Genomic DNA, 144179 nt, shown 5'->3' on the forward strand with positions numbered 1-144179 from the left:
ATCTTAAATTTCTTGATTTTAAAAAGCACACAATGTTATATAAATCCGCTTTTTGAAATTTGTAAAAAAAATTTATAATTAGAAAACTCACTGTAAAAATATTTGAATTGTGACCATTCAACATCAGATGCTTACTTTTTATTGTCGAGCCTGCGACTTTTGTCGCAGAAAGCTCGACATAGGGATAGTGATCCGGCGGCGGCGGCGGCGGCGTTAACTAACTTCTTAAAAGCCTAATATTTCAGAAGGTAGAAGCCCTGGATGCTTCATACTTTGTATATAGATTCCTTATGATATGAAGTTTCCGTCTGTCATATGTCCATTGTCCTTGACCTCATTTTCATGGTTCAGTGACTACTTGAAAAAAAGTTAAGATTTTTTGTAATGTTAATTTCTCTCTTATTATGAGTAATAGGATACTAGTAACTATATTTGGTATGTGCGTACCTTGCAAGGTCCTCATACCTGTCAGACAGTTTTCACATGACCTCGACCTCATTTCATGGATCAGTGAACAAGGTTAAGTTTTCGTGGTGAAGTCCATATATCAGATACTATAAGCAATAGGTCTTCTTTATTTGGTGTATGGAATGATTGTAAGGTGTACATGTCCAACTGGCAGTGAACAAGGTTAAGTTCAGGTGTCATCTGACCTTGACCTCATTTTCATGGTTCAGTGGTTACAGTTAAGTTTTTGTGTTTTGGTCTTTTTTTCTAATTCTATATGCAATAGGTCAACTATATTTGGTGTATGGAAATATTTTACAATGTACATGTCGGTCTGGCAGGTTTTATTTGACCTTGACCTCATTTTCACGGTTCATTGCTCAGTGTTTAGTTTTTATGTTTTGGTCTGTTTTTCTTAAACTATAACCAATAGGTCAACTATATTTGTTGTATGGAATGATTGTAAGGTGTATATGTCTGTCTGGCAGGTATCATCTGACCTTGACCTCATTTTCATGGTTCATTGGTCAATGTTAAGTTTTCATGGTTAAGTTTGTTTCTTAGATACTATAAGCAATAGGTCAACTATATTTAATGCATAGATTGATTGTAAGGTGTACATGTCTGTCTGGCATGGTTCATCTGACCTTGACCTTATTTCCATGGTTCATTGGTCAATGTTTAGTTTTCCTGTTTAATAGATATAAGAAGATGTGGTATGAGTGCCAATGAGACAACTCTCCATCCAAGTCAAAATTTATAAAAGTAAACCATTATAGGTCACAGTACGGTCTTCAACACGGAGCCTTGGCTCACACCGAACAGTAAGCTATAAAGGGCCCCCCAAATTACTATTGTAAAACCATTCAAACGGGAAAACCAACGGTCTAATCTATATAAAAAACGAGAAACGAGAAACACTTATGAACCACATCAACAAACAACAACTACTGAACATCAGATTCCTGACTTAGGACAGGTGCAAACAAATGCAGCGGGTTTAAACGTTAAGTCTGTTTCTTAGAAACTATAAGCAATAGGTCAACTATATTTGGTGTATTGAAACATTGTAAGGTGTACATGTATTTCCAGTTTGGTTTATCTGACCTTGACCCCATTTTCTTGGATCCTGTTAAGTTTATGTGATACTTTTAGTAAAGCTTTATATTTAGGACTATCAACATAAAATCAATGGTCAGTAAAGAAGGCGAGACATTTCAGCGTGTGCACTCTTGTGTTCTATTTTTGGATGGCTACTGGCTCAATGTTTAATGCTTCTTCTGCATTTCCTCGTATCTTGAGAAGAGATGTAGCTAGATATAGTGTTCTATATAGCTTTGGCGTGAGCTTCCACAAGATTAAAGAACCTTAGTGAGCGCGATTTCTCAATTCCATAAACTTTTTTTGCCCCCATTTATATTCCATTCATTTTATCAATGTTTTATATCATTATCTGTACAATGTTTCGATATCACTATTGTTGGCATATATATTTGATATATGATAAATCGCACTTTCAGTTTTGATGGTGCATTTTATCATTTGACTGGTTTGCGAGTTAGGATTATGAAACACAACTTCGACGGCACAGATTTTGCTTTGTAAAATAGAGACACCACGAGAATCACTGATTTCTCAATTCCATACACTTTTTTTGCCCCCATTTATACTCAAGGAGGATAGAGGGACCCTTATAAGTCATTTCCCACCCAGGTCAATACCAGATATTGCCCGATGATGCAGCCCAGAAGTAATGTCATCTCCTTATAAGGGGGGCCACACCCTGTATGAGACATACAAATCGTCTACCCTTATTAGGTGACCACATCCCTCAAACATCACCTAAATTGACGTCATGTTTAAGTAATAAAACACATGACTCACATAGACGGCATTGTTGAAACGTTCATTATACAAGAACGTGTCTTCCTTTTTGGAAAATTCAAATTAAAAAAAATCAAAATATTAAAATTCAAAAATTTAAAAAATAAAAAATAAAAATAAAAATATAATAAAAAAATATAAAAAAAAACAAATTCAAAATATTTTGAAATCGAAAACAAATCACTGCATTAAAGTGATCACCTCTCAATTGTCTATAATAATGCCTAAAGGTAAATTTGTAATTAAACGATGGATGAATTTCACCATTACCCTTTTATCTTCTTCCGTTAATCAATAAAGGATATTGTTGCTGTGTCATTTGAGTGTAGGAGTGCTTTACATTGTGTATTTACAATAAAAAATATTTACATACTGTTAGCTGCATATTCAAAACATGATGAATGAATAATAGCTGTGTTCTTGTGTCTCTGGTCATTGCTGGATGGAAATCTGACCAGAGTTTCTGTTTGAAAATATCTTTATCTTCAATTGTGGCAATGTTGTCAGGTAGAAGATTCCATTCTTTGATTGTTCGGGGTAGAAACTGTTTTGATACTGTGTTGCATTGTGGTTGCATTATGTACACGTAGTGACTGTGTCTTGTTCGTCTAGTGTTCGTCATGTAGTATTGTGGTATATCTGCAGCAACATGATGTTACATGATCTTTTAGAATATTATTAGCCCGTTTATATAGCGTCTTTCGTATCTGTTGGCCAGTTAAAATATTGCATGATATTTCTCATAGATCCTGAATGGTATTCATAGACGCTTGATACGAATCTCGCTGCTCGGTGTTGTACCATTTCTATTCTATGGGCATCCTTCTTCCAATGGGGGTCCCACACTGAACTGCTGTATTCAAGATATGGGCTCACTAGATATGCCTGTTCCTTGATGTTTTGAGGACAATTGTTTAAGTTTCGTCGTATAAAGTTCAGTTGTTTGATGGCCTTATTTACTTTATTTGTGATGTGTTGATTACAGTTTAGTTATTGTAAAGGTCAACTCCAAGATATGGGTTATGGATGTTTACTTCTAATTGAGTCTTGTGAAGGTAATATAGTTGATTGATTTCCCCTCGGATGTTGTGGGTTACCTGGAGTATATAGCACTTTTTGGGTTAAACGACATTTTCCAGTCTAAAGACCCCCTATCTAGCCCTGCGAGATCTTTTTGTAGTATTTTGGTATCTGTAGGAGATTGGATGTTGCTGTACGCCAAACAGTCCTTTGCAAATAGCCTTATGTTTGTTCCTGGACTGAGATTGTTCCCAATATCATTAATGTAAAGCAAAAAAAGCAATGGTCCAATGACTGTTCCCTGTGGGACGCCTGATCTTACAGTTGCTGAGCTAGACTTGCTTCCATCAAGTAGAACTGTTTGTTTCCTATTGGAAGGCCAGTTTTCTATCCAGTTGGCTGTTGAATCATCGACAAGATAATTTCTGTGTGTGGATGTGGTTCAGTGTCAAACGCCTTACTGAAATCCAACATAAGTATGTCTGCTTGGCTCTTTTGGTCTCTTTTTTGGCTAGATTTTCGACTGTGTTAATAAGCTATAGTTCACATGAATGTTTCTGTCTAAATCCATATTTGAAATCTGAGAGTATTTCGTTTTTTTCTAGATGACCCATTACATTGCTAAAGATTATATATACAGGGTACCGATGTAAGTGATACTGGCCAATAGTTTGCAGAGTCAGTCTTATCTCCCTTCTTGTATACTGGTATTACATTACCAAGTGACCAATCTGTTGGCATTTCTCCCTGTTTTGATGAATAATTGGAGGACCCGTTACGTATCGAGCGAGGATTCTCTTTCGCTGTTTGAAAATAATAACGGTAGCGCATTATCGATTCAACTTCACAAAAGCTACATATTGGACGGAAAATGGGAATGTACACTGCTAGAATTATCGTTCGTACCGAGAATAATCTTCAAAGAAATGAAAAACAAACATGCACAGCAGCAGCAGTTACCTCCACTGAAAGAGGAATAAAAAAAATTCTGGTTGTCAACAGCAGCAGCAACAACAACAACAATAGCAGCAGATCCCGCCTCTCTAGAAGGATTTTGAGTTTCCCTTGCAGCAGCAGCCACAGCAGCAGCAGCAGATCCCGCCTCTCAAGGAGGATTTGAGTTTTCCTTGCAGCAGCAGCCACAGCAGCAGCAACAGATCCCGTTTCTCTAGGAGGATTTGAGTTTCCCTTGCAGCAGCAGCCATAGCAGCAGCAGTACCGTCCTCTAAAAGGGGAGCACGAATTTTCTCAGTTCCGATATTGTGTTTTTTATCACCCGTTTACTATAATGGTAATAGGACCGATATCGTACGTTATGACAACATGCTACAACGAGTGAGGAGAATGTGCCATCTGTGCCCCGAAATAATTGTTTGGTTGTACAAGTGATGGCAGCCACTCTATGGAGAGAAATACAGAAAACAGTGCTTCCACGAGTGGACATTTTCCGTGGTATCCCTGTCGATTTAGAAAGCGACGACTTTTTCGATCCTTAGAAGATGAATATGATCATTTTTGATGATCTGATGTCCACATCGACTAAAGATTCAAGAGTCTACGATTTATTTAAGGAAGGCAGTCATTACAGAAATTTGTCGATATTGGTTTCAAATCGAAACTTGCACTTTGAAAAGGACCCTACCCAAGACAAAACTGCCATTACCTAGTGCTCTTTAACAATCTCATAGATTGCCAACCCGTCATGACCTAGGGATGACAGTTGTAATCGTCTAGGTCGGACTTCTTTCTACGGAAATTTGAAGAGGCGACGAGAAGACCCTACGGATTCCTTCTGGTTGATCTGAAACCCAGAACGACAGAATCGTGAACACTGCGAATTGATGTCTTGCAGACGGACAAAGAAGTAGAAGAAGTGGAGGGCAACGATAATTCCGACACTGAAAGTACAACGTCAGATATGAGGGATGACAGAGAGGATCTAATAGCTTGCCGAGATTGCGGACTGGTCTTTGCAAAATATCAGGGTTTAGATGACCATAATTGTCGAAAGAAATTGATTTGCCTACCAATGTCTGGAGAGGCAGTAGAGAGAATTTTGAGGCGAACTTCAGTCACTGTTTGCTGTGCAGACGACTTACCAGCCTATGTGAGTGATAGAATTAAAACGTACGTGTTCAACACGGACAAATGTAACCAGAAAGGAACTCATTGGGTTGCCTTTCATTTACCCATATCGGGACCGCCCGAATTTTGTAACTCCCAAAGGAGGAACACAAAAGATATATCAGCAACGTTTTAGAAATGTACTCATCGTTAACGGACCCAAGTACCTTTTTTGTCAAATTCAATCCGACTATTCGGAAACATGTGGACTATATTGTACTTATAACGTGAATATGAGATGTCAGAGTATCAAGATGGAAGATGTATTGAATGACTTCTTATCGGACGACCTTGATGCAAACAACAGAAAACTCATTGCCTTATTTTCATTCTGATATATTTGAATACAATCGATCAGATTTAGTGTAATATTGACCATAATAAGGGTTTTACTGTCATGTTTTTTGTTCATTTATTGTGTGTGTGTGTGTGTGTGTGGTTTTTTTTTTTTCTGTCAGTGAGATTGAGTTTTCATAATGACAAAATCAAGATTGAAATATGAGGTATGATCTAATGTTTAATAAAAAAAAATTAAACATATTGGAACGATGATTGACTGCCTAGTTGAATAACACGGCTATCTAGGTCTGTTGTATAGAGATATGGAAATGTCCTGCTGCTGCTGTTGTTGAAGCTGGTGCTGCTACACTGAGACTAAGAATTACTCTTTTAGAGGAGGGAGCTGCTGCTGCTGCTGCTGCTGCTGCTGCTGCTGCAGCGTATGTTTGTTTTTCATATTTCTTCGAAGATCATGTGGCAGAACATAAACGCTTCTACATAGGTTGCACTACCGTTATTGTTTTAAAAAAATGAAAGAGATTCCTCACAACTTCGATTGAAAGTGTTAACTGAGTATATTGCCAAACCCAATAGCAAAATACTTCGAATATAAGAGAAAACTGTTAACAACTCAATCTATAGCAGAGCGTAAGAGTAAAGCAAAGAAAACAAAGAAAAAGCAACAAACCTAGGCAAGTTACTTATGGTAGCATACGCTATGAATTTATTGCGGTAGCATACGCTATGAATTTATTCCTTATGGTAGCATACGCTATAATATTAATTTGGGATACCATACGGCATATTTTGTTAATAGTGAACAAAAAAGTAAACATGCTACACAGGAAACAAGTGATCAGCATGCTGGATTTTCTTACTGACAACATATTTGTTGAATTTGGAGGTAGACTTTTTCAACAAATTGTCGGCATTCCTATGGGAACGAACTTTGGACCTCTCCTTGCCGACCTCTTCTTATTTTCATATGAGTCGGAGTTCCTTCAGACACTTGCCAAAACAAGAAGATCAAAGAAGCCAGATCATATAATTTCACATTCAGATATATTGATGATGTTCTTTCCATTAACAATCCAAACTTTTCTGATTGGGTTCCATAAATTTATCCTCCTGAACCAGAAATTAAAGAAACAACAGACATGGCTTCCTCTGCCTCATTTTTATACTTGTACCTCGAATTTGACATAAGCGGGTATCTCAGGACCAGAATCTATGACAATCAAGACGATTTTAATTTTGAAATTATCAATTTCCCCCACCTTACCAACCTCATCTGCATATGGGATATACATTTCACAACTCATTCGGTATTCAAGAGCTTGCAGTTGCTACTCAGACTTTGTAAACGTCACTAGTGTCTGAGCGGAAAATTGATGAACCAGGGGTATGTCAAAGAACGTCTCGTCCCTTTTCTTAAAAATTTCATTGGAAGATACCAAGACCTTGTTGATAAATATTCCGTATCAACTTCATAAATAATACACGATGGTCTTGAAGTATAGATTCTAGATATTGACGTTGTTTATCATCTTGATAACGTGTTATAGTATTCTTTTATTTGTCTTTGTAAATTATTACTTTTACTGTTAGTCTATATTTGGTAATATCCATTTGAAGTGTCTCGGTACTTATACATCCTGTCATTGTGTTATTGTGCTATGGTAAATTTTTGTATTCTTGTCTTTCGTTTTTGCTAATGTGCTTTTTTTATATGCCCTTTTGTTTTTCTTTATTGACATATTTGTTTGTTTTTATAGTGATTAAGATTATAACACAATGTTGACTGCTGTACCCTGATTTTTGACATTTTTACCTATTATGTCTGTTTATTTTATTCACACATCGTTGGCAATATAATGGAATTTTATGCGACTGTCATATAAGTGAGAGGTTTAGCTAGCTATAAAACCATGTTTAATCCACCATTTTCTACATAAGAAAATGCCTGTACCAAGTCAGGAATATGACAGTTGTTATCAATTCGTTTGATGTGTTTGAGCTTTTGATTTTGCCATTTGCTATATATTCTTTAACATCATTTACACATGATGAATTTTACAAATTCACAAATCTGTCCTTCTTTCTATTGGTATTAACATCAAAGAAAACGAAGAAAATCTACCGTCATTATACTGGATGCCAAAACTTTACAAAGCTCCGTATAAAGAATGATTCATAGAGGATCATGAAGATGTTTAACTAAACATCTTTCTAATTGCTGACTACTATTCTTTCTACAGTAAAAGATAGCCTTCAAACATATTCTGATGAGATATATTCAACCAGTGGTGTCAATCAGATATGGATTCTCAAAAATTACTGCTAAATCTTAGATCACAATCTCTGCAATTTTGCAGCAACATTAAGACCTTTGATTTTTCTACGCTTTACACTACTATTCCCCATGCTCAATTGAAAGATCGACTTCACCATCTCATTAGACAGAGCTTTTTCTATAAAAATGGGAATCGTAGATATAAATGTTTTGTTTTGGGTTATAATAATTCTTATTTTGCGAGGAACCAAACTGATTCTATCAGAAAATACACTGAAAATGATATTATCAAAATGCTGGACTTTTTAATGGACAATATATTTGTTAAGTTAGGAGGATTGATATTTCAACAAACAGTCGGTATTCCAATGGGTACTAATTGTGCACTTCTTCTGGCCGATTTGTTTTTGTACTCGTATGAAGCAGAATTCATTCAGAACCTTCTAAATGACAAAAAGAAAGATCACCTTGCGAAATTCTTTAATTTTACTTTCAGATATATTGATGATGTCCTATCACTGAATAAACCATATTTCAATCAGTACTTACATCTCATATATTCCAGTGAACTTGAAATTAAGGGTACTACTGATTCTAGAAGGACTGCTTCATACCTTGATCTTTTCTTCAATATTGACACAGATGGACGACTTCACACTAAAATCTATAACAAACGGGATGATTTCAACTTCCCGATTATCAATTTCCTATTCCTCAGCAGTAACATGCCCTCTGCTCCGTCTTATGGTGTTTACATATCTCAATTGATACCTTATGCTCGTGCATGTTCACACTATACGGACTTCATAAACAAGAGTGTGCTCTTTACGCAAAAATGATACTCCGTAAATTTTATGGACACCATTACGAATTGGTTGATCTATACGATGTGTCTGTGTCTAAACAAAGTAACGACATTTTTACCATGTCTTAGATTGTGGTGTGACATCTATGTCGTCTGTCTGCTAAGTACCGAATGTGACCTATTCCTGAATATGACTGTTTTGCCGAGTATGAATTTGCATTACTATATTATGTGTCTCGGTATTTATACATCCAACATTCATGCATTTAGTTATGATGTTTCTATTGTGGGTTCGGTTGGATATTGTGTTATGTCTTATCGTTTGTGGTTTGAATTGTCGTCACAGAATTAATTTCAAATAGCCTTTCAATACCGTCATAATCATGATAATTATTTGGACTAGTATTGTGAAAGTAATTGTTGATCTTGTTACACATGTTGAAAAACTGGTTCGTCCAGGAGGGTAGATTGAAGAACGCTATATATATACACAGATAATACGCATATGATTAATATGTCACAAAACTATGGCGTACGGAAAGGGTCAAAAGTAATTTATTTTGCCTATGCTACATTTAATACAGCATATGCTATATAAACTACAGCTTAAGCTATAATTTATGTACCCTATGCTGTAATTAATGTCGCTTAGGCTATAATATATAGCATATGCTATAATTTATACAGCATATGCTATAATTAATACAGCCTATGCTATATTAAATGCAGTCTATGCTGTAATAAATAGCATATGCAGCTTAAGCGCCCAGTTGACGTACCATAAGGGTCAAAAGAAAGTACAGATTACGCTATAATTGTTGAAACATGTACATTATTTACATTTAAGTTATAACAGTCCCGAAAGGGTCAAAAGTAAATGTAGCATAAGCTGTATTGTGCCATATGGTTATAAGGTGGGGTTACTGTCAATCACAAATGATTCTATTATATATTTACTGTCAATCACTCTTCAACTTTGAAGGCTATTCACAAATTAGGATAACGCCCATCAGAACCACATTTTGTTTAGGATGGGTGAAAATTAAAGAGCATTATGATTTAAATAATTGATAGTCGAGTTCAGAGAGTTAATGAAATATTCGGAATATTTACATGAAATTATATCATGCTTATCTTAGAATTATATTTAAGGTAGCACAATACAAAAGCAACTAAATTTTATCAAAATTTAATTTTCATCTGTTTTTGTTACTTCTTTTAACAATTAATGTTACTGATGTTTATACTAGAATTTCTTGAGGATAATGTAATAAATATGAATTCTTATTAAAAGAATTAAATATTTCATTTTCAAACTGCAAAAATAAAAAAAAATATACTTGGAGTAAAACACCATATTGTCATTGTATACAATATATATTTCTAGAAATCCCCCATAAAGATCATCTAAACTGACCAACTGATCATTTTGTGTAAACATGCATAACTTACTTTTTGTAACAAAAGTGAATGCAAAAAAAACAAAATATATTATTTTATGTACTAAGAGGAATAAAATCAATATTGAAAATGCAATGTGTAATTAAAATTCTGATATTATTTATTGTAACTGTTTATCATAACAAGCGGAGTTTTGACCATATCAGTAGCAACCGTGACTTACAGCAAGGTCAGTGATGATATAACATCTCCCGCCAGATGTATATTGATGCGTAGGTGTGTGCATTTTCTTTGTATATTTAGAATTACTGAAATGAAATGCATTCTTACTGGTCAAAACCTAACTGATTTATGATGAAAGGCCAATCCTGAAGTATCCAAATGGTACATGTGTGAATTATATTGAAGTAAATGGGGTACAAGTAGGAAAATTCTTATTTATTCAATTTTGACACATTCATTTTTGACATTAAAATGTAGTTTTAAATGAAATTAGCTACAGTACTAGAAGTGTGCCCCTATATGCCTGATTTTCACACATGTTGTTCCTTGAACAGTTATCTTCAACATATAGTCTCAGATCCAAAAAGCATCAATAGAACAAACGTTATACCCAATTAAATTTAGTGATCTCTTATAAACTGAGTTTGACATCTTCATTGAAGGTTTATGAGAGAATGAAATCACTGCCTGTAACCGAGTACGGCAGAAAGTGATTTTCCCCCGATTACAGTACTGATTTTCCCCGATTGATTACTGATTTTTCCCGATTTTCCTATGTAGAGAACATCAAAAGGGTAATTATATATGAATTAAAGAAAATCTGTGTCAATAATTATGCAACCTTCCTTTTCATTCATACATTTTTATCATTGACCTTCCATGGGCAATATGGATTTTGATGACCAATCCTAAAAATTGAAACTTTTCCGAAGCAAGGAAGTCATGGGAAGTGATTTTCTTATATTATTCAAATATCTAAATGTTATTTCTCTAATTATAGAATACTTATTCAAATGTGCAAATTAAGTTAACTTAGAGCTGGAAGTACTTTTTTAAGGAGATTAGGAAAATACTAAAAAAAAATATGATTTCAATTTCTGATGCAGTGTACTGATTGTCCACTATCAGTGTACAGATTGTCCCAGAGAAGATGAAGTTAATAACAGATTTTCCCCGATTTTCTCTTATAGTATCATAAGGAAAAAGGTTCATTCTAAGTTTTATTTTTAACTGTTACTAGCAACAAAATATCAACATAGCTTTAATAGCTTTCTAAAAATGTCATCTTTGAAGAAATAGTAGCTCACCATCAGAAGACACATCCATCTGAAAAACTTTTCATTTGGAGAAGACTTGAAGAGGGTGGTGAAAGATAACATACCATGCATTCATTCCAGAACTTCTTGACAGAGAAGGAAAAACTTTTATTAAAATACAAGATGAAAAAATTATAATTTGTAACTTATCAACAAATACACAACAAAAGATTATCAAAAAAGGCAAATCATCACAATCTCCAACCATTTCAGACAATTTATCAAATTCACCAAACTATGAATCCAGAAATATACAAACAGTAAGTTATGAACCCCAAGCAAGAAGAAACCTGTTTAAAGTTTCTGAACCAACCAATGAAATATCAATGAACAAAAAAATCTCTAATTCAATTTTATATATAAAATTGTAGAATTACAGGATTGCAGGAAAATTTTTCACATATTCCACTATTTTTATTAGCACATGCCTAAGTGTAATGAAGACCCACATATTAGCTTTATTTTTAAAGGATTAGCTTTTTCAAAATCGGGGACAATCTGTATAGATATCAGGGAAAATCTGTAATCAACAAGCTGATCGGGGACAATCTGTACACCAAAGCTCAAGTTTAATTGCTAGTTTTTTCCCATTTAAATGCTTATTTTGTCCAAATTTCTACTTGCATTTTTCAGATTATTTTATTTGAAAAAAATTTCATAAAAAAAAATCTAATTTATACTCCCAGTTTTCTAAAACCAGACTAAAACAGATTTTTTTTTTACTCAAATCAGCTACAACAGCATCAAAAGAAAGAATAAGGAAGGTCATGATGTAACTTCAAAGCAATCCCACCTCAGGATATCACTTACTAATGACTGCTGACCAGACAGAATAAATGATCTTTAACCAATTGATTAGTTCAAGCTACTTAAATTAAATAACAGAACTATAGTGTAAAATTTATCATGAAAAATCAGTACAAAATCGAGGAAAATCAGTACTATAATCGGGGAAAAATCACTTTCTGCCGTACTCGGTTATAGGTAGTGATTTCCAGCAATAGGGAAAATCTGAGACATGGTTTCGGAGTTCAAACTGTGTTGTACAAGAATCTTTAAAATATTTTGGGATGGAATGAAAAACAAAGAAGCTTATTTCATTCAAGTGTGGACATCACAATATAGCAACTAATTATGTAATAATTATGTCATAATGAAATTCTCATCATTTTAAATACACAGAATTTTGAAATCGGGTTTTTTGCAATCGATTCCTCAATTTATTTGAAAGAAGTAAAACCATAAAAAAATAGTTCGACATTTAGACTGATATGGCACTTTAATCTTTCTTCTTTCTTTTGGTACCCTATACAATTTAAAGCTGGATGAAAGAGATTACATCCGTTTAAAGTTGTCTGATTAGGGGTAAAATAATCTTTGTATTGTGCTACCGAGAGAAAGAATAGTGTAGACAATGATACCGAATCGCTCAACATTTCAGGCAAACAACCTAGATAAAGGTACGGGTACGAAAAACAATGCCTTTGAACGTCTTAAAGTCGTTGTGAGACTTTACAAAATTAGTAAAAATCACACCATACAGCAAGCACTAGTTATAAATTGTCTATTGTATGATGAAAAATACAAGAATGAGATTGATGTACTATTCATTTTATGCTAAATTCAATCATCAGAATTTATATATTTACATGTCTGTTTTATAGCACAGATTTGCGAAATGTGTGTTCGTTATAAGTTTTACTATAGTACGCACGTAGTCTATTCGACTACATGTATATAAGAATTTTCAAGAAACGATGAAATATTAAACTGTTCGAAGTCATGTATTAATTACTAAATATAAATAAAAATAATTGAAACAAAAAAGAAAAACAAGTTTTATGAACACATCCACTTTGTATCCTTACAATCTAAATACAAATAATAGAAGGAACACGTAGCGATTTCCGTAAAGTGACATACGTGTTTTCTTATTTCGCTAAAATGGGATGTATACTGTCCATTTTTTTCGCAAAATTAGGTTACCGATTTGCTAATATGTCCCAAAAAGTTTAGCCAGTCTTTATTTCACAGTCAATATATATACAGCCCCTGCCGGGGAGGAAGTAAATAATCAAATCTAACTCTAACATTGGTTGATATTCTAGGCACTTTTTAAATTTTTCTAAAGCCTGGATTTCTTACTCATAAGAAATCCGATGGACAAGGTATTATTTATAGTTCTCAATTTATGGGCAGACAACAAGTTTGCATAATAGTTTTGCCACTTCAATATTATGCAAATACCCAGCTAGATTGAATGTCAAATTGTATCGAAAAATATGGCATTACAAATGAACAATACGTTTTATAAAAATATATACAAATTTGGTATTTTTAATAGTATGTAACGTAAAGGAGACCTATATTTTTGTAATTGCCAAAAAATTCGTGTTCGATATTCAAAGTTTGTATTTGTCAGCATTTTCGAAGGATTTATGGTGTCCAGATTCACCTGTAAAGAATAAACATTATCTTCCTATGTTCAGACAGTTTTAAATCGATACAAATTGACCATGATAATTGGTAAACTGATTTTCAACATTCCTCAGTTCTCTCTTGACTGTTGTAAAGCAGGAAAGAAATGTGAAATAGAACAACAAGATGGTAGCACAGTGGTAACATCGATTCATCAAACTGGGTGTAGCTGTATATTGTCACTGCCATAAAAATGTTATGCCATAGTAAGACATGCTTACGGTGACCTATTGTTAGTTGTTAATTTCTGTGTCATTTTGGTCTCTATTGGAGAGTTGTCTCATTGGCAATCATACCACATCTTCTTTTTTTATAATTATAATGTCAAATTGATTATCAACAGAAAATGTATACATGTATCAGGGCCAAGCAGGCAGAAAAGATGCAGATTACCGACATCGGACTACTCTATTAAATGTATGTCCCTACTTTTCCGTTTGTCTATTATACCTGTTTTCCCTTTATTTTCGTCTCATGACCCTGTAACTAAGGCAACTGATAATCTTAAGAAGTGGTATGAGTGCCAATGAGATAACTCTCCATCCAAGTCACAATTTGTAAATTTAAACCATTATATGTCAAAGTACGGCCTTCAACACGTAGCCTTGGCTCACACCAAACATCAAGCTATAAAGGGTCCCAATAAGGACTAGCGTAAACTCATTCAAACATGAAAACCAACGGTCTAATCCATATAAAAAAGAAACTAGAAACACTTATGAACCTCATCAACAAGCGACAACCACTGAACATTAGGTTCCTGACTGTGCCATTATTTTTGGTGTAATTCAAACACTAGTTGGTTACAATATTGACATCTTCAAAAAACTTTGAAAAAAAATCAGACAATGAAAGAAAGTTGGAAGTTGTAAGCATTTTGAAACTTAAGGCGATTATGACCATTTTGATTCATGATGAAATTGTGTACACTATTCTCAACGATATTCTTAAACACTTAGAAGTAACTCTTTCTTCTGATGCAAAAAGGAACGAACATGTTGAAAATATAAACAAATATATATCGAAACACTTGGCCAGATTTATTGTGAAAGTTAAAGTTTAAAATGAATATACAAAATCTTGAAATAGTAACTGATAATCTTGCTTATGTGACTCAAGGAAGTACCGCCGGACCTTAGTTATGAAGAAAACTGCAACATTTAAAAAAATGTCTATAATTATATTTATCAGAGGTTCTAAAAGATACCTTATTGTCTAACTTTGAACATTACTATACTATGCTGTATACATCATCATACTCCGTGACGGTATCCATATACTTCACTCACGTTTTTTTCGTCTATTTTTGTAGCTTTTTCTTCATCCTGTGTGCTTCTTTTTCTAGTTATGCTTTAAATCTATCTCCTCGAAATTATCTTTTGTACAACATTAGTGCATATATATTTTACATGTAAACTAAATTGTAGTATTGTTTCCAGGAGAAGACTTCCGAAGTTCGAAAAACGTGCGTCTTAACAAATAAAATAATTATAAACTATAAATTCCAACAAAATGTACATGGAAGATACTTGATTTCATAATTGACAGCATATTGTTGATTTTGGGGTCTGTGTTTGAACAAACATTGGTACAATTTGTACACCGCTTTCAGTCGATTTGTTCTTGTATTCGCGTGAAGCACACTTCAGCCAAGCCCGGAAGGGTTTGGTTATTCCAATAGTGAAAAAATTCGGGGACTATTACAGAAAATGATAAGAAAAATTTTATAGTTTCAGCTTTCGTTGCATAGATATTGTATTGTACATGTGAACTTTCAACATACCAAAGATGTCAATTTACAAAAAAATATACTGACATTTCTACAAATATAGTACAGAGCCATATTTAGACACTTCATGTGCTTGCATCATCAACCGGGGAACACACATCACCGTTTTTTTTCACATAAAAAGTTTGAAGTTCATGCATTTTAATTTGGCTCTGTCCGTCCTTTTATACCGTCTAATCGCTATACTGACGTCATCAATTTTGTCAGCTATGAGGTTTCAAATCTTAATGTCTCATATTATACTAGTATTTTATAATACTGAAGGAATTTTACAACTTTATTTTTTTTGTGAAAATACATAAAGACCATTTTCCCTGGTATTCAGAATATAAATTAATTTAAATGACAATTTCAAAAGTCGCTTAAATGACAGATTCCTCAACATGAAGAATTTTTACAACCATGAAGAAGTATTATTGTTTAAATCTTAAAGTTCCTGAAAAAAGTATGTGATTTATGATTAATCCAAGTATCAGCATTTTGGTTTTATCTTTTATTTAAAAAGCACTGTTTAATAATTAAAAAAAAAAGAAAAAAAACTTCATTACATGTTTGATTGATTTGAGATTGTCTATCTCAATTATCGAACTACACCAGTACGTATATGAACAAATAGCGGGAAAATTGGCCCAAGTCCTTTTCTTTGAAGGTTCAAATAGTTTTAAACATTTAATGGCAGAAGTTAAAAAAAAAATGTACACTTTATGTTTGGTTTTGCACATTGACACGTGCGTATTGTTACAATATGTTACGTTAAATCATACTCGGGGTAAACTGAGAAGAGAAATTGCTTAGACAAGTTAAGAAGGGTTGAAAGGCCTGAACAAACACTCTAAGTGTGATAGCGGGACAAAAATAAGAATATTTAAGCCCTTGACTTGTATAATTATGTGTCACCCTGTCGGATTATCGAACTGTCGGACTATCGAAATGTCGGAATATTTAACTGTCGGAATATTTAACTGTCGGACTATCGAACCGTCGGACTATTGGACAGTCGGACTAAAGAGGCGTCGGACTGTCGGGCGTACCCTCTCACACATGCACATGTTGAATTTTGCCAAATTCTTTATGTGCCGGTGTCCTATTGCTATTCTTCCCCCATACTTTTTTCCGGGCGGTAGAACTGGATCGATCTAGTTCCCCCCGGAAAAATTGGCATGATCCTACTTTTCCCCCTCAGCGTGATGGGAAAGGGGGGACAAACCAGGATCAGGCCAATTTCCCCCCCTAATAGCACGAGAAGCTAATTTTTCCCCCTTATTATTAACATCGGCGATGTCAGTTAGAAATCCAAAAAAATAATAGTAACTTCTTTTGATTAGTCTAGCGGTACCGAACCTTTGGCGTATTAATATACATTTGATATCAGAATACTTATATATATATATATATATACATGAAGCACATTCTTATGTGGTGATCACATCCATTTTCATTCGTGAACCCTTAGTATCATATGACTAGACGAATACAATTAGTTAAACCACTTCAGGTCAGTAAGAAGACATTCCCCTAGACAGACATGTTTATGATGTCTCGTAATACTAGTATGGTAAAATGACTTCATATGAATCATGCAAAGAACCTACTCTATCTCTACCCAATTATGTCACATCGGTACATGTACTAGCTGTACAAGGAAGTACAACTGCCGACTGGTCTTTAACCAGGAGGAATGGACAGTACACTCTACCAGTTAGATGGCCGCCATTAGGAAAGATAACAACTAAAAGAGAGATGACAAAGAAAAAGAACACATCGAAAGCTGGACAGAGAAAAATACTCGCCGCCTGAAAGCTTTCTTTCAGAAGAAGTCCGATACGGATGAAACATCATCAAACCCAGTGGTTATCGGTATACCCGCTCCAACCAGCATGGGAGACGTGGAGGTACAGGAATTACCAGAAACTACATCAATCGAATGCAGATATCTACCCCATCAGCTGTAGCTGTACAAGATCTACAAAAAGATCCCGCATGCCCTAAACGTGCACAGGGTCGACTCTATCCAGCATAAATGAGACAAATATCCAACGTATTAAACTGACGTGGCAATAAGTAACTAGAGGCCACCGTACGGCTTTCAACAATGAGAAAAGCCCATACCATATAGTCGGTTATAAAATGCCTCGGCAATAAAAATGTGAAACAATTCAAACGAGAAAACTAATGGCCTAATTATTAAAACAAAATAGTTTACGAAAACAAAACGAACCAACAACAACCACTGTACTACAAGCACCTAACATGGGAATGGCGAATACAGAATGTGGCGGGATTAAACATATTCGTGGGCGCTCGACACCCCATCCCCCCAAAAAAATTACAAAAAAGCTCCAACCTAGGACAGCACACAATAGGAAAAAACTGTAAAATATCAATTACAATTTGCTTCACTAAAACTGTAGAGGTACGGGTTACAATATTGTTCATTTTCATTGCGTTACTGTATTATATGTATATCATGTGTAATGTGTGTAAGCCATATGTCCATATTATGGGAGTATAAGTGTTTTTTTAATAAACAATTAACTTACAAAAAAGCACAGAAATAGGAGCACACTCATTTACCGAAAGCTATGTCAAAGCCAATTTCAACTAATATGACTATATTCTTCCAGACGGGTTGTTCTTTAATAACGAAATAACTACTAACGAGATATATATCTATGAAACAATGCTACATTTCATATAAAAAAGGACACCAATCATGCAGAGACAGACATTAACTGCGAAAACATGTATATTTATTCTGGTTGTGAAACGACAGTTTGTCAACCGGATATAAGTAGGCTTTTTAATTTTGATGCTTTAATTGCATCATTGAAATACATGTTTACTAGTTATACTAGCCTGTTGTCAGAAAAACTAAAATTCCAACGTGAATTGTTTTGGCGATCCATATTAAAATTTTCCTTGGCTTATAATGAACCCCAACGAAAACTGTTTGCCATTTGAACGCAAACAAGAATTGCCAGTAAGGAATAGTTAAATAAAAAATTTAAAAAAAACAACGATGAGAAACCCGTGCAGAGACAGAAAACCTACGCAATTAGAAGTTGGGATATTGTTTTTTGTTTGTATTTATATAAAGTTATGCCTTTTTTTTTTCCATCTTGAAAACAACAAAATTGAGAACGGAAATGGGGAATGTGTCAAAGAGACAACCATCCAACAAAGAGCAGAAAACAGCACAAGGTTACCAATGAGTCTTCAACACAAGGAGAAAATCCCGCACCCGGAGGCGGGCTGTAGCTGGCCCCTTAAAAAAATGTTTGCAATTTTCAGACCTGTGTTGCACAATACAAAGTTAAAGATCGGATGCACAAACATAAATGAGCACGAAGATTGACTTTGTCATTTACGGACACCTACGATGTGAAAAAATTATATCAAGACGATAAAAAAAATTGAGACCAAATAAGTTGTGCATCTTGCATTACCTGAAAAAAATACTCACCAAGGAAAGCTTTGCATACATTTCATTGTGAAAAATCACGTTAATTAAATGAAAGTAAAAGACGCCTTTTCCCTGCATGGGGTTTGGAGTTCGGTGTATTAACAAAGGGTGGTGTGGTGAAGGTATTGGTATGGAGAATACACCCAGTGAATTTTCAGGTCAAAAGAATGCATGTAGCTGTTAGCAAATTGATTATTTGGACGATCAGACGAAACAACACCACAAAATGCAATTACAAACGGTTAAACATGTAGACAGACTTGTGAACATGTTACAGACTGATGGACATGTAGACACAGCTTGGTAGACATAATGACCGACTGGTAGACATGTTGACAGACTGCTGTGTTACATATTTGTTTTTCGATCGTTTTTGTACATTAATTAGGCCGTTAGTTTTCTCGTTTGAATTGTTTTATATTTGTGACTTTGGGACCTTTTATAGCTGATTATGCGGTATGGGATTTGCTCATTGTTGAAGGACGTACAGTGACCTATGGCTATTAATTTCTGTGTCGATCATTTGATCTCTTCTGGGGAGTTTCTCATTAGCAGTCATACCAAATCTTCTTTTCTATACATACACAGACTGGTGGACATGTAGCAGACTGATGCACATGTAGACACAACTTGGTAGACATATAGACCGACTGATAGCCATGTCGACAGACTGTTGGACATGTAGACATAGCTTGGTAGACATAGAGACCGACTGATAGTCATGTCGATAGACTGTTGGACATGTAGACACAGCTTGGTAGACATATAGACCGACTGATAGTCATGTCGACAGACTGTTGGACATGTACACACAGCTTGGTAGACATATAGACCGATTGATATCCATGTCGACAGACTGTTGGACATGTACACACAGCTTGGTAGACATATAGACCGACTGATAGCCATGTCGACAGACTGTTGGACATGTAGACACAGCGTGGTAGACATATAGACCGATTGATATCCATGTCGACAGACTGTTGGACATGAAGGCAGACTGGTGGACACATACACAGAATGGTAAACATGTTAATAGACAATAGTGAACACAGAGACAGACTGTTGGACATGTAGACAGAATAGAAGACACAAAGAAGGACTGGTTAATATGTAGTCACACTTTTGAACATGTAGACACAGACTAGTCGAGTGGACACATAGACAGAATGGTGAAAATGTAGACGGACTAGTGCACGTTGACATAGTCAGACTTGTTAACATGTAGATAGACAGGTGAACATGAAGACAGACTTGTTGACACATAGACGGACCGATGAGAATGTAGACAGACTTGTGTAAATGTAAATGGGCAAAAAATTTGTCAACATAAAAATCTATGTCTAACACTGACTTTAATTTTTAGACATACAGTCAAACCTGCTTAAGAGACCACCTGTATTAAGCAAAAAACTGTGTTAAAAGACCACCGATTTTAGATCCCTCTGTATAGTACATTTCATAAATATCGAACCTTTATTAAGAGACCACTTTTTTGCTATCCCATAAGTGGTCTCTTAAAACAGGTTTGACTGTATAAAGTGAAATCTATACCGTGGGGGAAAGATTTGCATGGGGGAAAAGTGACTATATGTATACGTATTGCCAATTTTTCGCTGGGGGAAGAATGGCAATGATACAACATTTCCCCGGGGGTAAAATTGGATCATGATAGTTTTACCCCGGGGGGGGGGGGGACTGGCATGGGGAAGAATGTCTATATAACACCGGTAGCTCAGTGGTTGTCGTTGGTTTATGCCTGTCATATTTGTTTTTCTGAATTGTTTTGTTATAAATAAGACCGTTTGTTTGCTAGTTTGAATTGTTTACATTTTACATGTCGTTGCCTTTCATAGCCGACTTTACGGAATGGGTTTTTCTTATTGTTGAAGGCCGTACGGTTGTCTATAATTGCTTACATCCACTTCATTTGTACTCTATTGCATAATTGTCCCATTGGCAATCATACCAAATCTCCTTAGTTTTATATAATCTGTTTAATTTAAAATTGATATCACAACCTGTATAAACATCGGTCATTTGATAAAGTTATGACGTCATTGCACAAATCAATAAAGCGTACGTCTATTAGAGAAGCTAAAAAGTGGACGTCGATTTGAGAACAACAAAAATGACGTCGATTAGTGGGGTATAAAATTGGCCGTCGATTTGGCATGTTATTTTAATGTCGTCGGATTTGGGCGTCGATTTGAGGAACGGCCGTCGATTAGAGACCGATGAGTCTTACATATATATGCAAATAGTTTATATGACAATACCATTTGGGTTTTTTTTAAGGTTTTTATTTTGCTATTATCAAAAGAGTTATTTTGTGTGATGCTACGTTTCGATATTTGGTGTCATGATATATAGTGCGACTGCAGTTTTTCTTATATGTGTTAAGCATCTTACGCCGAATACATTGTAACGTACATAAACATATAATCCCGTTGGTACTTTATATGTATGAAATAACTTGTTTTGGGATTTTGATTGCGCGACCGTAAACGTATTATACGAGCGAACTACATTTGCGCGAAATTCAAAATGACAAGCATTTCGTTTGCGCGAAGAAATTGTATTAATACGCTTGCGCGAATCTACCTGTAATTCACCTGAGTTTTCACCTGAGTTTTTATTGTAAGAATAACCTGAATTTTATGGATTTTTATGATGATTTTTTTTTTGGAAAGTGAGATAACATGTTGGTGGTTGTCTATCATATTTGTTAAGAACATAGTTTGCATACCACATTTTCAATTCTTATATTTAAGAAATAATTTGTGGCAGCCGTACAGATTTGTTTTCATTTTACAATGGGTTGGGCATTTATATTGGATTATTTCCGAGCGATAGCGATGGGTATGATACATGTGGTAATAGCTGTAAAAAGACTGGACCATTGTTGGTACGATTTGTTACTTCATTAGACACAATCGTCCACACTGAAATTTCAACTCACTAGTTACGTAAATTTCTTTTATGTAGTCGGCAAATTTATTTCATTTTTTATTATCAGGAACATCTGACATTATATCGTCAGCAAAACCGTCCTCAACTTCCTCCGCTGGAAGAAATGGCAATCAGAAAATCTGCGTTAACCATTTTTCTATTTCATTTGACCTACTTTGTCCTCATTAGCTAAACCTAAATTTTGTATTTTGTCCAAGATGAAAACGACAACCTTTGACTGTAGTATTTGGATGAATTTTAACAAACAGTTCAAATTAATTCTTTTTTTGTGAACTATAAGTAAACTTTGTTAACTTCAGAATTTCTTTAACTCGACCATTCACGACTCATTAATGTCTCCATCAAGACTCCCACCCGACCACTAATTGAAAACATATTCGAATTCCGACCAATTCACAATCTTTAGACGTTCTTTACTCAACTAGCTAGACCAAATCAACTATACTCGATCTCAACCCGATCTTGACCAGACCAGGTCGACCTGGTCGTATAGGGGTCGTAGGGATAGTCGGGAATTTGTCGGGTATGTACAATTTCAGTATAAAAAATGTCTGAATTTGTTAAGCCCCGCCGCAGCGTAGGGGGCATTAAGTGTTAACCTTGTCCGTCCGTACACGTGTACGTCCAATCAGTTAGTTTCCCTTCTCTCTAAATTTTGCCCCAACCAAATGTTATGACGCGTATACACAATGCTTATTACCATAATACACAGATCATGTGCTAATTTGGATGGCGTCACTTTTATAGATTTTGAGTAATGACCCTTTATAATGCTATATATATGCAAGCGGGCCATTATTTGTGTCCCATGGACACATTCTCTATTTAATTCATTTGGTTAGATTCAGTAGTTTACAGAAGGTCTGAGTAAAATCAAACATTTAAGATATCTACGTCGAAATAAAACAGTTGGATTTGTAGGCAATGTGGTTAGTCCTCCAGAATGTCAGGTTAATAGCTGTGAAGTACCTTAAAAAGGGCGTAGAAGACGAACAAAAAGTCGTAGACAGCAACGTGCGCCAAAGAATCTAGGTGAGACAGAGGTTGACACGACGACAGCTGTATGGGCAAAATGAAAGACTTGCAGGAGTTCAACAAAGAAGACCCCAAATGTTTATAAAATAGTCCTCAAAGTAGAGTAGGAAGCTGATATGTTATGGTAGCTTTCGTTGCTCTTTTCTTGAAAATGACATCACGAAATAAGATTTGTCCTCAGATTGGTACTTATGTTAGATAACAATATACTAGTACATAAATTTTACCAGCCCCTTTTCTTTCCTTTCTTACAAATTAAGCCTACTGTTTGTGTCATATTTGTGTATATGTATGTAATCAGTATTTTGTATAGATTTGATATCCAGAAGTTGAAAGGTTAAAGCTAGAATGTATTTTTGACGTATAAGCCTACATGTTTTTGCTAAAAGTGGTGTAAAGGTGTCACACATTTCCTCAAAATTTGGTCAAAAGTTGAAATTTCAATCCCTTGGAGTGATACCTTTTCTCAAACTGTTGACATATATCCATCAAGAGATTAAATAAAAATCATTTGACTTTCGTTTCATTTTTTTGTAAAGTTGCGTCAAAAAGATCGTGTGAAAAAAAAAAATGTTTGTAAACATTTGGCCCCGCTGCATGTTTGTGCCTCTCCCAAGTCAGGGGCCTCTTCAATGAATTAGTACACATTTTCGTTTAGGGGCCAGATGTAGCCCGCCACCGGGTGCGAAATTTTCTCCCTGTGTTGAAACATATACATTTTGTACTACAAAAATTTCTGGATCTAAGGAAAATACGGACTGTCAAAAAGAAAATAACCCATAAAACGAGTGAAAAATAATCTTGATGTTCATATAAACAAACTTTGAAAGCTTTCTAAAAAAGATTGTTTTTGCACAATTACTTTCATATTTGAAAAAAAATCCTCCGTGGCCAAAATGCAGGATCTAATTTCCTTCCGGTGCATCTGAGATCATCCCAGTTTTTAAATGAGTTTCGTGTTGCTAAGTTTTTTGTTTTCTATGCTGTGATATGTTGGCTGCTGTTTGTCTTCTCGTCGGTTTTCATTTTCGCCATGGCTGTAACGGTTTGTTTTCAACCTTTGAATTTGATTGTTCCTTTGGTATCGTTTGCCTCTCTTTTTAAATATTAACCCTCCTTGTAGAAGTACAGACAAGTGCTGTACTTGGAGTAATTTTTGCGTAGTTAATCATTTGTTTAGTTAAAATTAATGAACAATGACAAAATAATTTTGCAGTAGCAAAGTTATGAAAGTTAATCAGATCTGCATATCTAGATTAAATTATAGATTCGTTTCGTCTAGCAAATAATTATAACCCCTTATTAAAGTTCACATATGAAATCTCAAACGATAAAATGTCGTTCTTAGATGTTGATGTAATCAAAGGTCAAAGATTTACAACACATGGCATGCTTGACCTTGACTACATTTTAAAGAAACCAATTCTTATCTGTTTCTGCACAGATATAGCTGTCATTCACAGCATGTATTCAGAGGATTTATTAAAGGTGAAGCAATACGGCAAATTAGAAACACAAGTGACCATAACAAATTAATAAACAATCTAACTAATTTCAAAGTGAAATTATTAGATAGGGGTTATGATAACGTAGAAATAGATGATAGTATTACCATAGATGTGGGTTTATACATCTATGGTATTACTGATGCTTTATCAATTGACAGTACTGAATTACTACAACAAAACAAATCAAAAGAAAAACAAAATATTCCATTAGTTTTAATAACTAAATATAATCCATATATACGTAAAATAAAGAAACGTATTATGAAACACGGGCATTTATTACAGTTAGACGAAGATTGTGTATAAATATTCAATACAGCACCAATTGTTGCGTATAGCAAACACAAGAGTGTTGGAGATATGCTTAGTAGATCAAAGTTAAAGACTTTAACATAAAATTGACAGTTGGACCCCTGATGATGGCAGATCTGTCATAATAACTAGATCTATTGAAGAAGAATTAAAATATAAATATATCAATATATACATGAATGACTTTCATATTTGATTATATTCAAATAATGCATCTTAAAATGACCATCCCAAGCTTAACTGCCGAAACACTAAATAAAAGTAGTGTCGGGTCCTATCATGCAATATGGGATGCGTGGTTGCATGGGTGTCTTATTATAACAAAACATACACGAACTTTTTCACTTATGAGATATATTAATTTTTCCCCATGTTTCTCGATTCTGTCCGGCTAAAAACTTCAAAATTGTGTAATATAGAATTATGACCTCTTGCTCTCGCTCTAAAGCTGAAATTCTGTTTTATTGCTCGTGCCGATTTTCAAGGAAATAGTTAATTCATTCTGTTCTGGTTTTTTTGTGTTCTTTATTTGTCTATGGATGTTACAGAGAGCTTTGAATATTTCCAAAAACTATAGAATTATGTATGATAAAACGTAGATTTTGGTATCATTTCAAAATAGAAAGTAAGTTTCCTAGATGCAATTTTTCTAGAATTAATTTAAGGAATAGCCCGTTAAGACATTTACTAAATGATACTGCAGGTACTTAAGGGCATACGTTACAGTTACAGGGGAGGTAATGACGTTGCTAACGTAAAATGTTATTTTCGCGACGTCAAACTGTGACATATCGGGAAAAGAATCATTTTTCGACTGATTTTTATCATTCAAACTGATTTAACTTTTAAACGAGTTCATGGACCCCTCTTTTTTAAAATGACATTCGGTTTGATTACGTATTAAGATTATTTGTACCAAATTTCACGAAAAAAGTCCATTTTTCTACATTCATGAACCTTTGGTATATGTACAAAATGGCCCGTTTCTGTTATTCATTATTTTTGTTGTTTTAATACTATTGCAGTTTGAAAATTTCGTAATTCACATGGCTTCAGAAGGGGTCATAAACCTTAATAAGTCCACTGTTTAAATACATATAGATAAAAAAAAAATCCAATTTTTTCCAAGTTTGAAATATTAAATACTTATAATCACATTTGTCTATTGTAGTTAATTTGAGAATATTAAATATTCATCTTTTAAAACAACATGCACATTTAGGTGCACATTTTCGCTGGGTTAGTCATTTTCTCACCCAGCGTTAAACTCGTGAGACAAACGTCGCCTCGGTTGTCTTGTGGAGGCGTCTTCACCTCGAGTGTCAGATGTCGTGAGTTCTGACCCCGGCCGGGTCAAACCAAAGACTTTAAAATTGGTATTTGCTGATTTTTCGTATCACGTGACATTAAGGGGCAAGATCAAAGACTAGTTGGGTCGGAGTCAGAATATATAGTGTCCAGTTAGGGTGATATGTCAGCACATTAAAAATAGTGACACAAACAACCCATGCATTAACACGATGTCCAGTAGTCAGCACTTCTGTGTAAACATGAATTATCATTGATATGGTCAAATTAATAAATAAACTGTTGAGTAAAACTTTGAATTGTTTGACAAACTACGAATTTTATATTCAGGAATAGATAACCTGATCTGTATTTGGCAAAACGTTCCGGAATCTTGGGCCTTTTATGATCAAATGACTTTTTTAATCGACCCTTTGTACACGAAACACACATACAAAATTACAAGCATGATATCTTTAACTATGATGCATTTTTTTCCTTTGATATTCAATATTCGTTTTTTTTCTTTTCTTTGACGTATGAATATCTGATTAAAAAAATAACCATTTTTATTTATTTAATATTTATTTAAGTATGTTTAAAGTCATTATAGTACTGCAAATTAAGAGGAGATATGATTGATTGAATGTTGTTTTCTGACCGTCCAGTGACAAATACTTCATGAATGTTTATGACGCAAAGTAATGTAGAGAACAATTTTCTGACAAGAAATACGAAGTTGCACGCGTTGTCGTTGAAAAAGAGCAGCGGGAAGGCGGGGGACAATTACAAATCATAAGTCCAATAAATACAAACAAATCCACTCTGTGTTTTTGTTAGATGTATTTCTATTTGTATCCATCTGATGAGTTAAGCCTTTTTAAACTGATTTTTATAGTTCGTTCTTATGTTGTACTGTTACACCACTGTCCCAGGTTAGGGGGAGTGTTGGGATCCCGCTAACATGTTCAACACCGCCACATTCTGTATGTGTGTGCCTGTCCCAAGTCAGGAGCCTGTTATTCAGTGGTTGTCGTTTGTTACTGTGTTACATATTTGTTTTTCGTTCATTTTTGTACATCAACTATGCCGTTAGTTTTCTCGTTTGAATTGTTTTACATTTGTCATTTTGGGGACTTTTATAGCTGACTATGCGGTATGGGCTTTACTCATAGTTGAAGGCCGTACGGTGACTTATAGTTGTTAATTTATTTATGTGTCATTTGGTCACTTGTCAAGAGTTGTCTCATTAGCAATCATACCACATCTTCTTTTTTTATAAACATCATGGTAAAAAAAATACACAATATGAATTCGCAATAGTGTTGGATAGTTTTGTTTGATCTTTATTACTGTTACAGTTTCACAATTAAATAATTAAAATTATCACATGGTGTCGTCTTATGTCGTATGATACAATGTATGTTATTATTTACTGTTCTGTAGTTCTGTAATTTATTTTCGCCATCCGTAATGATTGCCTAAAATGTTAACTTGGCATGCCATACATGAAAGAAATGCGGACGTGAAAGAAAGGACTTTTCACAAAAGCGTCAACGACAACGGAGATTAATAGATTCCAGGGCCACGATTTCGTCATTTATAAAACAAAATACGTGTTTCTGACGGGTAAAGTTGTACTATCATTTAATGTTGACACCATTCATTGCCATTATCAATCTGTTGAGTATAGAATTTATAGTCAAAACTTGTTTTTGTTTAGAATACACCATTCCATGGATAACATGTTTAACAAATCTGTGCAGTTTTTACGCTACAAAGACATATGTATGCTTCGACATGCCAATCAACGTCTGTGTCACAGTGTTCCAAATATTGAAATTTAGTCAAAAAGGAACTGTTTGAGCATGAACCAGTTATTTAATAACTTTGGTTTCAGTTAGTGATTTACATTCCCAAAATTTCTCTGCAGTTTGTCACAGTTCCTTCTGATTTGTGTCAAACCCAGACAATCTGCTATAATCTCACTTTAAATTCATACAATAATAAATACAGGAATATTCTGTGTTCCTTTCTTGTAGATGTAAAATTTGTCATAAAAAACTAGCCATTTTAGCTCGAAGAAAAGTCTTTTTGTCGAATCCAGTGAATACCGGAAATCATCTCCGGTCCGCAGTTCGTTTAAATATTTCGATGATTAAAACTGACGATTTTTTTTTCACCTTTTTTTAATTTTTAACTATGAGCGTACCTACGGCCCACTAAGATATTTGAACTGCATCAACATTTATATTCAAGGAATGTTAGGTTTAAATATTATCGTGGGCCGTAGGTACGCTCATACTTTAAAATGCAGAAAAAGATTTAGAAACTGCCATTTATCTGCCGTTTTCGCGAATCTTGAGGTGTTTACAGCAACAAAGCATGAATAATATCAGCTGAAAGTTGACAAATCTATTGATGTTTACAAAAATATAGGTTTTAAACTTTAAAAATATAGTACAATAATTTATGGCATATCACTTTTAATTTGAATCGAAATCGGGGGCCGTTCTCGATGCTTATCGTACCTTAATTGTCCTTTTAGTTATTTCTAAACAAAATATTTCATAAATTTATAGGATACTTATATAAAAGAGAACTTATAAATAATTTAACAAAAAAACAGCTTGTGTTTATCTGTTTATCTTTTAAAACAAAAAAGTTATGCACATCTGTCGGGAGGAAAAGTGACGTCCACAAATCCGAATTTTGAGCAAATATCTGAAATTTTGACCTCATTTTACTCAAAAAGTAGCACATGAAGGTATATTTTTTATTACATATTTGATTTAAGCAGGTAAAAAATAGCCTATATATCTTAAAGGGAAAAATTCTCACCGTCAGAAATAAACTGTTGGATATGCCCTTAATTGCCACGGCAGGGACGTACATGTGAATATTTGTTAGCGAAAAGGCTCTGCTGGGTACATAATTAATACATCACCCGAGACAGAGATGATATAAGAAAATTATTGTTCATGTATGCCGCGTTTCCATTCCACTTGTTTTAAAATTACCCGATGCCAGTGTGATAAAATCCACTAATATACCAGGCAAAACATATGAATATATAAAATGTAATAATATTAAAAAATGATTTGTTTTTCAATAAACGCGGACTTGATCATTAAAAAAGTTTTTTTTGTTTTCAAATGATCGCATTATACATTTCATTTCTATAAGTACTGATAAAAAAGGGCGGAGACTTTAGTGATGATAATTGACTAGATTCGTTAAACACGCCTTCCAACAGTAAGATATACAGTCTAATCAAAATAAATTATACAGCCTATGCTACTTTCGAGTTTTGACCCTTTAATGATGTGTTTGAAATAGTACAGCATATGCTACAATTTAAAAATATAGCATAGTCAATGTTTGTGATATAGCATATGCGATAAAAATGCAGCATAACCAGACAAATATATATTGACCCTTTTGGGACGTCAAATATAGCTTATGCTACAAAGCAGCATAAGCTATATTTTATAGCTTATGCACCTCTTTTGACTTTTGACCCTTTCCGTACGCCATACAAAACAGATATAAGGTTCATTACAAAACCGAACCGGAACACAAAATTTTAGAAATAACAGATCACGTCTTGATAATGCAAGTTTTGTTAGAAATTAAAACTTTACTTACAAAAGGTTGTATATCAGAAGTGAATGAAATACCATGTGTATTTAATTCTTTGACAGTTGCTTTTAAAAATCGAGCAAACCTAGGTTGGTATTAGATTGTAGACATAGTAATCCTCAATTAATCAAATTTAGATGAAATACCGTTTATCGGGTTTTTTTTTCGCGATCTGATGACAAAATGGGCAGGTTAAATGTTCACTGTGTATAATTTTCGCTGAATTGGAAAATATACACGAACAAAAAATATAACTGTATCGTATTGTTGAAGATGTAAACAACATAGCTTTGATTGACAGACAGGTAATCGATTACGAAAAAATAGGAGTACCGCAAATTAAAATACACATAATTCGGAGAACTTTCAAGGAACATAAACTACGTACAATGCGGCATGCTAGAAATTGAAGGTTTTGATCAATTTAATGATATAACAAATATAAAAATACGTGTAAATGTGATTTATTTCTTATTTAATTTTTACAATATATGCAAAATGATCGGATTATGACACCAATCAATAGATCGTCGCTTATTAACATTTTTTTAACAGGTCACCGATTGCTGTGTCAAAAGGTATCACATATATGATTATGAAAATAAGAAGATGCGGTATGATTACCAATCAGACAAGAAAATCCACAAGAGACAAAATAACACAGAAATAAACAACTATAGGTCACCGTACGGCATTCAACAATGAGTAAAACCCATACCGCATAGTCTATAAAAGGCCCCGAAATGACAAATGCAAAACAATTCAAACGAGAAAACTAATGGTCTGTTCAATGTACAAAATAATGAACGAAAAACAAATATGATAAACAGCAACAAACGACAACCACTGAATTAGCTTATTTGATTATTATGAAAACAGAGATTTTAATTGAGTATACTCATTATCATTATCTGCTGAACATCACAAAATACTGATTTTATGTATAATGTTATTTCACCTTAAGGGTGAAAATATTTCAGTTCAGTTTCGTGTAAACTCGATAATTAATAGTATAATGTATGGAACTTTCAAACAGCGATAAATCTTGAATATGCAAGGAAATTTACACAGAGTCAAATTTTCGAGTTTCTTTAAATGCCGCGAAAAAAGCGAAAATTAAACTCAAGCGAAAAACCCGATATACGGTATGAAAACACAAGGTTAGCAAGGGAAATTTTCACCAACATGATATTCTATATGGTTATGATTTAACGAATGCTCATCATCATATCACGGCTGGTAATCTACACATGCAGAACAATCGGTTCTGCAATGAAAACCGTGAGAGGATTTTCATGTTATGCTTGAATGGTATATACATTTCTAAAATCGCAATTTTCTAATTCAACTGATCAAATATTGCAAATCGGGGAATGCTATGCTGTGGTGAATGCTTCCATGAAGAGACACATGTATCGTTTACTGTTGTGCATGGAGTCAAACTCCTGCAAAACCAATCGCCCCAAGAGAAATTGCTGTAAAAAGTGACATTAAACTTTTGAGGTGTTTCTATAAACAGACCTGCGAGTTCAAATTTCGTTTTTTTTTCTGTCCATGGACTGAATGTCGTTTTTGGCGGTTTTGACTCCATGTACAACAGTAAACGATACATGTGTCTCTTCATGAAAGCATTCACCACAGCATAGCATTCCCCGATTTGCAATATTTGCTCAGTTGAATTAGAAAATTGTGATTTTAGAAATGTATATACCTTGCGAGGCGGCGACAATGACTCCACTCAAGCATAACAGGAAAATCCTCTCACGGTTTTCATTGCAGAACCGATTGTTCTGCTTTTGTATATTACCAGCCGTGCATATTGAGATTGTTGAATTAAACAAAAAAATATTTAGATTTTTCATGGGATATAGATGGTGTAAATAGATATTTTGCTTTTAATGTTTTGCCATTTGGATGGCTACAGCTGGCTATATACTTTCCAAAGGTCGTAGAGAAGTTGTAAAGTATCTCAGATATAAAGGCAAACAAATTATTTTGTTCTTAGATGATTGTTTGGTTGGTGACAAAGACTATGAGTCTTATCGAAAAAGCTATATAATTCAACTTGAGAAGCTAGGTTTCTTAATTGCACATGATAAATGTGTTTGGGATCCATGTAAAAAATTGAAACGGTTAGGTTACATTTGGAACACTAAATCTGGAAATAATATTTGTAAGTTCTGAGAGTATTGATATAGCAGAGCAAACGATAAGCTTTCTGAAATTGTAAAAGGTAAAGTTTAGTTAAAGGCTCGAATTTTAGCGGGCTTAGTTGCTCAACTCATATCAATGCAAATAGTATTTTGTGATCTGGGGAGATTGAGAACAAGATTTTTTATATCCTTTTGTAAACATTACAGCAAGATGGGATGCTTTAGTTAAGATAACATCTGAAGCTAATGACGCCATAGATTTTTGGAGAATTTCCTTACAGAGCAAGACATAGTAAATGTGTGATTATAAGCACAGTTGATTTTCACGACAATTTCGATGTCGATTTGTTTTGTGATGCCTCATATGTAGGCTTTGGTGAATTGGGTTTCACGTATGATAGATAAAAGTAGGGATGTCAACGAGTACTCGAGTATTCGAGTATTGCTCGGTATTACCGAGTATCGAATACTAAAACGATACTCGACTGATCGGCTTTCGGTTAGAATATTGATGTTTTCTTTATATAAAACTGATCTTCTTGAGAACATCTTTCGGAATATTAAATAGGCATCACTGATTAATCACACTAGTAAATAAAATACATTTTGTTTCGAATGCTTGTGCTAAAATGTCATTTAAAATGTCTCCGAAAATACGTGGTCTATACATAGGCTAACACTTTAAACTTAACATGTCTTAGCCATTCCGTCACATCGGTACCGTCAGAGCAAATATTTTCGTCTGCAAGACTGTAATTTACAAAGTTGCAAAACCGACTGTCCTCAATAATAGTTGACAAGCAAATCTTTCCAAATGAAATAAACTCGTTGCATCCTCTGGTGATCCTCAGTGAATAGTTAAACTTCTAATCCTACTCCTTTGTAAACATTAAATGTGTTTTCTCTTCAGAGTGCTCTTCAGCTTTGTGCTTGTTTTGGCTTTCAAACTTTTTTTATCTGAGCGTCACTGGTTGGTCTTGTGTGGACGAGACGCACGTCTGGCGTATTGAATTTTAAGCCTAGTACCTTCTGCTAGCTATTATTCGTGTGTTTCTTTGTCCTATATGTTCTCCCATTTATTTGTATTGTGGTCCTGTCATGTGATGTTGTCGTTTTGGTGTTGTGTTTGACGTTGCCATAAAAGCGGGAGGTTTGGCATGCCACAAAACCAGGTTCAACCCATCATTTTTTTCTTAAAATGTCCTGTACCAAGTCAGGAAAATGGCCATTGTTATATTATAGTTCGTTTCTGTGTGTGTTACATTTTAATGTTGTGTTGTTGTTGTGTCGTTGTTCTCCTCTTATATTTGATGCGTTTCCCTCAGTTTTAGTTTGTAACCCGGATTTGTTTTTATCTCTATCGATTTATGAGTTTCGAACAGCGGTATACTACGGTTGCCTTTATTTTTCTTAACGATTACCAAATACTATTGTTTGATATGGTTTTTCCTTGTTATAATTTTTAGATAGGTGTTCATTAAATTATATTAATTATATTATTGTTTTTTTTTTTTTTTTTACTTAATTAGCACTTGTAGGTAATGAGCTATTAATTATGTTGTGTAATTCCTTGTCCCAGATACTTACGCATATGGTTTTTCGTCCGTTGAACAACAAACCACAGAATGTAAAATACGTATTTTTGTGTATCCGTGTTGTAGAAATATTCCCGAGCGAGTACTCGAGTATCGCTCGATAAAACCAACGAGTACTCGATTAGTAATTGTTCATCGAGTTGACATCCCTAGATAAAAGTAAAATAACAAAAATACCGAACTCAGAGGAAAATTCAAAACGGAAAGTCCGTAATCAAATGGCAAAATCAAAAGCTCAAACACATCAAGCGAAGTACTTTGTAACTAGGTAACAAATGCACCTTTTTAGAGTTCAACTTGCCGTGAACTTTAATGCGTCAAGAGAGTTTTGTATACTCAAGATTCATTGTTAGAGAACAAATTAGTTCGAGTTAACAGCGACTGTCAGCATATTGCACGTATTTTGACGGTTGGTAGCAGAAATTTGATACTGCAAAAAACTGCGATTAATATTCTAGAGTCTTGTGAACAGAAAAACATTTCTATTCAGATTCGCTGGGTCCCTAGGAATCAGAATGAGTACGTAGATCCGTTAAGTCGGTATACAGATGACAATGACTGGTTTTTAAACAATGAAACAATTCCCTAATGACAGCAGTGCTGAATATCAATTATAAGAATTAAATTTAGCATTATATGTTTTCAACCATTCGCTCAACATAGGAACGGAAGTGACGACGCCCCTAAACGCACGAATGATGTTAACTAAAACTAAAGTTTTTGATGGAAATGCAACGAACTCGAAAGTTGTCTATTGCAAAAACAGTTGTCACGTACCGGGGGTACGCAACTGCTTTACTCTGGGTTTCGTATCAGAGTCGATTCTCTGTATACAACCTAGGATTAACAATTGGTAACGTTGATTTAATAAATTGGATATTCGGTTACTCTATACCTAGACGATGGGCGTCATGATTCAGTAAGGTTTGGGTTGTTAGACGATAGGTGCCAAGGATGAAAAAATTTACTTTAATGACGTCCCTTTTTTGTATAATTCTTTACTTAATATCAAGGCAGTTATCTAACTTCCTTAGCCTAAAAGCCACGGTTTTCTAACTATGTACTGAGCCACTGCATTACTTGTGGTCACTGCTTATTAAACTACTTTGTCTGAGTCACTGTTTTACTTGTAACCAATGCTTCACCTTCTATAAATGCTTCATCTTGTAGCCAATGTTACTACCTGATGCAACTGCTTCTTCAGTAGCTATACACTTATACACTTGGTTCCTTATCCAGGAACACTGCTTACAATTCTTATTCAGAATTATTCTTTATCTCAGCTTTAGTCAGTAGAATGTACTCAACTTGACGTCTCGAATTATAAACTAAGAACAACCTAAACTATGAAAACCTTGGTTTATATACTAAATTGTAGACTCGTCCATACAATAGACTCGTCCAGAACGACTTTATCCCTAAAACGGCGTTTTCGGAAAACGGCCACTTAAATTTAGGTTTATCGCTTTAAATATTATATTCTAATGATTTATATTAGCGATTTTCAGGTTTAGGACTGAAGCAACATGTTGTGCATATTATAGATAAGAGTGGTGTGTGATGTACGGGTGAACTTGAGAATTCAGCAGAAAAGATGTCCGTTTATCTAATTCAGTCTAGAAATGACAATACTGCGAAAAAGTACTTTGCCAGTTACAATCGTAATTTGATTCACGTTTCACTGTATTTAACATTCTGATTGACAGAAAGTAATATCCTTGTTCTTTAGACTCGATAATTTATCCGTTAAAGGACGTACGTGGTTACGTTGATCCTACAAGTAACTCTTACATTAATTCGTTATCTCATCATGTAAAAGATTGAATGGTAAACCAGTTGTTAAGAAAGTCCCTGTTAGCTCAAATATGATACCTGAATTATGTAAGATTTATGAATTTAAAAATGACTTGCTTATTGTAAGAGATTTAACTATGATTTTGATAGGTTATGCTTGATTTTTGCGTTATGATGAATTAAGTTTTATTATATGTTAAGATTTATGGTGATCATATTTCTGCCCGATCCAAGACCGTTCAATACAGACAAGGTAACTGATTTCTAGAGGGGACATTTTGGCATGTTCAGTCGTTATGTATCAGCGAAACATTTCACTTGCTGGTTTAGATGTCAATTGATTTTTTTTCATATTTCGACCTATTTTTAGGTTCAAATTGAAATATAAGAACATAGATAATATAGATATAAATAAGAAGTTAAGCTATACAGCATAAATAATATAAATATAAATAAGAAGTTAGGCTACACTGCCGCAAAAGAGAATGTTGTATTTAGATTGAAAACTTTAGCTCCTGACTTTTACCTAGGTTTGCATTCGTTACGTTCTGGTGGTACTTTGAGAAGTAAACGAGAGATGTATTAAACTTCATGGAAGATGGAAATCAGATATAAGCAAAGATGGTAACATTGCTGATTCCCTAGATATGAGTTTAGTATGTATCAGTATCTAGAAAACTTGGTTTATAATTGGGACTTTTTTCATCCCTTTCTTTGTGATTTCTAGTTAAGGTTGGACAGTTGGCAAATTTATATTTGTTCATTATATCATTTATTGTATTGGGATAAATGGCAATGAGATTGCATTTGTAAAGTGTATGCCAGTATAAACATTCACGTTCAAGGCTGTGGTTTTATGTTTACTTTCAGTTTTACGAGTCATTGACCAATTATAACAATACCCTATTAGTGAATACATTTCAAATTGTCTATCTACAAATATAACAATACAATTATAGCGATTCATATTGAAGTACAGTAGACTGATATAGAAAAATAATGTATACCAATATCAAATTGTTTATAATAATGACATGTGTTTTGTAGTATTTAAAAATATAAATTAAATGTAGTTACATGTATCAACACCCGGCTCTTTGGATCTACAAAACGCATATAACACTTTAAACATTTATACATATAAAAAGAATAATCATTTAACGGTGGATAAAATAAGAATTTAAGTTTGATTGTTCCTATATAAAAAAAAATCTCATATTAATCGCATATGGAAAACAAATTCAGCATTTTGTCTAGGATATTTGCAAACAAACACTTCTTTAAATTGTATATCTTTAGAGAAAACTTCAAAAAGTGTTCTAGATTCAATTTACTTGAATTCTTAAATTTCGGTAAAAAAATGGTCGATCAGAAAGTGGCGTTCATTTTCAACACAGTTTGAGTCACCCATTTTGCAAATACGATCAACTTCTGCTTCTCCAACGAACCGTCCTGTTTCAATCCTCATCTAAACTGTGTCAGTATTGAACGTTCAGCATGAGTAATGTTCAATACAACATAGGTTTCAGATTTACATTCTGATTTGAATGTTTCATATGTCAGCAATTTTGGAAAGTTTGTAATATAGCTTTCCTATTCAGTGGAACAAAACATATGATGTCTGTCTTTTACTATAAAAAAGATCCCAAATCTGTTTTCGGTCGAAATAGTCTCCATATGTTTCACATCTGATGACAAATTGTTCAAACAACGTTCAAGTCCCAGTTAAAAACGTGTTTACATAGCGCGAATCGTTCATTCCGACAAGCTTATTCAAAAGTCTGATTATATTGTACAAGTATCTTTCTTTACATGATAGCCATTAAACATCACCATTTGTAGCAACTTTCAGGGCAAATTTGTGAACACTCAAGCAGTTACGAATGGCTTTGTTTTGAACGAAATTAACGCATGTATAGTCTTTATATCCCCGTAAACAGTCGTTATAATCTTAAATTGGTACGATAAAAGATGTATACAGTTTTTCAAATGTCTTTATTACAAATTTTTTTAAGAATATGAGTTTTTAAATTGATTCCACTGAGTGCTCGCCCTTCATCTTCCGGCAACCTTTCAACATTCACTTTATAGTCTTTAATTTCATGGAACATTACACTTAGGTATTTGTACTAATCGACAGTCTGTAATGAATTTCCTCCAATTCTTAACTTATATATTCGGATCGATTTATACGAAATGGGCGGAAATGAACTACTTTGAATTTCTCAGTGTTAATAAGGACCCTCCAGCGTTAACACCAGTCATGGACTTTGTTCAGCATCGCTTGCATGTCATTTTCATTAGATGAAATTGACGCTATTTCGTCAGAATATGACAGCATAAATAAATTTGAGTTTTAATATGCTAACAACAAGGTCAAGATCCTTAAATTCCTGTACTAAGTCATTGATAAAAGTAGAGAATGGTGTGGATGAAAGATTGTCGCCTTGTCGAACATCGGAATTACAACTAAACCAATCCTTCAATTTACCATTCAATCGAATACAAGCAGTGGTATTGCCGTAAATGTTTTTGATAGAATTATAAATCTTCCCATCGATTTTATTTAAAAGAAACTATTAAGTACAGTAGCATATTTCTATGAATAAAATCAGACGCCTTCATCAAATCTATAAATGTAGCAAAAGTTTTTGGACAGTTCCTCATAATGTATTTAGTGTGAACATATGGTCTTCATATAAACGGTTCTCACAAAATCCATTCTGTTCGTCTTCTCATATTTTTTTTCTCTGAATCGATTTATGACTTTCGAACAGCGGTATACTACTGTTGCCTTTATTTATTTCTAAATATCCGGATAGTCGACTGTTAATAAACGCGCTATACAGTTTCGAGATGCAAGAAAGCAGAATTATTCCACGATAGTCAAGGTCAAGAGGACTTCGCTTATCTGATGATTTGTCTTTAAGAATGGGACATATTTTCGCCCGTCTCCAGATTGATGGAATAATGCTAGTTCAAATATAAACTGAAACAGGGAATGAAGCACGGTTACCACAGATTAGTATATCAAAACTTCATACGGTATGATATCGATTCAACATGCTTTGCCCTTAATTGCCACATGTATTAATCGTCTGATTTCGTCGATACGTGTAAGTATTGTTGTATGCAGTTCCTGGCTTACCTCGTATAACGGCTCAAGCATACGGTCTTCTAAAGAAGAATTATGTGATAATACTTGAATATGTAAATCGTCTTTAAATTTTGCCGTATTTTTGTCCATATTATAAATATTATTTTCCGACTGTTTGATAACTATTCGAAAACTAAGGAACAATTAACAAAGTTAATTGAGTCCTTGTACTTTCGTGTCAATAAGCGTAATTGTCGTTAATTAGTTAAACTTTTTACACTATTTACTTTATTAAGCATACGATTTAGCATATTGTACATTGGTTCTGTCTTTGTTTTAAAATTTGTACAACTTTGGCATGATTTTCTCTTTGAGCAATATCCAGTGGTGTCATTCCGTTATGTCTAATGTTTCGGGCGTTTTTATTTAAAAGCAATTCAACAATCTTTGTATGACCTTTAAAGCAAGCTATAAACATGGGAGATACTCCAGAGTTATTACATTTATTAATGTCTGTTTTATTGCTTATTAACATTTGAACTATGTCAGAATGCCCTTCCTGACAAGCAATGAAGAGAGGAGATTCGTCTTTTTTGTTGCACTTATTTATGTCTGCCTTATTGCATATTAACATTTTAACAACTTCAGTATGCCCTTTATGACACGCAATGAACAGAGGTGTCACTTCGTTAGAATCACACTTGTTAATGTCTGCGCTTTTGTCGATCAACATCTTTACTACTTCTGTATTTCCTTTCCAACAAGCAATGTACAGAGGTGATACTTTCTCATTATTACACTTATCGAAGTCTGCTTTATTGTTTATCAACATATTTACTACTTCAGCATGCCCTTCTTGACACGCACGGAACAGAGGTGATACTTCATTAGTATTATACGTGTTAACGTCTGCGTTTTTGTCGATCAACATCTTTACTACTTTTGTATTTCCTTTCCAACAAGCAATGGACAGAGGTGATACATTTTCATCGTTACACTTATCAATGTCTGCATTATTAATAAGTAACGTCTTTACTACTTCGTTATGCCCATTCAAACAAGCACTAAACAGAGGTGGTACTTCTTGATCATTACACTTATTGATGTCTGCCTTATTATTTATTAATATCTTTACTACTTCAGTATGCCCTTTTGAACAAGCTTTGTACAGGGGTGATGACCCAGTTGTTTCACACTTATTTATGTTTGCTTTATTGTTAATGAGCATCTTAACTGCTTCAATATTTCCTTCCATAGAAGCAATAGAAAGAGGTGAGATCCCGTCGTTATCACATTTATTAATGTTTGCCTTATTGTTTATTAACATCTTCACCACTTTAGCAATCCCTTTAAAACAGGAAGCGTATAGCGGCGATACTCCCGTATTCGAACACTTGTTGATATTAGCCCGTTTGTTTATTAACATTTGAACTATTGTACTGTGTCCCTCCTGGCAGGCAATGAGCAGAGGTGATACTTCGTTATTATCACACTTTTGGACGTCTGCTTTATTGTGTATTAACATCTTAACTACTTCAGTATTTCCTTTCAAACAAGCCGCATGCAGTATCGATGATCCAGTATTTGTACATTTATTTATGTCTGCCTTTTGTTTTATCAATGTTTGAACTATTTCAGTATGACCTTCACGACATGCAATGAACAGAGGCGATATTTCGTCATAATTACTTTTCTTGATGTCTGCCTTATATTTAAGTAACATCTTTACTATTTCCCTATGTCCGTTCCAACAAGCAATGTGTAGAGGCGATGCTCCTAACTCTCCACCCTTATTAATTTCTGCCTTTTTGTCAAGTAATATCTGCACAGCTGCAACATGTTTATTTTCACAAGCAATATAAAGTGGAGATTTACACGTATCTGTATTTATGACTGCTTTATTATTTATTAACATTTGAACTATTTCTTTGTAGCCTTTTTCACAGGCAATGTATAGTGGTGATATTCCAGCATCTGTACCCTTATTTGTGTCTGCCTTATATTTTATTAACATTTCAACTTCTTCGATATGTCCATTCTCACAAGCGGTGCACAAAGGCGAGAATCCGTCGTTGTTACACTTATTTAAATCTGCTTTATTTATAAGAAGCATCTGAACTATTTCAGTATGTGCTTTCAAACAAGCAATGTGCAAAGGCGAATTTCCTGATTCTCCACATTTATTAATGTCTGCCTTATTGTTTATTAATATCTGAACTACATCAGTGTGTTTATTATGACAAGCAACGTAAAGAGGCGATTCTCCAGTATCAATACACTTATTAATGACGGCTTTATTATCTATTAAAATTCGAACTATTTCTGTGTAGCCTTTTTCACAAGCAACAAGTAATGGTGATGCTTCAGTATGTGAACATTTATTAATTTCTGCGTCATAGTCTATTAACAACTGAACTACTTCTGTATGTCTATTATGACAAGCCATGAACAGAGGTGATATTCCATCACTATTACACTTATTAATGTTAGCTTTATTGTTTATTAACATCTGAACTATGTTAGTGTGTCCTTTCTCACACGCAATGTATACTATTGATACTTCTTTATCATTAATATGATTAATGTCTGCCTTATGGTTTATTAACATATGTACTACATTAGTATGTCCATACTGACAAGCAAGGAACAGGGGTGATATTCCAGTATCTGTAGACTTATTTAAGTTTGCCTTTTTGTTTAATAACATCTCAACCACATCTATATAGCCTCCCTGGCAAGCTATATGTATAGCCGTGGCGCTATCACCTTTCCGATAACAGTTTACATTACTAATACAATGATGCAAACACCATTCAACAAGATCAATATTTCCAACGGAACAACATCCCATTAATGAACTACCATTGTTGCTTGTATCACGTGTACACGCTAATCTTTTCTGTTGTGATGTTTCTAAATCTTTAACATGAGCTAGGAACCTTTGCCTAAAAACAGAATTGTCCATATTGATGTTATAAAAGACATCTATTACATTTCCGTTTGACCAGTCAACTATCATTCTCTTTATATACATTTGCTGATACCTTTCTGGTACAATTATTGAGAACTCCTCACTCTTGATGTTTTTTTCAAATAAAAACCTTTCACGAATGAAACGACTTGTAGCATTATCAATCAAACAAGCAATCATCACATTCCCAAAGTAAAATGAAAGAAAATCAAACAGTTTGTCATGAATAATTTGGTACACTTCCTCGTCCTTTCTGATGAATGTATCTGTAATTGAATCAAGCTCATCTCGAATAATCAGTCGTGACGTTCCTTCCATCATTTTACAAGCTTCACATGTGTTCCTGATAATTTTTTTTATATCTCTATCGACATCTTCTGTAAGCCATTCTGCTTTCAAATTATTGTTAAACATTACACATAGTGCTACAGCACAATATTTTCCATATGCTCCCTCGGACTGTAACTTATCTATCTCTTCTTTGAAAACTGTAAACGGATTTTTAAAAAAATCTACGATGGGCACTTTCATGTTTTTGCTGTACAACTGACACAATAGAGGAAAACAGTCAAAAATATCATAAAATTCAGTGATCTTAGAAGCGTCCTTTTTTAGGTAAAGTTCAGCAATAGATTTTTTTTCTGTTTTCGATAAACACAGATTTTTAGACAAAAGATTACATTCACAGGACTGCAAAAATGTCAAGGATTTTAAATGATCATCCTTATAAACTTGTAGTCTACAAGTTAAAATTATTTTAACTAATTTCTGCTGAACTAATGTTTTGATTTTGTCCATTTGATTTTTCCATTTTTCATATTTTATTAGATTTAAAGTATATGTTCCACAAAAATCATCCACAACAAATAAAATTTTCCTATTTGGATTGAACCACTTGGTAATTTTGTTTGGTTTTAATACGGGTAAGATTTCATAGCCTTCCGCTTCCATTTCTAGAGCTACGTGGCGCACAAGCAATGATTTTCCCATGCCAGAAGTTCCGGTGACAATAACACAACCATTTTCCTTGATACAATTCAATACTATTTTTGCTCCATTTGTTTTTATAAAAAATTTGTCATTTTCTTTCCAGATTTTTAATTCCTGTTTAACTTGCTCTAAAAAAGAAAAGGTTTACATTCAGATAGAACTTACTATTTCTATGTTGAACAGTGCAATCAAATACCTAGTTCCGTTATATTGACAAAACAAACTGATGGAATCGTATGAACTCCAAAAGGGGCATGACCAGGTTAGTCGACAGAGTAAGCGTCTCTTGGGAATCAACACTTAGTTAAAAAGTAAAAAAAACACTAATTAATGTGGTTCAACTGAAATGAACACTTATTGGAATACAACATGAATATTTCAATTGGCGAACATATGATAGAAAGTTGATTGAAAGATTTTTCTCTCCTCTCTCACGAATAGAGGATTAAATGCACTATTTAGATATATCCTAGTGTATACAATAACTTAGACCTGCTGTAAGGATATATATCATTGTCACTATTTTGAAATTGCAAGAGAAATCAATATTATGGCAATTTTCACTAAAAATGTCTATGTTTATCAACGTGGTTGTTTATAGATATGAAGCAATTTAACCGGAAGGAGACTTTTATCACGTAGGACATCCGCTTAGAAATCGAATATAAAATTTTACAAAGGAACCACTAAATCCTTAAAGCTTTGATCCTATAATGGTCCAATAGCTTGATCTTAAATTAATTTAAAAAAAATAATTCAAAGATGTTACTTATGGTAACTTGAGAATGGTCTGAGTCTTAACATATTGCAATATAAAAATAAATCAAGATCAGGTGGCCTCTTACAGATTGACAAGTGCACCAGATATAGATTCTTTATACCAAATATCAACTGGAGGCTATGCACACGGGACTCTTGTATGCCGAACATGAATTCTGTAGTCAAAGCATGCAGTCAAATTGGGCTTTTTTTTCAATAAATAATAAAAAATCCGGCTAAATTGTGTTTTAAATTCTTCTTCATTAATTTTCAATTTGAAACAATAACTTTGTATAAGTTATCTTATTATCGAAGGAATAAAACTAGTTGAAATTTTTATAATTATTTTAAAATAAATGACAGTTAAATGGCTTTTGCTATCATAAAATGCTCCTACCTTATTCGAAAATAGATACATAATCCCTAGTAGACAATTTCAATAAAAGGCGGTAAAAACAACATCGAGTAAGGGGTAAGATGTTGTCTAAAACAATGAATATTAGTTTTTTTTAAATGTCTTGTATATTGTTATCAAATGGTGGCGATATTGATGATTGTGTGTCCTGGAATAACACTTTTCTATTTGAAACATTGCGGTCAATTTCTACCAATTTGCAGCTTCAATATGAATTGTATGTGAACATAATATCATGACCAAAAATCTACAAGGGACGTAGAAACTATAATCAGCGTTGATTACAACCGCCTGATTGTGCATGGCATGATGATGCTGACACCCGGTTTAAATTATGCCTGTGACTCATTGTGGGGAAGATGCATTGCCTTTGATTAATCACCAATGGCTCCAACTGCGTCAATTGGTTTAGGCAATGCAATGTATTGTGTCTCCCAATTGCTCTTGTTCATTGTCTCTATACCAATATAGACTCGCTTGTCATGAGACCTTGGCATCGTTTACAATGAACATATATAAAGGCAACAGTAGTATACCGCTGTTCATAAATCGGTTAAGGGAGAAAAAAATCCCGGTTACAAACTAAAACCGAGGAAGACACATCAATTATAAGAGGAAAACAATGGAACAACAGAAACACTGAAGTGCAACAAAAACAAAACCAACATACATAGAAACGAACTATTTGATAACAACTGCCATATTCCTGACTTGGTACAGGACATTGTAAGAAAAAATGGTGGGTTGAACCTGGTTTTATGGTTAGCCAAACCTCCCGCTTATATGGCAATGTTAAAAGATATTAATAATAAAAACATAATAGATACCAGAATTACAATTTTCTGTGCCAGACGCCCGTTTCGTCTAATAAAAAGTCTCATCAGTGACGCTCGAATCAAAAGTTAAACAGGCCAATTAAAGGACGAAGTTAAAAGGCATTGAGGACTCACAATTCAATAAGGTTTTGCCAAATACAGCTAAGGTTATCTATTCCTAGGGTATACAATCCTTCGTATTTCTGAGAGAGTTGTTAGCAAAAAGCCCGAAATGTCGTATTCAACAGCCCATCAACTAGAAAAATAACTTCAGGTTACTGATTTTTGCAGATAAGTTTAATATTCCCAATGCGCCTCAAATTGAGGAACTAAAAAAATAGTGCGTAACCAAACATCTCTGTGCAGTTATATTGGACATGTTTCAATATTAACAAGTGACTGAGCTTAACAATTTGTGCTGGTTTGGGGAGCAGAGAACCGTAAAATAAAGGTTTTATTTGGTGTTATTGAATGTATGCAACGAACTAATTTTTTTAAAGAACTTTTGTTTTGTGAAAAAAGGGAAGCTTGAGAAGCTGCAATACAAAAGGCTTTTCACGGTGTTCGAAATTACGGGAAAATGAATCTCACTTCGTACCCCGAAAATTTAACCACATATGTGAAATGTCTTAGCTTCGAAACGAGCAATGATTTATTACTAAATTTACGATATGGGCAGATGATTTGAGGAAAAGGCTACAATTACTACCAAACAGAGATGAATTGCGCATCTTGACCCACTTGGGGACTATGCCAGAAAATTGATAAAGGGCGAATCAGATGACCTAAACTGGACATTCTATTTAAATGGATCAAAATCTAACAAAATACTGAACACAAAGTTAGTTTCAACCAACGGAACTGTCATTATTCGAGAATTGTTTCGTATCCATAAAGGGAGTCCCTCAAATAAACGACCATGATACGGAGGATCACCTTGCAACTAAAAATAGCCATGTGACCATATTCCTTAACTTTTAAAATCAACAGGCTTCTAACTCTCACTGTACTGAATGTATATATCAAGTGTGGTGAAGATCGGTTGAGAATCAGCTGCACTTTTTATGTCATTAGATGTGCTACGAATGGACAATTCCGTTACAATTTTCCCTCCGAAACTCTCCGAAACGAGTAAGTCGCTGAAAGGCAGCACAGCCTTAAATGAAAGACTCCCACATCTAAAGTCATCTAAATGTAGTAGAAATTGATTCGGTTATGAAATGATTGATATGAATGAAATGATGCAGCATTTTTTACTTGAAGGTTTATACAATGCAATGGCAAATGTGGTATAAAAAATGTATTGTACATTATTTGAGAAAGGGAGAGGCGTGGCGAAAGATACCAAAGGGACATTCAAACTCATAAGTCGAAAAAAAAACAACTGAGAACAGTACACAAAACACAAAATAAAAAACTAAAGACACGAACCCCACCAAAAACTGCGGGGGATCTCAGGTGCTCCGGAAGGGTAAGCAGATCCTGCTGAGAAAGAGCAGGAAAGTTCCGGTTTTTTTTAGTAATTAGTCTTATACCGTTAAATTAAATATGTATGTGTTGTGTTATTCTTTTTAATGTTTATACGATCTATCCATTTTACCTTGTAAACTGTAGGTGTTTTTAGTCGATATTGAGAGTTGTTGAAAACATATATATTGACGAAAAGGGCAACCTTTTTCATTAATAGTAAAACAACCTTCCTTTATTATAATTTTATATTATATTTATAGTACCATCGTTGTCCATTTAGATTGGTATCGATGTCACAAAACATGAGTTCTTTGAAGAAAAAATGAAGGCAAAATTTCCTTCAATTGCGAATCTGTATTTATTAAAAAGTAAAATAACAAAAATAACAGCAATTTTGATAAAGTGAAAAGAACAAAACATTTTCACTTTATAAACAATGGCTACATATTGATATACTCCTAAAGAAACCAATAATCTTGAACGAAACTTTGGTTTTATTCATTTAAGAGGAATAAATGTTTTAGTTGTAAGTTGTTTTTAGAAATTGAGATGTGACAAAACCCCAAAAGATGACACAGCTGGGAAATCAGTTGAAACTTCGTCCTAGTACTGCAATGCGTCTGACAGCATATACCTCATTTCAAACCAAACTTTGGCATGCTTCCTGTTTTGCAAAACCACCCCTGCCTTCAACTTTGGAATACGGATGGAGATCAGTCAAAGATTCCTAGTATCCTGTCTACTTTGAAGAAAGCATGTCAGCATATTTTCTTCATGATCTCGTGTGTTTGTGTAAGGGGATATTACAATGTGAAAAGTATTGTGTTTGTGTCGACCAAACCCTTGCATGTACCAACTGATAGTCCTGCCAAGATTCAGAATACTCATACACTAACAATAGAAGTTTAAGGACTAAATTATATTTGTCAGTAAAGCTTTTGGTGCGATTTGCTATGGTGCATTTCTGTAATTGGATCACTAAGACCTGTTTCCACGCGGTAAAATGCGGTTCCAGTAATCCAAAATGTTTATTACAGTTTTTTGTATATTCCGTACTGACTTGTGTTCCTTGTTATGCATTCTATTACATACAAAAATTCTTTTAAACCCACATATCAATATGTTTTGAGAGAGTTTTATTATAGAGCTTCTTACAATTTGACGAAAGGTTCGTACGCTTGACGAATCATACGAAAGACCCGTTTGAGGGATCATTTATCTTGACTTTTGAATTCGTTTTTATGTTCTAAGTAATATATTAATATGACACTCTCCAAAAATACTAAAATTGAAAAAACGGGGCTCGTTTAATCATTCAGATGTTCAAATGTATAATACATGTAATTGAACAAAACCAGATCCATAATAAGATGATATATAATTAGACCAAAAGGGCAGATTTAGAAGCATGTGTTTTATCATATTTATAGCTGTCTTTTACAAAAAACAGAATATTTTTGTTTTATTAATTTTTTTCAACTTTGCCACATAAGGGGAGATAACTCAGATATTAAAGGGGGTGGGGGGAAACTCAGATAAAGTAATTTTTATAATAGGATGTGTTGTGAATTTACCTATTTTTACAGGTATAGCAAGAAAACGAGTCCGGTCACCCCATTTTTTCTTTTTCTTATCTAAAAGCATATTATCAGACCTACCTTCTCATATTTTATCTTAACATTCTATAGTGTAGTTTTCTTTTTATCCCACAAAATTGGGGTTTCCATGCACAATCTATACAAAATCTGACAATTTTGCACAACCTGTAGCGTTAAAGCCTGGTGACCCATATTTTTATTATAAACTACATTTTGACAAATTATTAAAAAATTCTATGGATTTTAATTTAGACCCCCTGTCTACCTTAATGCAAACCTTGGCGAATAAACACAAACCTTGGCGAAATCACGCAAACCTTTGCGTTATAACATAAACATCTGCGAAATAATTAAAGCAAACCTGTGCGTTATAACGCAAACCTTCAAAGACTATATTGAATTTACATTTTATGTTTATTATATAATTTGAAATCAATGTTTTGTAAAAGTCGTTATTTGCATGTCCGTCTGCTAGTAAAAATGCAATTGGGATTTAGTTATGAAAATGACCATGAATACAAGGCCAAATCATTAAAAAAAAGGTATACATAGGAATAAGGGAATACTTGTATCGCAATTATACACAAATAATGTAAGATTTTTGTATCAGAAAATTATATAAATAGATATGGTGTAGGAAAGATTTTTGAAAATTTAAATTTACGGGAAGTGGCAAAGTAGAGAAGAGCAAAACCAATTCATACATATGTGAAACCATAAAGTTAAATAGAAAAAAAACCATTCGACTTGAAAATGAATTATTTTGAATAAAAAAAAATGAATTTTGAAATGTCAGAATATGATAGAGATTCTTTGATAAACACATCATGGGGTTTTACATTTCAATCTAGTGAGGTAGCTATTTAAGATGTTTGGGTAGCAATTTAAATGTTGAGTACATAATTATAATGATAAAAATCTTCATCTTATATAGAAATAAGGAGATGTGGTATGATTGCCAATGAGACAACTATCCACCAAAGTTCAAATGAAGTGGATGTAAGCAATTATAGGCAACCGTACGGCCTTCAACAATGAGAAAATCCCATACCGTATGGTCGGCTTTAAAAGGCCCCGACATGAAAAATATGGAACAATTCAATTGAGTAAACTAATGGCCAAATTTATAACAAATTAATTTACTAAAACAACTATGACAGATATGGCCCAACGACAACCACTGAACTACGGGATCCTGGCTTATATATTTATTTCAATAGGGTAGCGTGTTCGGATCTAACCTATCTTACAGAATGCTCAAACAAGCGCTTACTTTGGAAGTATATTTAAATTCGGCTACATTCACAGGGATGATTTTTTATTTGCTTCCGTATAACTTCAAGCTAGTCAATTTACTATGTAAAATACATGTATTCTCCTGCTCATTATTATGCCATGCCTTGAGTTAAACACTCAAGCATTTTAATTTGCAATAAGTACAAAGGGTGATAAATAATTGTATAGCTTGTCTGACTATACTTCTTTTTTTTTTTGCTCTTTTCATTTCCATAATCTTACTGTAAAATGTCTATGCTATTGCCCAAAGATAGAGAAATTTGCAATATTGATTTTGATATTTCAGTTTTAGACACTGTCAGATTTTTTGAAATAAATATTTGCAAATTAATGATTTTAACAAGAATGGAAAGGGAAATCGTTAATGAAGTAGTATATTTTTACATGCCATTAATAATAATTGGCTTACTAATTTCCAGAAAGAGGCATTGAAAATGCACTTTCTCAACAACAACAAAAATTAAAAAAATAAGTGACTATTTTTTATCTTATTTGGTGTTCATTCTTCATTTAGAAAAAAAAATCATTTCCTGTATTCAAATATAAATATAAAAATACCTTATGCTAAGATATTTCCAATTACTCTTTAATAGCAATATAATGGGATATAAATAGAGAATACACAAATACATTTTATTGCAGAAAATGCTCAGGTAAGAGTTATGTAATTTTGTTTATTGTTTCAACCAAATTACTGATAAATTGTTATTTACTTATAACTTGATAATTGACCATTGTCAGATGATATTGACATTGATTTTACAAGTAAAATAAAATCTGCTTTCATTTTTATGCATATCTTTTCATTTGATGTCAATTCCTTGAAAAAAAAACCATTTGATTAATCATTTAGCTTTTGCATAAAATTAACAGAATAATTCAATGTAGTATAGATCAAAATAAATAATACATGGATAAGCTTACTATTGAGGTCAAGAATTTGTGTATTCAGTTAGGTGTGTCATAAATTTTGTCTATCTAATTATGTAACAGGTCATGAGATATTAACTGTGGTGAATTAAGACTGGAGTTGATTCGAATTAATACTTACACCTTTGAGTATAATTGTTTGAAAATCATGACTTGACTAAGGAAAAGAATTGTAGTAATAGCATTTCAAAAAACTGTGTGAATGAACTTTGATATATCAATACACGTCTTGACCCAAATTTTATTCAATAACTTACACAAGCATAGAATACTAATAAAATACTTTCAAATTCTTATCAACTGATTAGATTGATGTATATTACTTTTTCACATTAATTTATAAATAGTAAATTATTAAAAATTTTGATTTACAAACGAACTATATATAAAATAAAAGGGTTGTTCAATCAATCTTATCTTAATTTAAGGACAAACAACAGGTCAAAAGTTGACAGTTGATGATTAAGATAATCAAAGCCTTAAAGGCTGTTAAAGCAATTGCTGTCTAGTTAATGTGTTTGTGACTTTTATTTTTCATCCACATGTAAAAGAATTGAACCTGAGAGGAGTCTTATCTAGTGAGAAGTAATGATGTTTTAACTTTATGATAATAAAGACTTAACTAGCAGAAATTCATTTTTACAATGTTTAACATATCCCAGGGTGGCGACCTGTTTATCCGGCTTCTGGGGAGGCAAATATATTTGTGGAAATGTATAACTCCCGAAAAATTTATAACAGATTATCCCCTTGTAGAGTGTTTATTACTCTACAATTATTAACATGACAATCTATACACCTGGCTTCATTATCTCTATTGTTTCTATTTTAATTTTAAGTATATCATAATCGGTTTAAATTTAACTTTCCTGATCGACACGAGTGTTCTATCGAACTATAGTTTTTTACAATAAGAATCATGCATTCATACATACTGATTAAAGATTTGAAGATGGGACCAGCTTCTAAAATTTATCTAAGAACTGGCTAATGTTTAACCCCATTTATTACTAATGATATAATCGCATAAAAAATGTGCAGCAGATTTTAAAATAAAGAAATTAATTTACTGTTAAAAGTTTCACGAAGTCATTGTCAATACGCTTGCCGATTTTCTGCATAGGACTGTAAATCAAATGTCTTTAAAACACTCATGCACTACAAAAGAAGTCATTCAAACACCTGTTTGTTTCTTTTCTTTTTTCTAATTCTTCTATCAAAATATCTTTCCCGGTTGGGCATTGCAATAGAAATAAGACAAACGTATTATGGTAGTACTGTATCTTTGAATTTTGTTAATCAGTCGTGCTTTTCTTCTGAAGCTTTGTGAGAACCTTCTTCCTGATGAAAATTCATCTGCAATGATCACGATTTGTACAATTCCGATGTTCCATACAAGTTCAAAATTTAGCAAGTTTGCAATGCAGCTCAATAATCACGAGAAATATCGATTTTGATTGGCTGATCAAATACAGCCCAATAATCACAAGAAACAACGATTTTGATTGGCTGATCATGATTGTCCACATGGAAAAAAGCAAAATCGGACAATATTTTGTTCGTGTACAAATTCACAAAATCGGGGAGGGCGTATTAAAAGAGTACATGGTGTCAGTCGGGACAGCGCGGGACCGCCCTATGAAAACGATCAAACTGGAACACGGTCAATGCTAGAGAGATCTATTTTTAAACCATCAAATGAAAAGACGATGGTCATGCATTGTGTAGGGTCATTATGACATTTTACATTGTCTCGAGATCTTGATTTTTACATTACTATAACGTGCGTAGTGATTTTACGATAATTTAATGAATGAACGAAGATTTTATGAATGCACAAGAGCAACTTGACCTCTTTCAAAAAAGAAACACGAATTAAATAACATTAAACCGTAGAAGGTATAATTCAGTCAAATTTTAAATATCAAATCAACAACTGACATGTTTCAATATTTTGATGAAACGTCTCAAGAAGGAAATCGCAGGTATAAAAAAATGCACTTTCTCACTCTGCCTTCTACGTTCTTTGATAAGTCAAACGGTTGTCCTCTTAAATACAAAAATACATCTACAAGAACATATGTTGAAACTTCACAAACCCACTGTTGTTTTTCAACTGTTTCAATTAATGTATTGCATTAGAAAACATACAGATGATGTTTTGAATGACAGACGAGGAATCAGTTTTATCTGCTCAAAAACTTTGGCTTGATCAATCTGGGTCACAAAGATGGCTATATGCCATAGCATAAAAGCAATTGCTTTAAAAACACATAATTAGTTTCATGATATGTCTTCAACTTAGTATTCTGCACCATCTCCAAAACCAGAGTGATCGCATAGATCCAGCATGGCTGAATCAATAAGATAAAACAAATGTTTTCGTTATATAACGTAGATGTTTGCGTTATTTCGCAAAGGTTTGCGTTATACGGTATAACGCAAATCTTTGCGAAATAACGCAAACATTTGCGTTATATAAAGTTTAAATTATTTCCTAAAGGTTTGCGTTTTAGGAAGAAATATAAAAAAAAAATTGTGTGGCGCGAATACGCTTCCGTACTTATGCATCGTTCCCATAGAAATAAAGACCTGCTGATCGTGTTATAACTGGACACCTTAGCATCGTAAAGCAATGAACACTTAAGAGAGTTCTTAGCCAAAGGCACGAATTATCGAATGCCACAACTCATCAACTGAATAAATTCGAGTTACTGATGGATGCAGTTGATAACTATGCATGAAAATGAATAAATTGTGAGCCAGATGTCATAAACTGGACATTTTATCTAAATGGATCAACATCAACGAATTACAATGTGATCATGGGTTTCTGACCCTTTCAAGAAGCCCGAACTTGGGGATGCTTTATTCTCTCTTCACGACAAATATGTTCTACCAGATAAATTCTTAAAAACCTCATCATTTGGAATGTCTCACTAATGAATTTGGAATTCACTGGAAGACTGGGAATCGTACATTTACCCCTACATCATTCACACAAGAGGGGATTTTAGATAAGCACAAATCCGTCCTTCTCTCTTCAATAATAACTTAAAAATGGACGATGAAAATCTCCCACCTTTAAATTTGTAACCTTAACTTCACCCAAAATCCATATAAAGGACGATACATATTACGTATTCGTTAAAGATGTTCGACTAAAGGTCTTTTTTAAGTTCTTACCACCATTCTTTCTTCTGTATAAGATAGTCTTCAGACATATTGTGGTGATGTATATTCAACCAGCGGTGTCAATCAGATGTGGATTCTCAAAAGTTTTAAAGATTTACTACAAAATCAACAATCACAATCTTTCGAATTTTGCATTAATATCAAAACCTTTGATTTTTCTACGCTTTAACCTACTATAACCAATGCTTCTCATTAAAGAAGCATTTTTTTTTTTTACAAAAATAAGGATCTTAAAAAAAAATCTCACTGTGTGAAGAACCACACACAGTATCACAAAAAAACACACCAAAGATGATATCATCAAAATGCTGATTTTTTTTTTATCGACAGCATATAAGTTGAGTTTTATGGATTGTTATGTCAGCAGACAGTCGGTATTCCAATGAGTACTAATTGTGCACAACAACTGACTGACTTGTTTGTGTACTCATATGATACAGAATTCACACAGAACCTTAAAAAAACAAAAGAAAAATTAAAAACCAATTGTTCAGAGAACAATTGAAGGTCTTTCCACCCATAAAGATCAATTTTGATATAAAAATATTAAAATTGGGTTTAAAATGTCATTTCCAGCGTCAAATGAAAGCTTATTGTACGCTGATTCCAAAAATATATAGTTTTTATACATTTTTTTTTTAAATAAGGGAGATAATTTGTTACTTCCGGTTTGAAAAATGTTACTTCCGGTATAATTTGAATGTTTACTTGACACTTGATTCCAAAAATATATGGTTCTATATACTTTTATATTAAATAAGTAGAAAAAATAGCTACTTCCGGTTTACACAAGGTCACTTCCGGTTGGATTTTTCAAGGTCAAATGGCTTGCAACCTAATGCAAAAAGTCCCATGGCTTTATCATGTATACATATGAGGTAAAAGCAAAGGTCAAAATCTAGAACGTCAAATTTACCTATGATCTTGAGCTCAATTTCAAGGTCATAAACCAAGGACCTCAAATCAAAAGACCCTAGGTCTTAGTTATATATGGTTAATGAGATATATCACCATACGCATATTTTTGAATACAAGAGGGGAGAAAACTCTAATTCAATGTTAGCGCACCCTTTAAACCAAAATGTATGTGTTACGACATGTCACAACTAACAATTTAGTAATAATATGTTGTCGCTAACTTATACTGTTTTTGAAAAGAAGTGAAAATAAGCCAAAATCAAAATTTAGAATATGACCTTGACCTTTGACCTTGACCTAATTTTCTTTTTTTATGACCAAGGACCTCAAATCAAAAGACCCTAGGTCTCTATCACTTATGGTTTACCAGTTAGAAATGCATATCACTTATAACAAATGCATAAGGGGAAATAACTCTGATATGGAGTCTCTCGGTGAAAACCAAACTCAACATCCTGAAGATATAGCGAGCAATTTGGTAAAATAAGTTTGTCGTAATCTTTTACAGTTGCGAAGGAGTAGTGGCCACAAGAAAAACAGTGTTTAGGGAGATAACTCTTACAACGTAAAGTATTCGGTTAAGCGGTTGTCATTTTCAAAAGCGTATAAACTGTTCGATATCATATACCAAATATCTAAGCGACATCTTATGAAACAACAATACTACGCAAGAAAAAAATTAGGCGGAAAAAAAAAAAAAAAATAATAATCAGAACAAAATCAATAGGTCTTTCCACGGAAAAGTGGAAAGACCAAATAATCTGGCAAAATGCTTCAATTAACTTTCCGATATTTCGATGATATTATGTCGTTCACCAACCTACATTTCAATGAGTGCTTACATCCAGTAAACTTGATATAAAGGATAGTACCGAAAGTAGATGGTCTATTTTAAATCTTGATCTTTTCGTCGAAATTGACAAAAATAGGAGCCTTTAAACTAGAATTAATGACAAACGTCATATTATTTCAAGGCAATTTGATTGCATTCAATTAAGATCTATTCGGTCTATGTTCAGACTATTCAGTAGTTGTTATTGACCTGTACACATCAACATCATACTGAATTATCTGAGAAGCTACTGCGTTACTGAATTGACTGCAGGCGAATTGTCTGAACAGTACTGGATTTATCGCAGTGATATATATACAAATTTTACTAATTGTATTCATTCGAATGACGGTTGATGCATGCATAGCAGGAGCCACTTGCACTGTCGACGCACCCAGTATCGTTCTTTTTGGAGTTCATGCAACTCACACAGATTTGTTCGTTACCTTGATTTGTCTTTTCCTAATCGATTACAATATTGAGCATCAGTAAACAACTTGTCGCCTTAACTTATTACCTATCTATTATATTTTAGGAAGGTCTGGTAACCAAAGCCATTTATGCTAAGAGAAGCCTAGCTAAGTCCCGTCTGATACTAAAAGAATTATCAGAGCAAACTTAATACTTTGCAGTAGATGCAACCCGTTGAATACACATACCTTTGAAATTATATACATTTCCGTTTGATAAAGGGAGCGAAAGTCTCCATATGTTTTATAACTATCTAAAAGTGTGCTGACAGGTACTCTGTTATTTATACTTCGTAGAATGTTGAATGCAGTTTTGTATCAAATAAATTGTGAAACTGAAATCAATTTTGGTATCCTTTGTAAGTGTACTTAGTAAGTCAATGCTAATGGTTCTGTGTCCCCATATTAAAACCAGTGCATTGCGTGCTTTGCCAGCAGCACTTCCATTGCCACGACCGTCTAGCCAGCTACGCTTTCTGTATGATTAGTTTGTACATCAACACAGGGTTGACAGATATTAATAGTAACCAATAACACAATACATAGTAGCATTGAATACTTTTAATTTGGGAGACACCCAACTAGTTCCGTAGCAGTATCAAGTTACAGCAGACACTTTGGGATTAGATTTTTTATGGAAATATATTAACTCGTGTTCCACATCCTCAATTCTTTTCTATAGATCAATTAAATTTACCTCTGATGTTCCATGGTATTGGGTCTTCTAAATTTTTCTTTGTAATTTTTGAGTGATCAGTCTGTAAAGTGGTATGTGAATGTTTTAGAACTCTAAGATCTTCTATAATTTTTGAGTGTTTAGTCTGTAACGTAAAATGGGAATCCTTTAACTCTCTAAGATGTTGTGCTATTTGTGAATGTTCTATCCCCAAACTCCTCAGTTTACTCAGTTCTTCCATAGTTTCCTGGTGTGACTGATCTAAGATTTTAATCTTCAACTCTTGGCATTCTTGATACAATTTTTGACCTCCCAATCGCTTAATAGCCTAAAATTTAAAAAAATAAGTCTATGCACATTGATTCTTTATGTACAATGAGGGAATTTTTTTTTCATGACATAGAAATTCGCGTTGCCTTGATGAAAATAAAAACGAGATTAAACAGACGGATATTATTAGTTCTGTAAATTGACGCTCTTTCTAATTATTATACAGGGCTTTCTCTTTTTAGATATTGATTTCAAAGCCTATATCATCGAAATAAAAGGGTGTGTGGAAGAATTTGTTTTAGAATAAATAAAAGTTTATTCAGCAAAATGTGACTTATTGTCAGAATTGAATATTAACAGTAGCAAGCTGCCTCTGTGATATAACATACCAGGAATTTTTCGAGGGGAACATTTGGCAGTTTAGTATTTTAAAAGAACATGTATATGAAACATTTTGGCGTTTCTTATTTTGGCAATTCAAATTTCTACGTTCCGTAGACAAAATAATGTGAAATATTTCACGAGTGTTCAGGATCAGTGATACATTTCTCTAAAATGTAAATTTTAAAAAGTTTTGTTTAATTTTAAAATACACTATTTTAATCTTTAAAAAAAGCAGCCCCTTATTGAAAAATCATTATTGTCTGGAAGAAAAATTCAAAACACGTTTCAACTTCATGAAAATTATCATTAAATTAATGGGCCAATAATCCAATAAACAAGAGGACATTCAATTAAATGTATTGCCCACTATACTGATAATAGTTAAATTTATATAAGGTGTTTAAGACAACAGTTTCACTACAGTTATCACATAACCCTTATAATATTATTCCCCTCCCATCACTTCCCGTTAATGTTGAGGAAAATATTCAAAATACGTTTCAACTTGATTTTATTAACAATGTTTAAATGTTTTGCCAGTTTAACCGATCTTTATGACAAGCCGTTCTCGTCAAAAAAATGTTAGTAATTTTTCTTTATAAAATAAAATACGCACTGCCATGAGATTTATCAAAAACACATAGAAATTAAAAATAATAAAAAGGTAGTGAGAATAGCAAAATACACATTGAGATTTTAGAAGAAAAAAACCACTGAGTTTAAAAAGTTTAAAAAATACTCAATGAGAATTAAAAATAACACAAAGAGATTATAACATTAAACGCTAAGATTTGTGCGCATATATTTCATTTAGCAATTTTGGATATATTCAAGGTTTACTTTTAGTACACAAAGGTTCACAATGGTATACGTCCTTGAAAATTGTACAGGATGCATTAAAAGTGTTATTTTCATTTCATAAACATCTTACCAAAGTTGACCTTATATAACTTTAGTTGACACACGCTTCTAGTTAATTTACTATCCATAGAACCATCCTCAAACGTAATACATCAATCGGGGTTTGTAAGAAATGGACCGAATAGCTGCTGAATAGAAGAAATCTCACAAACAAGATTTTATGATAAACTTACATACTTGAATGGACGTTTTTACCCGAAGGAAACTTGAAGTGCATAAAATCGAAATTGTCGAAACAACAATCACGTCCTCTTTTCCTCAAATGTAACCTACAAAATTATACGTAGCATTGGATTGGTGCTTACATGAGCATCACAACGAGTGCCACATGTTGAGCAGGATCTGGTTACTCTTCCAGAGCACCTAAGACCGCCCTCTGTTTAAGAGGGGGTCGTGTTGTTCAGTCTTTAGTTTCTGTGTTATGTTTTGTGTACTGTTGTTTGTCTTTTGGATGTTTTTTTTGTGTTTTTTTTTTGTCATGGCATTGTGAGTTTGTTTTCGACTTATGGGTTTAGATATCCATTTGGAATCTAAAATTACAAAAAAAATCTTGAAATATCAAAATTTGTAACGAAAAAAAATCTCTTTAAAATTTTATTTTATCAGGTTGAATACCTTGTGCGATCTATGGAAACACTCCTTGTTGTTGAATTGGGGTAAAAATATTAAAACAATAACTTAGATGAAGTATAAAATTATTTTACCTTTCTTTTGGGGGGAGGGGCATTCCTCGCCCCTTATTTGTGTTTACAAATATAGGCTATAGTATCTTGAAGCTTTCAAATGAAATGAAATTTTTACAAACAAATCAAAAAACTAATTAAACTACTAAACTGCCCAAAAATTATTGATAATTCTAAGAAACCGATTTTTTAGTGTGTGTGTATATCAAGCTTAACCCAGAATGTGTATATATGTCTCTGCTTATACGTATGTGTATGTAACATTCACAAATCACAAATTACTTAAAAGCATTAAAGATCAACGATGTAACATTAATGCATTACTATTTTTATCAAAAGTGATCAAGATGCGCTAATTGCGTATTTCAAATAACATTACACTCATTTTTTTTCAAAACACATGATAGTTATATGAATTCTTTTATCAAAGTTTGGGTTTTTCTTCAACACTTTAAGACCGTATCTCACTGCTGAAAATAATCTAAAAAAAAAAAGCAAATCTAAATTTCCATCGAATGAATTGCTGTTCCGGACCATATATAAGTATTTGGACCATACGCGTATGGTCATAACCATATACGTATACTCATATGGTCCGACCATATCTCTTTCCCCGGTATTTAGATTTTATTTTTTTCATTCGTCTTATTTTTATATTTTTCTCCTACTTATGTGAAGTGTTCTTGATCCTATTCATATATTCTTACATTAACAATAATTTATGCGAGCTGCCCTCTTTTTTTATTATTTCACGTATAAACTACTGGTATTTTATAATCGTATAACTATGAGCATGAAACCATTAAAGAACGAAAAAAACGAAAAAAAGAAGGTGCAATGCTACATGTGCCTGTGAGTCCAACAGTTGACTTCTTGTTAAACGATTTATTTCGATATTACTTTGAAGTTATATTCCAAAGTTGAAGTCGTCATATTGCGTTTCGTAAGGAAAAAACAGCAATGCACGTAAAAAATATTTTTGCTATAATTTTAATGTGTGAGTAAAATTCATTTATTTTATTAAAATGTAACAATTATTACCATTTGATTAAATAAGTCACAATTCAATTAAGAATTTTTAACTTTGACACCTTGAAGGTTCATACCTAATGCAACGTACGTCATATTAGATACCCGGACCATATGAGTACATACGCATATGGTCATGACCATACGCGTATGGTCCAAATACTCATATGGTCCGGAACATTGCTATTATTTCATGATATCTTTAACGCTTGTACACTAGGTAAATTTGACCAACATGACCAGCGGCCCTTTTCACAAATCAAAGCACTGTAAGCGCTATAGGCAGTTAATCAAAAATCCAAGGCAAAAGTAATGATGAAAACTGTGGCAGTGTTGTTTTAATAGTTTATCACAGCTTGTTATATCTCAAGTATCAGATTTTGTTTGTAAAATTGAGAATGGAAATGGGGAATGTGTCAAAGAGACAACAACCCGACCATAGACAACAGCCGAAGGCCACCAATGGGTCTTCAATGCAGCGAGAAACTCCCGCACCCGGAGGCGTCCTTCAGCTGGCCCCTAAACAAATATGTATACTAGTTCAGTGATAATGGACGTCATACTAAACTCCAAATTATACACAAGAAACTGAAATTAAAAATGATACAAGACTAACAAAGGCCAGAGGCTCCTGACTTGGGACAGGCGCAAAAATGCGGCGGGGTTAAACATGTACATGTACTTCACTGATTTCCACTATCATACACACTTTTCTCTTACAATATACCATTGGTTTTCAAACGTTTATCATTTATTTTTAAATTACTTTAAAATATGTATCCTTTCGATGATTGAATGTCTGAGAAGATGTATGTACACTGTCCTAGGTTAGGGGATGGTTTGGCGCCGGTAAACATGTTTAACCCTGCCAGATTCTGTGTGTGTCTGTCCCAAGTCATTCAGTGGTTGTCATTTGTTGCTGTAAATCATATTTGTTTTTCATTATTGATTTGAGATAAATCAGGCTGCTGGTTTTCTTATTGGAATTGTTTTACATTTGTCATTTCGGGGCTTACTATGCGGTATGGGTTTTGCTCATTGTTGCAGGCCGTACGATGACATATAGACGATAACTTCTGTCAACTTCTCAATACACTGATGAATGAATTTAACTTATGCAGGAACAGTGTCATCAGAATTACGGTGTTCCAAAGTGGTGTATAGTTTAATTCCAATATGTACTAAGAGTTTTCATAAGCTACATTAGCATTTTTAGTTGGATCAGCAGGTGTCACTCAGTGCAGGTGGTGTCATTTTATTGTTTATCATGCATAGACCATGTTACACAAAATGCTGATGTTGTTGGCCTATCAATGATGCAACATATTTATCTTTTAATTTTCAATTACATTATTGTACTTATAAGTGTCCGATCTATTACATTTACATCAAATTTTATACAAATATTTTGTCCGTCTTTTTTAATATTTTTATATTCTTCATTTCTTACATACTTTATAAAACATTTTTCCTGTGTCTGCACAATGTATCATCATTATGAATTCAAACTATCTTCATATAACTGGGTGCATTTCAATTCAAACATTTTATTGTTTAAGCATTCAAACAAAGGGATTGGATAAAGGCTCAGCCTATATAGAATCATTTTCATAACAGCGTAGACAACCGTAAAACTTTTGTTGGTAATAATACTGATTATCGCTATTTTACGAATTTTTCCTTTGATCTTGCTGACTGATAATTTCCGTTCTCAGCGGAGTCGAGTGATATGAAAACGGAGTCGAGTGATATGAAAATTATCGCTAGAAACTAAGGGAAGACGTGCCGTTGTCAAGGAAATTAACAACGTCTTCATAGGTAAAATAGCGATAAACAGATTATCATTGGTCATCTCAACTCGATTGCTTTTCTCGCTTTCGCCGTACCGGCTCTAGCGAGAAAATTAATCTCGTTGAGATAACCAACGATAATTTATAAATAATTTACCTTTAACTTGTTTGCCATCGGCTATCGATAACAATGATTTTATGATCACTCAGTTTATCAGAGGCCTTCCAGTGGGGATTTAAATAATGATCACTTCCTACACATTTCGATACATAAAATGAAACTTTCTTTTCACAAAACTTTAAAAGATTTGTTTTAAATATTTTTTATACAATCACATACAACAGTTTCATTTTAAAGAATAATAATGTTCAGAGCTGATATCATTAAATAATCCAAAAATACGTTTATTCATTGTAAAAAACTTTAAGTTGATGGGGTTAATTCACAAAATATCTTATTGATTACGAGAATAAGTCAGGGGCGGATCCAGCCATTTTTAAAAGGGGGTTCCCAACCCAGGATAAAGGGGGGGGGGGGGGGGGGTTCCAACTATATGTCCCCATTCAAATGCATTGATCGTCAAAAAAAAGAGGGGTTCCAACCCCCGGAACCCCCCCCCCCCCCCCCCCTGGATCCTCCACTGTAAATACTTCTACGTTGTAATCATGTTAAAAGAATGGCCTACTATTTATTCAATGCATACATGTAGGTTTTGTTTGTGAAGAGTATCGAATAATTAAAAAAATCATTTTATTTTTTTTATTTGTTTTTTGTTTATTCGTCTCACGAATTTGGTCTTTTTCTTACAAAACTTATATTCTTGTGATGTATTCTTTTGTTGAAGAATGAATGTTGCCCCTTTTTTTATATTTTTTGTCGTTTTTTTTGTGTTTCATTGACGTATAAGACAACCGGACTAACCCTTTCTTCATATTTAAAAACATACGAGATGACATCAATACCAATTCATGACAACAGAAGAAAGATAATGAACATCGCTTTTATGGTCTACTTAATATCGAAGTCAGAATGTGGTCTTTGTAAAGATGTTAATAAATCAAACACAACAAAAAACAAAATAATTTGAATGTTTATATTGGAAAAAATAACGTTGTGTAATCATTACAATTATTTTATTTCAAATGAATATCAAGCTGTTGCATTTTTCCGCTGCAAGCAAATTTTGACTTTTGACCGCATTTTTAAAATTAATTTTCTTGTTGTAATCCTGGTTGAAGCTGCGCTGTGTAGTTTATTTTTCTTGTATTGTTTAATGCCAAATATAGTCAAGACAGACAAAAAAAAGTTGGAAGGTTACATGTTAAATTAGAGAATGGAAAAGGGGAATGTTTCAAAGAGACAACAACCCGACCAAAGAGTAAACAAAACAGCCGAAGGCCACCAATGGGTCTTCAGCACATCGAGAAAATCCCGCACCCGGAGGCGCACTTCAGCTGGCCCCTTAACCAAAATGTGTACTAGTTCAGTGAAAATGGACGTCATACTAAACTCCTAAACAAATAAATGAACTAAAATTAAAAAAAAACATACAACTTGAAGACTAACAAAGGCCAGAGGCTCCTGACTTCGGACAGGAGCAAAAAAAATGCGGCGGGGTTAAACATGTTTAGTGAGATCTCCCCCCTCCCCCCATACCTCTAGCCAATGTAGATTAAACAAACACACAGCAATACACCGCTACATATTGTGCCAAAGTCGGGCTGGGGAGGGTGCATGTTATACTGATTTAACCCACTGGATTGCGTGCCTGCACCAAGTCTGGCCAGGGAGGGATTGCATGTTAAACTGGGTTAGCCCCACTAAATTTTGAGCCAAACGTCCGGCTATCCGGGTTTTGTGTTGTTCATTGTTGATTAAACGTCTATTTTTACTATTTATGGACAGGACTCGATGGTCTTTGTTGTTGTGGTCTTCCTACCTTTTATCTTTTTATGTATTATTGTCGTATAACAGATCTAAAGCCGTTTAATTACGAAACTATCTGCAATATATTTAATAGTCCTAAACATGCATGACAAATTTGACACTAGACGTAACGCAAACAAAAATCAATACACCAATGTATCTAAAGTCACAATTGATACAACTTTATATAAAAATAAGGAGATGTGGTATGATTGCTAATAAGACAACTATCCACCAAAGTTCAAATGAAGTGGATGTAAGCAATTATAGGCAACCGTACGGCCTTCAACAATGAAAAACCGTATAGTCGGTTACAACAGTCCCCGACATGAAAAATATGATACCATTCAATTGAGAAAACCAACGGCCTAATCTACAACAAAACAATTAACAAAACACAAATTTTCTGCTCTTTGGTCGGGTTGTTGTCTCTTTGACACATTCCCCGTATCAATTCTCAATTTTATTATAGATATAACTGCATAGAAAAATAAGAATATGTGGTGTGATAGACAATCAGACAAATCAACAAACGTTAGCAATAAAGGTCAGCGTACGACCTTCAACAATAAGCAAAACACACTTCAAAAAAAAAGTTTCAAATGGCCTTGTCATGATAAACACGAAAGTTGAGTGGATGCAGATTAGAGTGAGAGAAAAAACACGGATATCGCATGGAAACTGGCAAATGGTGCGCAATATTACTTTGGTCAACTCACTAACTTGAAATTAAAGACCTGGCGAATTCAAGTCCTTATCTATGGCTGAGATGTATGTTTAAAAAAAAAAGGAAAATCTAGGTTTGTTTGGACAGTTTTATAATGCAAGTCTTGGTTTTAAATTATTTGCAAGTAAGCTTAAGGAGTCAATAACAAATAATCACTCCCAGAAAGACGGGCAAATCAATTAACAAAAGAAAAAATGAATATACGAACTACAGTGCACGGTATATTATATACATATTTTATTTGCGATCATAAAATGTACGAAGTCGCCCATTACTATGTAAATTGGGTCGATTTAGAAACAAAGCTGAAAACGTTTCTGTGCCAAGGGTTTTTCACAAGTATAGTAGTTAGCAGAAAACTTCACCAAACTATACATTTTACCTATTCAATAACGTAAATGCAAATTTCACAAGGCTTGATCCAAATAGCTTTTTTACTGTCTAATAACTTGCAAGTACGAAAAAGACAGGACAGAAGTATATTTTGTCTATATGTTTTGTATTTGAACACTTTTTAAAGTTGATCATGCATTCGTTCTAAAATAAAATTTTGACCAGATAAAAGTTAAAAGATGACATAATTGGACAACCGCAATTGTTAAATCGCTTTGACGTCCGAAAAAAGATAATAATCAACACATGCATTGTAACTTTTAAAGCCAGTTAAATCCGTTTTTTTTTGCTGAAAGAACGTGCGATATCATAAAAATTGATTATCAAAACATAACAAAAACAGCCGAAAGTAAAGAACGTTTAAGTATTCAATATAAATCAAAACACAAAGGTTATTCCTGATTAGTTTTTCGAATTATTTTATTTAGGCGTTGAGACCCTTTGGTGACCCCACAGTTTAAATGTTTATAATAAGTACGTCGTGAGCAGTGGGCGTTACAGACGAACGTTCACCTAATCTGACTCAGTCAATGGGATATTTTAGCGCCAATCAATGGTCTCGTCTACACTTCTATGCACATGATTCTAAATCCTTTCCCATACAAGATGGATAGAATAAGACAAGGTGAGTCTATAGAAAGGTATACACTATGAAATTCAGAGCGAGGGGCTTGCCCCGAGCTCTCAATTTCATAGTATATACCTTTTCATAGACTATCCAATTTAGCACATATTTACAACTCGAGTAATCTTTTAATTGGTCTATTGATAGTTTATTTTGGCTGACTACTTGTATCACAGGTGTTTGTAAAACGGAGCTCATTAACGAATTTTATGTTTTGTAAATCTACTCACTAGTATCATTGTAAGATATGTGATTTCAAAAGGCCCTAGTGACTCCAGAATGAAAAGATGGTAGCTGCTGGTGTAAGTATGCAATGCCATATTGATATAAAGCGTTGTTTTACTATACATGTACTTCTTTACATGATAAGATGACAAAATAAATTGACCAAAAGCAGACAATAATTAAATTGCAGTGGAAACTATACATGTTTTTCAATTTCACAGTAAAACTAAAGCTATAATAAATTAAAATTTGAAACATATAGATATAAAAAAGAAGATGTGGTATGATTGCCAATGAGACAATTCTCCACAAGAGACCAAATGACACAGAAATTAACAACTATAGATCACCGTACGGCCTTCAACAATGAGCAAAGCCCATACCGCATAGTCAGCTATAAAAGGCCCCGAAATCACAAATGTACAACAATTCAAACAAGAAAACTAACGGCCTAATTAATGAACAAAAAAATGAACGAAAAAATGAACAAAATAATGAACAAAAAAATGGACGAACAAGATAGTTTGTCCCCATAGATAGTCTAGCGGATAGCATTAAAAAGCAACTACCAATAGATCAGAGATTATAGGTTTTGTGTTTTTTGTGTTTTTTTTTTTCAAAGTAAAAACTAAAAGATTTATCAGAATATGTATATTGAGGTAAATTATATGGCCTTCCAAATACCGTTTCGATTCCTAACATCACTGAAGAGACTTTAATTGTCGAAATCCGGATATGGTGTACAAATTTTTGCACCTCATGTTTGCGTTATACCATCTTTTCCGCAAGTTTATTGTTTTCTGTTTGGTAATGATTTAATAATAAGATCTGTTTTGTTACACCTTGTGATCCGTTTATTTGGCAATCGCCAATGGCAGTCAACAAGGTTTAAGAACATCAGTTGTTCGACCTGCTAGTCAAATGCGTTTTGTTAAAATATACTTTTTCACTCATTTGGTCTTTTGGAAAATGTTGTTTGTGCTGTATTTAGACCCCTCTACCACGAAATTTGTTTTGCATGCACACGTATAAAAATTGCAGTTTTTATCCAACGCAATCATAGGTTTGAACGTTGTTTTCAATTTAGACTTGTTTATATGTATATATATATATATATATATATATAGATGGTAGATTCTCTTCAGACATTATCATGGTTTCCAATTCAAGACATGCATGAAATATTTGCCACTGGACATTAAGCAACCAAAAATCAACCAATCAATATTTGCCAAAATAGATCAATTTCCCCAAGAAAGTTAATAAAATCTTCAATGTGCCTTAATTTCCATTCACAATAACTCATAGTACACACTTCTTTTGTGTACAAAGTAATTGCATGGATGATAAATTATTACAATTTTAAGATAGCGTTGTACTCTAATCAAGGTATAAAGAACCATATTTGATACTCTTTATTTAAATGAAAAAAAGTTGCAATTGTCAAAACACAGACATATCATAGTTATGAAAGTATCATTAGACAGCCTCTAAAACTTGACCATTACAGCAAACTCCATGACAAATAATATTCATTTGTTGTCACCCTTGGCAATTTTGTAATAATTCCCGTCAGACACCTGAACAAACATTCATAGTTGATACATGTACTTTGGTCATATCTGTAGATATACATGTATATATATATATATATATATATTATATATATATAAACAACATTTTCCAAAAGACCAAAAAAAGTGAAAAAGTATATTTTAACAAAACGCATTTGACTAGCAGGTCGAACAACGGATGTTCTTAAACCCTGCTGACCTTAGGAATCGAAACGGTATTTGGAAGGCCATATAATTTACCTCAATTTGGGATTGACTCTTGAATTTTGAAGAGTCAAAATAGGATGAACGGATCATATAAACCCGAAGGCAAATATAATACAAGCCCAAACGAAAAAATATAAACAAGTCTAAATTGAAAACAACGTTCAAACCTATGATTGCGTTGGATAAAAACCGCAATTTTTATACGTGTGCATGCAAAACAAATTTCTTCGTAGAGTGGTCTAAATACAGCACAAACAACATTTTCCAAAAGACCAAAAAAGTGAAAAAGTATATTTTAACAAAACGCATTTGACTAGCAGGTCGAACAACGGATGTTCTTAAACCCTGCTGACTGCCATGGCGATTGCCAAATAAACGGATTACCAGATGTAAACATGGATCTTATTAATTAAATACCAAACAGAAAACAATAAACTTGTGGAAAAAATGGTATACCGCAAACATGAGGTGCAAAAATTTGTACACCATATCCGGATTTCGACAATTAATGTCTCTTCAGTGATGTTAGGAATCGAAACGGTATTTGGAAGGCCATATTATTTACCCCAATTTGGGATTGACTCTTGAATTTTGAAGAGTCAAAATAGGATGAACGGATCATACAAACCCGAAGGCAAATATAATACAAGCCCAAACGAAAAAATATAAACAAGTCTAAATTGAAAACAACGTTCAAACCTATGATTGCGTTGGATAAAAACCGTAATTTTTATACGTGTGCATGCAAAACAAATTTCTTGGTAGAGTGGTCTAAATACAACACAAACAACATTTTCCAAAAGACCAAAAAAAGTGAAAAAGTATATTTTAACAAAACGTATTTGACTAGCAGGTCGAACAACGGATGTTCTTAAACCCTGCTGACTGCCATGGCGATTGCCAAATAAACGGATCACCAGATGTAAAAATGGATCTTATTAATTAAATACCAAACAGAAAACAATAAACTTGCGGAAAAGATGGTATACCGCAAACATGAGGTGCAAAATTTTGTACACCATATCCAGATTTCGACAATTAATGTCTCTTCAGTGATGTTAGGAATCGAAACGGTATTTGGAAGGCCATATAATTTACCTCAATTTGGGATTGACTCTTGAATTTGAAGAGTCAAAATAGGATGAACGGATCATACAAACCCGAAGGCAAATATAATACAAGCCCAAACGAAAAAATATAAACAAGTCTAAATTGAAAACAACGTTCAAACCTACGATTGCGTTGGATAAAAACCGTAATTTTTATACGTGTGCATGCAAAACAAATTTCTTGGTAGAGTGGTCTAAATACAGCACAAACAACATTTTCCAAAAGACCAAAAAAAGTGAAAAAGTATATTTTAACAAAACGCATTTGACTAGCAGGTCGAACAACGGATGTTCTTAAACCCTGCTGACTGCCATGGCGATTGCCAAATAAACGGATCACCAGATGTAAAAATGGATCTTATTAATTAAATTCCAAACAGAAAACAATAAACTTGCGGAAAAGATGGTATACCGCAAACATGAGGTGCAAAAATTTGTACACCATATCCGGATTTCGACAATTAATGTCTCTTCAGTGATGTTAGGAATCGAAACGGTATTTGGAAGGCCATATAATTTACCTCAATTTGGGATTGACTCTTGAATTTTGAAGAGTCAAAATAGGATGAACGGATCATATAAACCCGAAGGCATATATAATACAAGCCCAAACGAAAAAATATACACAAGTCTAAATTGAAAACAACGTTCAAACCTATGATTGCGTTGGATAAAAACCGCAATTTTTATACGTGTGAATGCAAAACAAATTTCTTGGTAGAGTGGTCTAAATACAACACAAACAACATTTTCCAAAAGACCAAAAAAAGTGAAAAAGTATATTTTAACAAAACGTATTTGACTAGCAGGTCGAACAACGGATGTTCTTAAACCCTGCTGACTGCCATGGCGATTGCCAAATAAACGGATCACCAGATGTAAAAATGGATCTTATTAATTAAATACCAAACAGAAAACAATAAACTTGCGGAAAAGATGGTATACCGCAAACATGAGGTGCAAAATTTTGTACACCATATCCGGATTTCGACAATTAATGTCTCTTCAGTGATGTTAGGAATCGAAACGGTATTTGGAAGGCCATATAATTTGTCTCAATTTGGGATTGACTCTTGAATTTTGAAGAGTCAAAATAGGATGAACGGATCATACAAACCCGAAGGCAAATATAATACAAGCCCAAACGAAAAAATATAAACAAGTCTAAATTGAAAACAACGTTCAAACCTATGATTGCGTTGGATAAAAACCGTAATTTTTATACGTGTGCATGCAAAACAAATTTCTTGGTAGAGTGGTCTAAATACAGCACAAACAACATTTTCCAAAAGACCAAAAAAAGCGAAAAAGTATATTTTAACAAAACGCATTTGACTAGCAGGTCGAACAACGGATGTTCTTAAACCCTGCTGACTGCCATGGCGATTGCCAAATAAACGGATCACCAAATGTAAAAATGGATCTTATTAATTAAATTCCAAACAGAAAACAATAAACTTGCGGAAAAGATGGTATACCGCAAACATGAGGTGCAAAAATTTGTACACCATATTCGGATTTCGACAATTAATGTCTCTTCAGTGATGTTAGGAATCGAAACGGTATTTGGAAGGCCATATAATTTACCTCAATTTGGGATTGACTCTTGAATTTTGAAGAGTCAAAATAGGATGAACGGATCATATAAACCCGAAGGCAAATATAATACAAGCCCAAACGAAAAAATATAAACAAGTCTAAATTGAAAACAACGTTCAAACCTATGATTGCGTTGGATAAAAACCGCAATTCTTATACGTGTGCATGCAAAACAAATTTCTTGGTAGAGTGGTCTAAATACAGCACAAACAACATTTTCCAAAAGACCAAAAAAAGTGAAAAAGTATATTTTAACAAAACGCATTTGACTAGCAGGTCGAACAACGGATGTTCTTAAACCCTGCTGACTGCCATGGCGATTGCCAAATAAACGGATCACCAGATGTAAAAATGGAGCTTATTAATTAAATACCAAACAGAAAACAATAAACTTGCGGAAAAGATGGTATACCGCAAACATGAGGTGCAAACATTTGTACACCATATCCGGATTTCGACAATTAATGTCTCTTCAGTGATGTTAGGAATCGAAACGGTATTTGGAAGGCCATATAATTTACCTCAATTTGGGATTGACTCTTGAATTTTGAAGAGTCAAAATAGGATGAACGGATCATATAAACCCGAAGGCAAATATAATACAAGCCCAAACGAAAAAATATAAACAAGTTCAAATTGAAAACAACGTTCAAATCTATGATTGCGTTGGATAAAAAATTATCAAAGGTACCAGGATTATAATTTAATACGCCAGACGCGCGTTTCGTCTACATAAGACTCATCAGTGACGCTCAGATCAAAATAGTTATAAAGCCAAACAAGTACAAAGTTGAAGAGCATTGAGGACCCAAAATTCCAAAATGTTGTTGCCAAATACGGGTAAGGTAATCTATTCCTGGGATAAGAAAATCCTTAGTTTTCGAAAAATTCAAAGTTTTGTAAACAGAAAATTTATAAAAATGACCATATAATTGATATTCATGTCAACACCGAAGTGCTGACTACTGAGCTGGTGATACCCTCGGGGACGAAACGTCCACCAGCAGTGGCATCGACCCAGTGGTGTAAAAAGTTATCAAAAGTACCAGGATTATAATTTAATACGCCAGACGCGCGTTTCGTCTACATAAGACTCATCAGTGACGCTCAGATCAAAATAGTTATAAAGCCAAACAAGTACAAAGTTGAAGAGCATTGAGGACCCAAAATTCAAAAATGTTGTTGCCAAATACGGGTAAGGTAATCTATTCCTGGGATAAGAAAATCCTTAGTTTTCGAAAAATTCAAAGTTTTGTAAACAGAAAAATTTATAAAAATGACCATATAATTGATATTCATGTCAACACCGAAGTGCTGACTACTGAGCTGGTGATACCCTCGGGGACGAAACGTCCACCAGCAGTGGCATCGACCCAGTGGTGTAAAAAGTTATCAAAGGTACCAGGATTATAATTTAATACGCCAGACGCGCGTTTCGTCTACATAAGACTCATCAGTGACGCTCAGATCAAAATAGTTATAAAGCCAAACAAGTACAAAGTTGAAGAGCATTGAGGACCCAAAATTCCAAAAAGTTGTTGCCAAATACGGGTAAGGTAATCTATTCCTGGGATAAGAAAATCCTTAGTTTTCGAAAAATTCAGTTTGTAAACAGAAAATTTATAAAAATGACCATATAATTGATATTCATGTCAACACCGAAGTGCTGACTACTGGGCTGGTGATACCCTCGGGGACGAAACGTCCGCCAGCAGTGGCATCGACCCAGTGGTGTAAGAAGTTATCAAAGGTACCAGGATTATAATTTAATACTCCAGACGCAATTTTTATACGTGTGCATGCAAAACAAATTTCTTGGTAGAATGGTCTAAATACAGCACAAACAACATTTTCCAAAAGACCAAAAAAAGTGAAAAAGTATATTTTAACAAAACGCATTTGACTAGCTGGTCGAACAACGGATGTTCTTAAACCCTGCTGACTGCCATGGCGATTGCCAAATAAACGGATCACCAGATGTAAAAATGGAGCTTATTAATTAAATTCCAAACAGAAAACAATAAACTTGCGGAAAAGATGGTATACCGCAAACATGAGGTGCAAACATTTGTACACCATATCCGGATTTCGACAATTAATGTCTCTTCAGTGATGTTAGGAATCGAAACGGTATTTGGAAGGCCATATAATTTACCTCAATTTGGGATTGACTCTTGGATTTTGAAGAGTCAAAATAGGACGAACGGATCATATAAACCCGAAGGCAAATATAATACAAGCCCAAACGAAAAAATATAAACAAGTTCAAATTGAAAACAACGTTCAAATCTATGATTGCGTTGGATAAAAAATTATCAACGGTACCAGGATTATAATTTAATACGCCAGACGCGCGTTTCGTCTACATAAAACTCATCAGTGACGCTCAGATCAAAATAGTTATAAAGCCAAACAAGTACAAAGTTGAAGAGCATTGAGGACCCAAAATTCCAAAAAGTTGTTGCCAAATACCGGTAAGGTAATCTATTCCTGGGATAAGAAAATCCTTAGTTTTCGAAAAATTCAAAGTTTTGTAAACAGAAAATTTATAAAAATGACCATATAATTGATATTCATGTCAACACCGAAGTGCTGACTACTGAGCTGGTGATACCCTCGGGGACGAAACGTCCACCAGCAGTGGCATCGACCCAGTGGTGTAAAAAGTTATCAAAGGTACCAGGATTATAATTTAATACACCAGACGCGCGTTTCGTCTACATAAGACTCATCAGTGACGCTCAGATCAAAATAGTTATAAAGCCAAACAAGTACAAAGTTGAAGAGCATTGAGGACCCAAAATTCCAAAAAGTTGTTGTCAAATACGGGTAAGGTAATCTATTCCTGGGATAAGAAAATCCTTAGTTTTCGAAAAATTCAGTTTTGTAAACAGAAAATTTATAAAAATGACCATATAATTGATATTCATGTCAACACCGAAGTGCTGACTACTGGGCTGGTGATACCCTCGGGGACGAAACGTCCGCCAGCAGTGGCATCGACCCAGTGGTGTAAGAAGTTATCAAAGGTACCAGGATTATAATTTAATACTCCAGACGCAATTTTTATACGTGTGCATGCAAAACAAATTTCTTGGTAGAATGGTCTAAATACAGCACAAACAACATTTTCCAAAAGACCAAAAAAAGTGAAAAAGTATATTTTAACAAAACGCATTTGACTAGCAGGTCGAACAACGGATGTTCTTAAACCCTGCTGACTGCCATGGCGATTGCCAAATAAACGGATCACCAGATGTAAAAATGGAGCTTATTAATTAAATACCAAACAGAAAACAATAAACTTGCGGAAAAGATGGTATACCGCAAACATGAGGTGCAAACATTTGTACACCATATCCGGATTTCGACAATTAATGTCTCTTCAGTGATGTTAGGAATCGAAACGGTATTTGGAAGGCCATATAATTTACCTCAATTTGGGATTGACTCTTGAATTTTGAAGAGTCAAAATAGGATGAACGGATCATATAAACCCGAAGGCAAATATAATACAAGCCCAAACGAAAAAATATAAACAAGTCTAAATTGAAAACAACGTTCAAACCTATGATTGCGTTGGATAAAAACCGCAATTTTTATGCGTGTGCAAGCTAAACAAATTTCTTGGTAGAGTGGTTTAAATACAGCACAAACAACATTTTCCAAAAGACCAAAAAAAGTGAAAAAGTATATTTTAACAAAACGCATTTGACTATCTGCTATTTATATATAGATATATATAAGTGCCTATAAATAGCAACACATGACATACATAGCTATGGGAGTGTGTATATACCAACATTCCACAAGACGAAGGAATAGCAGCGTGTGAAGAGACATGGAACACTCGTAGTGAAAAATATCCTCCAACTGAGTGCCTTGTTACACTTCTGAAACTTGTGCTGGAGAACAACAACTTCTCTTTCAATGACAAACACTATCTCCAGATAGACGGCACTAGTATGGGCACAAAAATGGCACCGTCATATGCCAACATATTTATGGACCAACTTGAAAAACGCCTCTTGGCTAGTGCTCCATACCAGCCATTATCATGGTTTCGATTCATTGACGATATTGATTTTAAATGGACAAATTCGCAAGACCATCATAATGAATTTCTAGAACACTGTAACTCTTTTCACCTTTCAATTAAATTTACATGCGAAACATCTATGGAAAAAATAAACTTCCTTGATACTACGAGTAACATCCAGAACAGAACCATTATAACGGACCTTCATACCAAAAAAACGGACAAACATCAATTCCTTTCTCCTAAAAGTTGCCATCCTAAACATTGCTCCCGTGGTATCCCATTCAGCCAGGCATTGCGAATCAAGAGAATATGCTCTACTGAAAATAAGCAAAATGCTAGACTTGGACAACTACGTAAACATCTAGTTGTTCGAGGATACAATAACAACATCATTGATACAGCTTTCGAAAGAGCAAACCAAACTAGTCGCCAAGAACTTCTAGAGTACAAGGATAAGAATAAAGAAGTCAACAGAACACCTCTTGTACTCACTTACGATCCTGATTTTGAAAATGTGTCATCCATTGTTCAGAAGCATTGGAAAATTATAGTAAATGACTCAAATCTAAAGAAAGTATTTTCCTCACCACCAGTCATGGCTTTCAGAAGACCTAAAAACATCCGTGACAAATTAGTCAGTGACATCTGTATTAGCAAAGCAGCCTACTCCACCTCCCGGTTGCTACAAACAATGTGGCCGAAGGAATTGCTTATGTTGTAAAGCTGCCAATACAAGCAGTTCTTTCATCAGCTCCGTTACTAAACAAAATTATACCATCTACTCAAATTCCAACTATAAAACGGAGAACTCAATTTATATATTAACATGTAACACTTGTGGCATTCAGTATGTGGGAGAAACAATGGATAAATTCAATATTCGGCTCAATAACCATCGTTCATGCTACAAAACCAACAAAAACTGTCCTCTCACAAGACATCTTCGCTCAAAGAAACATCCTTTTGATAATGTTACTTTCCAAATCATAGAAGTCAACACCGAGTGGGACACCACGATGAAAAGGAGAAGAGAAAACTTTTGGACCCACCAGCTCCACACTTTAGAACCGGATGGTCTTAACGAAAAAGACGAGAAGAGATACAGGAAAGATAAAAAATAATTCAATACACAGCATCGTCTTTTTTATCCTGTAATATTGGCCAATGGACGTTGCAAACTTCAACCACAAATTTTGTATATAATCTTGAACTTCATCCACATTATATATTATTTACAAGGCAGCTAAATTCATGTGCAACATGTACATTGAGCTGCAAAAGTTTCTTATCATCTACATCCGATTTCACCTGGATAGATGCACGCTTGATAAAGCTAGTTTGTCTAGCGAAATATTGCGTTTATTTTTATTGTTTTGTAAATATTTAAAAAAATTCTAATATTTACATACTAAATAGTGTGTTAAAATTACATTGTTAGGCAATCTATTTATATATATATATATATAAGTCTAAATTGAAAACAACGTTCAAACCTATGATTGCGTTGGATAAAAACCGCAATTTTTATACGTGTGCATGCAAAACAAATTTCTTGGTAGAGGGGTCTAAATACAGCACAAACAACATTTTCCAAAAGACCAAAAAAGTGAAAAAGTATATATAAACAAAACGCATTTGACTAACAGGTCGAACAACGGATGTTCTTAAACCCTGCTGACTGCCATTGGCGATTGCCAAATAAACGGATATTAAGATGTAACAAAATGGATCTTTATTATTAATTTCATACCAAACAGAAAACAATAAACTTGCGGAAAAGATGGTATACCGCAAACATGAGGTGCAAAAATGTGTACACCATATCCGGATTTCGACAATTAATGTCTCTTCAGTGATGTTAGGAATCGAAACGGTATTTGGAAGGCCATATAATTTATATATATATATATTCAAAACATCATAATGGTCTAGTTTCATAGCTGTCATGGAATTATTGTGATGACTAGTCAATGCAGCTACTAGATAGAATCATGTATTGTACATGTATATCTTGTCACTTCTAGGATATTAAGCCAAGAATTGGAATCTAGCTGCCGAATAAAAACAAATACAAATAGTTATATTGTTTCTTTAGACATACAATCATGATAAAATATATTACACAAGTTTTGTCCATGAAAAGAAATCGTCATGGGATATTCGTTTTAGATGTCAGATCAAAGTTTGATTTTTTAACAAAAATATGTGCAGTTTGAGAAATGAAATTATGTTAAATTTTATTTCTTTTATTCAATTTAATACATGTATGTCATTTAATATTTTATGTTCTAGTCTGCCTCTGTTTTAGGTTGACACATGGTTACTGATAGGTCTATCAGACAGAATTATATTGTGAATTCCCGAATTAATGCGTCCATTTAATATTGCGAATCTCTCTGATGACCGTCTCAAATGAGTGTTTTAATAAATGTGATTCCAGTCCATTATCAAAAATCGAAAAATTCAAAATATTTAAAATTAAGAGATTTTATATTTGCTATTGATGTCTTGTTGCATTTTTCACATGAAATAAAAGATCACATAAATTTCAGAGAGTATTTCCATCAGTTTTTACCTAATTAATTTAAAATTTATGATAGTATTATAAGGATGGACTACTAATGTATGTTTGTTATATTTCAATATTTTATTCCACATAGATCTGTGTTTAAAATTGGTGGACTTTTATTCCAGCGGATTATTTCAAGTACACTATCATACCATTAACATCAATGTTAAAGGTCAATCAATTTTAAGAAGTCAAATTACAGCGTCCTAATCTTATTGACATCACTTTCCCAAAATCTATTTGCACACTGATAATTAGTCACGTCTCAGTCTTTACAACTGAACGGACATGCTTGTCAGCTCCTCTTTATCCCCTATCTAAGATGTTGCTTAAATTTACTGATAGATGGCTCAACGACGTACATGTACTTTTAATGGCAGAAACCAATCCAACGCTATACAGTCTGACGTTGCGCACGATGTTGGTACCAATTCCATTTTTCTATAGATTAGCATAAAAATAAATACGTAGATTGGTCAGTTCGATAAAAATATATTGATTTCTGATTGAAATCATTACATTAGACTTGAAATTAAAGAAAAAAGGAACCGAAATTTAAAATACCAAGAATTATAACACTTATTTATCCCATTTTTACGCAAAAACGTAATGTCTAATGTTTCATTTTGTGTGCTAAAGATCAGAGTTCCGCTTCTTTCCTACGGTATTTTTTCTCCGATCATCGTAAAACTTCACAAGAACATTGCTATTGTCATAGATATTCGCGTGTTAAAGCAAAATCAATATCACTGAAACCGTAATCCGGAAAATGTTATTTTTTAAAACGGTCTGAAAAATGTCCAAGCATATGCAAGGTAAGTATATTTCGGGTTTGCGCATTTATACTGTGAAATTGAAAAAGCTGACAGGAAAAATATTTATTATATTTTGAAAGTTTTTTTACTTTTCTCCTGGTTCATGATATTTTTTTGCCAGAAACCATGCGTATAGTTTCTATTGCAATGACTTCAAAAAGTATAGCCATCTTGTCCCAACGAAAAAAACGCTGTATTTTCTTTAAAATTGAGGTTTTAACCAGCTGTCTATCAAATAAGCATAGTTAGATCGTAGAAAATAAAACTTGGCGGTAAAGGTTTTTTTGTTTTTCCTTTTTAACAATATAGTGTTTAATATTTTTTCTTTGGGCAATAAGGTTTTTAGATCGTTTCAAAAAGTATAGCCGTTTTGTCCCAACGTTCGCAAAACGTAATTGATGTCATGCTCGGGTTTTTAATTTTATATCGTAATTATTTGTTTCCAGTTTAATTCGAATGAAAATAAAAATAAATGTATAATTTACAATACAACCAATGTATGAGAAAGGAGTAGTTTAAGTTTAAATTCAAATATTGACCAAATGAGATTGATATAAAAAAATATCGGGATCTTAGTTTTTTTTTTATAGCATATTTGTTTTATATAAGAAACATTGTCTATCTGCAAGTGTTAAATCGTCAAAAGTAACATGTATAATTTTTTTTTAATAAAATAAAAGAGAGAAAAACCATTGCTGGCAATTATAACAAACAAAGGATATGCATAAGCCATGCACAAAAAAACGGAATTAAGAAATGAATCTCGAATGTTTAACTTCCTAGATATTTTGCGACAAAGAAAGCATCGGCAAATGATAAAATATAGAAAGGAAACGGAAACGGAAACGGGAAGAAATGCAACAACAGGAATATGTACAAATGTATAAATATGCAAAAAATAGGAGAATATTTATTCAAAATCTAATTTATATCAAAAATAAATCTGTGTAAATTTGGAAATTAATGTATCGGATTCATTAATGCGAACTGCTGCCGAAAGGAAAATCATCAATTATGGCCTGGAAAGACTGACAACTCCTGTAAATGAATATTCATTTAAAAAAATATCTATACGACCACTTTGAGTTTTATTTGTAAAATTATGCAATTTTTCAGACAAACCGAAATCAGGTACCAAATTCACAACTGTTACAGTAAATTGACCTCATCAATAATATGCTTGAACGCTTGAAACTTTCTTTGAAATCGTCGAAATCGCCTTATTTTAAGGAACGTCGTGAAACGCTAAGTAGTACCAACATCGTGCGCAACTTCTCTACATTTTGCTTGGTGTAAATACCGCGTCAGCATACACTACAAAGCCTATTATCGATGGGGGAGTGTTCTGCAGTTGTAATAAATCTGTGTATAAAGATTTGAAAAAAAATATCATAAAACAATCATATATTGTACATGCATGTTTATTCATTAAATTGTGGTATTAAATTAAGGAAAATCAATTAAAATGTTATCAAGATTTTGAAAAACAATGCATATATTGTTAATGGTGCGAGTCTGCAGTGGTACAAGTTCGCAATGATACGACTTCGCAGTGGTACTAGTTAGTAGTTAACGTTGGTACGAGTTGACCTTTAGTGGCACAAGTTGACGTGGTACGAGTTTGCAATAGTATGAGTTGACTTGCTTCCCAGGGGAGAACACAGAGTTTGGTCAATTTAAGTTCTACAGTACGAAAGTTATGAGACACAAATTAGATGAAGGTTTAATACAGGGATCAAAGGTGAGGTCTGATTGAACAGTCTTTAGTAAATGTAAAAAATGCCCCCCCCCCCCCCCCCCCCCAGGTCCATGATGTCACTCCATACCGAGTTTGGAATAAAATTACAGGTGAAAAACGGTTGGTCGAACATTCTTTGACTTTACACTGCTTGAAAGATCTATGTTTTCTTTAAAATGATCCATAAATGAAGATTTTTATAGGCCCAAAAATAAAACAGTTTTGGTTTAGAAAAAATAGTATAAACATTAAAATGTCAAAGTCGGAACACAGGCACTTGTTTCTATGCATGGGAAAATCCATTATCAACGTATATTTTGAGCTCCTAAATATACGTTGATAGTGGATTTCAAGTGCCTGTGAGTCGGACACTGGCCTCGTGATCATGATGTAGACCGAATTCTTCTGTCTCTATAATGCATATTTTTCCTAATTCACATTTGCTTTTTATTGATTTTGCTATTTACTTTTTTTGTGCAATATAGAGACAAAAAGCAGTGTCCATTCAAAACAGGATATTCGCGTACAATTTGTTTGCGCTCGATTTTCGCTGATTTTATACATTTTTCAGACATCCGTTCCTGTAAACACTAATAGATACACGTTTTTTTTTACATTTTCGTGTGCTTTAATATGATCAACGATCTTTCTGAGTCTAAAATCCACTTTTTTTTTTTAACATTTATTACGTTCTACTTTCATTCCCGGCAAGTTTGACATCTTGATAGGGTCTCACTAAATAGCGACAAGAAGTGACGAGATTAATAATTTTGCGACAAGAAAATAAATTTAGCGTCAACATATCTAAATAATGATTATTTGAATTAAATAGATATAGAAACATGCATTAAAAAGTGTGTGGTTTTTGTTTCAAATATACGCAAATTTTCTTTATTTCAGTATCATGATAAAGAGAGAAAAAAAATAATAAAGATTTGTCCATTTGTTCAAGAAAGAGTTATTTTTAAATAGATATATTTAAAGTTTACAGTTTAGTTTATATATAAATGAATCTATTATATATGTAGAGTCGGCATGATTGATATATCCAGAGACATGTATTATATTTCTCTGATATAACCAAATTATGAACATTATCTAGTAATCTTTCTTGATTTATTTCACTAAAAATGTACATATATATATAAATATATATAAATATACGAAATACGAAATATTTTGTTAAAGAAAGCTCAATATGACGCTATGAAATATATAGGATGGGTAATGGGATTCCTTCAAAATGTTCAGATTGACACACACTTTCAAATAATGTAATATTTTTTTTTACAACATTACAAGGCTACCTGTACGTAGTGCTACTAAATATAACAAAATTTGAAATTTTATAAAACAGAAAACAATCAACTGTAATTATTTGACTTTTCTATAAAATTATTGTTTTAGTAGTATATAAACTTTCTTGTCGCTAATTTTTTTTCTTCCTGTCACTAACTTTTTTCTTCTTGTCGCTTCCTGACGCTTCTTGTCGCTAAAATTCTTCTTGTCGCTAATTAGTGAGACCGTCTTGAAATATATCGACGAATCAACGTCGATTTTCGGTTCTATTTCATTCATAAATAACAAGGCTATAAATAACAACCTCCGGGTGCGGGATGTTCTCGCTGCGTTGAAGATCCATTGGTGGCCTTTAGCTGTTATCTGCTCTTTGGTCGGGTTGTTGTCTCTGACATATTCCCAATTTCAATTCTCAAGTTTATACTATATATATATTAATGTCTCAGCCGCCAAACAATATTCCTGTGCCTTTTGCCATTTGGGAAATGTAAACGACTTGTATTTAGAGATTTTCGGCGATTAAATATTTCATACAATTGTTCTTTGACATCTTAACCAAAACCACACGGGTTCTAATGACTTATGCTCTTACCGCTGCAAGGAATTCGTAATGAAATGCTGTGACGAAGCCTTTTTTACTAGTGTAAAACTATTTATGGAGCCTTAAAAACTGTGTGTTAATATCAGACAAGAACAGTATGCCTCCATTGACAGTAATGATTTCTCCACCCTTTATACCACACTATACACACTATCTTATAAAAAATACTTTAAATTGAAAGTACTTATCTATGACTTCATGTACATAACAAGTGTAGATGTATTCTTTTATTTTGACATTCTATAAAAAAGTTCCGAGGCGGAAACGTAAAACTTGAGTACTGTCTGTGAAAATATTGACGTTAATTCAATTCATTGTCCTTTACATTATCGATTATTGATTGGTATGCACGAGAAGATGACATTCAAAAAATTATCACCCGCTGAGCCATGGGATAGTATAAATAAATTGGCTGCCAAAAATTTGTTGGTTTGAAATAATGTCTTTTCCATAACTAAATTATAAAGAAAACCTCTAAAACTTTATCCAAACAATCACATGAATAAATAAAATCGAGGAAAAAAAACCATACAACATGATATGTTTAAATGTAAGAAAACTGTAATGGTGAATTTAAAATGCTTGATATTTAACTTATTCTAAATGTGTTTATCATGAAAAAATCCCTTCATGTACAATCTCCATATGTGCACTTCAAAACTTTGAACTTCACTTAAATTTTCCAACGATGCTCATTACAAAATTTTGTAGACTAATGGACATATGAATTGAAAGAACAAAAACAATAGGCGTAGGGACAAGTTGATTACTACATTTCCGATAAACACACATATAATACCATGACCAAAGCGATAAAAGTAAGACAGACAAACAACTATATATATCCCCAAACACTACACAGAAATGTCCGAACACTACCTTAAACTGGTGATGATTGAAGTTGGCAAGTAATGTTAATCAATCTTGCACAATATCATTTTTCTGTTATATTTGTTAAACTAACTAACATAGTATGTTATATTGTGTTAACATAAACAAAAATTCGTAAGGGTTCCGCGGAACCCAGTGTCTCGCCTACTTTTGCTGTTAATCGCAGGCTCAACAAAAATGAGGAAAAACATTAATAAAAATTTTCCTCTCTATACTATCTTTTGATTGTAAGTAGCTTCTGTCCAAGTTTGGTAAAAATCCAGGATAGTTTATGAATCTAATAAATGTTTTAAAAACTTAAAACTGCAGACTGTATGTAATGTTAACTGGAAGAAAAACTAAGTCCATTTATAAGTAAAATAAGGAAAAAATGGAACAAAATTTTAACAAAATTCCTTCTAGATACTAGCTTTTAATCATATACAAGCTTCTGTCCAAGTTTGGTACAAATCTAAGATAGTTTAAGAAAGTTGTTAAAATTTTAAAAACTTTAACCACAGAGTGAATGTAATGTTAACTGCCAGAAAAACTAAGTCCATTTATAAGTAAAATACGGAAAAAATGATTTTTTTTTTTTAAATTTACTTCTGGATACTATCTTATGATCATAAACAAGCTTCTTTCCAAGTTTGGTAGAAATCCAGGATAGTTTAAGAAAGTTATAAAAATTTCAAAAATTTTAACCACAGAGTGAATGTAATGTTTCCTGGCAGAAAAACTAGGTCCATTTATAAGTAAAATACGCAAAAAACGGATTTTTTTTTTTTACAAAATTTACTTTTGGATATTATCTTATGATCATAAACAAGCTTCTGTCCAAGTTTGGTAGAAATCCAGGATGGTTTAAGAAAGTTATTAAAATTTCAAAAACTTTAACCACAGAGTAAATATTTGTGGACGACGACGACGACGGAATGTAGGATCGCTTTGTCTCGCTTTTTCGACAAAAGTCTAAGGCTCGACAAAAATTAGCCGGATTTGTGTTCGTAAAGCGCGTGGTGCTAACAGTACTCATTCAAATATTGAACGAGAATAAACTTCAAAACATGTCATCCGCTTGCAAAATCGAAAAGAAAACATATTTTTACTGTATATACATTTTATATTCCTTAAGCACTTTTATTGCCCCTGTTTTAAAATATATTTTCTACTGATATTACCCACAATCGATGTGTTATCTACACAATGAAAAGCAAAATGATCTCCATTTGCAGATGGTGGTATTGGTGGTATAAAAAATATATTTTAAAAAAAGGGCAATAAAAGTGCTTAAGGAATATAAAATGTATGTACAGTAAAAATATGTTTTCTTTTCGATTTTGCAAGCGGATGACATGTTTTGAAGTTTATTCTCGTTCAATATTTGAATGAGTACTGTTAGCACCACGCGCTTTACGAACACAAATCAGTTTCTGATTTACAAATCATCCATAAAGTTACAGTTAATCACTCATGCATATCGTTATACAAGATAATTATATTACGTAATAGTTATACACTGAGGGATAGGTGTGTCTGGATAAGAAACCCCGACGGCCGGAGGCCGTAGGGGTTTCTTATCCAGACACACCGTATCCCGAAGTGTATAACTAACTTACACCCGATACTAAATAATTTAATTTGTTTACATTGAATATCAAATGAAAAAGAACGGATAGCATTTTGATTGACAATATCAAACCATAACTAATAAGAAAATGCATATTTTTTTAGATGAAACCCCACTAGTAACCTTACTTTGACGATCTTCATTCAAACTTTGACAAGTGAGTAGATTTTACAAATGTCACAGTTGCCGTTTTGCATATTCCCGTTAAATGCATGTGCTTATATGGACCAACAGGTCAAGGTTGGCCGTATCGTGCATTCTTATTACAAAAAAAAAAAAAAAAATAAACCATGCTCCTTGTATGCAGTTGTCAATATGGACGGGGTATAAGACGGACGACATTTTGATTCAGGCGTTGGATTTGGCAGAAGAGACTGAAGAAAACGCAATATTTATAACCCAAAGAACTTGCATGTATCAGTTTAATGAAGGTAATCATAAATGTATTTTACATGCTACGGTTTTATCAAAAAAAGCCCCTCCTCCTTCTCAACATTAAACAAACATTCATTTTCGAACATACTGAGGGATAGGTGTGTCTGGATTAGAAATCCGACGATCGGATACATACAAAAATATAGATTGCATATGTAAGGACCCCCCCCCCTTTTTTTTGGGGGGCCATCCAGGGGAGGGAGGTTCCGGGAGTTGGAGCCTTCATTTTTTTGACGATCAATGTTTTTGAATGAGGACATATGGTTGGAACCCCCCCCCCCTTTTTAACCTGGGTTACAACCCCCTTTTTAAAAATGGCTGGATCCGCCCCTCGACAAAAGTTTTTTGCATGTATATTCTTTAAGGCCATATGGGATCAAAATTTTAGCTTCAAGCAAAGGAGTAATTAAATGATTTTTTTTTAAATTCAAAATAGATGCTAAATATTTTTTTCGCTATTGGAATTTCCTGAAATATGTTTTTTGTTAATATGTCTTGAAACAACTTGTAGTGAACACTATTAGTAATCTCTTCTGTTCATGCTATTAAAAAAACAATTTCTATTGTGAATAAAAATGGAATGTGTTTTCAGGATGTAGATGCAGGGGTATCGTCACACCCTGTGGACAAAATCCATTGTTATTCGTAACAATAGATCTATTCAATTTACACTTGTTTCAGAAATAGAAACTATGAAGTATAATAGATCTAGGGTGTAAACACTGATCTATAAATAGCCAAAACAGCTATTTTGTTTTAAAGTGTATAAAATGCACATATTGTGATTTAACTAATTAACGCTATATCAAGTATACCACACAGTCGCTATCGCGATTGTGCTGAGGCATTTACAAATGTTACGTTCATAAAAACATGTAAATATATGAAGGATCGCGTATGCCTCTGTCTGTAGTGAACACAAATTAAATATAAGCAGGAACATAGATATACTGGTCCCATGCAAGAGATAAGTACCTATTAACTGATATAAATCAAAAGCATAAAACAATTCTGAAAACAGGTTTATTCAAATGACTAATTTCTATTAATTATAATGTTCTTTTATCCCGGGTCTATAGTTATAGGATAGTATAGAAGAGGGGTGGATTGATGTATAGACATGCGTCGAGTTACTTATTACGCTAACGTCCAGCACGGTACAGTGAAATTCTGATGTCAAAACAAATAAGCCTCCCTTTCCGAAAAAAATTACTCGTATCATTAATCGTATCAAGTCTTTTTTTTTAACTTTGGAAGTTGACCTTAGAATTCTAATTTTAGTTGACCTCAGAAGTATAATTCTAAGGTCAACTTACAAAAGAAATAATAATAAGACTTGATACGATTAATACTGGTAAATTTTTCGGGAAGGGATGGATATTTTAAACACAAATGCGTGAGTTCAGATTCGGTGGCTTGTTTTTCTTAGTCCCGTAAAGTGTTTTGAAAGCAGGTTTATATATAAACATGTAAAAAAATAAAGCGTTGCAAGTGTTATTTGTGTAAATGGAAGGTGTATTATGAACAAGACAGCAACCAAAATAATGCCAAAGCTTAACAAGGTCAACACTCTGGTTTCCTCAATGGATACATGTCTTTACAATATTTCAAGCTCTAAATTAAACAAACTAGAGGCTCTAAAGAGCCTATGTCGCTCACCTTGGTCTATATGCATATTCAACGAAAAGACACACTCCAACAATAGAATTAATGACAAAAATCTCTGTTTTTTTTTTATTCTTATATTGCTGATCATTGAAGTCTGTTTAGTTTCTCTCTTATTTAGCTCTAAATGCTTAAGTTTCAGAGATATAAGCCAAACTGTATTATACCCTCCCCCATGTTCTATTTTTAGCCATGGCGGCCATCTTGGTTGATGGGCGGGGTCATCGGATATATATTTTTTAAACTAAATACCCTAAGGATGATTTAGGCCAAGTTTGGTTTAATTTGGCCCAGTAGTTTCAGAGGAGAAGATTTTTGTAAAAGATAACAAAAATTTACGAAAAATTGTGAAAAATTTACTTTAAAGGGCAATAGCTCCTTATGGGGTCAATTGACAATTTTGATCATGTAGACTTATTTGTAGATCTTCCTTTGTTGAACAATTTTGCTGTTTACAAATTATATCTATCTATTATGATATTCATGATAATAACCAAAAACTGCAAAATTTCCTTAAAATTACCAATTCAGGGGCAGCAACCCAACAACGGGTTGTCTGGTGTGTCTGAAAATTTCAGGGCAGATAGATCTTGACCTGGTAAACATTTGTACCTCGTCAGATTTGCTCTAAATGCTTTAGTTTCAAAGATATAAGCCAAAAACGGCGTTTTACCCCCATGTTCTATTTTTAGCCGTGGCGGCCATCTTGGTTGATTGGCCGGGTCATCGGATACATTTTTTAAACTAAATACCCTAAGGATGATTTAGGCTAAGTTTGGTTTTATAAAAGTTAACGGACGACGACGCCAAGTGATAATTTAACAAAGACTTCCAAAAATATGCAATCAACATAAAATTCGTTAAATAGCAAAATTAAAATATACAAATTTAGGAGACCTAAAAGGCAATGAACAGGAACGAACTCCGTTTGCTAACATCTGAGATTTTAAACAATAATCACAGCTTCATGTACAAGTTTTTATTATTATATTCTTATAGCAAATGGTATATAGTTAAACTCTTATCGATATATGTGAATAGTGCTTGCGAATGATCGAAACCATAGTTTTAGTAAATATTGTTTTGCCATGGTCAGAAAATTAGACAGTCATATATTTATAACAAAACAAAAAATAAGATGTGGTTTGATTACCAATGAGAAAGATATTTACCAGAGACAAGATGACGTAGATGTTATAAACCATACGTCAACCTACGACATTCAACAATGAGAAAAACCGATACTGCATTGCAAGCTATACAAGGATCCGACATGACAAATGTAAAAAATGTCAAACAACAAAAACAAATATGTCACACAGCAACAAACGACGACAATTGAATTAGAGGCTTCGGTCCTGGGACAGGCACATACAGAATGTGGCACATACATAACCATGTTTGCGGGCGCACACGTACAATCTGGGACGTTGGTGTTAAAGCGGAACATTATATCAATAAAAGCGCTGTTCCTTAAGTTTGCTTTTTGTGTTTTTTGCTGTGCATGAACTGACTTTGTGTCATGGATGGATACACCTTATCCTTTCTTTTCTATTATGTAAGAACTTAGTGTGAAAACCAGTTGAAAAGGGGTTGACTCATCAGATTGATACAAAGCTAAAAAAATAAGAATAATAAAAAAAAAACTAACAAGAAGACCTATATAACCGATTTACTCTATAAACATTTTTCGCAGGAACTATGTACCTTTACAAAAAAGTAAAATCACAAAAATACTGAACTCCGATGAAAATTCAATCGGAAAGTCCCTAATCACATGGCAAAATCAAAAGACAAAACACATCAAACGAATGGACAACAACTGTCATATTCCTAACTTGGTACAGGCATTTTCAAATGTAGAAAATGGTGGATTGAACCTGGTTTTATAGCGCTAAACTTCTCACTTGTACGACAGTCTCATCAAATTTAATAATATTGATAATGATGCGTGAACAAAACAAACAGACACAATAGATAAAAATGTCACAAATAAAGGTAAGAAGTCTTATTCGGTAGGTCACATTCGGGAAAAGGGAACGGGATTGCAGTTACGACATAAGGAACATATCTAATATCATCTATTAAACAGATATTCCATAACGGTCAACCAACTCGTGATGCGTCCGTAAAATTTACGAAGTGATGATTTCAGCTTCCCAATGCTTCACTATTGGGAAGCTGAAATCATCTCTTTTGTCGTAAAGTTTTGTTTTCAACCGACCCTCATAGTCAATTTCTAGATATAAATCCTAATCAAGTGGCAAAGTCAAGAGCTCAAACACATCAAACGAAGGGATTACAACTGTCATATTCCTGACTTGGTACAGGCATTTCCAATGTAGAAAATGGTAGATTGAACCTGGTTTTAAAGCGCTAAACCTCTCACTTGTACGACAGTCTCATCAAATTCCGTTATATTTACAACGATTCGTGAACAAAACAGACATAATAAATAAAATAGTCAAAATATGGGTACAGCAGTCATCACTGTGTTACAATATCAAAACAAACAATCATTTACAAAAAAGCACAAAAGCATCTATCAAATTAAAAACCACATTCATTGCTTCGCGTGTCTGACGTCAGAAAATGTAAACGTCACATAAGAAGAAATTTTGTCGTTCAGTGTTTATTCAAAACAATTTTACAATTTCACATGAGGAATGTTGGTATACAGGGTTAACAAATCAAAAGTTATGTTAGAATTAATTCCAGAAATAGACCGAGATTTAAAATTGTCCAGAAGTTCGCATATACAAAACACACCAGCAAAAATGAAAGATAATACAAACATATTGACGGGATGAATAAGTACCGAGCAACGTCAAATAGATATCACAGAAAACAAACCAAACAGTAAAAGTAATATTAATAATAGAACAAAGACAAATGAAAGAACAATATAACACGTTGTTCAGATGATAAACAACGTCAGTACGCAGAATCTATACTTCAAGACCATCATGTATTATTTGTGAAGTTGATACGGAATATTTATCAACAAGGTCTTGGTACCTTCCGATGAACTTTTTTAGAAAAAGGACGAGACGTTCTTTGACATATCGTAACCCCTGGTTCATCAACCTGGTTCATCAACAAACGAATAGAACATGCTCAAGTAGGATATAGGGACAATTAGTTCCTGTATGATAAAGATTCAGTGGACTCTTAAACGTTTTGGTTGATTTATCTCACAGGATATATGAATTTTTCAAAAGACATGTCATTTATTTACTCTCTGTTTATTTGTTTGTGTTTGAGAAAAAAAAGTGTGATAAATATCTTTCATTAATTGTCCTGTGAGATAATTCAACCAAAACGTTTTAGAGTATCATACAGGAACTAATTGTCCCTATATTCTTCTTGAGCAGGTTCTATTCGTTTGTAAGGGTACATATATCCTGCGAAAAATGTTTATAGGGTAAATCGGTTTAAAGTCGGTTATATAGGTCTTCTTGTTAGTTTTTTTTGTGTTTTTTTTTGTGTTTTTTTTTCTTTTGCTTTGTATCAATCTGATGAGTTAACCCCTTTTCAACTGGTTTTTACACTAGTAAGTTCTTACATAATAGAAAAGAAAGGATAAGGTGTATCCATCCACATCCATCCACACAAAGTCAGTTCATGCACAGCAAACACAAAAAGCAAACTTAAGGAACAGTGCTTTTATTGATGTATGTTCCGCTTTAACCGTCCCAGATTGCGCGCCCGGAAACATGGTTATGTATGTGCCACATTCTGTATGTCACGGTGTAGAATGGTAACGTGCCTGTCCCAAGTCAGAAGCCTCTAATTCAATTGGTGTCGTTTGTTGCTGTGTAACATATTTGTTTTTGTTGTTTGACATTTTTCAAATTTGTCATGTGCACGGTGTAGAATGGTAACGGACTTATCGGGTTTTTGTCGGCGTTTCCGCACTAATCGGGTTCGGCAACGGACCTATCGCGTTTTGTTTCAAGACAGTGTGACACAAAATGAGCCAAATAGACGAAAAGAAGTCGTTAGTGTTTATGTTTATATGATCACGGAAGGCACCGATGATCTAAGTTTGCAAAATTTTTCATTTTGCTTCGGTACCACTCTTGGTTTTTCAAAGAGCTCCACACTAAACAGGACAACCGGCCGAACACAGCTACTAGTGGTGTGGTTTCCGTTCAAATACAGGATAATTCTATTACACACTTATCTATAAATAGCCGAAACAGAAGTGTATAAAATGCACACGTCGTGTCAAGTATACCACACAGTCGCTGTCGTGATTGTGCAGAGCCATTTACAAATTGTGTGTTACCAAGGATTTGTATGCTTGAAATCCTCCATTTTCACTGAACTAGTACACATTTGTGTTTAGAGTCTAGCTGAAGCCCGCCTCAGGGTACGGGATTTTCTCGCTGTGTTGAAGACACATACAAATCCTTGTATTACGTTCATAAAAACACGTAAATATATGAAGGATCGCGTATGCTTCTGTCTGTAGTAACCAAAAAGTAAAGATTAAAAGATTAAAGATGAAAATAGAAATGAAGATATTTTAACCATGGAGTTTTATAGTAAGACAAATCCTTGATTTAACGAAGACTTCCAAAAAAATGCAATCAACACAAAACCCTTAAATAGCAAAATTAAAATACACAAATTTAGAAGACCTTAAGGCAATGAACAGGAACGAACTCCGTTTGCTAACATCTGAGAAAACAATAATCACAGCTTCATGTACATGTTTGTATTATAATGTTCTGACATCAAATGGTATATATTTAACATGGATCGATGTATGTGAATAGTGTTTGCGAATGTTCGAAATCATAGTTTTAGTAAATATTTTTTGCCATGGTTTGATTACCAATGAGATAAATATCCAACAGAGACAAAATGACGTAAATGTTATAAAATATACGTCAACATACGGCATTCAACAATGAGAAAAACCCTATTCTACATTGCAAGCTATACAAGGATCCGACATGACAATTGTAAAAAATGTCAAACAACAAAACCAACGGCATGTCATTGATTTATATATAAAACATTTAAAAAAGCAAATATAATACACTACAACAAACGACAACCAATGAATGAAATCCAGGCTTATGATTGTGCCACAGCAGCACATCCTGCATGGTAGGATTAATCTAAAAATAAGAAGATGTGGTATGATTGCCAATGAGACAACTCTCCAAAAGAAACCAAATGACACAGAAATTAACATCTATACGTCATCGTACGACCTTCAACAATGAGCAAAGCCCATACCGCATAGTTAGCTATACAAGTCCCCGAAATGACAAATGTAAAACAATTCAAACGAGAAAACTGATGGCCTGATGTACCAAATAATAAAGGAAAAACAAAAATGTTACAGAGCAACAAACGACAACAACTGAATTACTGGCTCCTGACTTGGAACAGGCACATACAGAATGTGGCACATACATAACCATGTTTGCGGGCGCTAAATCTGGGACTTTGGTGTTTAAACGGAACATACACCAATAAAAGCACTGTTCCTTTGCTTTTTGTGTTTTGCTGTGCATGATATTTACATTGTGTCATAGGTCAAATTTATTTGTTCAGTGTATGTTCAATGGTGTTAATAAGTCCTTTGATTGAGTTAAGCTATTTCAGTTGATATTTTATAGTGTGTCTTTCTATGTTGTGATGTTACACTATTGTTTCAGAAAAAGGGTGAAGGTTTGGTACCATTAAAACGTTTAAATCCGCTGCATTTGTTTGCACCTGTTCTTAAGTCAGGAATCTGATGTTCAGTAGTTGTCGTTTGTTGATGTGGTTCATAAGTGTTTCTCGTTTCTCGTTTTTTATATAGACTAGACCGTTGGTTTTCCCTTTTGAATGGTTTTACACTAGTAATTTTTTGGGGCCCTTTATAGCTTACTGTTCGGTGTGAGCCAAGGCTCCGTGTTGAAGTCCGTACTGTGACCTATAATGGTTTACTTTTATAAATTTTTACTTGGATGGAGAGTTGTCTCATTGGCACTCATACCACATCTTCTTATATCTATGAACTGACTTTGTGTCATAGATGGATACCTCTTACCAGTTCTTTTCTATTGTGTAAGAACTTATTGTAAAAATCAGTTGAAAAGGCATCAGATTGATACAAAGCTAAAAAAAAAAACTATCAAGAAGACCTATAAAACAGACTTTAAACCAATATACTCTATAAAATATTTTCGCAGAAACTATGTTTCTTTACAAACTAATACTGAACCCGCCCAAGTCTGATATAGGGACATAGGGACAATTAGTTCCGTTATAATAAAGATTCAGAGGACTCTAAAACGTTTTAGGTTGATTTATCTTACGGGACAATTAATGAAAGATATTTATCACATTTCTTTCTCAAACACAAACAAATAAACAGAGAGTAAATAAATGATATGTCTTTCAAAAAATTTATTCATAAAAAAGTTTATCGACATTAGTATAGGTAAAACGCAAGTGATTTAGAAATTAATCTCTTTCAAGTTAAAAATTGCCACGCACAAAAAGAAAATTGTAACCCTTTTAAAAATACCATATTGGCCTTTCCAATGTTCCACTTTTTTCTGCCCCAATACAATTTTTAGGCAGATTGATATTTTGAATGGATGATACTACAAATAAAAAAAATCAATTTTCAACATAATAAGCTATAAAACGGCAAGCTTTTTAGAAAAGCTATTACTTGTTGATGATTTGTAAATCAGAAACTGATTTAAAGTACACTATCAAATTAGTTATGAATACGAAAGTTAATATGATATTTATATCTCAGTGCTGCAAACCAATTAGATAATAGAGACAGAACAAAACTCAATAAATTTGAATAACTTTTTCGTTTGACATTGCGTCATTAAAATATTGATTCATCACTTCACTATTTACTTGAATGAACACTTCATTGTCATTTTCATGACATGCTATCATGATTCCTTTCCGACCTCACTTACGGATACGCTCACTTATTATAGATGCAGCTCAATAATAACCAATCAGACGGTAAGAAAGCCTTTACTTCATCACATGTTCTTCCGGAACAAGCTAATATTTACCAATGAGAATCCCTTAACAAATTTATCCCAATGTGACGTGCCCCGTATGACTAATTAAACCGAGTCTCATGTGACTGGCCCAAGACCACAATTAATGATCCCGCTTTTTTCGTTGTCCACGAATATAGTTCCTTTTAATTAGAGTGTATTTTTTCTTAATTTTTTTTCTTTCCCTTCTTCACTCATTTCTTAGTTTTTTTTGGCTGGAAATAAAAGAAGAGAGGTGAAATAAACTTTTAGATGTTGTATTTTTAACTGATTTTGATATGGAAAGAGTGATTAGGCCAGGTGCAAAAAGGTGATATTTACAGTTTTCGGAACATCTCTTGACTTGTCCATAGGGGTATGGATGTGTATTGGCTAAATTTGTAAGACTGATTGGTTCAATCTTTCTGAATTTTGGATATATATTTTGGGTTAATATATACATTACACACACAAAAGATTTGACAAAAATGCATGGTAAATTTTTTTAATGAAACAAAACGTTATAAAGAACTAATAGGGTAATTTAATTGTGGTCTGTGGCCGACTCGGTAATGAAAATGACAGTGAAGTGTTCATTCAAGTTGATAGTGAAGTGTTGAATCATTATTTCAATGACGCAAGGTCAAACGAAAAAGTTATTCAAATTTATTGAGTTTTGTTCTGTCTTTATTATTTATTGTGTTTGCAGCACTGATATATAAAAATTATTTTAACTTTCGTATTCATAACTAATTTGTTAGTGTATTTTTAATCAGTTTCTGTATAAAATGCACAAGTCGTGATTTAACTTATTTTAAAACGTTATATCAAGTATACCACACAGTCGCTGTCGTGATTGTGCATAGCCATTTACAAATGTTACGTTCATAAAAACATGTACATGTATCAAGGATCGCTTATATGCTTCTGTCTGTAGTAAACACAAATTAAATTAAAAGATAAGCAGGAACATATATAGATATACTGTTCCCAAAGATAAGTACTTATTAACTGATACATATCAAAAGCATGAAAAATTCTGAAAATATGTTTATTCAAATGACTTATTTTCTATCAATTATAATGTTCTTTTATCCCGGGTCTATAGCTTGAATAGTATAAACATGATAAAGGAGGGGTGGATTGATGAATAGACATACGTCGAATTTCTTATCACGCTATCGTCCAGCACTGTACAGTGAAATTTTGACTACAAAAGATATAACCCTCCCTTCCCAAAAATTACCTGCATTAATCGTATCAAGTATTTTTCCCCTATATAGGTTAACCTAAGAATTCTACTTCTAGTTGGCCTTAGTCTTAGATGCATGATTTTTTTTTATTAGTTGTTATTGACTTTGAACTAGCTGTCAGTAACTGCGAGTACTCTGAGATCTGAATTAATGTCTTTTTGTTGTTGGGATGTACAAGTACCCAGCCACGTCCACTCTGTGTTTTTGTTAGATGTATTTCTAAGTGTATCCATCTGATGAGTTAAGCCTTTTTCAATTGATTTTTTTAGTTCGTTTTTATGTTGTACTGTTACACCACTGTCCCAGGTTAGGGGGATGGTTGGGATCCCGCTAACATGTTTAACCCCGCCACATTCTGTATGTATGTGCCTGTCCCAAGTCAGGAGCCTGTAATTCAGTGGTTGTCGTTTGTTGCTGTGTTACATATTTGTTTTTCGTTCATTTTTTATACATTATTTAGGCCGTTAGTTTTCTCGTTTGAATTGTTTTACATTTGTCATTTCGGGGCCTTTTATAGCTGACTGTGCAGTATGGTCTTTGCTCATTGTTGAAGTCAGTACAGTGACCTATAGTTGTTCATTTCTGTGTCATTTGGTCTCTTGTTAAGAGTTGTCTCATTGTCAATCATACCACATCTTCTTTTTTATACATAGAATTATACTTCTAAGGTCAACTCCCAAATGGGAAAATGATAAGACTTGATGCGATTAATACTGGTAAATATTTTGGGAAGGGAGGGATATTTTAAACACAAATGCGCCGGTTAAGGTCCGGTCGCTTGTTTGTCTCAGTCCCGTAGGGTGTTATGAAAGCAAGTATATATATAAACATGTAAAAAAAAAATTAAAGCGTTGCCAGAGTTATTTGTGTAAATAAAATGTGTGTTATAAATAAGACATCAACCAAATTAACGCCAAAACTTAACTAGGTCAACACTCTGGTTTCCTCAAGGGATACATGTCTTTACAATATTTCAGGCTCTGAATTTTAGAAAAATAGATAATTTAACAAAGACTTCAAAAAAAAAAGTCAATCAACACAAAATCCCTTGAATAGCAAAATTAATATACACAAATTTAGGAGACCTTTAGGCAATGAACAGGAGCGAACTTCGTTTGCTTACATCTGAGAAAACAATAATCACAGCTTCATGTACATGTTTGTATTATAATGTTCTGACAACAAATGGTATATAATTAAACTTTGATCCATGTATGTGAATAGTGCTTGCGAATGATCGAAACCATGGTTTTAGTAAATATTTGTATCCATGGTCCAGAACATTAGACAGTCATATATTTATAACAAAAAATAAGATGCAGTTTGATTACCAATGAGATAGATATCCACCAGAGACAAAATGACGTAGATGTTATAAAACATACGTCAACCTACGACATTCAACAATGAGGAAAAAAACATACTACATTGCAAGCTATACAAGGATCCGACATGACAAATGTAAACAATGCCAAACAACAAAACCAACGGTATTTCATTGATTTATGTACAAAACAATTAAAAAGCAAATATAATTCACTACAACAAACGACGACCAATGAATGAAATCAAGGCTTATGATTTTGCCACAGCCTCACATCATACATTGCGGGGTTAATATAAAAATAAGAAGATGTGGTATGATTGTCAATGAGACATCTCTCCACAAGAGGCCGAATCACACAGAAATTAACACCTATAATAGGTCACCGTACGCCTTTCAACAATGAGCCAAGCCCATATTACATAGTCAGCTATACTAGGCCCCGGAATGACAAATGTCAAACAATTCAAACGAGACAACTAACGGCATAATTTATGTACAAAATAATGAACGAAAAACAAATATGTCACACAGCAACAAACGACAACTACTGAATTACAGGCTCCTGACTTGGAACAGGCACATACAGAATGTGGCACATACATAACCATGTTTGCAGGCGCCAAATCTGTGACCTTGGTATAAAGCGGAACATACATCAATGCTTTTTGTGGTTTTGCTGTGAACTGACTTTGTGTCATGGATGGATACCCCTTATCCTTTCTTTTCTATTATGTAAGAACTTATTGTAAAAATCAGTTGAAAAAAAAAGTAAAATCACAAAAATACTGAACTCCGAGGAAAATTCAATCGGAAAATCCCTGGCAAAATCAAATGACAAAACACATCAAACGAATGGACAACAACTGTCATATTCCTGACTTGGTACAGGCATTTTCAAATGTAGAAAATGGTGGATTGAACCTGGTTTTATAGCGCTAAACCTCTCACTTGTACGACAGTCTTATCAAATTCCGAAAAGGACTCATCAGATTGATACAAAGCTAAAAAAAAAACTAACAAGAAGACCTTTATAGCCGACATTAAACCGATTTACTCTATAAACATTTTTTGCAGGAACTATGTACACTAACAAACTATTGGATCCTGCTCAAGTAGGATATAGGGACAATTAGTTCCGGTATCATAAAGATTCATTGGACTCTAAAAGGTTAAATGAAAGATATCTATCACACTTTTTTTCTCAAACACAAACAAATAAACAGAGAGTAAATAAATGACATGTCGTTTGAAAAATTTATTCATAAAAAATTTTACCGAAATTAGTGCAGGCAAAACGCAAGTGATTTAGAAATTAAGCTCGTTCAGGGGTAAAAATTGCCACGCACGAAAAGAAAATGTTCAACTTTTTTACCCCAAAATTATTCATATGATGATTAGTTGAGACACCGACACATCGTATTTGTTAACTTATTCCTGATGGTGATCGCAAACTTATGAAGTGTCGATTTTAGTCGTTCTCCTCACTGTAGTTTTTTTTTGTCATTTCAAAATCCCTGTTGACGAAGTCTGTATAGTGTGAACATGCATGATAAGTTAACGTCATGCGATGGAGCAAAATAATGTAATTAACTATCACGACAAGTACATGCATGTTTGGTTTGGCTCTCATATATTATATTAAAACTATCTTGTGTTAATTATAAGCATGTTACTGCCAAATGTCATATCAAAGCTGTTTTTCTTTTTTTTTTTCTCTCTTGTTCAAAATCTTTTGAAAAAATACAATATTTAATAAATCATCTACAGAAATCAAAGAAATGTCTAAGTGTATGTTTTATATATGCTTGCATTTTGACAAAAATACGTATAGTATAAGAATTTAATGTCTACCTGAATGAATACATTTTCAGACATAACAGAAATTTCTAAATATTTTGCATAAATTATATTTGAAAAGAAATGTTTCTAAAATCCTTGATCATTTAGTAGTTAATGGTTACAAATAATGTATAACCACAGCAAAGGTAAGAGGACCTAAAAAGTAATAAAGGAAGCTGAAACATCAAGTGCGAAAATACTTTGAAACAAAAACATGCAACCTTAATGGTTTGTGAATGATTCTGAAACAGATCAAAGGATGAACCCTTCTGTTTGGAGGTAACATCTATATATCCACTCCTCTCAAATAAGACCTACATATATTTGCCTCTCCTAGAGTAAGGAAAGGTAGCACATTTATTGTTCTTTCAGCCACGAGCGGTTACACATAATAGTCACACTATCCCTGAAAGGTAACAAATGTGCTTCTAATTCTCATACAAAACAAACCCCTATATCTCCTCTTCTGCAAAGAGGTGTAACAACAATATCAACCTCCATGCCCGTCAATGTAATCTCTCAGTCTCTCGTCCTACGTTCTGAATGGAAAAGAAATATCTGGTCGCACCCACCTCCATTTATCTATTCAAATATATTTTTTTGATCCTAATATTACTTATAATTAATCAATTTCACCATGCAAAATGCAAAAAAACATAATATGTTGCAAGGCTACACTTACATCTGTTATATCTCTCCATGCTGTAATGAAAAAAGAAGTGTCAACTTTTCCATCATCCAGATGAGCTAGTATATTCCTGTACCATTTTATCCTGGCGAGATCTGATCCTGGAGTAGTCTCAACTGGTAATGGCAGACTGTCAAATCCATTGATTGGAGAACTGATTGTTTTTAAATTTCTGATCAAACAGATCATCAATGTGACATCAAGCGTTTTGGAATCAGGTGATCCTGTAACATTAAAATTTATGGAACATTAAGTTCTTGACAGATAAATGACACAGCTTGTACGCGCGTTTGTTCCTTTTTGGAATTACTACTCTAGGAATCAATATATTAACTGCCGTCGTACTTGTTAGTGCAAGACGTAACAAAATGGTGTTTTCGAATAAAGAAAATATCAAAGTAATTAAGTCACTAACATTTCACAGTTACTCTTTTTAGATTGATGTTTTATGTAGAGTGCATGACAGTTTGCTTTTTTAAGGCAAATGTAAAACCTCGAAGCATTGTGAGGGAGTCCACTTCTATCAGGAATTATCAAGTGGTAATAAAAAATACACTTTATAAATTTCGTGCGTCCAAAGAGGACCTAAAAGTAGCCAAATAATTTTTTTTTATATATTTGTTAAAACACTCATGTCTTGATTAGTAGACGATGAAACCAACTGGTATGAACATCTACTAATCCAGAAAATGTGTTTCCTGGTACTTTTCTTCAGTTAAGCATTTTATTATAAACCCATGTACATTACGCCAACATGCATTCAAGGAATACACATAAAAAAATTATATATTGATGGTATTGTGTTTCACAGAGATCTGTCAGCTGGGAAATGTATCTTCTCTTATCGGAACGTATTTATATCAATCAATAAGAAGATGTCGTGTGATTTCCGATGATACAATTTTCAATCATAGTCCAAATTATGTAAGCAAATATAGGTTACCATACGGGCTTTAGCTATAGTCAAACCCATTCAGCATAGTAAGATATAAAACGATTAGACATGATAAGGTGTAGAACAATTAGAAGATTGCGCGAGTTGACATAGTACCGATCTTAAAGTTCTAGTAGTATCTAAAAACTAGTTCAAAACCAGTAACAACTGGTATACAATTCATGATTCCCTAACTAAAGTATAAAACTAGAAAAGCACGACCGTGTGCAATGCAAACTAAGTTATCAACATGATGTTGGATATTAAGTACTCATAAATATTTTGTTCATTCTGATTATAACATCTTCGTTTCATGTGTACAGATTGATACTACAACCTGGGAGAACATGATTTATTTATTACATGTAGTTGTAATTGGCTTAAAGTAGCATTCAGTAGCTGCCAATACTCTTTTATCGGTGCTTTGTGTCTATCATTTTTATGTTAATTGGTTTTGTTTCGAACCAATATATTGTCTTAAGCCATTCGAACTAATTTGTATAACTTGTTCTTGTGTTATGTCCATACAGTGTCCTATAATTTCACAAACCACGCCATTTTTGGGGAGATATATAATATTAATAGAAATGTTGTTTTGTTTACTTACTGATTTCAAGATATGATGTCTATGTTTCATCTCATAAGACATAACTTGGGAATGTTACTAGTATAAATATACATAAACAGCGGCTAAATTGAAATCTGTGGAAGACCCAAAGTGATGGGAGGTGTAGTACAGAATTTAAGTATAAGTTAAAACTCTCAGATGTTCGGGGCATATAAATGTTGAAAATTTGCCGAACAGCCCTATAGTTTGACCTTTGAAATAAATAGAAGTGCATATAAGCTTTCCATTGTAGGATATAATTTTTAACGAAACTTTATAGTAAAAGTGGTACAATTTTAGCCGTAAAAGGAGTTCCTATGAGAAAGCAGTGATTATGGTTACTCTTTGCAGTCGTTGAAACTCATAGATCCTTGATGAATATTGTTTTTGGGGTGTTTTTTGTCCTGTCGAATACCCACATATAAGCCGTAACACCTGAACTTGCTTTCTTGTGACTGCGGCATTAAAAAATACCAGCTAGAGATACAAAAATACTTCAATAAAACTAACAATAGTGTGTTCTATCCCTAAAAATGTACTAAATATTCCATATTCACAGAAACAGCAGAATTATTTTGCAAATTTGAGGCCCCAGGGGCAAAAAAACAGAGAAAAATCCCATGCCCCTGGGTCATAAAATAGATAATAAGCCAGTAAAGGCTATGATTTTATTATCATAAAGGTCTTTTGTATAGAAAACAATAACTGTACTTTGCATTTATGCAAAAAAGAAACAGATACCATCACTTAGTTCTATAAAACTTTTAGTGAATTCATATATCAGATTTGTTAATTCTTGCATGATATTTTTGCAAATATGACTTTGTTTAAACACTTCTAGCCATATATTAGCAAAATTGCGTTAGGTATATAGTAAGAGACAATATTATTGTGACAAGATTTGTAAACTGACCATTTGAAGCAGAAATTGTGAACTTTTATAGATAAATAGGCATACAGTAAGATGTGGACTGGAGACAGAGGCAGGATTGGATACTTTATATAAACTTGAATGTTGTAATGATTAACTACTTAACTTTACATATATAGTATTCTAAAATGCTTTCAATTTGCTATCAGAATAGTTGCATACAGGTTCTAGGCATTTCATGTCAAAAAAACATGCCTCTTTTAGGGAGATATATGATATTCATTGATAATTTGTTTTGTTTTCGTACTGGTTCCCAGATATGATCTATATGCTACTTTTCGTAGAGACATAACTTGGGAATGTTACCAGTATGCATATACATGAATAACAGCCAAATTGAAATCTGTGGAAGACCCTATATTTTGAGTAAATAGTAGTGCATATAAGCTTTCCATTGTAGGATATAATTTTTAACGAAACTTCATAGTAAAAGTGGTATAGTTTTAGCCGTAAAATGAGTTTATGAGAATTTGCATTGTCTATATTTACATAATTGCAACCTATAAAAATCCTGTTACTAGCAATATTCGGGATGGAAGCTGGAAGTTTGTATTGGTTTGAATGTGAATTTGCAACAATGGTTTCCAAACGTAAGCTGTACAAAGAATGAAATTTTGAAAGGGGTAGTGAAAAAAGAAACCTAAACAGAAGTGCCAAATTCATCTGATTTGAAATTTGCCTGAGGAATCTAAGTTTCCTTTTTAGAATTTTAGAGTTTTTAGGATAGTGTTCACTAGAGAAATCTGTTGAATTTGATCCCCAGAGGAATTCAGTGAAATTTAACTACTACACAGGAAATAGATATAAGAAGATGTGGTATGAGTGCCAATGAGACAACTCTCCATCCAAGTCAAAATTTTAAAAAATTAACCATTATAGGTCAAAGTACGGTCTTCAACACGGAGCCTTGGCTCACACCGAACAGTAAGCTATAAAGGGCCCCAAAAATTACTAGTGTAAAACCATTCAAACGGGAAAAACCAACGGTCTAATCTATATAAAAAACGAGAAACGAGAAACACTTATGAACCACATCAACAAACGACAACTACTGAACATCAGATTCCTGACTTAGGACAGGTGCAAACAAATGCAGCGGGTTTAAACGTTTTAATGGTACCAAACCTTCACCCTTTTTCTAAAACAATAGTGTAACATCACAACATAGAAAGACACACTATAAATTATCAACTGAAATAGCTTAACTCAATCAAAGGACATATCAACACCAATGAACATACAATGAACAAATAAATTTGACCTATGATACAATGCAAATACAAAATGAATAAAACTAAGGGAAGAATAATAAAAGTAACATGTTATATCGGTATGAAATGTTAAACAATTTAAGAAAAACAATATGCTCGAACAAAAATATCAGCCATTTGCAATTATTTTAAACACAGGTAAATGAAAATGCCTAGCAGAACTTTTTGTAGTATTATTTTTTATAATCAAATTGAGAATGGAAATTGGGAATGTGTCAAAGAGACAACAACCCGGCCATAGAGCAGAAAACAGCCGAAGGCCACCAATGGGTCTTTAACACAGCAAGAAAATCCCGCACCCGGAGGCGGGCTTCAACTGGCCCCTAAACAAAATGTGTACTAGTTTAATGAAAATGGACGTCACACTGAACTCCAAAACATATAGATGAACTAAAATTAAAAAACATACAAGACTAACAATGGTCAGAAGCTCCTGACTTGGGACAGGCGCAAAAGTGTGGCGGGGTTAAATATATTTTGTGAGCTCTCAACCCTCGCCCTATACCTCTAGCCAATGTAGAATAAACAACCACACAGCAATACGCACAGTAAAACTCAGTTTAAAAGAAATCCGAGTCCGATGTCAGAATAGGTAACAAAAGAAACTAAGCAAAATGACAATGATACATAATTATCAAGGGACTACTAGCAGTTACTGACATGCCAGCTCCAGACCTTAATTAAACTGATTGAAAGATTATGTCTTCATCATATGAAAATCAAGCACAATCCCTCCCGTTAGGGGTTTAGTATCATACCATCATAAAATATATGAGAAGAACATAACCCGTATCATGCCAACAACTGGTTTTAGAATATATGTGTTTATTTCCTATGGCTATGCAAAGACCCTATGAGTGAATCAATATTAATACCAAAATATGCCATCTTTAATGATCTAACAACAGTATCATAAAAATATCCCTCCTGAATAAGTCTGTTTAAAGGTTAGGTTAGCTTTTGAGGTGAATGTCGAACGAAGTCTATGTATAGTGGCACGTGTTTTAAAAAAGGGAGAGAAGATCCCAAGCGAGGATTCTACAAACAGAATACAAAAAAACAACACCATGACAAAAAAAAAGACGAGTGTTCAGACAATAACAAAACATTATGTAGAAAACCAAAGACTTAGCAAATCCCACCAATTACTATAACGGAATTAAATACTCTTCCTCCAGATAAACTAAATGTTAAGGACTAGATTTATTTTGATACTCATAATCCAACTGTATCCTAAGGGAACTGGTTCCAGTAGGAAAACTTAGCGAAAATTCTATCCACCTGCCGCATCAACACAGTCACCATTATTCAGGATGGGTAATACTGCTCAATAAGTGAAGTATTGGTGACCATATAAGCATACCCTATATTAAAATAAAATATGTTTGCCAATGAGACAACTTTCAACCAGAGACATAATGACGTGGATGTAAGCATGTTTTGGTCATATTACGGAATTCAACAAGTATAACAAACCGTTAAACAAATCAAACGAAAAAACCGATAGTCTTATTTATATAAAGAAAAAAAAACGAATGATCAATATGACAGATAGTCTATCTGATTTCATTGATTTTATTCGTTTACATTTGTTGGCTTTACCAGAATGTCTTACTATGTTTTTTTGTAATGTTTTGAATTAAGGATGTACACCTCTGAGGAGCCAAAAATTTCTAGAATTAAACTTTTTTTCTTAACCTGATTTTTGGGTTTATATGACTGAAAAAATAATTGGCGAAGAAAAAATCATATGGTGGTGCGCTTCTTTTTTTTGCTACAGCCATTTGAAAGTACCAAATTTGATGATTTTCCCATTTTTCATCAATTTTTAACCATTTTTTGGCTATTTTCATGAAAACAAATCACAGTTTCACAATTAAACTTTTTTTCATACTTTCACTTAAGATAAAGTGGACCAATCTGAATAAATTTAACATAAAAAACTATAGGAATTTGTTAATATAAGAAAATTTAATAAAATTTTGTTGCTTTTTCGTGTCAAATTTACCAGGTTGTCAATTTTGTAAATTTGGGATTTTTCTCTTTTTTTTTTTAGAAAAATCTATAATAGCTTAATAACTTTACATCTTTTGGGTTTTTATTCCTAAACATTATGCTTGTCATTGAAATAACATATTTTGAAAACAATACTGAAGGGATAGGACAATGAAATAAACAATTAAGTGAGTCTAAATAAACCCACAAAATTTCTTTAGAATACATCCAAAATATATAAACAACATACCATTTGTTGGGAACAGAAGGTTCCACTGAGCCAGCATTATGACTTTCTTTGATTTCAAGTCATGAAGAGTTGTTTTGTTTGTATGCAATGTTGAGGCTAGATTTGTAGGTGGAAATTCTGTGTCAAAGAAAGTTCGGACTGCTCTACGTGACACTCCAGTCAACAACAAAGTTAATCGAACTAAATTTTCTTCTTCTGCAGATAGAGTTGCCATCATTTAAGAAATCCCTAGTTTTTATGATCGAAAGCTTTATCGTTCTTTTTTTCATTGTCCATGTTTTCCTGAAAATACAAACGTTCGAAAGAATAATCTGATAAACAGATTCAATAAAATTCTACATGGTACCACCAACACATTTTTCCAAACAAATCTTCATTTTGCTCACAAATGGCTGATCATATATTTAAATTTAGGCCAGTGAAAATGTGTTTGCTGTTACAAAACTTAGGTGGAACTTCATTTTTTTTTTTTTTTTTTTTTTTGTCCAATGAACCAAATTCCTTTTTGCCTATCTTGCATAAATCTGTTATGACATTTTCAATAGTATTTTTTAACAATTATGAAAAGAAAATAAGGCCAGTTCAAATTATCTTTAATGACTAAGAAGTACTTCTTCTATACATAACGTCCTATCTATGTTACAAATAAAAGGAAACAATAAACAGCAAATACTGGGTTTTAAGTATGGGTGTCATGCTTTCAGATTTGATCGTAGGCTTTTAAATATTTTTTTTCAAAAACAATAAGGTTTATCTAACCGCAGACAATTTTTCGTAAATTTTGGCAAGCAAAACATTTCAACTTCATGTTTGATTTTGACATCCATATTTTTTTTTTATTCGAACGCCGCTGATCATGATGAGTCTCAATATCATTCGTGCAAAGTCTAAGTCTAATTTAGGTTTAAAGTCATACTAAACGTTAAATTTAAAAAAAAATATACTTGAATGGCTAAGTTTTACTCTAAAAGAGATGAACGTGAACTTGTTTTTAAAAGAAAACCATTTACATTATCAAAATCTTCATAAATGCACTGATATTGAATTATTGACTTCCCAGACACTAATTCGCAGATATTTTCCCGTATTCAGTTACCTTAACTACGAGACCTCTCGTTATAACTTCGGCCACCGCACAGAGCAAGTGCGAGTGGAAAACCGTGATAAAAGAATGTAAACAGACGTGCTTTTGAAGGTAAAAAGTAATAACAAATTCTAAAAGAAGAAATTTAATACAACAAATCATTTAACGATTGTTAAGGAATAGTTTAATTAACAAGTGGGAACGCATGGAAAATAAAAAAAAAAAACAAATGTCATGGCTCTTTCAATTCATTTATCTGTCACGATAACCACATGCTATGGAACGCCACAGCTGTCTTATGTGGAACTCTGATATTACGTTATGTTGTTCTATTATTACTTGATGATAGTTTGTCTTTCCATAATATGGTTTTGACATTACGTAATGATGTTTTGATATAACTCAATATGGAAAAGTCATTACTTAATGATATTCCGATATTACATGATATGGTTTCGTATTGACTTGATATAGTTTTGTCATTACTTAATATGGTTTTGTCATAACTCGATGTGGTTTCACCATTATTTAATGTGGTTGTGTCATTAGGCAATGTGGTTTTAACATTACTTGATGTGTATGTGACATAGCGTAATGTAGTTGTTTCATTACATGATGTGGTTTTGTTATTTCGTAATGATGATTTGCCAATTCTTTATATGGCTTTAACATTACGTAATGATGTTTCAAAATTTGACGATTTTACACTACATGATGTGTTTGTTTCAGTATTTGATGTGGTCATGTCATATCCCATTACTACTACGAGGTAAAACCACGTGACCATTTTGGAAAAAATATGTTCTAATTTTAGACCGATTTCCATATGTCGTTTGTGTAATGCGCTTTGGATGAGTACCGCTATCCATTAAGTTAAAGTTCAAATTAAATTCAAGTTGTTGTTCATAGTTATTTGGTATGAAAAAAAGGAACGACAGACAAAAATAAGAAAAAAAGTACTAAAAAAATTAACAGTAATTCGGACATATCCTTAACCATTTGGTCCTGCCGTTTTTTCCTTAGTGCTCAAATGGGAGCTGTAAATTAATAAATAAATTAAAGATTCTTATTAACCCTGTGTCACGCCGGATAATTCTGCTGTCAGTGTAAAAGCGTAAATTAAACTGTACATTAACCGGTACACTTAACGGAGGAAAACATGTTTTTCTGTAGATGCTTTTATCTTGATCTTGAAGAATAACTCCTATACAAGTTTTATAACAATTCATGGAGGTTTACAAATTTATCATGTCAAAACAGTTTAATTCGGTAATATTTAATGCATTAAAAAAAAACCTTATATAGAAATAAAGAAATGTGGTATGATTGCCAATGAGACAACTCTCAACCACATACCAAATTTCGAGTTAAACTTCGAGTTTGAGTCACATTTAAAGATAGAGTTCCGAATTACAATTGGACTTCAACTTTTAAATTGAGTCACCTTTTGATTTAGAGTTCGAGGTAAACCCTTATTTGAGTCTCATTTAGATTAAGATTAAGAGTTGAAATTCGAGTTATCTAATATGAGTTCTATTTTTTTATCGTGGATCAAGGGCTTTTGCTCGAGCTTCCGAAAAGAGGATTCAGGGGTAGGTATGCGTACAAAAGATAAACAATTTTACAGCATACAAAACACAACATAGAAATTGAAATAAAGTTAGATGTGGTGTGATTGCCAATGAGAAAATTATCCACCATAGTTTAAATGCAGTGGATGCAAGCAATCATAGGCAACCTTACAGCCTTCAACACACCGTATAGTCGACCACAAAAGACCACCACGTGAAAATGTGAAACAATTCAAACGAGAAAACTAACGGTCTAGCTTATAGCTAAACAATCTACGAATAAACAGCTGCGCCATGAGCGCATGATACGCCCGTAGTCTTGTGTGTGAATTTTTAGGCAATAATCATAAATAGTTTCTGACATACGGCGCGACATGCGAACCCCCCCCCCCCCTTTTTTTTTACAAAAAACTCAATATCTCTAAAATAAAATTTTGAATCAAAACCAAAAAGTATACAGATCTTTAGATTAATATAACTAAGAAGTGTGTAAAATTTTAAGCAATAATCATAAATCGTTTTTGAGATACGGCGCGACATGGGAAAACCCCCCTTTTTAAAAAAAAATCATCTCTAAAATAAAATTTTGAATCAAAACCAAAAAGAATACAGATCTTTAGATTAATACAACTAAGAAGTGTATAAAATTTAAAGCAATAATCATAAATCGTTTTTGAGATACGGCGCGACATGTGAAAAACCCCTCCCCCTTTTTTTTTACAAAATACTCAATAACTCAAAAATAAAATTTTGAATCATCAACAAAAGGTTTAAGATCTTAAGATCAATATAACTAAGAAGTGTGTAAAGTTTTAAGCAATAATCATAAATTGTTTTTGAGATACCGTGCGACATTTAAAAAAAAAAACACAAACCTGTTTTAGTTACTAAGTCCCGTAACTCAAAAAATTTTAATCTTATTTTTACCAAAAAGTATACAGATCGTTTGACCATCATTAGAAACAACTATGTTAAGTTTCATGAGATTTGGATAAGTCGTTCTCAAATTACGGTGCGACATGTTTACGCCGGACAGACATACGGACAGACGGACAGACGACATTTGTATACCATAATACGTCCCGTCAAAATTTTGACGGGCGTATAAAAACATATATGACACACATGAAACAACGACAACCATTGAACTACAGGTTCCTGACTTGGGGCAGGCATTTAATTAAAGTGCACGCCGCGGAGTTTAACATGTATGTAAGCGCTAATCCCTATCCTAACCTAGTGTATCATAGCACAGCATAAGAAGAAAATGTAAAGACAGTTTTGATTGGCTCAACTAAATAGATCAGTATGACTGGGTAACATAAATCCATCAGCGTAATCTCGGGTGCTTTGGAAGGGTAAGCGGATTCTGCTTAACTTGTAGCACCCGTCGTGTTATTCGTGAAAGTACAAACCCAGTGATTTGGTTTCATTTGGTAGTTTACATTCGAGGAAAAGATGACGGGATTGTGGTTACGACAACTGGAACCTATTCGTCGTCACCTGTGAAACAGATATTTCAAAAAGTTTTTTTTTCAATTAGTGCGTGGTATATCAGAAACTGCAATTAATAAAAAAAAAGATTAATATTCATATGTTCAAATGAACATACACGCTAAAAAAAACCCTGGAGAATTCTTATTTTATAGAATTGATGCTTTGTTGCTTAGCCCCCTACCCATTTCCCTTTAAGTTTAGTGCGAGTTGATTTAAAGTGTCTCATTTGTTGAAAATACAGTACAAGTCTTTTGATTTGTGTCGTACCTGCGACAATAATGTAGCGACAGTGAGATACAACAAACCTATATGCCGTCGTCGGTAGTATCGTCGGCGTTTTCATCATTTAGGTTGTTAGGTTTCTAGTTTGAACTGTTTTTATATTTTTCATTTCGTGAACTTTTTAAACTTACTATGTGGTATGAATTTTGCTCATTCTTAAAAACCATACAGTCACACATATATGTTGACTTCTACGTCATTTGGTATGTGGTTGAGAGTTGTCTCATTGGCAATCATACCACATTTTTTTTTATTTCTATGTAAGGTTTTTTTTTGCATTGAATATTACCGAATTAAACTAATTTGACATGATAAATTTGTAAACCTCCATGAATTGTTATAAAACTTGTATAGGAGTTATTCTTCAAGACCAAGATAAAGCAGCTAGTGTTCCTTTGAATCATTTACGAATTTATTATAATACTGCTTCCATTTGAGAACTAAGGAAAAACCGGCAATTGGTTTTGGGATATCCCCCTTATGTCCAAATTACTGTTAATTTTTTAGTACTTTTTTTCTTAATTTTGTCTGTCGTTCCCCTTTTTCATACCAAATAACTATGAACTACAACTTGAACTTTAATTTGAACTTTAACTTAATGAATGGCGGTACTCATCCAAAGCGCATTACACAAACGACATATGGAAATCGGTCTAAAAATAGAACATATTTTTTTCCAAAATTGTCACGTGGTTTTACCTTGTAGTAGTAAAGGGATAACCATATCAAAGAATGACATGACCACATCAAATACTGAAACAAACACATCATGTAGTGTAAAATCGTCAAATTTTGAAACATCATTACGTAATGTTAAAGCCATATAAAGAATTGACAAATCATCATTACGAAATAACAAAACCACATCATGAAATGAAACAACTACATTACGTTATGTCACATACACATCTAGTAATGTTAAAACCACATTGCCTAATGACATAACCACATTAAATAATGGTGAAACCACATCGAGTAATTACAGAACCATATTAAGTAATGACAAAACTATATCAATTCAATACGAAACCATATCATGTAATATCAATTCAATACGAAACCATATCATGTAATATCGAAATATCATTATGTAATGACTATTCCATATTGAGTTTTATTTTACCTCCTATACATTTCTAGGAATATGATTGGTTAAAAGCGTCCGCGTGGAGACCGTGTATATTCCAAATTAGGTTAGTAGGGAGGCGGGGCTTATTTCAATACACGGTTAGTAGTGGTGTTACGTCCCTTTATAAAAACAAAACAGAACTGAGAACAAATCTTAAAGGTTTCAACAGACAAAGAAATTGATGATGAAGATTGAAATAAATTCATAAAACACATTTAAAGCTATATATGACAAGTTGTTATTGTTTGTATCTGTTTTTGTATGATCAATGGAAGTAGTTTCTTAATGCTAACGGTATTGAAGAATTGCTCATTTTGATAGGTCACTAGACTATGTCTAAATATCACACGTTAAGATAGTCGGTAAGATAAATTCGTTACATAGTGTGCTAGTGACGTAATACGGTATATATGGGGTCAGTAAATTCCATATGGGGATTCGAGCTTCGCTCTCACCCCATATGGAATTTACTGACCCCATATATACCGTATTAGAGATTTCCAATAAAATGACATACGTACCTAACTCGACGTACGCACGTAACGGGACCTGTTATTGCTAACATATTAATTTTGTCAAATGCGTCACTCAAGTTTCAACTAAGTATTCCTAAACTATTAAACCCATTCATGATAAATTTTATCAATGTCAGTTATTTCTAAGATGATGAAAAACGACAGAAATCATGATTTCTATATGTCACGTGATAATTAAGATTCCCGCCAAAACTTCACTGTCATAAGACCACGTATATACACGTATCTTTACCTATCATAGTAACGATTGATTTGAGTTGTCTTTCATGGTTTTGACCATGACTTAGTATTTCGATAAACTTTGCAAATGAACCTTTTATTATTTAATATTTGTCGTTATCAGATTGGTGTCCCTTTTTCCTTTCGTCTTTTAATGATTTATAATATTTAATTTCCGTGGGTATTTATTATTAGACAGAGATTTTTCTAGCAATTTCAGAAATATCGAATTTAAATTGTTAGTCAGATTTGTCTCTGTTAAAGTTGATAAATCGGATTGCATCATACTTTATTAAGCATCATTTCAAACGTTCCCTTCTTCTGCAGTTAATCTTGCTTATTTACAATCTCCGATTTTTCCCCAGGGAAAACGTACGACAAAGGGATGTGTATATTTTGAACAGATATATCATGTTATGGAGGGGTATTTGCGAAAAATACCAGTCAAGGGACGGTAAAATTTCCCAAGCCGCTAGGCGAGGGAAATTTGGTCCAAAGACTGGTATTTTTTTAAAATACCCCTCCATAACATGATATATCTGTTTAAGTACACCGAATAGATTTTGATTGAAACTGTCTGTACATGTGAAGGGAAATCGTAGTACCGCGGGAATTAGTGCTGTCTTTTTGTATCTATATGTGTAAACGTCATTGTTATACCATCATTAAGTCGTTCATTTGTATAGACATTTTTAATCCCCTCTTTATATGTATATTTCTAACAGTTTTCGGTTGACTCAATCAAGAGTGTTTAGCCATGTTGTCGGGATAAAGTGAGAAAGGTTCCGAATAAGTTTGGCGGGAACTTGCTCGCGAGGGTAAAAAAGGTATATTCAAAATGGCAAATACCACGGCAGAGAGGGGAATTTGAGGCAAATTCACCGGCAGTGGTGAAAAACAGGCAAATTCGTTTGAAATGAGGAAAAAATGTTAGAATATGCGAAAAATACACTGGCTAACAACCAATCAAAATCCGGCATTCTTATATAAGGTGTAATTAAAAAAAATCAATACAGGTCTTGTACTTCTTCAAATTTTAATAGTTGACATACACTTTTCTTTCAAATGAAAGTCAACTAACATTAAAAAAAAGAATTTTGTTATTACTAATGATTTATGTAAATAAATGTCTACACCAATTCGTTGTATAGATTGTAATTTGGAAGGTGTACTTGATTAGCAATTGATGACTAATCTGCATATAAAAATTGACCGCTGTGGATAGTAAACTATCAATTTATAGTACATAGTAATTGGCTAAAAAAATGTCCTGTTCCCAAGTATCTCTGATTAAAAGTGGATATGAATGCCAATTTACATACTTGTGACATTTTAAGACAACTATAATGCCACTTCAGTCTTTACAATGATTTTCTGTTTAAAATGTACTTTTAATTAGTAAGGCTTGATATTGAGGATTTTTTTGGATTAAGACCCAATTAGAAGTGGATTCTAAAACTATCACATATTGATTGAGTAAAGCAAAAATTTTGAGTTTCAATTTTTGTCTGGCCTTAGAGGTATATATTTATATATAAAAGTTAAACTCTGCGACATATCCATGCATAGGATCACCAGTGAAGGTGATACACGGCTGAAAACACATTTTATATTCATAATTACTTTAAATATGTATATATGTGTGAACCAAGCTCTCTGAAGGAAGGTTTTTCCAGGTTGTTAGTATGTCGTGCTGTTGCACCACTGTCCCAGGCTTAGGGGGAGGGTTGAACATTCACAAAAATGTTTAACCCGGCCACATTCTTTATACGCGGCTGCCTGTCCCATGTCAGGAGCCTATGGTTCACTTGTCGTCGTTGGTTCATATCTGTTATATTTGTTTTTTCGTAAATTGTTTTGTTTTAAATCAGGCCGGTAGTTTTCTCAATTGAGTTGTTTCATATTTTTTTAAGTTGGCCGCTTTTACAGTCGACTATACGGTATGGATTTTTCTCATTGATGAAGGCCGTACGGTTGTTCATTTTCGTTTGAACTGTTTACATTTTTCAAAGTCAATGCGGTATATACTAGTATCTGATAATACGGAATGAGTTTTTGCTTATTGTTGACGACAGCACGAGCCACTGTAGTCGTTATTCACACCAATTGGACTCTGTTTGATAGTTTGACGCTCCATACGGATCCAGATATATACATGTCGGAGTGTGAGGAATAAATCGAAAAAGAATGCATGCTAAGCATACTAATGCTTTTGAAGAGAAAATTGAAAATATTTGTTGAACGGACAGACTGGCAGATGGACAGACAAGACAGAGTGATTGTAATTTGAATGCGAGTACAATATGTTGTCAGTGTATGTATCTTAGATGCTACATGTAGTGGTAAGGAAGTCTGGATCAAAACGGGGTAATCTTTACTTTTACTTTTTTTTTATACTATTTAGAATGATAATTGCATGCCTACTGGATATTAATACAATAGCAAGTCACAAGGATACTTGAAGCTGTGCTTTTTGATACAAAGAAACAAGGAGAAAAATCAAATAAATTATGCAAAAAAAAGTGTTATCAAAACAAAACAAGTGTTGCTAGAATAATAATACATGCACATAAAACATGAAATATATAAACAGATTTTTTATTAAATATGGGATTTACTGGTACATGTAGCAGGCTAGCCTCGATTACGGGTTCAATTATTTTGTTGGACCCCCGGATCAAATGATTTTACGACTAAATTTTTCGGCTTCTTAACCAAGCATAATGCATTCACGAGTAAGAGCATGTACTGGTTTAATCGAAGAAAGACAAGTATGTCTTTGTATCGGGTACGCTATCTTGTTACCTAGCATATAAACATGCGACTCTAAGTGATGGTAATGTACAAAAAGGTACATTCATTTATCATCATTATTTCATCATCCTTGGTATATATGTAATATTTGTCGCTGGATATAAGACATACATCATTATCATCATCATCATAAGTATTATAGCTTGAGGCTAAATCTTCGTCGAATGTATTATAGCTTGAGGTTTCTTCGTCGTAAGTATTATAGCTTGAGGCTAAATTCTGATAGTTTAGCCAATTTATGTCGAAAACTTATTTTACGCATGCATCTCTTTGCTACATAGTTTTTATAAATGTCCAAGTTAAAGCAAATAGAGATCATAGATGTTTATCAAATGATCATGTCTACTCACAATTAAAACAGTAAGAAAGGGGTTAACTCGTCCGACTAAAACGAAGCTCAAAAACAGCAATTACTAGTATTTCCAAATAAACTCCATGAACCGAACTTAGAGTATTCACAGTTACTGAACACTATCTTAAAACAACTACAACTAATAAATACAGAATAATTATCCAGTCTAGAATATTAATCAATTATTTCGTACTGTTACACCACTGTCCCAAGTAAGTGGACCCGCTAACATGTTTAAGCCCGCCACAGTATGCATGGGTGTGCCTGTCCCAAGTCAGGAGCCTGTAATTCAGTGGTTATCATTTGTTGCTGTGCTTTCGTTCATTTTTTTGTACATTAATTAGGCCGTTAGTTTTATCGTTTTAGTTGTTTTACATTTGTCATTTTGTGGCCTCTAAAAGCTGACTATGCGGTATGGGCTTTGCTAATTGCTGAAGGCCGTACGGTGGACTATAGTTGTTAATTTCTGTGTCATTTGGTCTCTTGTGAAGAGTTTTCTCATTGGCAAGCATACCACATCTTCTTTTTTGTACATATCACAAATTAAGTATAAAAAGTACATAAACAGTCAAGACCTTTTGTCATGTCAAAAGCACAGAGTGTCTGTACACAAGACATAACTGTATAGCAAATTATATGTAGTTTCTATAAAATGATAATTTATCGGCAAAAAATACATGATGATTTGTAAATAGAATTATATATCACTAAATAAATAAATATTTATATTAAAAGAAACATCAGAAACAAGAATATGTGTCCATTAGATTACACGTCAGTATCACATTTTCGTGTTAAGTGAGCTCTAAATCCAGGAAAAATTCAATTCAGTATGTAGTCTAAAACTTTGAAATCTCATGCGAGATGTCTAATGTTCAAACATTGTTGTTTTTAAAACGTATTTATCAAAGTCAAACGACAATCATTTATTTATTTTTTTTTTGGTGCTATGCAATTTGTGATTATAGCCGGATCCAAGATATTTGAAAGAGGGCGTAGTTCCCGATAATTGAATTTATACTGCCGAGCTGAGCGATGCGGAAAAAAAAATGGACGATTTTATAAAAATGTGTATAGATAACGTGAAAAGCGTGAGATTTTAAAATTTATTTGGCGATCGAAAGGGGGGAGTACGCCCTCTACCCATGTATCCGCGAATGCACGTTAAAGTATACATGGACAAAAACCTCGTCCCATGCATTATTATTGTTAAAGACGACAAAGTGTTCTTTGGTAAATGTGTCAATGATATGAATTTCTGCCCACGTCAAATTATCTTGAATTAAATTATAGAAAAATAATTGTTTTTAAAAGTTAGTCGCGTACATCTTTTACATTCGAGTGTGTTTGGATCTACGTTTTAAACGTTAAAACTTATAAAAACAAAAAAAGAAATAACCTTCTCGCTTCGGATTTCATTATTTTAATATTTTCATGCTAAATATTTACTTGGAAGTTTTTAAAATTCATATTTTGAGAAGAACTGAAATATGGGTCAAGTGAAATGACAAGAAACGATGGGTGTATTTGATTACAAGTTTCTAACTTACTTATTCCCTTAACATATTTTTGTCAATAAAATCATTCAAAATTTAATAACAAAATATATAAAGATTAAAAAAAGTAGTTGGGTTGATTTTTACATTAAGTCTATATCAGCAAAAAATGCGTGGTCAAAGAGCAAACAATGCATGCAGTGTATGCTCCCCTCCGTCATGCTTCAATGCAATAGGACGAAATACGTTGAGTTAGGTCGGTTATGTCGAGTAAAGTCATTTTATTGGAAATCTCTATTAGGTCACTAGCACACTATGTAACTAATAATATCAAAACATCATTACAAAATGTCAAAACCATATTATGTAAAGACAAACTATCATCAAGTAATAATAGAACAACATAACGTAATATCAGAGTCCAACATAAGACAGCTGTGGCGTTCCATACCATGCTCTGTATTTATTGTTTATAAATGTCACGATCCGGTAAACTTCGGCAACAAACTCGAACGTTAATTAGCTTGCGATCAACAACCACTGAATGAAATATCATTTGTCGATAATGCGTTATAGATGTGTAATAAATATTAACAAAAACCGTGCATGCAAGACACTTAGTTTAGTATATATGCATGCATTGGTTTAATAATTTCGATAACATTATATTTTCGAGAAACTCTTTTCATATGACTTTAACTAGTTATCAAATAGCATGCTATCTCTGCAGGAAATTCAATTTTCCTTACTAATAGTACTATAGTAATTTATAGTAAATATATTTATTAAAGTTATTGGTCACATGACGTAGTAACGGTCAAGTGATTGTTTATTATAAACACGTGTTTGTGTTTATACTTAGCACATGGTTTGTGTTTATGTTAAATATGATTGGCTGGCATATACCCGCAATGTGGCTTTTACGGGTATATGCAGCTCGTGAGATTCGTGAAAAGCATGATTAAGTATTACTTAAGGGGTTCGTATGAGAAAATAAAGTTATTCGAAATTTGCATTGCCTATAGTTAAAGTAGCAGAGTTCGTTATTATGTTTACTCACCCACCCTTTTTGAGTTGATTATTGTTAATGTGGATAAATAGTATATTACATTATATTAAAAAAATTTCCTCTTTTGTAGATAGATTTTGATTGTGTATTCTATTATATGATTGGTTGGTAGTGCGCTTGCCTGAATTTATAATGAAGGACTTTAGTTTGAAGAATTTTGATTTTGATTGTAATTAATATTAAAGGCTGCTACACCTGTAGGCACACTTATCCTATTTATGTGTTGTTTTATTTATTAAATAAATATTCGTTTGAGCTTGGCGAATTAGAATATAATACTAAAGAACATGAGGTCCCAATTACAGAAAATTGGGAAACATTTTACAGTATGAGATCAATGTATTATGTTAGACACAGCTATTACAATGTAGAGAGAGAAAATATGTGCACTATGTGGAATAGAAATATTGTTGACGATAAATACCATTCTATTTTAGAATATAACAGGTATAGTGTATAAGAAAACAGTATATAAAAAAGAACCATCAATTTTTAAACTATTACAGTTCCCAATGTAAAAGAACTTAATAATTTAGTTAAATTTTTCTTCAATATAAAAAAAAAGTTATATGATGTTATATTCCTTATTCATCATATGATTATTGTCATTCCCCGCCATATTGTATAATTATTGTTATTAATATGACAATGATGCATTGACAATCTAATGTAAAAATGTATATTCTATAAGCTGTATTGCTTTTGAATAAAGTTTTATTATAAGTGTTTTGTGTCTAGATTTTGCAACTTCCGGTCAGTGAGATCAAATTTGTGAATACGGGTCCCGAACCGAATTTTGAAGCTGGTTATCCTTGTTTTCTTCATTCATTTTGGATTATCTGACGAACAGTTTGAAAAAAGAACTAATTTCCGATATCCTTCTTTTCGTCCGATTTGGATTAATGTCCATACATTTGTTTCCCGGGTACATGTATGCACATGGTCATAAAAGAACATAAAAAAAACCCAGCAACTTAGCGAACTAACAACACACCGCAAAGTAAATGAAACGAGATTGGAACATTTACAAACAAACACAATTTAGATAATAACGAACGACAATGTTCTTGTTTATATTATGGATTGAAGCTATGTTCATGACAATTGTTATACAGCACATGAACTAGACGAATAAGTTTAACTTATTTTGACATAAGTTAGTTCTAATTATAAGCTTGAAGGGTTTTTTACTAGTTAGATATGTTTTACCTAAACTTTACGTCCTTTCGCCAAATAATATCATTGTTGGGTGATAATGTTTTGTTCAGCTGGTTGCTTATGTTGTTTTTTTATAATTCAATACTGAATTATTCAATACAAAATTAAAAGAAAAAACACAAATTGATCACATTAATGTTATAACAATATAATATTGATCAAATGCTGGTTGGTTAAAACCCAACAATAAATATCCAATGTACAACGAGGTTGAAATTAAGTTATTTTCTGTTAATACTATTATTATAAAAAATAATGTAATAACCAGTCTCTCTACTGTCATGCACAGTTTATCTTTAAATCAAGGCAAATACCCGATTCGGAAACGTTTGTAAGTATCACTTTACACTTTAACGGAAATATTTTTTTATATCTATCTAACCCTTATCCTGTATTTATCCTTATCCTGCAAATTTTCTTTAGTCTATAGCTAGTTACACTTAATAACAAAAGTTTTCATAGGTACGTTTTTGTTATGCTTAATTAAACAGATTTACATATTTTACAATTTGAAAAACTTTCATGTTACTTCATCTTGATGAAAAAATAAGATCATAATCCGGATTAAATTACATAACAGTAGGGGTATTCGAGACCCGATTGATGAATATAACGCTATATGAGATAATCGGATAAACATTGTTTGAAAAGCACTTACAGTCAAATGTTATACATTATTACAACGCCTTCCATTTGTATATTGTGCCTTATTCACGATTCGTTTGATAAATTTCTTTGTATGATGTCAATAGCAAACCACCAGTACCGAAACTAGATGGTCTGCTTCATATATCTTGATATTTCCATGGAAGCAGCTGTGCGATTTTAAATCTACGATCTTCGTGATATAGTAAAAGCACCATACCAAAAATTTTCATCGATTTTTTATATCGTTAAAAAAAAAAAATTCTAAACATAGATCGAAAAAGAGAATATTTTTTTTTAATTTAATTGTTGACTGTTACCTGATAAACGGAAGAGATTAAAAGTAGTTATATATATATATTATTTTTATTTGATAATTCACACTAATCATTTTTTTTAGTATAGAAAGATTGATAGATTCGTTGATATTAACTGTATTACATCGCGTCTACACCAAAAAAGCTATATCGAGATGAATTTGCATTTGCCAAGTATTACTAATTTTTGGTGATCAATTATTCAAACGATTTGGAACTGTTAATTATTTCTTCTTTATGAACTTCATGTTTCTAAAAATTATGAAGTTGATTTCAGTTACCTTTACAAGTAACACGAGAAAGGTATGACATTTAACCTTATGCTCGCTTGCACGTTTTTTTCTTCTTTGAAGCTTTTTCTTGTTTTATCAAGCATTAAATTAATCATACTGGATATAAACTTAATGATCATCAATTTGTTTTTCCTATACACTTCGCAACTAATATTTTTCTTTCGCAGGAAATGTTTTCTTACTAAGTAATGATGATTACATGTATGTTTACTTTGAGAAAATCTTATGGATATAAAAAAAGGAATTGTGAAAACTATCCCTCAGATTTCAAATCACGTGAAATTTAGTATCATAGGTCAGTGTATAGCCATCAACATTAAGAAAACCCAATACAGTATAGTAATCTATAAAAGTTCCAAAGTTTTATCCATAATGAAAATGGTTGCGCTTTCCTTGAGCAGCTCAATTTTAAAAATACAAGAAAATATGGTATTGGAGAAAAAGACTACATTTCGAATTTTTCATAACAAAACACCACTTGCATGAAACACTTGCTGCAACTGTGATAAGATGATTAAAACTGTTATTTTTTTCTAACATCATCTATGTACATCCCACCTATACAATTGGTCGATGAGGTTGTAGATAAAATTATCGGCACCGATTGCACCCTTGTAATAGCAGACTTGTTTTCTTTATTTATAAAGCGCAATTTATAGTCAATATCAAAAATCATCCTACTAAATATTCAATTTGATGAAGAAAAAAATAATATCACTCACCGTCACCTTCCTTGTTGATAAGTTTTCTTAAAATATACACAGACCGTATCAACCCTCAACCAATATAATCACTCGAGCAGAGCTCTTGGGATTATATTGGTGTCTCGGTTTGATACAGGTGTGATATTGAAAAAGCAATATGAAATTCTCTTTATACTACGGAAATTTACCCACGATAACTGACTTTATTATATACTTAGTGATCATTACAAGTAAATTGCATGTCTAATACGATATATTGCAATCGTGCTCTTTCAGCCAGCCGTGATGATATCGATATCAGTAACTATTACAAAGACTTTATCACGTCCCTAAACTGTATGACGTCACGTCATTGATATCATTCACGGTTGCAAAGGCTGTAGCAAACCCCTAATCTGTATTATGTCATGTCACGTGAAAAACATCTAATTGAGGTATATAATAAAGTGTATATGATATGGCTTTTTCAATATCACACACCGTATCAACCCTCAACCAATATAATCCCTCGAGCAGAGCTCTTGGGCTTATATTGGTGTCTCATGGTTGATACGGGTGTGATATTGAAAAAACCATATGATATTCTCTATTTAAATATATCTGATATAGACAAAAATAATCATCCTGTTCTATATTTGAATAATTTCATTTTGGATGTAACACGTCTTCTGATTGGCTGAAAGTGTTTTGTCTATCAGCTCATAGACATAATTTTGTCATGTGACCGTGACGTCACCAACGTTTTTATCAAAATTTTCTCCTTACAAATGGAATTTAGAATTAAATTATAAGGAATTACTGTAATATTTTTTCTATCTATTCGAAATAACCTAAAAAATGTGGTGCATACTGTTAAAAATGGCCTCATTTTGGCAGTTTTCTTTGCGGTTTATCATCTTATGGAAGTTGTTTGAAGCTCTGATGCAATTATGTTAGACAAATTAAAAAATAGAAATACTGATGGTCTAGTGTTTTATGAACATTATTGTATATTATTTGCCAATTTAAAATAATTTTTGTTTTTCAAATAGAAAGGGCCAAAAAGGTGACCTATTCATAACTTAATTGTTCATTACAACAAAAGAGACAACTTTTCGTTCCCTATTGTTTAATTTTCTTTCATTCTCACGATTTGTTTATTATTCAACTCATTCGCAATTTCCTTATATGTAGTGACGTTTTAGATTTTAATTAACGTAATCGTTGCATAACTGGACAATAGTTAATTCAAAGATTTCGGTTCCGCCTATTTTTTCAAAATGTTACTAAATCATTTCATAAATACAAAGAATGCAATGTTTGGAATTTGGGCTGTAAATGTAAAAACCCTTTTTTTTCGAGTGATTTCGAGTTTGACTACGTTCTTTCACGTGAATTAGATGTAAAATGTAAACAAGCAAGGATTGTATATTTCTGGACGAATTTTATATCATTTGCACCAAATCCGATGAAGAGCTGAACATGTTTTCCGATATTCTAAACAGTCTCTATACAGCTATAAAGTTTACCATGGAAATGAATATGAACTATCATTTCTGAATATTTTGGTAATTAAAGAAGGCACTGATGTGAAAACCGATAATTTTTTTTATAAACACACAGACACGCACCAATATTCAAATTTCCATTCTTTCCATCTCGCACATACCAAAAGGAACATACCCTACTGTTTAGCTAGGAAAATATGCACAGTAGTTGATGATGAAGAGTTAGGGGATGAACGATTACAATAACTTGAAACATTTCTTATTTCACAAAAATATCCACAAAGCCTTATCAAAAGGGGTCTTGAAATGGCTAAACAAATCCCTTTCTTGTCACACACAATCCTTGCAACCAGAATATCTTTTCCGTAGCGAGAAGAAATTTACCAATTTTTAGACAAAATTCAAAATAAAGTACCTTAATAAATCAAGAAACGTTAATGCAAGGCAAACGGCAACCTAAAAACTTAAAACGTCTATTGACCCGTGCAAAGTTCGTCCAAACAGAGATGAAAAAACAATCTAAAGTGTCGAAATACAAGGATACTCGATGTGGTATTGTCGAAATACAAGGATACTCGATGTGGTACATGTGCATACATCTATATCGGAAGCGAACTTAAGACAGAAACCGGACAAACAATTTATGCTAATACCAACATGACGTGTAAAATTGATAATTTGATATACTGTATTGAATGCTGCGGCTGCAAAGAAATATACATAGGAAAAACCGGAAATAGTTTATTCGAGACAACACATCTGACAGTCGCAATATAGGAAACTCCCTCTAAACGAACATTTAGATCGTTACGGTAGAGGGCTTTTTAAAATTTTCCCGTTCAATAAAGTAAATGTAGACTGTGACATCAAGAGGTTTTGTTTCATAACTATTTAAAAGGGGTGGAAGATACCAAGGAGACATTAAAATCTCAAAGTTAAACAGACACTGGCAACGCTTGGACGAAAAATGAAAGACAACGAAAAGAAAAACAAGTCTACAAAACTCTACAGCGAAAAAAAGACTATGCACCATAAACCCCACTAATAACTGGGGATGAACTCAGGTGATACGGACCGGTAAGGAGATCCTGCTTTACTACTGTAAACTGCTTTGTTGATAATCATAAGTATTAATCAAAAGGTATCATTGATGCTGAGCATTGATGTCACAATAAGTGAAAAGAGAATGAGATTTTGTTTACGACAATGCGAACATATCAGAAGTCTTATTTGAAAACTTTTGAACGATACCAGGCTTATAATTTGGTACGCCAGACACGCTAAGACAACATAGGACTAGAGGTAGAAAAAACCCTTAGGGTTTGGAATAATTGAACATTTTATAATAAGTAAATTTATAGTATATATACTCCATATGCAGGCGGAAATGTTGCTTGATAGAATTGGAAATTTATAATCACCCCTTTTGATTTGCAGTTTTGTTCTCAACATACAGTTATTTTCACTTTCCATATTATGCAGACTGAATGAGATAGATATGTTCAACGTAATCAGCAAAGTTTTAATTATTCATTAAAAGGACACCGTCTTTATAGCGAAACGTAAAGATAAGAAAAATGCTAGTTCTTTTCATTTTTTGTAAGAAGCTCCTGTATTCTATCGGCCTCATATGTATTTAGGAAAAAGTCGGCAAAAGGAAGCAGAGTTGGTTCCTCTAGTAATGCCGATTGTTGGTTAAAATCCTCCAAACGAACGTAACAAATTGTTGTCAATACAATAAATCAATCATCAAAATGATGTCAGTTACAGATAATTTTTTGTTTGATCAGAGTGTTGTTTTACAAAGTATGACGTTACCCTTCCGAAAACAAGATATTTGTATCTACGTTGGCATTCCTTTTTAACGAAACAAAGTTAACTTAATTCTTTAAATCTATCTATACGTTTAAAGATGTGAATCCTAGTATATGGGGTAGAGAAGTGAAATATTGTTATACTATTGCAAGAGGAAAGAAACTTAAATTGTATGCATTTAAACAGATATTTAGATTTATTAGTATCCACATCTGATTTAAACCACCCCTAGAATAGGTAGAGTAACAATACTGTGAAGCCAAACTATGATTTCTAACAAAATTGATCTAAATATATTGGAAAGAGTCATCGTACTTGGAAGACTCAGCAATATAATATTGTCTGTGTGGACAATTACGTAATTTTAGTATCCAATACAGTACAACAGAAGGAGATCCAGTTCTTAGTTTTTGTTGAAACAAAACGAACAGAACATAACTGCAATTGTTTAGAATGTAGAATGTACTTGCTTGTAAAAGAGAGGCGTAAGATACCAAAGGGACATTCAAACTCATTAGTCGAAAAATAAACTGACAACGCCATAGCAAAAGAAAGAAAAAGACCAAAAGACAAACAACAGTATAGCAAACAAAACATAAAAAAACTAAAGCCTGAGCAACACGAACCCCACCAAAAACCGGGGTTGGTTTTGAAAGGTAGGCAAAACCTGCTCCATATACGGCACCAGTGGTGTTGCTCATGTAAGTACAGACCCGGTAATAAGTATAATTCGGAAAGGTCATATTCGAGGAAAAGAGGACGGGATTGTGGTTACGACAATTGGAACATATCCGTCGCATCTGTGCAACAGATATTCCATAATGGGCAACCAACTCGTGATTGCTTCCGTAAAAATTTCACCACTTTGCACTTTTGGTTTAATATTGCTACATTGTAAGTGTCGTTGGAGTATATGTTAAGTTTCCAATTAAATTGTGATCAAGCAGTTTATGCTTTGTGATTTACACATAAGTACGATGGTTTTTCGGGGCTTTATAAGCGTGGATAACAACATAATTGTCATGGAAGTAGGACAGGTGATTAGCAACATATGGATAATGCAAGAGTGTTTATAAACCCATTCAGTGTTTTATTTTTAATTTGTATTATTGACCACAAAGCCTTTATCCATTCGGAAAGAGTATACCCGCCATCTGTTTCGCGTTAGAGGAGTTTTTTGTTTTGATAGCCCCTTTACCTGACATAATACACGACCAAATCCATTAGCGTTTTGAAGTGTATTTCTAATTTATGGATTTGGGCTCACAGTATTTCGGTCCTTTGGTTAACGCATTTCATATAGAAGTGTTGTTGACAATGTTCATGTCACCAGTGCTAACGTGGTAAGATGAATTATATATGAAAGGGTAACTAGCACATGTGCAGTTAGGCGCTTCAGACTTGAAGTCGTCAATATTGAGATCCTACAAAACGTGTTTATAATCTGAAATTTTAGTTGCAATAGGTATGGTATTGGTATAAAATTGATGGAAACAAACCTGTAAGCAGAGAGGTATTTGAACTGATTCATAATAAAGGATATTGCCTAAGTTGAAGTCATCAAGACCTTTGTTGGCAAAGGAAATTCTAAGAAGAGATCGTTTCTCCGTTACATCCGGTCTGAAAAGCCTGTGACGGAAAATGTCCGAGATGTAAGCTTTATATTTATATTGGTTTGAATTTGGATTTGTCATAGTGGTTTCCAAACATGATTTAGTCAAAGAATTAATTTTCGAAAGTGGCAATTAATATAGATCGACGCTAGAAAAAAAAAAGAGTTAAAAAAAGGCAAAATAAAGAACGAAGTTGAAGTACAGAGAAGAAAATTAAGGACGCAAAATTTCGCGTCAACATTTTCTTGTTAAATTTCTTTCTGATATTGGTTTTTCGAATCTCTGCAGTCGTGCGGTAAAGTTCAGCTTATATGTATCTTTTATATTTTAGATTGTGATGGACTGTAGAATTGCAGCGTCTTATGTGGAAATTATTGAAATTACGTTAGGTGTTTGTTTTCTTTATAAAACAATCCAGGAAAACAGGTGTTTGATAAAAGTGAAAAGAAATGCGTTATGTTCGTTTCGGCACTCAACAACAGATAACATAAATAAAATTTTTTTGAAGTTTATGCATCTAATATACAGACAATCGCATATGCTTATCAAAGAGACCAATCGTATAATTTGGTTCGCCATATGGTACATTTACAACAAATGATATGTTACGTTTACACAAAAGTGCTGATTACATGTCCGTCCATACTAGTTTTTCTAGTTTTATATTATGTTGAACTGTTGCACCTTTGTTTCAGGTTATAATTCAGGGAATGTTGAGAGCTCGTAAACATTTAAAATATGGTCATATGATCATATTATTTATATATTATGCATGTCAAAAGTTGGAAAAATAAAAGTAAGGCACTTGTATTTCAGATGTTGTCGTTGGTTGTTGTTTATCATATATATACATATATTTTTTTTATTGTATTTATCATAAATCAGGTCATTGGTTTTGAATGGTTTCACATTTTGTAATGCTACGATTTTAAAAGCACATGTTACGGTATTGGTTTTAATCATTGTTGAAGGTTGTGCGGAGATCTATGGTCGCTTATATCTAAGTCATTTAGTCTCTGTTGGAATGCTCTCCCATTGACAAACATATCGCTCTCCTTATTTTTATATAAATCCAGCCGGAAAACACACGTCTTTAAAAATAAATCCTTCCAACTGATGGGAATTAGTTTAGTGCAATAAATGTTTTATTAGATATAATATATAGTCTTCGTTATCCCCTTTTGCTTTCTGTTTCTTTTTCTCGTCATCAATTCACCCAACAGAAAAGTTCTACATTTTCTTGTGTCATTCAAATGAGTTTTATTCCCTTGTTAAAATCCAAGTTCCTGACTGTTGTCCACACAATATAATATTGTTATTTGTCTGATTAAACCTTAATACATTGTACACAGATTAAAACCCTAGGTCCATTGTCTTCTAATGTCTATCTTAATAACAATGCTCCAGCAAACATTGAAACAATTTTGGCAAGCAGGTTCACCATATGTTTGGCAAATATATAATTGTGTAACAGCTCTTATGAACTGTAAATGTCTAATCAACAGGTAATTAATCCTTCGTCTTATACTCATATCTATTTGTTAAGTTTAATTAACAGAATCATGCTTCTTTATTCATAGCGTCATTGAAACCCAAAGATCATACTACGTCACAATTTAAATCTATCTTAAGGTTAAAAATTATTTTTTTCGTCATACATATTTAACCAAATAACATTTTAATAGCAACACAGGAATTCATAAATGCGGTCTAATTGAAAATAATACAGATTTATTACATTAAATTTATGATAAGAAACTGTTCATTTTCTAAAACGCTTCAATTGCAAACGTGTGCTTTATATTTTCAAATGCACAATTTAAAAAAAAATGGTTTCAAAATCTGTATTTTTTATAAACCAAGGAAGTATAATTACTTAAATACAAAATATCGAAAAAAAAAAGTAATAACAAAAATACCAAACACCAATGGGAAATCCATAAAAACTGAATTTATACCCCAAAGTAAAAATAACAATTCATAAATTGTGTGCATTCGATGCGCTTTTCTGAAATGATCTAAATCTGGAACGCTCCACCCCTTACATTGGAAAACCAGGGATGTATAAATAAGTTGAAACTTTAGGATCTATATGACTAAAGGGGACCTTACAGGAATAGCTAAATTCATCAAAGGTCATTTTTTCCTGAAGGAATTTTTAGTTTCTGACTGATTTCTTAATATTATAAAGTGGAATTTGAGAAAAATGTAATAAATCATGTCAGTACAGAAGCACTGGCTATAAGGCTGATAATACCCTTGAGACTATCACTCCACTAGCAGTGGTATCTATCAAGTGCTAGTAAATAAAAAAAAAACATTGAATAAATTTCCTGTGCCCGAAGCGCTTTATTTGATTTTCCTTTATCAGGATTGTTCAAACTTAAACATTTAAAAACCAGGGATGTATGAATACATGGAAACGTTAGAAGCTATATGATCAAAGTAACCTTAATTGAATAGCCAATTTCATTAAATGTCCAACTTTGCCTGAACGAGCTAGAACCTTAGTTTCTTGTTGATGTTTTAAATTAACAACAGAGTCTTTTAGAAAATATAATTAATTATGTCCCTATATATGTAGCTACCGTAGCACTACGCACAGAGCTAATGATACGCACAAACAGTTGACCAGCAGCGGTATCGATCCAGAGCTGGTAAATATATAAAATACTTTTCTGGATTTTCCTTCATAAGGAAAGCGCATACAAAACATTTGAAAAACTGGGACGTATGGATACTTTTAATTGTAGGTGCTATATGACAAAAAGGGACCTTTAGGGTTAGCTAATACAAGTTTATATGATGGGATATTTACTGTCATTTATTTAATATTGGAAAATATTATAAGTCGTTCATTTTGATAAATAGCCATATTTCATGTTATAAATAATAATCATTTTAAAGTTGTTCATGTCATATAACTCATGTCATTTTGGTAAGTAAGTAACGTATTAACTTTATAAAGGGGTTGCTATGTTTGTTTCCTCTGGTTTCATTACATTGTTACCAATGAAAAGCAGATTTTTTAATGATTATATTCAGAAGACTTTTTTTCTGGCAATACAATTTTCCTTAAATATTGAGAATGAGTATCAAATATCACAGCTATTCTTTAATCAAATTACGCGGCTGTTCCCCTATTGAAAAGAAACTAAATAAAGTTATAGGATTGTATAAAAGGTAAAAACGGAAAAAAAGAACGAAAGAAGCACGAAATGGCACGAAAACACATAATCGCCTTATGTACATGCAACAAGGACATCCATGTCATAAAATTTGGCTTGTTTTTAAAGTGTTTTGCACTATTAGTTTTATTTCACATAATGCTTCTTCGATTACTATAATTGTTTGTGTCGTAGTTTAAACTGTAAGCCACAGACAACAATTACAGTTGCTGAATTGTGACGTTGAAATATGAAATGTAATATTTTCCACTTACAACAATTTTCTGAAGTTGTTAGGTTAAAAAAACCTTCTACATATCATACATGTACTTTTCATGGAAATATAAGTTTCAAATAGCATAACAAATGAGGATGACATGGTCTTAAGCAATGTCAAGCTTAAAAAAACAAGTTGTCAATTTAGGCCGTTCCCCATATTTCCATATTAAAAAGCATATAAATGATATTGGAGATGGAAATATGCTTCTTTTTGCTCAAATCCTTGCTTAGATATGATGAAACATGAAGCCTGGATGTAACAAGACTGTTGCTTTCAACTATATATGTAGACAGTATGGTCTGATGAAAAGTTTATTCACTTTACTGTTTAAAACCTGCATGAAATTTCAGCCTCAAAAGGCCAATATTTTAACCACTAGCTATCCAACAGAAGAAATTAAAGGTAGTCTGTGAAACAGACAAGGTAAAACAACCAGTATTAAGTGCTTTTGATACAGATTCCGTGAAATCTGTTTAAAGGAATTCAACTTTTATGTGCATAGAACCTCACATTTCACTTGCTTCGTACGGACTGTTAGACTTTGACCATAAAAACAGCACATTTTGCACACTTTTTATGTTATTATCTACTTTTCTTTCTGTTCAGAGTTCACAAATGAGTAAAACATCTAAATTAAATACCACAAAGACAAATAGAAAATCCTAAAAATCTGTCAGAGAGAAAGTAAGCATGCTACTTTTGTAAAAATATTGAAACAAGTGAAAAAGCTACATTTCGGGCATATTAGCTGAAAAGTGACTTTTTTACAAAATTTCTATCAAATAAAGGTGGAAATCATTTATTCTCATGTAGTTTGACAAATTAATTCCAATAGATCATTCAGAGAAGTTGTCAAAGTACAAATTCAAAATTTGCTGAAATGCACCTATTAGGGGTCAAAAACTTGACCAATTCCAATAAAACTTGGCATGATTTAAGATTAGTGTTTTATGAGACAGTTTACCCATTTTCAAAGCCATATGATATCAATTATAGAAAATGTGGCCTTTTTTATATCTGAACTTTGGTTGCTGAATTGTGACGTTGAAATAGAACAATTTCAACTATCAAAGTTTGGCTTAAAAAAACAAACAAAAAAACAAAAATGTGCACTTTTTAATGTCTCTATGTATAAGATATTATCTATTTAAAGTAATAGATAGCATACTGAATGTATCAGCCTTATAAAAATTGGCAAAAAGTTAATTTTATATGAGCCTGTGCCAAAAAATAGAGGTTTTCAAATGAAGCGAGGCCTTATATGAAATGTAATATTTTCCACTTACAACAATTTTCTGAAGTTGTTAAGTTAAAAAAAAACCTTCTACATATCATACATGTACTTTTCATGGAAATATAAGTTTCAAATAGCATAACAAATGAGGATGACATGGTCTTAAGCAATGTCAAGCTTAAAAAAACAAGTTGTCAATTTAGGCCGTTCCCCATATTTCCATATTAAAAAGCATATAAATGATATTGGAGATGGAAATATGCTTCTTTTTGCTCAAATCCTTGCTTAGATATGATGAAACATGAAGCCTGGATGTAACAAGACTGTTGCTTTCAACTATATATGTAGACAGTATGGTCTGATGAAAAGTTTATTCACTTTACTGTTTAAAACCTGCATGAAATTTCAGCCTCAAAAGGCCAATATTTTAACCACTAGCTATCCAACAGAAGAAATTAAAGGTAGTCTGTGAAACAGACAAGGTAAAACAACCAGTATTAAGTGCTTTTGATACAGATTCCGTGAAATCTGTTTAAAGGAATTCAACTTTTATGTGCATAGAACCTCACATTTCACTTGCTTCGTACGGACTGTTAGACTTTGACCATAAAAACAGCACATTTTGCACACTTTTTATGTTATTATCTACTTTTCTTTCTGTTCAGAGTTCACAAATGAGTAAAACATCTAAATTAAATACCACAAAGACAAATAGAAAATCCTAAAAATCTGTCAGAGAGAAAGTAAGCATGCTACTTTTGTAAAAATATTGAAACAAGTGAAAAAGCTACATTTCGGGCATATTAGCTGAAAAGTGACTTTTTTACAAAATTTCTATCAAATAAAGGTGGAAATCATGTATTCTCATGTAGTTTGACAAATTAATTCCAATAGATCATTCAGAGAAGTTGTCAAAGTACAAATTCAAAATTTGTTGAAATGCACCTATTAGGGGTCAAAAACTTGACCAATTCCAATACAACTTGGCATGATTTAAGCTTAGTGTTTTATGAGACAGTTTATCCAGTTTCAAACCATATGATATCAATTATAGAAAATGTGGCCTTTTTTATATCTGAACTTTGGTTGCTGAATTGTGACGTTGAAATAGAACAATTTCAACTATCAAAGTTTGGCTTCAAAAAAAACAAACAAAAAACAAAAATGTGCACTTTTTAATGTCTCTATGTATAAGATATTATCTATTTATAGTAATAGATAGCATACTGAATAATGAATAATGAAAAATCTACATTTCGGGCATATTGTCTGAAAAGTGACTTTTTTACAAAATTTCTATCAAATAAAGGTGGAAATCATGTATTCTCATGTAGTTTGACAAATTAATTCCAATAGATCATTCAGAGAAGTTGTCAAAGTACAAATTCAAAATTTGCTGAAATGCACCTATTAGGGGTCAAAAACTTGACCAATTCCAATAAAACTTGGCATGATTTAAGATTAGTGTTTTATGAGACAGTTTACCCAGTTTCAAAACGATATGATATCAATTATAGAAAATATGGCCTTTTTTATATCTGAACTTTGGTTGCTGAATTGTGACGTTGAAATAGAACAATTTCAACTATCAAAGTTTGGCTTAAAAAAACAAACAAAAAACAAAAATGTGCACTTTTTAATGTCTCTATGTATAAGATATCATCTATTTAAAGTAATAGATAGCATACTGAATGTATCAGACTTATAAAAATTGGCAAAAAGTTAATTTTATATGAGCCTGTGCCAAAAAATAGAGGTTTTCAAATGAAGCGAGGCCTTATATGAAATGTAATATTTTCCACTAACAACAATTTTCTGAAGTTGCTAAGTTAAAAAAAAACCTTCTACATATCATAAATGTACTTTTCATGGAAATATAAGTTTTAAATAGCATAACACATGAGGATGACATGGTCTTAAGCAATGTCAAGCTTAAAAAAAAACAAGTTGTCAATTTAGGCCGTTCCCCATATTTCCATATTAAAAAGCATATAAATGATATAGGAGATGGAAATATGCTTCTTTTTGCTCAAATCCTTGCTTAGATATGATGAAACATGAAGCCTGGATGTAACAAGATTGTTGCTTTCAACTATATATGTAGACAGTATGGTCTGATGCAAAGTTTATTCACTTTACTGTTTAAAACCTGCATGAAATTTCAGCCTCAAAAGGCCAATATTTTAACCACTAGCTATCCAACAGAAGAAATTAAAGGTAGTCTGTGAATCAGACAAGCTAAAACAACTAGTAATACGTGCTTTTGATACAGATTCCGTGAAATCTGTTTAAAGGAATTCAACTTGTATGTGCATAGACCATTAAAACAGCACATTTTGCACACTTTTTATGTTATTATCTACTTTTCTTTCTGTTCATAGTTCACAAATGAGTAAAACATCTAAATTAAATACCAAAAAAAGGCAAATAGAAAATCATAAAAATCTGTCAAAGAGAAAGTAAGCATGCTACTTTTGTAAAAATATTGAAACAAGTGAAAAAGCTACATTTCGGGCATATTAGCTGAAAAGTGACTTCTTTACAAAATTTCTATCAAATAAAGGTTGAAATCATGTATTCTCATGTAGTTTGACAAATTAATCCCAATAGATCATTCAGATAAGTTGTCAAAATACAAATTCAAAATTTGCTGAAATGCACCTCTTAGGCCACAGACCACAATTAATTCCCCTATTAGTTCTTTATAACGTTTTGTCGCATTAAAAAAAATTTACCTGCTTTTTTTGTCAAATCTTTTGTGTGTGTAATGTACAGTACAAGTCCAAAAATATATCCAACTTTCAGAAAAATTGCATGTGTACATCTTACAAATTTAGCCAATACACATCCATACCCCTATAGACAAGTCAAGAGATGTTCCGAAAACTGTAAATATTACCTTTTTGCACCAGGCCTAATCACTCTTTCCATATCAAAATCACTTAAAATAAAACATCCAAAAATTTATTTCAGCTCTCTTCTTTCATTTCCACCCCATAAAAAGTAAGAAATGTATGAGAAAGGGAAAGAAAAAAAATAAAGAAAAAATACACTTTAATTAAAGGGAACTATATTCGAGAACAACGAAAAGCGGGATCATTAATTGTGGTCTGGGGCCTGTACATTAAAGACGTTTTCACAGCATTTCAGTCTAATAATTTGAGAATATGATTGTTTCTGCATTAAACATTTAAAGAGTAATAAAGATGAAAATTTGTACAGTAAAATCCAAATTGAACACTACACCTGATTATTTTGTGTAAATTCAAATGTATTGAATGAGCAAACAAGCTATATAAGTTGGCATTTTAATCAGGGTTAAGAATGATTTGACACATGTCATTATTTTCAGACTGAAATCACATTTCATTTAAATTGTATCGTCCGGGTTGTTTCTTCAAAAAAGTAACACCTTTCGTTCTAAAAGTTAATAACTCCATGCAGGTATATAATATATTATCGCACATATTTTAACAGATTTTAATAAAATGAACGTGATAGTTCAATAAGACAGCAATGAAAAAATAAACTATAAATTAATAGACTTTTAGAGATTAACATACGCTATTCATCAATTAACAGCCAATTATCATGTTTCAAGCAAAAAAAAATCGTGCCGAGTGATATACTTATGCCATTCACACTAAAGATTCTGAATAACACAAATCATCAGATATAACCTAAGAATACCACTAACGAATTTCACAACTAGGGAAAGGCGCATGAATCTTTGCCCTTTTTACTCCCGAAGTGGACTTACTTTATGACGTATTTTATCTAAATCCATTGGATGTTGAATGTGTACTGATTGATAAGTTAGTCTTAGATGCATGATTTTTTTTTTATTAGTTGTTATTGACTTTGAACTAGCTGTTAGTAGCTGGGAGTACTCTCAGATCTGTCTTTTTGTTGTGGGGATGTATAAGTACCCATCCACGTCCACTCTGTGCTTTTGGTAGATGCATTTATATTTGTATATATCCATCTAATGAGTTAAGCTTTTTTCAACTGATTTTTATAGTTTGTTCTTATGTTGTACTGTTACACCACTGTCCAAGGTTAGGGGAGGATTGGTACCTTTAAACTAGTTTAACCCCGCCATATTCTGTGTGTGCCTGTCCCAAGTCAGGAGCCTGTAATGCAGTGGTTGTCGTTTGTTACTGTGTTACATATTTGTTTTTCGTTCAATATTTTGTACATAAATTAGGGGTTAGTTTTTTTCGTTTGAATTGTTTTTCATTTGTCATTTCGGGGCCTTTTATAGCTGACTATACGTATGGGCTTTGCCCATTGTTGAAGGCCGTGTGGTGACCTATAGTTGTTAATTTCTGTGTTATTTGGTCTCTTGTGGAGAGTTGTCTCATTGGCAATCATACCACATCAGCTTTGTATATGTAAGAGTGATTAAGTACGAGCGTTGGTCCATGAACAACGTTACAAATTTGAAACAAACATCATGGAGACAGATTACTGACGGATTCCTCGATTTCAGAATCAGTTTCTACTCCAAAATATTCATTATATACACAGCGATATAAAAGTGCTGCACTTCCATTGATTGGTTGTATTCAATTCTTTATTACTTTAAGCACTTTATGCTTATCAGTACAATAAATACAAATACATTCTTATAACATAACATGGCATAATACATCAGAGAAGCAAATAAACATCAAGTATTGTCCACTAACAGCTCAGTCCTATGATTAAGTGCATTAAATAGGAATTTACACAAATTGCGCAAATCTTTGACATTTTCAGTGATGAGAAGTTGAACGACGATGGACGCCTATAATACTAAGGTTTAACAAACTGTCTCCTTAAATCTCTATAGCATTCACATTGTAATACAAAATGGAATGCAATGGTATTCAACGTACAAAAAGCACATTTTCTGTCTAACCTTTTTTAATCCATGATAACGGTCTATTTCAACAAACAAATTATGTGAACACTACAAACCAGTAAAAGTCTGAAATGGCCTATATTTGTACTCGACTGTACTGATTTTTACTCGACCAGTCTGAATTGGTCTGAATTTTACTCGACATTACTCGACCCCAGTTTTAACCATACTCGACCGTACTGATTTGTACTTGACCATTATCTTTGCCATTGAAAATAGTCTGAACTATTACTCGACCAGTCTGAAACAGTCTTAACCCATTCTCGACCTGTAATCGACCTATTTTTTCAGTCTAAACCATACTCGACCAAAGGTCTGAACAATACTCGACCAGTCTGAACCATACTTGACCAAAAAACCTATACTTTTTTTAATTTTAGCTGTTAAAAGTAATTTCTTTTTTTCTGACATGACAACAGCCACAATGAAATAAAGATATATATAAAAACATATTTTTACATCCTTACATGATTCTCAGATTTATCAAATAGAGATAGTTAAATTAAATTATCTTATATAATAATTTAATTATACTAATTTTAAAGTTTTTGTTTTTGTTTTGAATGGAAAGCTGTTACACTATTCATACTTACTCCATCAAGTATTTTATATAAAAAAAAAGTAGAAGTAACATAGAGACCTAATGGGTAACTGTTTTTATTATTGGCCTATCATTATGATATTCATAGTCAGAGTTCGTATATATCATACATTAACATACATCAAGAAAAAAAATGTTTATTTGTAAAAATGAATTTTTAAGAATTATTTTCTGAAGATTTATAGAAGTCAAACGGACTATATAGTATAAAGTAATAACCTCCTGCTTGGGGCAAACTCATTAAAAAGATCACACCTGGTCAGAGAGTATTAATTTCTAATTAACATTCATTAAAAATTGCAACATCCTGTAAAACTTAAATCGCAAGGCCTTTTGAATTCACTAGATAAGTAATACACGAGTTTAAGAAAAAAAGGGCTAAAAGTTCTTTTAACCTGTAATACACACATGTACTGAGGAAAATAAACCTTATTAAAGTGCTTCTTGTATGCCATGTCTTTAATTTTGACAAAAGTTATTTAAATTTAATTGAAATAAATTTTTTCTGCAACTTTGGAACACATTTCCTTTTTTAAATGGTTATCAAGGATTGCTATGGAAGTTCTATTATCATGATTATATTAAATTCTTGGTTTTACAAAACAAAGTGTGATTTTTAAAGTTTATTAAGTTGCTTTATATACTATTTTAAATATATTTTAATAAAAAATATATTCACTGCATTATAAAGTAACTCAACTGACACCATAAATCTATACAAGGCTTAAGTAAATGGTGAAAATTGTCCAGTAACCATAAAATATATCTGAAACATTCAAGAAAATTTGAATAACATTGAAAATATTAGTGATAATTCAGTTTTGAGATTATTTGATCAGCTTGTTTTATTTTTATTTTAAAGGTGATATATATATGTGAGTGTTGATAAATATGGTGTTGAATTTATATTATGTTTATTTTGAAATTTTGGTTTCAATGCCATATTGAATACATTTTAAATTTCAAATTGTTGTTCAAATTTCTAGCCAGGGGAAATAGCTGTTAAAAACAGTTCCTAAATTGATGAAATACAATAGATAGATACAAAAATTAGGTCTAGGTTGGTTAAGACTTAGTCGAGTATGGTTCAGACTAGGTCGAGTATGGTTCAGACTAGGTCGAGTATGGTTCAGACTAGGTCGGGTATGGTTCAGACTAGGTCGAGCATGGTTCAGACTAGGTCGAGCATGGTTCAGACGAAAATAAAATGGTTAAGTACTGGTCGAGTAAAGGTCAAGTACAAGTTCAGACTGTGAAGTATGGTTCAGACTACAGTCGAGTATTATCAAGTAAATTTCAGACCAATTCAGACTGGTCGAGTAAAAATCAGTACAGTCGAGTACAAATATAGGCCATTTCAGACTTTTACTGGTTTGTAGTGCAATCTAAGACGAGTTAAAGACACTCTAAAATTCATATGTTTAGTGAGATAATTCTGAACACTTACATTATTGACAATATATTTATATAAATAACACTTAGATGAAATGTTCATTTGAGCATTTAAAGTCTGTTTTGCTTGATCATATATCCTTGTTTTTTGTTTAATCACCTAGTTCATTTATAAGATTTTTTGTTTAAAGCAACTATATGCACAGGATTTATTTGTTTTTACACAGCTTGATTTAGAAGAAAAACCGACATGGTTATAAAATACAAATAATTGCACCATTACTAACACAATTCTATATTAATATTCTTGTAATGGTTAGAAAATACATCAAATAATACCATTACAAACTTAATCCCAATTTTATATTGTATTTTTAGAAATTTACCTGTGACGTCACTTTTTGTGGTGTTGATACTTTCGTGTGACGCACAGTTCATTATTCTATTGTGCTGTATTTGTGTTCTGTCGTAAATTATTTTTAGATGTTCGTTGTAATTCTGTGGTTTACATGTTGAAATATACTATTATATTTTTTATTTGTACTGTATTCCTGTCACGTAATGTTGTCATTTTAGCGGTATTTTTGATATTGCCATATAAGCGGGAGGTTTGGCTAGCCATAAAACCAGGTACCACCCACCATTTTTTCTTAAAATGTCCTGTACCAAGTCAGGAATATGGCAGTTGTTATCACATAGTCCGTTTCTATGTATGTTGGCTTTTGTTTTTGTAGCAGTTCAGTGTTTCTGTTATTCCGTTTTGTTTCCTCTTATAATTGATGTATTTCCCTCAGTTTTGGTTTGTGACCCGGATTTGTTTCAGTTTAATCGAATTATGACTATTGAACAGCGGTATACTTCTATTGCCTTTATTTTACAATCAATAATAAATTACTATCAATAATCAAATTATCTTGGTTATACCAAATCTCATTTAAACCTGAGTTAAATAATAATTGTTGAAGTTGGTAAATCCAACTGCTTCTAATATTGCAGAAATTATACACGTGTTCCCTATAGCAGTTTTTAAGAATACAGTTGCTTGTGGATAATAATTTTAACCAGTACTTCACTATTTTATACATTCTAAAATATATCAAAGATATCGACCCAATTCAAAATAAACCATAACATTTGTTGTACACTGTTTGACACCTAAAATATTTTTGCAAAAATCCAGTTGAATTTTTTCAATTTTTGGAGCTTTATGGAAGCCCCATATTTCCCAACCATAACATAGTATACTACTTATATAAGTATCAAACAAATTCAAATATGTAAAAACATTCAAATACAATGACGAAACCTTCGACTTTAAACCAAATGCAGCTTTTCTACTTTGCTCAGCTAAATGTCTCTGAGCTTTAGCAAATTTACCGTTAAAATTTAACAGTACACCAAGGTAACAAAATTCTTCCACTATGTCAGTAGTATTGCCATCATAATACCAGATTTCTTTCACAAAACCTCCGTTTCTAAATACCATAATTTTTGTTTTGGAAATTTTTACAGTCAAACCCCATTTACAAGAATATAATAAAAGTGTATCTAACATGTCTTGCAAGCCAATAACTGAATCGGAAAATAAAATCATGTCATCAGCGTACATAAGTAAAAATAATGAGAAGTCTTGTATTTCATATGGTATATTACTATTAAGTAGGAATTCCATTTCAAAGTCATTGACATATAATGAACTTCCCCTTGCATAAGACCAACTGAACTTGTAAACTGCTCAGAATAAAAACCATCAATTTTCACACATACTCTTACTGTGGTATACATTGATTTCAAAACAGACAGCAATTTGCCTGTTATACCAACTCTTGACAGTTTCAACCATAAGTTAAGTCTGGATAAAGAGTCAAATGCCTGTTTGTAGTCAACGAAGCAGCAATATAAAAGTTTTTTTTCTTAAGAAGTGCCTTCTGGACAAGTGTTAACAAACAATAAATTGCATCAACAGTGCTGCTACCAGGGCGAAATCCAAATTGCGCATCGGTGATAATATCATTATTCTCAGACCATTTTAATAGCCTTGAATTTATAATATATGTAAACACTTTCGCTAAATTACTGACCAAACTGATTCCACGATAGTTCGCTGGATCGGATGAATCACATTTTTTTAAAAACAGGACTTCACACTGCGAGTGACCAAGATTTCGGAAACGGTCCTGACACTAATATGCTGGTGAATATTTCCTCTAAGAACGGTAGCAGAATATCCTTGAATTCAATGAATAACTCCTTAAATGTACCATCAGTACCATGACTTTTACTACGTTTAAGTTTAGAAATACACTTCAGAATTTCATCTTGTGTAATAATTCGATCAAGTTCATCATATGTTGGTTGTGTCGGAAATGGTCTCTGGACTATCGACTGTCTCATTAACACCATCATTTGTGATCATATTTCTAAAATGCTCGAAGAATTCTGAAAGTGACACACCATAAGTTCTGGCTCTCTTCTTTTGAAACAGTTTATAATATTTCTTTGGGTCGCTTTTACGCAATGCATCTATCATATCACCCTCTTGACGTTTATATTTTCGTTTTAGTTTATTTTCTAAATGTTTGTACTGTCTTTTAGACGTAATTAATATTTGATGATTTTCAACATTTTTGTCTCTACTAAATATATACAAAGACCTTATATAGATAGATCGAAGTCTTTTGCACTTGTAGTTAAACCATGATTTGTCTTCTTTATAACGGATCGTCTTACTACGTGTACGAACACATGTATTATATGAATTATGTGAGTAAAAAAAGAATGGGGAAACAATTTCCATCAAATTTGAAGTAAAAGATTCAACATAATTGTCAATACTATATTTGGATTTTTCAATATAAAAAAATACTGTCTGGCTAAGTGAACCACTGTTTAATGTTAAAGACTCCTAACACTGATCTTTTCGCTCTTCCTTCCATCGAATTATTATATGAATTGTTGGACGTACCACAGTTACGCTAGGGCTCTTGTGAATCGTGCAATATGCACCGCAAACGAACATGTAAAGGCGCGTGGTCACTGAAAGAAGTGAAGTTACAAAAAACAAACTGGTCTACAATGTGTAAAAAGTCATAAGGAACCAATAAGTAGTCCACAACACTCCCCGAGAACCACAACATGTGTAGTCATTATCTAAGCCATCCTTATGTCGACCGTTCAAAATACGTAGACCAGTGCTTCTACACAGATTTAACAATTTTAACCCGAACTCATTAGTACTTTGATCTGGATTTCTTTAATTCTTACTGGTAAATTTGTATCTGATGAATATTTTTCAACAGAAGTTAACAAATCATAAAATAAATCACAATTATACATTTTGTAATAATTTGAATAAGCAGGAGGTAAATATACACATCCAATAAAATAGTCAAACCCACAAGTTGTTATATCCTTTGACACATTAAGACATATAATTGTATCGTTCTGAATGTCAAACATACTTTGCAAAACAGTTTTTTATTAACAAATATAGTCCACCACCTTGTTTATATTTACTTTTTAGTAGTGGGACTGGCTTACAAATTTAACCAACCATCTTTAATATCATCAAATGACTTATCAATCCAACACTCAGACAAAATAACAATATCATATGTTTTAATGTAAGAAAAAAAAAATTGGCTCATTGAGTTTATCATGTAAACCACCATTAATGTTCCAATACAAAAAGTTAATAGAAGAGATGCTTCTCGATGTGTCCTAATCTGGGCCCGTGTGTATATCTGCTAACACTTCAAAGCGGGATCCTCTAGACAAGCCATCACTTACTGAAGATTTACAAGGTTTTGTACTTGAAATGTTTTTCGGCCCCTGAATACCCTGAACCCGACGATGTATCAGACATTCTATCAACTGACTGATCACGACTTGCAGTTTTGACTAGTTCGTTTGATATAACCACAGTCTGCTCACTACCAATAAAAAGTTTATCTTTAATAAGCGACACTCTTTTACCTGCCTCTTTTGCTTTTTTATACACAGGAAATAATAGTTTGCGTTTTTCGTGGATAGCTTTTGGAAAGTGTTCAAAAAATGAAATGGCTGACTCTTTTAACTTTGGAGAGATTTGACGTACAGTGTCCCTTTGCTGACGTTTTATAAATTTTGCAATTATGGGGCGAATTAGATTTATTGTCAGTGCAATGTTTAATGTTTATATATCTCTCAGTTGATACAATATTTCAGGGTTTGTATTTCCTATCATGATTTCCTTGATAGAGGGTTGCTGCTCATAAGGAAGCTATTAAACCAAGAGTTCCAAGTGGTGAAATTGAAATCACCCCTTCGTACGTTTACGGACGCCATCACGAGTTGGTTGACCGTTATGGAATATCCGTTTCACAGATGATAACAGATATGTTCCTAATGTAACTACAACCCCATCCCCTTTTCCCGAATGTGACCTACCGAATTATACTTATTACCCGGTTTGTACTAACATGAGCAACACGACGGGTGCCACGTGTGGAGCAGGATCTGCTTACCCTTCATTATTCATTATGCTTACCGAATTATACTTATTACCCGGTTTGTACTAACATGAGCAACACGACTGGTGCCACATGTAGAGCAGGATATGCTTACCCTTCCGGATTACCTTAGATCACCCACAGTTTTGGTGGGTTTCGTGTTGCTCAGTCTTTAGTTTTCTATGTTGTGTTTTATGTACTTTTGTTTGTCTGTTGGTCTTTTTCTTTTTAGCCATGGCGTTTTCAGTTTATTTCCGATTTATGAGTTTGAATGTCCCTCTGGTATCTTTCGCCTCTCTTTCATACTTGATGCATTTGGGAAATATTTTTTTTTAAAAATGCGTTATAGATATTAGATGACACAACAGTACAAAGAAAAGGTAGGAATTGTATATGTTTCCTGATTGTGAATATGAATATAAATCATGACTGTAATATTTTAGTGAGGAATTATCCTTTTTATATTTACAGTTTAAATCAATTAATACATTTAGTAATTATTATTTTGACTTCGGACTCGGACTTCTCTTAAACTGAGTTTTACTGTGCGTACTGTTGTACGTTTGTTTTTTCTACATTGGCTAGAGGTATAGGGGGAGGATTGAGGTCTCAAAAAACATGTTTAACCCCGCCGCATTTTTGTGCCTGTCCCAAGTCAGGAGCCTCTGGCCTCTGTTAGTCTTGTATCATTTTTGATTTTAGTTTCTTGTGTATAATTTGGAGTTTAGTATGACGTCCATTATCACTGAACTAGTATACATATTTGTTTAGGGGCCAGCTGAAGGACGCCTCCAGGTGCGGGAGTTTCTCGCTGCATTGAAGACCCATTGGTGGCCTTCGGCTGTTGTCTGTTCTATGGTCGGGTTGTTGTCTCTTTGACACATTCCCCATTTCCATTCTCAAATTTATTTGAGTTTCAACTAAATTTTATTTCACAGCTAATATTTTGGTCCGGCTTTTTACATCAATTACTGTTTCATTATGTCAGGGAAATGTTCAAATAAAAGTTTTTAATATGTTCAAAACTTAACTGAAATTCCTGTTTTGTTTTATTTTTTCGGAATATTGGAAATAACTATTTTTCCCAATCGCTGATCCAGTAATTAAAGTTTTGGAAAGCTAAAGATTTAGGTTATTTTTTATTTCAAAGCTTTTTTTTTCTTTTTTTTTTTGGCATTTGCTTTGATATTGTTTAATGTTTTAGTAATTTGAAGATATTAATATTTTCATAATAATATTCACGGAACCAATTTTACTGCACCAGTAAACTTCAACTTATTTTGAGTTTTTTGTTTGTTTCACAATTTAACTTTTAGTCATTTTCAATCACCGTGTGATAAATCCTTTCAATTTGATAAATATGCTTCTGAGCAGTTGTAACTCATTTATAGAAACTCTTTGTTTTGAACTGTAAATAGACCCAAATAAGAGGATAATCCCTTACTAAGAACATGATTTACATGCATTCTTCACAATTAAGAGGCATCAAATCCTACAATTTCATTGGTCGACAGCACTTTGCTATATTCTAATTATACATCTACCCTGAAGCACATTTATTTGCTTGAAAGAATTTGTGATTGAAACTGACTAAAAGTTGAACTTTAAAACAAACAACAAAATCAAAATAAGATGCAGTTTACTGGTGCAGTAATATTGATACCGTTAAAGTTATTATGAGAATACCAATAACTACAAATAGAAAACTATTGATAGACCCGGTATAAAGATAAAATTACGGAGCAACCCAAACAGACATAATTGGTTAGGTATTATAGATACACTGGATAAGCGTTGATTCTTGAAAAAGAAACCATGAGCCCGGAGGGCGAAAGGTTTGTTTTTTTCAAGAATCAACGCTTATCCTTTGTACTTTACTTAATCTATTGTGATGCTGTCTTTTCACAATTAAAACATTTTCTTAATTAGAAGGTATTGTAAGTGAGTAAATAACCCTGTTATCATGTTCAACGATGCATTAATTAACCAAAGTTCACAACAAATTGGTTAGAGAAATACAAATATAACATAAAACGTCTGTCTTGAAATTATTATGCATCTGAATATTATCCGTAGTTTACAAAATAAGACATATTCGAACATATATAACGTATATATAATAAGTATGTTACCGAAATTTCTAGCAAAAAACCTAATTCTAGGCACATCACAATTTACTCGCATAGGGATTTGAGAATAAACATTGGTAAAGACATGTTGTTAAATAGATGAAATATTTCTATATTTATAAAACAAAAATGGACAAATTGAATGTAATCATTTTCTTTTTAAATACCTGAAATGGAATATTCAAGAAGGCCATGAAGTTCTAGGACTAATGATTTTCAAAGATTTCATCCTTATCAAAAGTTACGTTTCTGTACATGGGACTTTCCGAACGTTTATTTATTCCTAAGTCTTTGATAAGTCATAGGATTTATATACAAAATATATTGTTTGAAGCTCTGTTAGCAAGAACAACAATAAATTCATCGTGAAGATATGATAGACATTTAACAGCTTATTTGTCTCTGAGTTCGGACAAGTTGAACATTGACACAGTTTTCAACTTGTGGATTCAACGTTGTATCAACTACCTAATTGCTTTCATTCATTCTGACAGAGTGTCTTGTAAAATCTTCTCTGTTTTTTTCCCCATGCTCTGACCTAATCCTTAACAGAATTCATTATTATTTTGAACTTATGATTCCAATTAACATGTTGTGGCTATCTAAATTTAGGACCATGAGCTATCACCTTCATAATATGTTCATGTTGAATTATGTTTAGATCACCAGTAATGACATGGCCAGAATGGCTGTAAATATATGGAGAGTTGGAACCGTCACATGTCAGAAGGTTTTTCAATCATTATTTTAAATCAAGGTCTTGCAATGCTTGTTAATGGTTAAATGTTTTAGATGCATTTATTTTAGTGTAACTTTAGAAGACAAATGGGACAGACTGTTTTTTAAAATAAAGAGGAATTTCAGATGTTACTTCCTTGCGATGAGGGACGTTGTTGATGTTGATAGCATCGATTCCTTTCCTTTATTCGAAAATATCAGATGTGAAAGAATGTCATCAAAGCTCCCAGTGAGTGATCTAGATATGCAAGACTTTTTTTAAACATTTAAACAGTAGTAATGTGTTTAAAAATAACTACGCTTGGGTTGATCTTACGTGTGTGTTTAATAAACACATTACATTGACATTATTGCAGACTGGACCTGACAAATTTATTACACCTTTGATGTTATCTTTGCAACCGTATGGCACCAGACATTCTCTGTATCAGTTCGAAAAGGCGTGCTTAGTATAGGGCTATTAGTATGGTGGAAATTTTCTCAATGATAAGTATTCGTACTTCCAATCAATAAAGAAAGATAATAGTCCGATTAGTTAAAATGGTTATAAAGAACCCTGAATAGTTTTATCAGACCGGTTTTGGATCATCCTTTTATGCTATGTTTGTCGAGTTTCACCAACATAAAGTAGCCCACACTTTATTCCGTAATTTACATTATCCATGGAACAATGATTTTATGCAATAGGGTTTACATGTAAAATTCTTAGTGAATTTTGGATTGATTGATTGTCTGTTGGTTGCTAAACGTCCTGTTGGATAAAGGCAACAGTAGTTTACCGGTGTTCATGTTTTCGTGTTAATATAGATTATGCATGTCCAGGATAAGAACAAATTAATAATAAATACAATAGGTAGGTCCTGTAATAGAAGCCGTTCGGGATGAAAGTCGAGGAAATTTAGACTGCCAGTAAAAAATGAGGACATATTGGATAAGGACGGAAATTTTGCCTTGTAACAGATCACCTACGGACCCCTCAAAGAGTTGTTACAAGGGTTCTTAGCGTGCAGAAAGCGTGGCACTCTCTCTACACGAGGCATCGGATTTAACGTCCCTATTCTGACCGGACGTGTCTGCGTACTTGTACATCCCACAAAGCCACTTTGGCAAGGGTTTTATTGCCGGTCGGAAGAAGACCTGTAGTGACCATTTTTCTATTTCCCAGTCACCCTTGAATTCTGAAGTGATGATTAGCATATTTCATATTTTACTTGTGTTTTTCTCTGTTTCCAAGTTGAAATAATGGGAACCGATGCATAAGTAGCAAAGCTCTTTAAACAGTCAAAAATATCAACAGTACATGGTTTAATTATTTGCAAAATATCCTAGTTCTACAAGTAATAATAACCTTCTGGCTGTACATATGACAAAACATGTATTTCTTGTAGGATATTAAACGAAACACAAAAAACGAGTGTTACAGTGTCCCTTGAAGCAGCATTACATTACTCAGAACAAACTTAACGGAATTTCAAAGCAAAAAATCCTAACAAACACACCAAAAAGCAAATTAAAACTAAAGAAAATCTTAGGTCTTATCTCTCACTATAAATAGACAAATTGAAATTCGTTCCAGACACATGACAGGACATTGACCTTAGGCAGTATAATTTAAAAAGCTAAACTAGACTTTGTCAATCATATCTACCGTGGTATCTGGATGCAAAACAACCCTTTTTGCATGTGAACTCATATTACCACAAAAGCACTATATAGGACTGAAGAATTTAATTATTTATGGTCAATATATGATATTGATACCCTTTTGTAAAAATCAAACATTTCGAATAATGCATTCATAACAATTCAAGAGGTCACTACAAACAC

At 33.1% G+C, this 144179-nt stretch overlaps 1 protein-coding gene across 1 annotated transcript; it reads right to left on the bottom strand.

Annotated features, from left to right (window-relative positions):
* Positions 1 to 37544: 37544 nt before the first annotated feature.
* On the bottom strand, positions 37545 to 97475 carry LOC127733728 (ankyrin repeat domain-containing protein 17-like). The gene is made up of 4 exons (XM_052243044.1): positions 97281 to 97475; positions 42565 to 42695; positions 39175 to 41643; positions 37545 to 37551 (listed from the first exon to the last, which is right to left on the bottom strand). The coding sequence occupies exons 1-4, from the start codon at positions 97473 to 97475 to the stop codon at positions 37545 to 37547; spliced, it is 2802 nt and encodes a 933-aa protein (XP_052099004.1).
* Positions 97476 to 144179: the final 46704 nt, after the last annotated feature.

This window comes from Mytilus californianus, unplaced genomic scaffold (genome assembly GCF_021869535.1).
Source record: "Mytilus californianus isolate M0D057914Y unplaced genomic scaffold, xbMytCali1.0.p SCAF_3, whole genome shotgun sequence".
Lineage (NCBI taxonomy): Eukaryota > Metazoa > Mollusca > Bivalvia > Mytilida > Mytilidae > Mytilus > Mytilus californianus.

What these genes read in the sequence shown, in the direction of transcription:
- LOC127733728 (XM_052243044.1), bottom strand. Translation starts at nt 97,475, where the DNA reads ATGATCTGTTTGATCAGAAATTTAAAAACAATCAGTTCTCCAATCAAT. An exon ending in CATGGAGAGATATAACAGAT is followed by an intron (nt 42,696 to 97,280) that starts GTAAGTGTAGCC and finishes AATTGTATCAAG; the next exon opens with GAAAATGGTTGTGTTATTGT. An exon ending in AAACCAAACAAAATTACCAA is followed by an intron (nt 41,644 to 42,564) that starts GTGGTTCAATCC and finishes TTCTGTTTTTAG; the next exon opens with GCAAAGGTTCCTAGCTCATG.